The following is a 144179-nucleotide window of genomic DNA, read 5'->3' as shown; positions in this document are numbered from 1 at the left end:
ATTAGCTCCAATTAACAATATAAGTTTACCAGGTTTCAACAAACCTAGATGTCTGGAATTTCTACTGGCTACAAAAAAAAAACTAAAAAAAACAAAAACAAAAAACAAACACTGAAACAAAATAAACAAACAAAATCCCACACCACTAAGGATCTTAAGTTCCCAGCATTTCTCTGATTTTCTCCTTTACTTGTTTTACATAGAATCTGTGTAGAACTAAATGGATTAAAATGCATCCAAAAGCTTCTCCTTTAGATTATTTCCATGGCCAAAATGTTACATATTCCATTCCTATGTATTCCCTAATCCTTTATGATTCTGCTTTGTCCTGGGAGAGTGCAGATGTTTTGCTGAGATCTACTGCAAACAGATCTCACAAAACATGACTAAATACCACTAATTAGTAATTCAATATAACAAGAAAATGTAGATAACACATAAGACCTATTGCAGATAATATTCAAGCACAGCTTTCACCTTTTATATGAGGAAGATACAGGTACTGTATACTTCAATGGGAAGTACACTTTAACCTTGAAATAAGTATCCTAAAACTGCTCTCTTTGACTCACTCTCTGCAGTTCCTGATAAAAATGAAGACATGCTTTTGCTACATGACTTCCAGGAGAGTCTCTAGATCAATTAGCATTTGTATTATCATTTCAGGAAGCGATATATAACCCTGGCCACTTTTTGAGCTATCTCTTGGACAGCCTCTTATCCTTCTGTCAACTCTCATTTGTCTGCTAGTGAAGTTACTGGAAAGAATGACTCAACATTAATTTCAATTACAGCAGAGTGAAAGTCCATTCATAAATATTGCCTTTGACAGACTTCACTTTACTTCTTGAAGCTGACCTTGATTAACCAGTACATGCACTATATGCCAAAGAAAAAGTATCAAGACCTTGCAATGTTGCTTTAACTCAATACACAGAATTTGAGGAAAAAGAAAAAAAATTTCACATAAAAAATCAAAATAAGATTTCATTATATTAAGGCAATTGCCAGCAAAGATGCCATCTTAGTAATATCCTTTTCTGTAATCACATAAGGAGTACTGGAGATGCACTAAAAGACAAGATTTTGTTCATTTTGAGGCGCATCCAACAGAACCTTAAAATATCAGTATCAGGTCTTTTCCTTTGTGAATGCCTGCATTGGATCAGGTTTCAAGTATTCATAAGTCATTCATAATATAAACATAGTTTGATGGAAATCAAGTTATTCTAAGAACCAGTTTAAAGGTATAGAGTACACCGCTCCCCAAAATACAAAGTAACTCTGAGAAGCACATAATACATACACAACATGTGCTACATAGGCAGAAGATTCCCAGAAAATGAACAAATAGTCTTTCCATGTGAGCTATGGGACAGCAGATGGTGAGGTTCGTTTTCCTGTAGCATTAGCAACTTTTCCCTGATTGTCACAGTGCCTCAGGGTCCTTTGAGTATTTAACAACCCAGTAAGACAATGTGAGGAACAAACACAAGGAGAGACTAAAGTCCAAACCTGAAAGTATCCAGGGGCATAAGGATTATTGATTACTAAAGTCACGGGGGCTCAGGCATTTTGTCCTTTTGAAAATCAGGCCTAAATGATTTTCCAAAGCAGGAAAGAAAGCTTGAGGGAAAAAACTTCCACCTCTATCCTCTGTGCCAGCCTGCACAATCACCCTTTAATTTCTTGGTTTATTTTTATTTCATGTTTTGAAGTGCTGCAGCTGACAGAAGATGATGAGGCCATGTGCATCTCTTCCTTACACAAAAAAATAGTGAGGGCAGTTTTGGTGGGACTGTCAGCTACAAAATTCACTCTATTCTGTCCTAGTGTACAGGGCAGGATAAATACTCTTCAGATAATCTGTAAGAGAGAGTTAAAAAAAAGAGAGCCACCAACTTTGAAGAGACACTCATTTTTTAAACACAAATATGACCTCAGACACCATGCTGTCTTTCTGGTTTGATCTTCAAGTTTATGCACATCACAGTTAGTTATCTGAACTGGATTATTAATTGTAAACCCATCTAGTGCAGCCAGATTATTAGAAAGGACTTTTAATGCCAACCATGAGACAATCCCCTCTGCAGTCACAGTGATACTGTACCATGCTTAGTTTCTGCCCAAAACATTCTCAGATACCTTCCAGCTGTTGAGTCAGTTTCAAAATAATATATTGGTTAATTTAATTAAAAATTCAATGCAAGATGTTCTCAAGAGTCTATATGAAACAGAAAGTACCGTAGTACAAGGACAATATGCTGCTGAACTACTTGCAAATAGATCTAAAAAGCCCTTTTAGTGCTAAAATCTATTTCCCAAGCCTCTTTCAGTGAGGTGATACTTTCTGCTGAGATATTTCCCCTGCGTAAAGCCAATATTCACTAAAAGCAATTACTGGTGTTGCTGGAACAGGTATTGAGGAGCAGTGGAAGAGCCCTCTATGGTTCAGGCTCTCTCTGACCCGGCACTGGGTGTTTGCTCTGGAGGGGGTTAAGCTCCACTGCTGTGAGTGAGCTGGAGCACATTTTGCCTCCAGCAGCAGAGAGCAGCTGTTTAACAAGAACATTTAAAAAACCTGCTAATCCAAATACTTACAAAGCAAATAAAGCCATAAGATTGAACACAATCCTCCACAAAACAATGGATTTGGCAGCATGAGCCCTGCATTCCCCCCCCAGCCCAACCCCCACATTAGTTTCTATGTGGCACTACCATTCTGAAAATAAACTGATATTCTTATGGTCTAGAATTTAGCCAGCTGAACGGTGATTTCCATTTCTAAAAAGCATCTTAATGGCCTTGTAGAAAGCACCTTTCACTCAAGGCATCTTGTGATCCAGCTGTAACAGGATGCCATTGGTTTTCCAGCAATCCTCATGCTCCTAAGACACCTACTTTATCAAGGCAGTACCCACTCCCTTAAGGCATTTTAGTTCATCTGACCTTGTAATATTCTTAGGCAATAAGATACAACTTATTTCTTTGTAAATACTGATTTTATTTTCAACTTCTAAAGCAATTCCTTGCTAATTTCTCAGCCACTTTAACCATGACCTTTTCCTGCATCTATTTTAGATCCATTGTGTGTTCTGCTTTTTGTAGGAAGCAGAGCTACCAACATCCTTAACACATCTCTCTTTCCAATTATCACACTCTTTGACTCTAACTGGCTTTCTAACCAGCCAGCAGCTATACCACAAGAACAGACTTTTTACCATGAAATATCCCAGTTGACTTTAGGTAATTCAACTGGAGAATATAAATACCTCTGAACAATTCAGCACCTACCATGTAAATATCTTAATTAGTGAATCAACGGAAGATTTTCCTTCACTTTGTCTAAGGGAATGTGTTGAAAGGTGAATCTCTTCTGCCATGTATTTTAAAAACATTCGTTACTGAGTCACAATGTTGTATTCCCAAGTAATGTGCAGTAATGCAAATGATAAAAATGCTTGGCCGTACCCTTCATGAAAAAAAACATAAAACAGTTCAATATTATAATTTTCCTCTCCTCTTTACCTAGATTGGTGCATGCCACTCCTAGAGAAATCCAGATCACATCCCACAAAACATTGGCCTCAAGAAAATGACACCAATTCAGACACTTGTTCAACTCTAATTTCCAACCAGTAAAAACCAGAAACTGTATTAGCACTTTTCAGAGCGTTACTGAAGCTTACCAGCCTTCAGTCTTGTTCAGGAATTTATCCAATAGAAAAACTCCCAGCACCTAACAGAAGAGACATTTCACAGATGTTAGTCAATTGATTAACTATGCAGTTGCAATGTAATAACCCCATACATGTGATTGGGGAATTGTAACTTGCAGCGCTTCAGCTGTTTGACACTGTTTATTGATTAGAAAAACAGATTGCTATTCTCAGAACTGTAACATAATATTTTAATTACTGCCATATACAACATCTGACTTTCAGCCCATTAGGATAAAATTATCGCATAGTCACTAAGTCCTCCTCTTACCCGGAGTTCCCAAAAACTGATTTATCAGTGATGCCTAATCAACCATGATTCTGCAGCCTTTCCCTCCTCCCAAATAAGTTTTATCTGCTTTTATCTCATTTTGCTATGAGAAGGCTCAATTGAAGATGTTTATAAGAAGGAAAGAAGTTGGATCCTTTCTATTTCACAGTCCTCGTAGAAAGTTTTAGAAAATGAAAAAAATACTTATAACACAAACACTGTAAAGTCAGTAACCCCAACATATCTAGATTGTCCCTTTTTTTTGTGTTTTTTACAAGCACATACATAGAATCTGGAGATGCTGTTTGTCCCACAGTGTCTGATCCCCTTTGCTACAGAAAGTAGAAATGATTAATCTTCCAGTAGATTTCAACAGTTACTATCAATTCCATACACAAAAGACTCTGCAAGAAGCAGGGTTTGGACTTTACTTGTTTTAATGTTTTATTGACTTTTTTCGTTCTCCTCCCCCGGGATTGTTTAACAATCTGTGCAGGAAGAACTGATAAGCAAAATTTTAACACGGAAAACAATGGATATAATACCTCTCTAAGGAAGCTCTCCATGCCTTAAAGTGACATTTGTGCAGAATCCAATAACCCAGAACAGTCCCTGCAATAGGATTAGTCATTAGATTGTGTAATAAAGGCCACATTATAGACACCCTTATACAATATCCATAACTTTCTAAAGGAAATACACATGGAAAGGGAATAGATATTATTCAGACATTAAACACATTTATTTCTTGCATTTAAGTTTCTTTACTGTGACTAATCCTTCTGTTTAAATATAAGATCAAGTCTAGATGTATAAAAGAAAGCTCATTTTGTCTTCTACACTGGGAAAGCACATGGCAAGTTGAACTATGAGAAAGCAAGTTTTTCTAGCAACAAATACCTAAAAAATTTAACTAATACCTATCACTCAGAAGGAGCAAAAGATAAGGGAGAAGAAGAAGAAGGCATCAGCATGAGACAGTGGTTTCCCATAATATAACTACTTTCAGCACATACATAACACCATGTGAAAAATGAAAGCATATATCATAATTACGCAACTCACATCACAGAGGACTTTTAAAATAACAGGTCTTAGAGAACACTGTTCATTGCTGTATTGTAGCAGTAGTCAAGCAGGAACCCCTCTAAAATCTAATCTCTAAAGAAAAGGGAGGACTATCACCATTTAATTCCTCAAAAGAGATGCTGGCATATGGACAAGCTATGTGAGAGGTTTCAAGGCGGTTCACAGGTATACACGTGTTACAGTGGAACAGGCTGTGTATGAATAAGACATATAATACTAAAGCTGATTTAAGAGAGGAATCTGAAGAGTCTCAACTATCTACATGCATTAATTCCAAAAGTCTTTCACATTCGAGTGAATTATGGAAGTCCATTCTCCTACTGAAAAGTACTGTTTAGACTGACTGAAAATAATCTCATGTGGCACATTTCTCTGAATGTGCTCTGTCAACTATCCTCCCATTTATCCTTTAGATAATCAGTGCAACATGATTATTGCCCCAGGCTCTGGTGGATATTCTTTGGTTTGTTAACTGAGCAGCCAGTCAGTCTTGCCTTAAGGCAGCACAAAGAAGACCACAGCCTGTGGTGTTGACCAGTAATGTTTTGTACACTTGTATTCCCACAACAACCATAGTAGAAAAGAGGAGAATCTGGTAAATGAAAAGAAATCAAGGAAACCAAGAAAAATACTCAGTTCCCATCAGTTTGCATTCCTCAGAGCAAGAGAGATCAGCACAGGGCTTTTACATCCACACACCAGAATTTGCAAAGCCTCCTGTCTATCTCCCTTCATAGTGAAAAACCCCCTAAACTTAACAAAAGCATATTACAACATTTTTACTGGTACTTTTCTGAATCAAAAAGCTGAAAGTTTCCATGGGAGGGGTTTTTTCCTTATAATTTATAAAACCCAAAATTGCCTCCCTGGGCTCTACTACTATGCTGAAAGATTGCCTTCAAAACCAGAATTAACTTTAGTGGCACTCCCCATGAAAAAAGGATGGGGGGTATTATTCTGTTTTCTTTTGTTTCTTTAAGAGTATCATGAGTCTTACCAGTAAAGGATTCTCTGTTACAAGTTCTTGGATTGAAGTGCATGTCCCAAGGGTGTATAGAAATCAGAAAGCGGACAGTGCTCAATGACCATGGATGAGAACAGAGTTTAAGAAGCATACAAAGGCTGTTATATAACCTATTAATTCAACGGCTTTACAGCATTTTCTGCTCTGTTGGGTACAAATGAAAGGAAAAATTACCTATTCCAAGCCTATAAAACTTGCAATCCCTAAAAAGGGCTGGCAGAATCTATTCTGGGAGATAGTGTTCATGTAACTAAGAGGGACAGTTTCTTCTCTGCTGAAAATTCCAGCTGGAATTGAAATGGAGAAATAATTCTGTTCTTTCTGGAACCAAACTGTGCTCTACAATGATGAATTTTCAGCCACTGTCTCTGTAAGTTTTGCTCACTAGAAAATGAAACTCACCAACAGAAACTCTACTTTTGTCACTGAGATTGATTTCAGGCTGGACTCTGTTGTAGCAAAGGTGGCAACATTGCAAGTCTTTAGAGTTATGGTCTGTCTTGATAGAAGGCAGATGAGAAATAATGTCAGGGACAGTTTTATTCCAAGTAAAAGGAAGGAGCTTAGAAATAACTAAATAAATACAGAGAGGAACCAATCTAAGTATTCTGACCTACAATACTGTGCTTGGTTGATCACTAAATTTTTTCTCATTAGTCTAAGGAAAACCATAATTACCACACCGAAAAATCTGTCCTGGTTTTGGCTGGGATAGGTTTGATTTTCTTCCTAGTAGCTGGTACAGTGCTTTGTGTTGGATTCAGTATGAAAATAATGTTGATAACACACTGACGTTTTGGTTGCTGCTAAATGGTGCTGACCCTCAGTCAAGGACTTTGCAGTTCCCCCTGCTCTGCCAGTGAGGAGGTGCACAGAAAGCTGGGAAGGAGCTGGACAGCTGACCTGAACTGGCCAAAGGGATAGTCCATACTACAGAGCATCATGCCCAGTTCACAAACTGGGGGGAGTTACCCAGAAGGGGGAGCCGGTGACAGCTCTGGGATGGGTTTGGCATCGGTCAGCAGGTGGTGCAACTAGAGGGGATTGCAATGAGTCAGCAAGCTCAGGATAAAAATATTATACATGCATAAAAATGAATCTCCTTGTGAAAACATATCTATGTTGTTATCAGGTGACATATTTTGCTCTTGCTCAGAACAGAACCTTTTCAGAATATCCAGTCTCATAGACTACAGTAAGTGCATTAAACATAGGTACTTCAATGAAAATATTCTATAGTTCTTCATGTGAGATATACCTTTAAATCATGATTAGGAGATCCATTCTATAAAATGATATTAAACTAAACAACAGGTAAACTGTATCACTACCTTTAATTTCACTTAAACAAAAGGTATCTTTTAAAAGGCATGTTAACATTAGTGACTTATTAAAATATGCATCCTTTCAAGTAGTTACAAAAAATAACAAATTCTTACATTTCAGACTATTCTAGAAAACCAAAATGACATTAGTTTACTTATCTGCATGGAGGGCACAATTTGCAAACTTATTAACTAGTAATTCCTAGCAATGAATACAATAAATTTTGCAATCAAAAGAAAATTACTATGCCCTTTTAACACAGACAACAATCTATGCCCTAGAAAATGTGAGCTCATTGCTGAAAGTCCCTTTTTTTTTAAATAAGACAACAGCGAAAAGGCCTTGTTTGTTGACATGTTGATTCCTGTAACACATTACATATACAGGCAAGGAAGGCAAGGTGATATCTGCGTTATACAAGAGGAGTTTCACCATGACTTCAATGTGATTTAAGTGAAACTTTTGAAGTTCACAGTAGCACAGAAGCAACAGTCTGCCACATTTGACAGGCTTATATATATTTGCACCTGCTAGCCAAGGTAATAAAATGCTTCCTACTTTCCAACCAGGAGTTCACAAACGCATCATGTGAACGAACAGAGAGCTCCTCTGGGTGACTGAGCACACCAGGTATGACAGGAACCTTTTCTGCAACGAGCTCTGCAGCAGTTCTCAAACAAAACATTGTTAGGAACCCTTGTTTTGGGAACCATTACCTAAAGTTACCCTTCAGCTTTCTCAACACTCAGAAAGAACATATATATACACACACACATTTATTTTAAACATTCTCAGGATAAAGAAAGAAAATGACAAACCGCAAGAAATAAAAACAAAACCTAAGCAAAATCCACAACTCAGGATCCAAAATGCTCATGTTTTATATATGTGTTACTCTGTACCTGACAATTTGATTTTTACAATTAGTATATTAAAAGAGACAGAACAGCATCTGGAGATTCAGAGAAATGTGCCTTTCAAATGCTTTTACATGTAATGTGAGTTAATACTTTGAGAGCTTAATGGCATGGCTGAATTAACAATACGAGATTGTTTTAGTTGCTTTTACTTCAACTTTCACAATTAGTCTGATCAGGTAGCACATGGGCATACTTGTTACAGAAGCATACTTCTTCATTTCAAGAAGTAATTGCCAACACGTTCCCCTACTCCATCAATAATGCTTTTCTTTTTTCCAGGCTCAATCTCTGCAGTGAAATGGCACAGTGATGACAGCACTCAATTAAGTTCAGAATTAATGTAGCATGAAAGCACAGTCTTAGCGAGAAGGCCAAAGAAAATTGAACAGGAGGATTGCAGGTATTTTCACCATATTTTACTGCAAATGATCACTCATTTTTCCTGCCACAGAATAGGTCAGTAGGGGAATAGTCAATAAAGAGTACCTTTGGAAAGCAAGTGGTTGCCTTGAACTCTTTAACATATTAATTCAGCTCTAATTCTCAATATTCACCACTAACAAAGTTGGTCTAGATACTTGTGTTGTTGTCAAGTAAGCTACTTCTGAGAGGAACTTTCATTTTTCAACAAACTCTGTGGGTTATTGGAGTTAAATTTTGAGAAATTGGAAACAACACTGTAAGAAAGACATTAAAATGGTCATGGATAATTTAGATTCAATCTATTTAAATGTATCTATCTTACTTTTTTTAAATAATCCAATATGGAACGCTAAATATATTACTATATTTTATGAATATGAAACTAGACACATTTAAAAGTAAATGAATCCAGGGAAAACATTTCAGCTATGTGAAGTGTTTTGAAAAATATTATGTTCAAAGCAATTCTTGTCTTGTGAGAAGTTTCAGGTCCTACTATTCCCATTCATCGCCCCCAAAAAAAGGTTTCATTCTTTTATTTTCAGGCAGAAAATGAACCATCTCTGCATCATCTGGCAAATCTGCAATAGACCAGACTTGGTAGTCATTATTCCTCTACATACAGGTAAGCAGTAAATAGAATAACTAGAATTTCAATACTAATTAAATCCCATTTTCCTTGTTTTGAATGTACGTAGGAAAATCACAGAATTTGTTGATTAGCATACTAGCATCTTCAAAACCCATGAAAAAACTCCCTTCTGCACGGTCAGTGCACTGCCCATGATTCAAAACCACAGACCTTCTCAGATTTCTCAACTTCTTTAGGAAAAGGCTAAAATCTTTGAGGGCCCTTTTAAAGCACAGTGTTCTCCACCTTGTTTTCCTTAGCACCCTCTCTTTTTCTTCAGCTACGGGGCTGTTTGGCATCTGATATCAGCTCTGTCATCTTCCCAAAGGCATTTATAGGACCTTTGAATTTCAAGTGGTACCGGGAACCTCTCTTGTTGGAATCGTGGGACCATCACTAGTTTTTGTCCCCAGGGCTAAAAGGAAAATCATTGGTACCAAAAGGGAGTGTAATGTTGAAGAGCTCTATTGAAATTTTTCAGACAGGAACTTATCTTCACTAAAATTTCAGAGAGGCGAGATAATTTGAAGTGCAATGTGGTGAATCAGAGACTGACAGGTTAAAATAATTGAAAAGGAGCTGGAGTTTTCCTGTTAATTGCCTGCTGCAGGAGAAATCCCATGCTGCAGCCTTGCATCGAATCAACGAACAGAGACCCAATATTTACTATCAATCAACATTACAAGCATTTAATAAAAAGTTTCATAATGGAAAGGTTGAGTGAGCTGAGACGGATCATTTCCATTAACCAACTCCTCTCCACAAACTACAACTCCATTATGAAGCAGTAGCCTCCAATTCTCTTAAAGTTCAGTTTCCTCATAGAAAAACCAGTTTCTGCAGCACATAAAAACAGAAAAAGCAACACTTTCTTGCATCTTCAGTAAGGTACAAGAAGTGAATTGGAACAAAAGGGGTTTCTTTGCTTTTTTAGTTTATTTATTTGTATGTTTTAACAGGGGAGACCAGGACAAGAACTGAGAAAGGTACAAGGAAAAGATTGGCATAAAACACTTGACTCAGTCAAGCCATTTGAGATTAACAATAAGTTTTAAATTAATTTAAGTAAAACTGTTGAACACAGGACCTATGTTCCTACAAAAACCATGTCCTTGGCAGAAGAGTTTCGCTTTGGGTTGTGTGCCTGGCAAATAAGTTAATGGCAGGTCTCCTCATCATTATATTCCTGCTTGTTTTCCGAGTCAAGAGTATCTGAAGTTTTCAAATGAAAAATGTATTTACCCTTTAGTAGAAGCCCTTTGAACTCAATTGAGGACGTGCAGGAAAAAGGGAAGCCTTCAAAGCAATATAATGTACAACAGTTTGCAAATATCGAGTACCTACTAACTTCAACATTCAAAGCAGACTGCTAATGTCAGGTCCTCAGTCTGCACTGTTCCACACTCAAATAGATGTGCCTGGAAGCCTACCCCCATGGTATGTATGTAAACACTCGTGGTACAGATCTCTTCTCCAGAAACTCACATTATCTTACATTCTCCGTTTATTCATAGATATATTAAATAAGAAAAGGATCCATGAGTATAAAGCAAGTGAAGGCTTGGGAGGTGAGAACATAACCCAGACTAGAGCAGAGTAAGTAAGTGCATAAGCACCTACAAAAAGCCAAAACTCAAGCAACAGCTCATGTCCACAAACAAGATTAACTGTGCATCAGCTATCCTGTCTGCATTACAAATTAAATGTTTGCCTAAGCTATCTAGACCACAGAAGGTTTTGAATTATTGTCATCATATATTTTCCTCAGTTTTTTGGCAAGAGAAAAGAAACCTTTGAAGGACTCTCAGAGACATTAGTCAAAAGACTGATACTGTCTGTTCTTGGCTAGAGTTTAAGCAATGACATTAGAAAGGATTTTTAGAAACTTGTCTGGCATTAAGATGAATAATCAAGTGGTTAAATATTTATTTTAAGTGCTAGTCTATATTTAATAATAGAATTTTATTCATACATGTATTTGAAACAAAACTAATGCAGGTCTAAAGAGAATATATTAGAAAAATTCCATAACCAAACCGTCATGTGAATTTCTAGAGACATCACTGTCATCCCTGAAATAATGTCATTGAAATGAGTAGAAGAGGTGAATTTGAAGAGATGAATTTGGGTCAGTCTTTGCCAGATATTAATTTTTCTTAATTTATTACAGAAGGAAATTCAAATGGTTCAGTCATCTTTATGATTGTTTTAGAAGAAAATAAACAGGGAGAATGATTTTACAAAATGTAAATGCATGGGCTATATTTTCATTTCCATTATGTGTGTCATTAGAGGAATTAAAAGCAAGATACATAAGCATTGTACTAGCCCAGGAGACTCAAAGTAAAATAGACTAGCAAAGTGAATGAAAATGACAATTCTAATCACTAGTCCAGCAAGTCTAGAGGCAGGGCAAATTAGGCAATTAACATTTCTCTTTTTTTTTAATGTTATTAGTAATGCAGAAGGACAGCCAAAACCAATTTTATAAAGTTAACTGGTATATTTATCTTCACAAAAACTGGATACTTGTATAAAATATCCCCAAAACTACAATGAATAATTGGAAATTATTGCTTTTTGTAGTTGCATCAAATATCTAATAAAAGTTAAAGTACTGAAAGAAGGGAGAGTGGCAGGGGGAAGACAAGCAAATCATACTAGACAAGCACCTGGATTATGAATGAGCACCTGGGTGCTCACTTACAACTCTTGAGCAATCGATTTTGTTCATATCACAGCCATTCTGTGGGGATCCTGGGCATGATGATGGGGCACTTCAACCAAACATCAGCCCTTTGTTTTACTTGTCAGGAAAATTATTCTGATTAAAATACCATTATTTCACACAGAGACTATTGAGACTAACTTAAGCAACCATCTAAAGCTTGCCCTGCCATAACAATATCTTTACAACCAGAAAAATTACATCTCTATCTCATAGATACTAAGAATGATACAAAAACCAAATGCTGGTTTTCACTTTTATTGCTCCTTTCTGTCCTTTGAGATCAAGACAATCAAGCAGAAGATCTGACATAAGTATCTCTAATAGCCTGTACAGTGCAACTTTTCTATTGTAGTTTAATGAGTGCAGTAAATGAACTGTCTCAGGACAGTTACCCACATTTTCTGTAACAAGGGTACTCTCTAAGCTAACAGCCAGCAGGCAGCTGCTGGGACAAAATCAGTCTGTCTGAAGTTGCTTCCAGCTCTCTAGTGGCAAATGCAAAATACCGTAATTCCTCTCTGTGTATTTCTGGCTATTATTTTTTATTGGGCTATTTATAGCTGTGTCTCAAGAAAAATAGGGCTCATCCTAGACCAGATAACAGAAATAATAATTTCTAGGAAACCCTTGCATTAATCTTTACATTAATCAAGGTTTCAGTGCACTGCTACTTCTGCTTTAAGAGAAGCAAAGCATTGTGAACATGAATATACTCACACACACCCTGTGACTTTTCAAAGCAGATAACTCATATTGAAAGATGAAGGGGAGTGGTAGGTGCAAAATAACTGAAAATCAGAATTCCAAAGTTGTGGTTCCTTTAAAATATTTTTCTTTTAAATACTTACATGTGCATGGGTAGCGTGAGGGGAGCTTTATCATGATTGTACCTAAACTGGTTCCAGGTTCTGTGTTGTTAAGTGCAGACAGTTACAGCAACTCTTAGAAACAAAACAAAAACTAAGCTTTCTACAATTTCCTCAACTTTGCTTTGTAACAGAGCACATCTATTCCAGGTCAGGCAGCAGCCGCTCTGTTCCAAAGTACTGCGTGTCCTCAGCTTTAAAACGTGGTACTTTCTCAGGTTTCTAATCAAAAAAGGTCTTTGGCAGCCATGAATCCCTAAAGATTGTTTAAAAAAAAAAACACAACCCAGTGTATTTTTCTATACTAGGCAAGAAGGTTTCACAATTTATCCATCTTTATCACCATATGGTCAACTTTTTCAATGCATTCTAATTACAACTACATCCTAATTAGATCTATATCTTCAGCAGTGACTATTGTACAAGTAGTTCTGCTCACCAAGACAGCTCTCCCTAGTTTATTTTCAGAGGAAGCTCAAAGTGCTGAGGCTCAGAGATGTATTTCATCATGTGAGAAATTTAGCATTTTTTCTGGTCAATAGCCTGAAGAGAAACCAGATGCAAATCAGGGTAAGACAATACTTGGCTTTCTAAGGGCTTAACACATTGCAGGGTGTGATTAGAAGTAGTGCAGTAGAATGCAAGTTGTGTTTAGAGGTTTCCTCTTCTGAAGGCCCTGTCCCCTCTCTTCCTGCACACGTGGAGATTTGAGTTTTCGCAGAACACCCTTAAAGTCCAGACCTGTCTCTAAGGAACTATACCTTCCCTGCTGGATCACTGCTCCAAGTTTTGAATTCATCCATTCAGCTGGTCGTTGGAAAAACATGAAAATCAGGTGCAAAGAGCAAGGAAGAACAGACATGGGGGAGAATTACAAAACTTAGGTCTACTCTTTGCTCCTGCCCAGCTGCATCTATAACACTTGTGTGATTGGAGCTAACAAATCCAAGCAGAAAGATGAACTGCATCACTGCTAAAGTAAAGAAATTCAGACGACAGTTGCTGGGCAAAGTGCTCAGCTGTTCAGACCAGATTTCTAGGATGAACACAGTGCTCCTGCAAAAACCCACAGTTTTGGTCTGGTTCTGGAGCGTCACCAACACACAGCAGAGCACGTCAGCAAATCCACAGCGCAGGCGTGTCCCTAGCTTCCCACGGGGAGCTTCCAATTCTGCTGTAAGGCCACAGTTGTTTTGTCATATACCATTCACTGCTGAACATCAGCACAGGGAAGTCATCAGTAATAGAAATGAAGCAATTAGGTGTGGGGAGAAGACACAGAGAGGGGCTCGTGCTACCTTTACAGAGCACCCTGAACTGCAACCCAGGAGACTTAATGAGTGACATTATCCTGCCACTTCCCTTGCCCGTACCTGGTTTTCTTACAAGAGAGCTGTGGATAACAAGTTAAAATATGCATGTATTTTTCAGTAGTACAGTATTTGTAATCCCACTCAACTTATTAGCATTACTGTTGGATTTTATCAGCAAGCGCAATTATTTAAAACTGTGCTATAAATGATGGGGGTTGAGGCTTTGGTTGGATTGTTTTATTGGTTTGTCACAGCTGGATTTGTTTGGGTTTTTTTTTTCAGATTTATGATGTTTCCTTTATTTCCTACCCCCAGATCTTTGTCTAAACTTCTTAAGTGCTATAAAGAATGTTTTATTTACATGCGTTTAAATGAACTACACATTTCACACTGCAATATTTAATCTTCCGTGATATCAAGAAGATGCACTCTGTTCTTTGAAGGCAGCAGTACATCTTACACGATATTACTAGAAAAGGTCATGAAAAGATCAATACATGCCTTGTGCTTACATATCTTACTAGAGAAAATTGTCCTTTAGAACCAATATTAAAAAACCTCCCCTAGAAGGAAGCAGAATCATAAGGAATAAAATCAGTAATTAACAGAAGGCAGATGGAATGCCTTGAACTTTCAAGGTTTGATCCTGTGCAGCCTAAGAGAAGATAACAGCCATAATAGACATTTAACACCAAGCACAGATGCAAGCAGAGCTGACTAACTAGGAACAGCGAGGGGGGCAGTGAGCTGCATGTTTACGTGCTGACAAGTGGATGAGAATATAATCAGTAGATTAAAAAAATTGTTTCCTTCTGATGCCCCACCCATGCATTTTTTTTCTAATAATGGCATAATTCCCTGCTCCTTCTAAACACTAACTGCATCTCAGAGCCAGTGAAGATTTTACTCAATCACAAAGGAACCAGGTAACAAATAATTTAAAGTTGTGTTCCAAGTCACCAGTTGGCCCAAAGTTTATTTTAATGATGTGTTGCTACTGCTGTCATTCTATGACTTCATTTTTGGTTTCAATTAGATGGACATAACAGAATTAACCTTTCCCTATTGTCTCCAAGACTTTACGAAGATTTACCATTAAAGATAACATGTAAAATCATTCCCATCTATCATTTAAAATTCTTCAGCCAAAATGTTCATACTTATCACACATTCCTTCTAGCATGGCTTTGACCACCATGAAATCTGCATCTTTTGTGCACAGGAAAGTGAAGTACAAAACAAACCAAGTCTGAGGCCCAAGAGTGATTTTTGTTTTGAAAGCCGGAGTTACTGCAATGTAGGAACCTAAGCCAAAATTATAATCATAGAATCATGTTCACTTACTGCCTAAATTCCTCCTATAGGTTAGTTTTCAACATTTCAAATTCCCCATCTGCCTAGAGCTTGGCTTCTGCACATGCATGTCAGGCAGGTGAGAAAGACTGAGGAATCCAGAACTTTGCATCTGTATCTTGTTAACAAATATAAAGCAAATTACTTCCACATATTTTAACTGAGGGGTGGTCTAGCAGGCATTCCCACAGTACACTGAACAAGCTTAACTCCTTAATATAAGAAAGGTTTACTATCAACTTCAACCCCAGTGACATGCCTCATTCATTCTTTTACAAGCCAATCCCAGTGATGAGAGCACTCACCTAGGAAAGAAAAAAGCTCTTGTTCTTAATACTTTATATTCAGAAGTGACTCTATGAGACTCATCACCACAAGGACAGATTTTCTCCTACAGCACAGGAAAGTGTTTCCCTTCCTTTTCAATTTACTCTATTTGAATCCTGAGAGACCCTTTTGAAGTCCCTAGGAAACAGACCAACTTCAACAGGAGAGACAGATAATACCTTCACACAAAACAGCCTCTAGTCACACAGGGCACAGCCACAGGGAGGATGGGGGCAGAGTCCTTGTCAAACAGAGGCAAGGAGAACAACACTACTAACCTGCATATTGTGGACATCACTAGTCAATCCTGTTTCACAAAAGAAAACTGTTAACTAACATATTTCATTATGTTGGTGGGGTTTTTTTTGTCGTTGATTCCCAGTTAAAAAAAAAAATCCATGTGGATTGGGCATCTTCTGGGAGAGAAACAAGTTTTAATGTTTGTTTGTGTAGCTCATTTGGCTTACTAAGTCCCTTCATAGAGTTGCTCAGTAAGCACCCATCTCCATCTGTTGAATTTTGTGTGTCTTGCTGAGAAATCAAGGTCTCTTCTCTAAGTTTGCATGGAAAAGTTTGGACTCTAAATTTTCCTCGTAGGAAAAGAAGGGCCAAAGCAACACGTGGTTGAATCCTCATCTCTCAATTTGTTCACAGTAATTGTGTATCTCCTCTCACAAAGGCACTGGGGCTGTGACCTGTATGCCCACATCCAAGACAGGGACAGCTTTCAAAACTGGATATTCAAGCTTGATACTTGAACAAACAGATGGTGTTAAAATAACTGCCTCCACCTGGAAGCAGCTTCAGTATCTGGTTGCAGATCTGCAATATTGCAGAAGGTAGAGCCCAAAGCCAGGCTTGTGAAGGTGGCAAACACCCCCGATCCCAGCCCTGCACCTTTCAGGAGTAAAGAGGATTTTTATCTTTAATTGTTTCCAAAGGAATGTCACATCCCATGCATTGTCTGCAACATTTAGCTAACTAAATAACAGAGCATTTTCCACAGGGTGTCATTCATATCCTATTACTACCAAGTGACCAATTGTCAGCATGTAGCCATGTTTACTTAGGCTGTTGCCTAGAAACTACTGTGGTTTTCCATTTGAAGCTCAACTGTTTCACAACGCAGACAAACAAGGAGATACAAGCATGTGGGCAAATAACCAGCAGCTTGCCTTTGGTAGTTTACACCTATTGTTTCACTTCCATAAACAGTGATTTTTCTCAGTGAAATAATTTTGGCCCAAGACATCCTGTAGTGTGATTAAAAAAAAAATAAGAAGAAAAAATAAAATTAAAAAAAAAAAAATCAATCAATGCTTTTCAGGACTCTCCTAGGAAAAATTAATATAACTTTTGTCTTTTCTCTTGGAACTCATAGTCCTGAACTGTTTTATTATTACAGGCTGGAGGTTTTGTTGTTTGAGTTTAAACCTAGAGATACTTGAACCAAAATTGTTTTTAAGATTAGGTACATCTGTCTCTAGCAAGAACAGAAAGAGCCTCTGCTCTGTGTTTTTCCTTTACTCTGGAAGGAGTTCAAGTGCCTCAGAATATAGGTTACATTTTAGCCTTTTTCTAATAATTATTTACACACACCAAATCATAAATTAATACCTATGGCATTACTAAATAGTTGTATTGTAACTGCTAACTTCACCTCATGATTAGCTAAACCAAGCACCCAGCAAAGACTGATAAGAAAAGTATGAGAAAAGCTCAAGTGGGCAACCACCCTTGGTGGGAGAGTAGTCCCTTCCTTCACTTCAGTGATTCAGAGGAAGCTGGGGGAATTTAAATTAAGCAAAATATTGATTTTTAACTTCCATTATTTCTTAATCGTAGTAGCAACTCAACACACCTTTGACACAGATTTTCTTAGGCACTGAACAGGCACAAACACTTTCCCTTTTTGTGTTCCTCATGGCAGCAAATCAGACACTGAAAGCAATAGAGAAATCGATAACAACTGCATATAACTTTCCTGATGAATGTAGGCAACCCATACACGTGCCTGGGCTGGAGGTTTCCTTCCAATTCAGGTGTCAGGCTGAGACCTTCACCCACATAGAGATCTGTAACTCCCCAACACTTTGAAAAGCAATCTTCCTAAGGATTGAGAGGTCCCAATGACTGTACCCCAAGCTTGGTTTCCTGAGACTAGCCTAGGTAGTCTCCATTTCATTATTAATAGATATGGACAGATAAAACTGGGCAAAATACTTTGCTCCTAAACCTGATTAAATAGATTTTATTAAGCTTCCTTCATCTTTTCTATCTTACAAACCTCACAGTCTGGATTTTTTATGCAATTTCAGGCTTCTAGGAGAGAAGATTCTGCAGCTTCAGTGGAGATGAACTTTCCCTGCATCTGCATTAGACCTCTCCAGTCACTCAGCAATTTTTCCATTTGCTTCAGTTACATCACCACTCTTAAAATAACATATGGATTTACTATATAAATTCAGTTGCTCCCACCAACTGTGTTTAAAAGTGAGCACAATCACTGACCTTGAAATAGCTCACCAATAATTCTAAATAATTCTCTACGAGATGAAAATAAATATTTTATCAAGATATGGTCACTAGAACAACTCCCATACCTAAATCTATGTCTTAGCTTAAAATTACATTGCCTGACAAACCTGTTTAGGGTGTACATGGAATACTTGTGCGAAAAATAAGTCTATATATGTTATTACACTCTATGCAGGTGCCTTAAACTATGTGAGAGTGAGTTTTAGTGTGCAAATGAGATTGTTTTGTTCTCAGAGCAACCTTATGCTCTTAAACCAGCACATCCGGTCAATATTTAATTTAAAGCAGACCACAATGCAGAGCAGACTGATTATTTGTTCAATGGTTGAAGGCAAGTTATGTACAAAATAGCACAGCATGAAAACAGTAGAAAAAAAGTACAAATATCATCTCTTTAAAAGCACATAGTTTCATTTATTGTTTGTCTGGCTGAACAACTAGCAAAAAAAATAATAACAAAATCAATACATGCAAAGAAAAATGACCAAACTGTGAATGAGCACTGTCTCCAGTGCTTACTAGATATAAGTCTCCAGCCATGTTAAGCTTATATTACACACAATTTCAAGTGTGTGGATCACAAAGAAAATATTATCTGTGAAAATATCATCTGACTGACTTCAGTTAAGGTGCACAAAAACTGTAGAATTTTTTTGAGCTTGTTTGGGATTGTTTGTTTTCAAAAATAAGCTCCAGTTCTGTATGCACCTTAAAAAGAACGAGAAATTCCCATTGAATGTTCCTAGTATTCCATACGGATTAGTAAGCGAGGCTGAGAATAAGCCCAAGAGTAACATGAATGAGGCACTTTGCGGTAAAGTGCAACAAATACATTAGCAAATATTTTAGTGGTTATTTCACTAATGGTCAGGAAAGCATGGCAAAATGGCTTTTGAAATGTTCTAGTGATATTTCTTGAAAATACAGTTCTAACAAAAAAAGTTTTGTTTTTTAAAGGTTTGTCCATGCACGTTGCTTTTTCTTCTCCTATTTTTCCTCTTTGTTGTCTACCCATTCATTTTTTCCCCAGAATAGTCTCCTTAATCTCCATTCATGTACTTTCTTTCCTCTCTCTTCATTTATTCTGAGACACAAAAAGTAGCCTGCATATTGCCCAAACTTATCAGCTTATTGCCAATAAGTTTTACTGGTGTAAAAGATCCCAAGTTCTGTAAAGTGGCAGAAAGTATGCAGACTAATTCAAGGTTAAAATATTTAAAATTGGCCCACCAAAGAGATACAGAATAACAAAATTCCAGATATTTCAAATTCTAAGGAATCTTCATTCTTCCATTCTCTTCCATTACACATTTTGCAACCAAAATTTGTCAGGTTTAACATGTTTCCCCCATCCCCAACACAAGACAACTTTACTTAAGAATCCAATTTGTCTGCCATTCATCAATGCCCTCCACGTGAACCTCATGGCATCACAGAGACATTTCTATCCCTTGCATTCACAGTGCTGGAGTCTCTTGAGCCAACAAACTGTCAAATTAGTGCCAACTCATGACAGCTTTATGATATGTAATCTTGTTCACCAGCAAATGGTCTGAGACCCCCTGCTTGCTACTGCTGTCAAACAAGAAATGCTTTCTTGTGTGTCTCTGATATATTTATATTTTGAAAGCAGATCCCAGCTGGGAAAGTAGTGGCTTTACCTCACAAAAATCTTGCACAAGCACACTCAAGTGCCCTCTACATGTGTTACTTAAAAAGAAGCTTTTAGGCTTTTGTTTGAAAAATTTTAAGTTAGGGAATAGAAAATTAAAGATGTACTTTGTCCTGCTGATTCAAATCCCTAGTTCTTCAAGACTCAATCACAATCTATGCAGTGATAAAAATATCTAGTCAGGTCTATGTGGGCTATAAAGCCCATGCACCAAAAGCTGAGGTGCAGATAAACCAAGTTTATTCAAACATACACACAAGGAGAAAAATTCACAGGGAAACACTTCTTAGGATTTCAAGACAATAAACACTGAACAACAGAACAATATGGAGAAGTTCGGAAAGTAACACACAATCCTCTTACATAGAGTTCTTTGAAACAAGCAATTATTGTTTCTTTACATATCTTTATAATAACTTTGTTCTAGTCATTACAATATAAAACATGAGTACACTAGCTGAACTGCTACATGTATCCTGAAATAATCAGCTTTTACATCCCTCTTTGTCTAAGTGATCTGACAGTAGCTGCCTACATTTATTTCTTAATTGATGGCAAAATTAACCACAAGTAGTAGCCAAAGGGAAAAATTAGTGTGTGAGAAATGCTTAAAAGCAAGAATGCTATTTTCAATTTGCTTCATTTATAATTCAACAGATATAAAGGGTGCAATTCTACAAAGTTCCCATGCAGAGCACCCTAGTGAAGTCAGTGGAAACATTAAGATTTACAGGAACAAGGCCTGTAAACAGGGTCAAAAAAATCCCAAACTACTGAAGGGGACACACACACTTAAAGGGGACATTAGGGAAACATCAGTGGTGACTTCTGCTTTGAAAAATTAGTTATACAGTCTCACCTTCAAAAAGCTCCAAGTGTAACACAATTGTGCTAGAAAAAGGACTAATTTTCTACTACTACCTGCTCTCTGCTCTACAGAACACCAGAAAACATCAGTGCTTTTGCTTAACAAAATCTGGTCATAGGTGCAATATGCATATCTAGGCTTGGATCAGCCTAGATTTTAACTAATAGAGCACTCATACATACATCCACATGAAGTCTTTCAACTCATATGCCCAAATTACTCACATAAGAAACAAACAATAAATGGATAATTAATGGACAAACTTTCCTCAGCATCCCATTAATCCAGCCACGGTAGGACTTGCAAAGACTACAATGCCATGTAAAAGGTTCTTGACCTTCTGGGCGAGGTTCAGCAAAAGCCTAACTCAGGACCTCAGGCACCAGGGTAACCCAAGCACTGCACCTTGTCACAAGACAGCTGGAAACAGGAAACATTCCTACCACTCAGGTCTTCATCCTCCATTCCCTGGAGAGGAAAGTCCAGCCCCCCAGGACTGTACTTCTCCAAAGGGCACTCAGGAAACCCAAGGAAGCAAGTGCTTTTCCCACCATTGCGTTACCCCTCCTACTTGGTCCTGCTCGCAACATCATTACAGATATTCACCTGTTGTTTTATAATCGAAGCTAAGACACTTCTTTTGGGAGAGTAGTACTTTTTAACATGGCTGCTATTAAAGCCCAGTAATTAACAGAAGAGAAGAATCCACAGCTCATCCCATTTCAGCTTCAGTTGATTAGAAAATGCTCCTTGTTCCTGTGCTCTAGCCAACTAGTGCTATGTTACATAGTCTGATAGTAGTTAGGTGTCAACAGAAAATAACAGCACAAGTAAGCAAGTTTCCGTACAATAGCCATACAAACTAATCGACTCAAAAGTACAAAAAATCACCTTAAAAGTTCTTCTATTCTTGCTCTTTCTGGAAACGAAAATATCAATATGAATGATAGAATTTTACAAAATTTGTCCACGGGATTTTCAATTGGCAGAACTGTTGTCAAGTACTACTTGGAATGACACATTGGAAAGAGAGAACTTCAGGAGGTATTTATGATACTTTAAATTCAGTCCTTTAGGGATTTTCTGTCTTCAGAAGAGAATTTTTAGATCATGAAGAACATTATATTTTCTATGTAGTTGCTCATACTAATATGACTTAAAACTATTTGAATTAATTTTGTCAAGTAAAATATCAAATTCATTTAGGTTCATAACAAATTCATTTAGGTTCATGTAGCCAGGGACTTCAATGCAACAAGGAATTCACCATGTTACAAGAACCAGAAGCAATATGCCTAAACCCAGGCAATATAGCCAGTAACTCTGCATATATATCTGCCTGCCTGTGAGCAGCTAAGACCTGCTACTTGGTCTTTCCTGTCACACACCAACAATCCATCTTTCCCATTTACCTGCCATCTAATCAGAAACAGACAAGTAACCTTTCCACTTGCAAGTTAACAAGTTAGAATTGCTGCTCACTTCACAGAAGGACAGCCAGAGACTTGAGCAAATCTGCGATCTACAAGTGCATTTTCAATAATGCAAGGCATAAAGTCAAGCCGAAAGATGGTTTTTTATTAGTCTTTTTTTTTAGCAGAAAAGTCTTATGTTGTAAATTACATAAGTCCCTGTCGCTCCTTAGTCAGTATTAGCACACAGAAAGGCACCTTTCCTCCTTAGTGCCAGTTTTCAGTCTAAACAGAACCGAGAAAGAAAGGAAGGGAAGAAACCAAGGTTCTTGACACAATAAAAAGTGAAAGCCAATCTCTAGTGTTCCTGCTGAGATATATCCTTTCACTCTCTCCCTGCATGTCCAAAACAGATAAAAAGGCTAGAGGTATTGCAGTGTATTCAATATATAGCACAGCTTGTATTCATATATAATAAGTATACTCCAGTATACTTATAAAATATGCTTATTCATTGGGGTCTATGAAAAAGCTGCTGCTTGAATAAAGTTGAATAAAGAGTCATCTGAGTACAGGCTGTAGCAACAAACATCTCTATCGTGTACAGCTAAGCTTGAACCTTTCTGAACATGGTCACAAGTTGATGAAGTTACATGATTCCAAGTTGGTAAACTTGTGTTTGTAGTCAAGGGAAAACTGCATAGACCTCAGCATGAAATGTAGTGAACCTTCAGTGTTCACTACAGTTATAAACAGTGGTATTCACAACTATCACTGTCAACTGTCAAATAAATTCTGACTAAAATAGAATGGATGGTTATTGCAGATTTTAAAGAAAAGTACTCTAGAAATCCTTCAAATCCCAGTCTGCTACGGAAAAGCAGTAGTCATAATATGGTGCATTTGTCCTTTGGTGCCACCTGAGAACGACTCCTGAAAACAATCTGTATTCATCATAATTGCCAGACTCAATTATACTTCAAGTGTATATGCCTTGGGTCCTGAGAGCAGGTAAATTGCTTTCATGGAGAAAACAGTTTTGCAGGGAAACTGGATCAATAAATCCCTCAAAACATGCACAGTTTCTTGCTAATTTTCTATTGCTTATCACTCAATAAATGAACGTTAGCCAGCCTGCCTTTGCTTGATCAAGCATGTGGTTAACTCCCCCTAAAAGAAGGGATCTGCTGTGCTATACCAGAAGTGCTGTGCTCCAGAGGATCAGGAAGAGCCAGGATGCCAGGCATCACTTCACCACTTAGAATTAAATTTGCATTCAGACTTCAGATAAAGCAAGAAATGAAAACATTACTTCTAAACAAAGAAGAGCATGACTATAATTCATACTTTGTTCATGGAAAAGCATTAAAATTAATTCTCACCACTGTGCTAATGCTTCACATTTGTTTTCAAAAAGTACTGTTCAGTAATAATAACAGATACTCTATCCAAATAATCCTTCATATATCCTGTCATTTGTTTTGGCTTTCAAGCTTGCTATTCTTAATGGATTCTTTTTCCAAGTAATGCACATCATCCTAGGTGCTGTATCATTGCAACAGACAGAGATGTCTCTTCTCTTCTTCCTCCCCCCTACACACACATTTTCTGATGTGCCTTTCCCAACCTATTACTGTACAGTGTTTAAAACCACATACACACACAACAATCATGTTACTCAAACCACAGTGTATTGTACAAGTAGGTGAACAGTGAATTAAAAGTAAGCATCGTTTCATAGTTAAGGCATTAGAACAGGGCACACAAGGCCTGCATTTAGTTCCAGGCTCAGTCAGCATTCCCTATAACTTTAGGTAAAATCCATAATCCTTAAGCTACAACTTTCTGATCTTTAAAATGAGAATAATTGCCTTGTCCATATGGTTATTTTATTTTTGAAAAATTTTGAGGCTTAGTGTTCTGTACTTGCTGATGTTTAATATTTAACACCTCAGAACAGAGATTGATAGAAATCTCTAAACATTTCAAGGAAGAAAAAGAAGAAAACCAGAACATAATCCTCATAAGTAAGGCTGTTTCTTTTTTAATGCATATATATTTATAGAAAAACTAACAGTTTTCATTCTTTCATTGGCAGAAATGGGATACAAACTCTTTGACAGAACTAGACAGGAGGGATCAAAAAGTGACTGACAGTTCCCTTCATGAAAAGATTAGAGCCTGGAGGCAGGATCACCTCACTTTCTCCTTTTCACTGATAAAATGTGTAATACATTGCTATATAAACATCATTCTCTGTCTGTGAGCAACTATATATTGTTTGATTTTATATAGCTATATCTGCCTAGCTATAGGTATCTGTATAGATATAAAAAAAAAACCACACTCAAGCAAAGCATGGCAGCAATACATATCTTGGCAGCCTACACAAAGATGACTTTTCAAAGGAATATCCTTTTGTAAAATCAAAATGCCATTCGACTTCATAATACAAATTTTAAAGGAAAAGTAGTGAAGAACCTTTGAGGTAATACAGAAATAAAAACAGATATATATAAAAAATAGTCCTTAATTTCTGATGAACTCCCCCATTCTGGTGCTCTCTGAGATAGGTGAGACAAAGTTTAATAGACACAGCTCACTAATGAAGAGACACAAATGCAACTGCCAAATTTCCTGTTCCTGCAAGTACTGGCTTTGCTCCTGGCACAGAGGGGAAGAACAGGAACTACTGTCTCCAATAGCTCAAACATCTGCAGAAATGAGGGCATTTACTCTTCTTTCTCCTTTCCTTTTTCCCACTTCTTGGCCACTTACAACTACAAACTCTTGTGACATCTTGTGTATGCCACAAAACAGTACTGATTTAATCTCACAGCAGAAAGTCCTAGTTATTTAGTTTTATTTAGCTCATAACACTAAGCTGCTATCGCAGCTTTTCAAAGCATTATACTGAGAACTCATAAAAAAAGGAAATTTTTCTTTTGATCCCAAGGAGTAAGGAAAAGCACCCACACAAGATTTTATAATACTTAAGTGACTAGTTTCCACTTGAAATTAAAGCTTTGGAGAAGGTCACAGAATATAAAATCAAAGTCCCAAGTGGTTTAAGATGATCCAAAGTCAAGCTAAACACATCTAACACCAGTTTCCACTGTAAGCATTGCTACATGTAATTGAGAACACTAAGTCTGAGTCTTCTCTATGTTTGCATAACTAATATGTTACACTGGAAAAAGATTATTTTAAAAATTTTTAAATACTGTTTTAAAAACATACATAGGGCTTCATCCAGAAATATACAGGATTCATCTTCTGTGAATAAGAATGTTTGATGAAACAACTTCCCAATAGCCCCAACTCTCCCCAAAATTATTTTTGAAGCATTGCAAGCTTGGAAGTGAATTAATATAATGAAACTCTAATTTAAGTCATTCTAAACTGGTTCATTACCTGAAGTGAGATATAAGTATAATCTAGTTTGCTAACAAATGGCATGCTAGCTCATGTTCTGAGCATCCTGGTTGTAGTGAAGTTTGTTTGCTCTCTTCTGAAGGTACATACACCTTCATTTCTTAGCCATTACAGTTAAAGCTATTCAAGAATTGGAAAAACTTGGCATATGAAAGGTTAGTCCTCGTATGGGACTAATTTAAATAGATCAAGAATGGATATCCACCTAAAAAATATGCTCATGCACATATTATAGGCTCAATGAAGAAATCACAGAATGAAGGTCTGTACCAGACTTCTACCAATCGAGCAGATAAGACCAAAATGATCCCTGCTGTCCTCAAAATCTATTCCTCAAAATTAAAAATAAATACCACAACAAAACCACCACACCACAGAAACAAGATACAAACAAATAAAAATGTCACCAAAACCACATACACACCTGATTCATTTTCCCATTCTGTAGTTCTATTTAAGAGTTTAATTGGTTGAGGAAGGGGAATGAATATCATCTTTGTTATAGTAAATCGAGTTTTCATCTCAGAGAACTTTTAAAGCATTATCTACAGCACTCTGACATGAAAGGAAAAGTGTCTAGCACACATGCCCTGACTGTATTAGATGTGCTTTCCAAGCTTAGATATAAGAGTTTAGTTCCCCTCTCGTTTCTCAGGTCAGAAAGGCTACCAATACTTCAAAAGGTAGTGCATACTCTCAGCTGGATAAGTTTTTCACTGTGGGGGGAATTACAGTCCCAAAGGAAGCTCCTTTCTTCTATTAAAGGGAGAATTTTTGGCTGCTGAGGGAGGCAGAGCTGTGGGAGAAGGTTTTTAATGAACCTAAGCAGAAATTGTGTGAATTAGCAGCTGCATCACTGGATCAGGAGTCAGGAGAGATGTGCTCTATTCCTGGCTTTTTGACCCCAGGCAGATCAGTTTTACTTATTAATTACTGCACTACACACTACAAGTAATTGGCAGCCGAAAAATCTTGTAATGCAATACTCACACAGTACTGTTAGTCATTTTAGGTTGCTTAGTAGCAAATGAGACAGAAAATGTCTCAGCCCTTCTGAAAAGATAAAGTGGAAAGAGAAGGGAAAACCCAGGACCTGGTTTGCAGGATGCCACACGTGCACAGTGTGGAGCAAAATATGAACAGGCAGATAGCAAGTGAGAAAGAAATCCAAGAAGCAAGATTTCTCTAGACATACTGGCCAAGAAAGGAATAGCATCCAGATCATCCTGCTTTCAGGCATTTCCACTTTCACTGGGCTAAGAAGCCCTCCTTACCTGGTGCTGTTTCTGTAGCATCACAACTGATGTCCAAGGTTGTTCACTTCCTGTTTAATCCTTTAAAAGGACAAATGACAAGCAGCAACTACCATTGTCTCCTACTTGGTCTTTTTGAAAGAAGTGCCTATTACTTTCTTTTTAAGACCAGTTCAAAGCAACACAAAATTGCCAATTGTCAGTACTGCAGAAGAAAGTGGAAGAGTGACATTTTTTTTAAATTAAAAAAAAAACATAGAAATCATCAAGTATTTTAACACACAAGCTCAATAAGTAAAGTCACAAAATTGTCTAAGACTTTGCTGTTCACAATATCAAGCACACTTAAGGAAATCAGTGAAGTATAAAAAATTGTACACAGAACAGGTCATATGTTGGCTTCTGAAAGCAACATAGGTGGCTTAAAGTTTGAAAGGGGAAAAGGATTATTAATCCTCTAAATACTCCCTTATTACAAGGCTATAAAATACTTTGCTATACACTACAAAACAGAGACAGATCTCAAAGCCTAATACAATTTAGAAAGGTATTCTACATCCTCTTCTCTTCTGGTTTTGCAGTCTTTCCCCAGCCTGACAACCTGTCCCTTCACATCAGCTTCAAGATGCCTCTACACTGTCAGTGCACCCTGGGTAAGAGATTTCTGCTCTCAACCTACACCTTAACCAGTAAAATTTCTAGTTATACTGTCAATATTTTCCCTGACTCAGGTCAATATTTGATCTCTTGGCTTTCTTCATAAGTGAAATTAATACTGCTGCAAGAAAAACCCTCTGAGTTTTATCGGTTTTGAAACATAAGCTCAAAAATGAAACCTCAGGTGTCTTCTGAAAATGAAGGAAAATATCCCAGCTATGAACTTTAGACAATGACTGTTATTTTTAGTAACACCTATACTTACAAATAAAAAAATATTTAATATTTCTCAGAAAGCTACCATTATTAGCATACATTAATCTAATTTGCTGCAAATGAAAAAATTACGCGTTCACGCTTTCTTTCCCCTTTCTACATAAATTTGCATAGCTAAAGAATTCAATAATCAAAACATTTGTTACAGCATAAATTCTTCATCAAAAGAGTTACCCAATGCCAGCATCCCCTGTTGTACCTGACATCTAGCTGCATTAACAGGTGTTTACCACAGTTCTTGTGTGCGGTGTTGAGTTTGCCACAGTGGAAATAAAAATGTAAAACCAAAAAGTATTTTTCAACTACAATTTTACTATACAGAAAAAGGTGAAGTGTCCTGCTGTGGTGTAACAGAGCCATACAGCACATCCTCAGTGGACAGGAATTCCCTCAGACAGCGATGAGCTATGTCTTGGCAAGCACAGCTCAAAGCTGGGCATCTCAGCACTGTGACAGAACACACACTCAGAACAGGTCAGCTCTGTGCACCTTAAGATCAAAGGCAAAAACCTTGTAGTTTGAAGCCCCCTTCTCTAGAAACACATCATCAGCTTCAACACCTACAAAACATTAGCTTAAATCCAGCAGCATGAGGAGAACATCCTTGTAAAAGGCTTTTTAGCTCCAGCGCAGTAACATCTGATTGCTCAGCTAAATGAAAAACCATTATTTTTTTTATAATTCAGGAATATTCACACCTATAATGTACTTAAACTATGAATTTTTAGAAATCTTATATTTGGTTGGCAGTATAAGCACAAATCTTTTTTCCCATTCCTTTTGTAATATTCATCACCAACACACAACCTTACTCCGTACAAAATTATTGAAAAACTGGGAGAACAAAGAATATGTATGGAAGAGATACATTTTATTTCTGCAATCAAGTAGAATTATAGAGTTTCTAAAGACTGAAATATTGCAATTATTTTTTGTGCAAATGAACGTAAAGTGTTTTATAATTTTCCTATCTTTCCTGCCTATATTTGCACAAACTTTGTTGAAAGAAATCAGTCTCAGCTTTTCCAACAAGCCAGAAAGGTTAAACCCCCTGTCTCAATAAGAAGAGAAGCACATTAAGAAGATACTAGAACTGATGGATAATGTGTGCTTTTTACTATCTTCAGTGTCACCACCAGCATGTTTTAGGTAAGGGGAATTCTCCAGTCCTATATTACTTCAGTAGTATTTGCAAGAATTATGTAAATCTCTACCACTTCTCCAGTAACATGAAAAAAATAAACAGTAAAACACACAGCATCCTGGTACAGTGACTGAAGCCAGTGAGAGCAAATGTCACAAGGTGGAATCCAGCAGAGCCCCGCAACCAAGAGCTTGCTTGCCTGTAGCATAAGCCAGGATCAGCCACCCTTCCTGCCTTTGGCACGAGATTCCTTCTCAGAACACAGAACAAGAAGTTGCCCCCTGTAATCCAGCTGACCAGGGACACACTTCGACAAGCAGATACTCTGGTTTCATGCTTCACAAGTAAGCAAAACAAAAAACAGCAATAAGCTTAATGTGTAAAGTTACACATCATGGAATAAAAGCTGGCTCATCCATCCCACAGTAAGAAACCAGCCTGTCTTCTCTTGCTGCCTTGAAGGCCGGATCACAGGACCGGGAAACAGGAGCTACAAAAAGACCCATAACAGTCTGTGTGTTATAGGCAAGAGCTCCAACCCTGCTGAGGGCTGTGCAGCAGAAGCTGACCTCTTTTGGTGGTTAAATAACACTCCACATGTAGCAATGGCCGAGGAGCCTCTGCGAATCCTGGGATGCCAGTATCCCCTGCTGCAGGATGGGCAGCAACTGCCTGATGCCTCCGTGGACACCAGAGAAGGAAGAGTCACATAACAGCAGTACCTGGGGAAAGAAGTAGCCTGCTTAAGTGTGTACAAACCTGATTTCCTTCCTGATGTCCTGTCCTTTCCTCCCTTCAATAAGGCACTGCTTTATTACGTTACTTGGCAAAGAGCAGCTTGTTCAATACAAGAGTAATTAGCTTAAATTCTTCTCTGTAGGAGCTGAAACCAGCATTTGTAAGTGACCTCCAATGGGTCCTTGTTGCCGTTCACAACATCCTGACAGGAGGTTAGAGGTTAGGAGCAGCAACAAGCAAACTAATGTTGCTTACCTACTGTGTATACACCCAGTGACCAGACAGCCTACTGCTCCCAATTGCAGGGTGGGTAGCAGGGAAGCAGACCTTTGAGACTTCAGCTACCAATTCAAGACAAAAAAAAAATTAAGTATGTCAACAAAATTTCCCCCCTTTCTTAACACAGAACGGAGAAAGAGAACATATTTGCCTTGTCATAGCACTCTTCCTCTGTCCTCAGATCAAGTCTGACATCATAGTAAGACTGTAGCAATTGCTGAACAACTGCACTGAAAAGTACAGGCCCTTTGCCTCTTGGGGCCCTTTTCTTGTGCTTCCAACAGAAGACTTCATAACAGAAGAGGAGATTCAACACCTTGATTTCTTTTCATTAATTAAATACTGCTAAGAGTAAACATCTTTTAGCAGAAATTATGTGTTATCACCAGCATGACTGAATATCATAAACAATGCTTAATACTGTGTCCTACAGCAAACCAGGGATTTTAGCTGTATCACATCTGTTTGTGCTAAAATTTGTAATGGAGATAATTTAGGAAGAAGATTTAAAACAGTTCACACAAAAATCTAGCAAAGTAACAATCAGTAATAAACCAGCTGCAATGCAGCTCTCAGGCATTTTTTAGGGAATGTGTAAAACTGGTTGAGGCTTCCAGTCTGTTACACAAAAAAAGAGTCCCCAGGCAAGCCCAGGTGTTTAACCAGAGCTTTGCTCAAAAGCCAGAGAGCAGAACAGGAGTCCACTGAAAACTGGAACACATGGAAACAAACTGCTTCAATGTCCAAATTAAAAAGCTGCAACAGAGATCATGCAGGGAGTTGGGGTTAAAAAATGGTTTATAACAGATATCAGTTTAAAAAAGTATTTCAGCAAACCTTCATTGTCCAGCTAAATACAAACAGTTCCTTACACAGGGATAGCACATAGCAGTACTGGGCTTAGCAACGTCAACCTACTCAGTCAAAATCCCTCACTGAAGTCAGAGCTATTTCTCAAAGTATTTGACAAAAAATACTTCCACTCGGCTAGGCAGGCAGCTCACTTTAGAGTCCCTGACTTAGCTCTGTTCTCACACTTCTTAACCCACACAGGAGTTGAGTCTCCAGGCCAACCATTGCTCTGCAAATGCCATTTTCCAGAGGCAACAGATGAACGTACGCTGACCTGTTTCCACCTCAGATTTATTACACTCTAGGGAGAATAAATCTTAATATCTAAGAAAAAAAATAAATCAATGTAAAAATATTACAAATTCACAGTTTAATAACTTATTTTTATAAGTTAGTCAAAGCATCAAGGTTTTTTTCTTGGTTTTGTTTCCAGTTTTCACCTCAGTGATTCACCAGTGATTTGACTAACAGGAAGTCAGAGAAGACAGTAAAAGTTAATTTAAAAAGTACCTTCTTTTTCCTGACATAAAAGCTTTAGTAAGGCCAAATATTTCCTGGATATCAATAAAAAAATTTAAAAAAATTAACAGTATTATTATATATCAAGACAAAAGAATTACATTTGCCTGATATTTACTATTAACAATATTCATTCTGAATTTTCATAGACTTGGACACACAGCAACATGAGTACTTATGAAAAAACAAATATAAGCCACAGCATTTCCTATACCACATCAGGTAGCAAAACCCCAACACTCAGACAAGAAGCACCAGTCACCCTTTGCTCCTGCTCAGGGATCACCAGTTTTGGTGTGACATCAAACAGATAAAGAAGAGAGCAGAAAAAAACAAATATAGAAGGTCTGTCTGCCTGTTCTGACAGCTCCAGGTCTGCCAAGTCGCCTCCTCACCTTTCCCATCTCCAAGAACAGTTACTGCTCTGCAGCCATATTCTAGATTTTCCTCCTAACAAGTATACCCCTGCCATTCATTCACATAAGGCAAATGCAGCAACTCCTGCACCAGAAATGGCTTCAGAGCTGCATCACATTTGTAAAACAGACAAAAAAAAAAGTAATACTCATCCTTGACTCTTACAATATATCTTACACTGTGTTATAACAAATCAAGAGGCCTGGGGGGGGTGGTGGGCAGGGTGAGAGGGTGTATCCTTCTGTTTGTACAATTTATTTTACCCAGCGCATAGTGTTTTCTACAGTTGTAGCACCATGCTCTGCAGGAGGAAATGCAGTACAAGTATTCTTAACATCCAAGGAAATTGAGGTTAAAGAGCCCTCTACTGAAAGTTGTTTTCTCACAAGTTTGCTACACCTCAAAACTTCTGTTTCTCCTGCATGTGTCTCAGAAGAGTTGCATTGATTACTTAAGCAATAATAGCATAACCTCCCTTCATATCCAACACTGTCAAACAGTCAAATCCTAGAGATGTTCCCTGTGTTTATTTAAAATGCTTTCTTGTTCTGCTGATAGCAACAGTGTTTGCTAAGCCTGAACTTTTAATTGCCTGGTATAGTCAGAGAACAGTCTTCAAGGCCTACGTTTACCTAACTAAGCTTACAAATTTGCATGTACCTAGGTGTTTTGCAGGTAGAGAAGGAGAATATGCAGTTCTTCCTCCAAAACTTTAACATAATTTTTAATCACTTTACTTGGGAGTAAAAACATTATGGAGTAGACAGAAGAGTGTTGGTAGTTCCAAAATTTACAGAATATCAATTAAGTAAAAAACTCAACATAAAAAGAGAACAATATGAAAAATGATAAAGTAAATTGCAGTAAATTTTCCACTGATGGTGACTGAAGCATAAAACACACAGTTATCTGACACAGAGAAGGTTAAGAGGACAAGAGAATGAATCGGGTGGACATGAAAAATTGAAGGAGTGACAAATTCGGAACTGATGTCAGGCCACATTTTAATTGCGGAACTGCATGCCAGACATTAACACAGAGCTGGGGTCATCCAGAGAACCACAAAGGGCACTTGGGGGACAGTGGGCACTGGGGTGCAGCAACTCTCTACATAAAATCTTACTAGTCTTTACTTACTTGCACTATAGCTGTGTTATATGGAATAGCTGTTATGAACTGTCATGCTCCTTCAAGACAAGGAAAAAAGAAAGAAAGAAGGAAAGTAATCATACCACTGAGGTTGTCAATCATAAACAAAAAAAAACTACAGGCATTCAAAATAAACTGCCCCTTTGGAGCTGAGGTCACCTTGTCAATATCAATCTTCTCATTTTGATGCACATTAAGAGTTATTGGAGTGTCCCCTTTCATCCTATGACTGTGAGTTGACCTTACTGACACTACTGAACACAATATGGTCATTTAAGGATGTGGTAATTATTGGTAACTGCACTAACAAAGTTAGTAGCACACAAGGCATCATTGCTCCGGCTTGTATTGCCACCTGGCCTTTATTTTAAGAGATTTATTCTAATTTCGTATGCCTTGACACAAACTGTATTCACATCAATCCCTTATTTACAGTTATTTTTACACAGGATTCCAATGACAACTTATACAAAAAATAAGTATTTTCACCTGGAAAAAAAAAACCACCAAACTGTTGCTTAAAAAATTTGAATTAAGCCTATAAAAACTCATACTACACAAACACCTTTAGTCTTCCAACCTTATTGTAGTACCTTTTTACGTTCTTGATCTTCTGTCAAAATACAACAGAGGAACAACCACAGCTGGGTCAAGAGCGAGACTTCCTGCCACGTGTGTCGCAGCCTGTCACCACACAGGTGACAAAACGCTTCCCCACAACACCTCTGATATGCACCAGCTCATCAGAAGCAAAACCCACCAAACTGCAGCTCCCTTTCTCCAGGATTGTACTGTACTTCCAAAATGAATCAAAAGATAAAACTGCTTCCAAGATTCGAGACAGAGAAGGGCAAATGCCTAAGGTATGTACACGCTGCTTTTTGCACGACTCCTGAGGAGCTGCCGCCCCATGAGCCCAAGATGTGTCCTGGCTGGGAGTGCAGAGCCGGCCCAGGCACACGCACCAAAGACAAGCCACGGTGCTTCCTCATGCAGCAGCTTCCTTCCGCCTGAAATTGCCTTCACTGATTTACTGACGAAGATATATAATGTGATCACAGTGGAGATGACTTTTTGTTAAAAGGAAAGAGAAATAATCAATAGTAGCTTGGGCTGGAAAGGGACCTTGGAATTGATTTGGAGATGACATGCTGGGCTTAGGCCCAAAGCAGAGATCCTGGCCAAGCAGAGTCTAATGCTTTTAGAGTTCATTTAAAGATGACCCCAAATTAAATTTCCAATTGTAGGGGCCTAATTCACTCCAGATTGTTTAGAAACACTGCTAAGAAAAAAAAAATCCCAACACAAATACCCTTCTGAGGTTTTGGAGTTCAACTTAATAAATTTTTAATCAGACCTTGTATTTTATTCCATGCTTGTTCACTTTTGTTGCTATAGGTTGTCACATTCTGCTAACCCAGAGGATCAATCAGGAGGAAAGTTTCTCTGACAGCTTGCAAACACTACTCTTTTCTTCACACTGTTTCTATTCAGTGCTACTTCTGCCATAGATAGACCCACATTTTTAAAGTTATTTATTTTCCCCTGAAATAGATTCAAAATGTTGTAGCAGGAAGACACAATACTCAACTCATTGAAAATAAGCACCCAAAAACATCTCACCTTGTTTTGCCATATCACAAGCCAGACTTGAGAAGTTACCTGGCTTTAAAAACTGCTGTACATTTGGACTGCAGCAGTCCCATCACATCAAATTCATCTGCAGTGCAGTCTTACCTGCAAACTGTGCCAGCAGCGTTTGCTTCACAACTGTGAGAAAAGCGAGAATAAACCCCATGCTGATGACCCATCAAAAGGTCACTGAATCTCACTGCACTGTGAAATGCCACTATAGACATCCAGTAAAAGATCCAGAGCACCAGAAATGCAGCAGTGATGGAAAACCTGTCATCTGCTACTCAGAGTATTTCAGTAGCTCCAGCAGCCTGAGCAGTACCTTTGCGTAGTTCTCAAGGGTGATGAGGTAAACACAGAGGGATGAAGAGGGGAAATAAAGGTGAAAAACATTTCTTTCAAGTGAGTCATACTCATTTTGACTGTTACTTCAGCTGTATCTTGACAAACAATTAATGCTAGATTTTCACACTACCACTCATTTGGCAGAAGATATTTAAGTCAATACAAAACACAGATTGGATTTCAAATTAGCAAGATCACCAATGAATTATTTGATGAGAACGATAGCAAGCCTGTGCTGGCACCAGGCTTCAGCATGCCACCTGGTATTCCAGATTGTCCTGATCGCAGCCTGTGCTGGTCCCCACCACCTGGTGCATTGCAAAATGCCTCTTCTGCAATACTGCAAGGCTTTCTGAGCAGCCCTCTTGGAGAGAGAGCCCTTCTGTTTCCAAGGTCACCCACATTTCCTAGAAACAGTCTTGCAGAAAGGCTGCTTGGCTGGATCAGACCTTTATTTGCAACTCAGCACTGTAAGAACTCATACACCATTTTAGCCTGCTGACTGACCAGTGCTCCTGACCATGACTACTTTCTCATGCCCATTTTGCTCATTGAAGGCAGCTGTACTCCTCCTTGATGTTATCCATAGTCAGCACTCCCACACCAAAACAATGCACAGGCTTCTGTCCAGATCAGCTTCTCCTTGCTTCGTTAACATCACTGCATACAGCAACTGATGCACTGAGCATCAATTCCCCACAAGAAAAGCAGAGAGGGTGGTCATTGTGCCCTCACAGCTGAACACATAAATAACCTTTATGGACCACTTCTTTTTTCCCCCCTGTTGAGCCAGTTTGCATAACAGCTCACCTCCATTTCCTGGTCACAGATGAGGGCAGATCATGAAGAAAAGCATGCCCAGACATCCCCAGAGCAACTTTAGAAAGCCCTGCTGTTGCTGGGTTGAGAGCATCTTGTGCTGTATCATCTGACCAAGAAGCAGAACTTCTTAAATGTAAACAGACAAATTTCCTACTCCAGAAACCACTCAGGGAAGGATCTGTTGCTATATTTAGTGACAGATAATTTTTTAAGTCCAAACAATAATGAAATAATCAACTGTAGAGCAGGAGAGGTCACATGCCTAATCTACGTTGATGAGCAGAGGGAAATCATACCAGGGTTGAGACCAGATTCCCAACAGAAACCTCACTTTTAGCAGGGACAAATCACCACTATTGTTGCACACAGGCATTGCTATCTATCTTCTTTAAAACTGACAGCAAAAAACTCCAGGGGCAAGGGCTGAAAAAAATGGACAGAGGCTGCAAGCCTGAGCCGAGGCTTCTTGAGGAGTGCTTACAGAGACACAGCACACAGAACCTGGTGCTCCAGCCCTTGCCACCCCCAGGGACACAACAACCAGCTGACCCCATACTAGACCACAGTGCTAAGCAAGCAGGACCATTCAAAAAAAATCAGCCCAGCCCATCCATCCCCTCGCGCTGCACATAGCAAGTAACAGGACTGATAGAAAATTCATTAAAACAACAACATGCTTGGCTTAGAAAGTCTTTTCCTTATATTAGCCAGTAGCTTTTAAGATTTCCAGTAACAGTAACAAATCAGTAGCGCAGCAGACCGTTCCTTCTTACCTAGTTCCATCACCATCTTCCAAGTGCAGCAGCTTTCCTGACTGTGTTCAACCTTTATATGAACCAACTTCAGCCACCTGACACTGAGCAGCTCTGATATCGAAACACCTGCAAAACAAGGTGTAGCAAATCAGTTATCACTCTCCTTAATCAGAAAAGCCTGTGTCTCATGTTAGATCACAGAACCGTAGAAAATTCCCTAGAATATGGGGGGGGGGAAATAAAAATATACATGAACTGGAATAAAACCTGTGAAAATGAAGTTAAATCATTATTTCTTTTAAAATACCCCACATTTTAACTTACAGGATAAAGACGATGTATGGAATTACTGCTTTGTGACTCAGCTACAATGTTCTAAATCCAGTACCAGGAACACCAAAGGACATTCTCATACCATTGCTCTGTTTCCCACCTTGGCAAAAGGAGATAATTTATGATCTCTCTGCTATCAAAGTAACTTAGAGGCTTCTTACACTTACACAAGTAAAACCCATTGAGACTCTTAGAGTGGAGGTAGAATAAAAATGCAAAAAATACCAACTCTCCATATTAGCTATGGCTGGAAGAAAAATAGGAGGTTCAGCAGACTAATTGCTTTACTAAGTATGGCAAATTATCCATTTCAAAAGGCAAGTAGTAGCATGAAAATATTAAGTGTATGTTAGAGGACATTAGCAGATGTGCAACAATTCCCAACCATTATAGTGCTAGTTTAACCTTTTAAGTTTACTGCAAATTATCCAAACCTGTCTAAAGCTTATCAACACCTCTCACTAGAAATTAAACCTTGAACTCCCAAATACTGACATATCTGTCTTTACATAATAACACACCTTAAATGAGATAAACTAATACTTTTCTGTAGTGGTTAGGAAAAAAACACTGATTCAAATCATCCCTCAAAGGCAAAAGTCCACTTATCCTTGCCTCTCCTAATATATGCTTATTTGTTCCAATGAGAACATTAACACTCAAGAGCAGCCAGGTCTGCTTCACCTGCTCTGGTTTAGCAGAGAGTTTGCTTTGGAGTCCCAGCTGCAAGCCCATTGCACAGGCTGCACTCGGCGTGACTCGGGGTGTGCTCCTGTCCAGTGCACACCACACATCAGGGCCCCACTCATGTCAGCAAGGTGAAGGAGCAAGGAAGGATCTCAGAGAATGTCTTACAGGTTTGAATGGATTAAGTTACTTGGTCCTGTGAAAGTCAAAGAGAAATCACTTCTGGGCTGGGAGAGCAAGAGGCTGGGGTGGGTTCTGCTTTACACAATTAGGTATGGTTAAATAAAGGCACATTTCCCTAATGAGCCCTTTTACCTTTAAAACAATGGGATGAATTGTGTCCAATATACGTTCCAGTTCACTTATTGAGAGGATTAAAGTAGCACATTTTAGTTTTCCAGAAGTGAAAGGCTGGATCACCGTCTTTCCCACTTGCAAAGCCTCAGGGACTAACAGGCATCACTCCATCTGGGAGACAAAAATCTGCCCTTCCAGCTGAGACCATAACCCAAGAGTATTGATCAAACATCCACCTCCCTTCCACATAATAGAATTTCCCAGTGAGCTAATTGTTTTTCCTTCTTTCATCTCCATAAATGAGGTCAATGGCAAGGGCAAAGAAGAGAGAATTAGCTCTAAGTGTTCTTGGCTTCAAAGCAAGAGGAGACAGAGTTTCAGATTTTGGAGAGTGCTCTACAGGGTTTATAAAGTACCATGGGACCTTTCAAATATCTGAACTTAGAATTGCTTCAAGCTTAGGACAAGGCTTGCCTACACTGCCCAAGGATTTGTGCTTTTCTACATGTACTATTACAGTTTGGCACTGCCACTGGTAGGTCAGTTATGGCCTTCATGCTGTCCCTCCAAGAGTGACCAGCTCTCATCCACAGCTCCTAAAGCACTTAGCAAAAGTGCATAAGGCTTCACAACAGATGTGGAGGTAGGCAAGCACCACAGTACATGTCAGTGCCTCATCCTCATTAGCATCTGCCTGCAGTGACAGAGTTGAGCAGCATCTCCCGCCCTGCAGCCCTGTGTTAGCAGTGCAAGTGAGGCAAAGCAGAGTCATGACAATACAGATTTGTGCATACAGATATACTCCAACATCAGACTTACAGAAAGGAAGACTGAGCTAACAGCAAAAAAAAGTGAATGACAGAATTAAAACCTGTCTCCTCTTGGGAGAAAAGTAGGTCCTTTGGATTTAGCTTCCAAAGCAGCAATAATTCTCTGAGGTCTGGCCATTAGCCCTCCTCACTTTTTTCCCCCAAAACACGAGCATTCCCTTTTGCAGTATAAAAACCCTACAGGACTCATTAATACCTCAGCAAAATAATATTTTATAGCATAATTATCTCAGGCAGAATTAATAACAAGGACCAGGAATGATGATCTGAGACAGGCAGCTGCAAACTTCTATGGGTGGGGAAGCAATTAATTTGCTGCTGACCTCTTCACAGAGTTACTTCCCATATTTTGGGAAAAGCTAGAATTGAAAAGAAGTCCTGCTGCTGGTATAAGCAGCAAGAGCAAGTTCTTCAACAGACAGATAAAAAAAAAACAAAACAAACAAACACCTCAACCAGTGTATCCTGTACTTTTTCCATCTCTGAGCCCCAGCCCAACCAGACGAGCAGCCTGGATGTGTGGTAAAGCCTCTGGCACACTCAGGGGTATTGCAGCATCTGCTTTACAGCCCTCAGGTTATAACTGTTTCATAACTGTCCACAAACAAGACAAGGTGGCGAAGTCAGAGCAGGGCTGAGGCTTTGGGAGGTATCAGCACAGTTATGGCCTCACCAGACCTTGTTCCTGCCCATCTGCAAGGAAGACACTGGTACCAGTCACCACCTCTGCAGGGCAGGTGGGAGGAGGGCTCTCATCTATGTGGGCTACCAAACTGGCACAGGTGGAAACAATTTTATGTTCTCCCAATCAGGGCAAGGCAAAACTCAGTGATCAGCTGTTTGCTGTTCCTTCCTAAACACTGATGCTGAAACCATAGAAAACAGTTTTGCATGCTGGAAAGGTGCCTTTTAAGCCAAGCTCTGATTTTTGTGGGGTTTCCAGAGACCACCTCTCAAGAGACAGAAGAGACATAGCAGATGTTACTTGTCTCAAAACACACTGTCCTGAGGGACCAGCCCCCATTAACCAAAAGCTCCAACACAAGCAGGGTCAAAAGTAGCACAATGTCCAATATTTGTAAATGGAATTCTGCAACACAAATTATTTTTTTTTAATCTTCCTGACACATCTACATATGTTTTCACAGCATTTTTTTCAGAAAGGACAACTTATAGAATATAAAACTACCCAAAAACATATGCAGTTCAACTCTGGGAGTAATTTTTGAAAGTCTGTTCCTTCCTGAATATGAGCAAAGGTTATTATGTGTCTAGAATAGATACAGTATAGACAGATGGAGCATCATGGGCAGAGGAGGGCTAAACTCATGATCTGTTTGTTTCCTGAAGAGTCTTTTGTAATGAACTTTGTAAAAAGCCTTTTTGTAAGTCCAAGTGAATTAAATTGCTTTATATAGTTCTGGGATAAACAACTTATTGACAATTAGATTTTTTAAAATTACTTAAACAATGAATGTTGGAAACAGATGAACAAGCAGGAAAATTTGGATGAAATCATTTAAAAATGCACACATTCCAGTAGGCTGGAAATTAATCCTCTTCCAAAAAAGTGATTTTTCATTTAAATCATACAAGCAATCCTCTCAAAGTCAGGGTTTTATTATTTTCAGGAATAAAGATATCAATCTTTCTTTTCAATCTATGACCAGTGTCAGAACACAGAGTCATCTATCAAGATCCTCAATAATCCTCAATCCCTGTGTTGATTACTGTCTGTAATGAACAACGTGCCCTAGAAACTATCACATGATCCAAAGACCTCTGAATCTTTAGCAGTCTGCAGTCTTGTAAAATTTGCAGCCTCTCTTGATAATTTTTGAAAGAGCATACAACACTAAAAACACAAGCTGAAAACTTGACCATAACCGAGAATTCCTATAACGTAGTTTTGTTTTTCTTTGGCATTTTTCTTCTCATAGGAAAACTAGACAAATATTTGTTCAGACAATTCAAAGTGAACACCTACTGCAAATACATAATTTGTGTTTGAGTTAACTTTTGAGTTAGCCAGTCTTTACCTAGTTTTGCTTACATTCAGGCTATGATCTTCTCCTTTTTAAAAAAACCTCAGAACTCTTTCACAGATATTATCCACAGATAATTTAAAATGAGGCGTAAAGGGCAACCTGTTTATACCAGAAGAGGTAAACAAATAATACTGTAAATAATTCAACTAGCTTTTAATATTTAATTTCTATGTAATATAGGTTTGTTTCATAGTTTCTATGAAACCTGTCCTTAATAAAGTAAGTAAAAAATAATTACAATATCATTCTTAAAACATGTGGGTTTCAGTGGTAACTGTACTGAGCAAGAGGGGCTACAGCCAGTTTAATGAGGTAGTAAAACCAAAAACTAGCTGAAGATTTTTCCCCCTTTCCTGCCTCCATGAGTTTTTGCCAAAGCAGCTGACACACCAAGCTGTGCTACATGGTAAACTGGAGCAGAGAATTGATCCGAGTCAAAAGTATGTCCCCTGTGTTTTTTCCTTCAGACACCAACTAAAGTAAACTGGCAGCATTCACTTGGGATCACTATCCAAATGCCCACATCCTTAGGCCATACTCTGAAACCCTGATTTTGCACTCTGGAAACCTGGCATTTAACAACAGAAATTCAAAGCCAAAAAGCCAGTTGCTCCAGACCGCATTGTCACACATGACCCATCTCAGGTTCACTGCTAAATTATGTTGCTGCCCAGTAAGTTTTCAACACAACAGTCTTCTAGTGTAGGAATTTAGGAACGTCCAAAAGAGGAAAACATAACCCAGAGGGAAGAAAAAAAAATATTGAAGACAAAACAAATCCAATTATACCCAGCAACACCTTGCGGGAAAAGAAATGAATGAAAGAAAAAGTTGAGGATAGTTCTTTATCTGATTTTACACAGTCAGCATAGAAATGCTTTATCATCCCCTACAATATAAGCAACCCAACATTTTTAGTGCTGTATAGAAGCAAATTTTTTTTTTTACTAAAGAGAGTTAATATTCATCTATTTCCTCTATTTCCTCCATTCAGGCAACTGCTTAATACATTGATCTTCCATGCATTTCCATTTTCTCCACCAATACATTTCTTATAATTGGAATGAGCTGCTCTATTAAGCTTCTTAATAGATTCTATGTTCTCAAAACCCAATAACTTCAGGACAATACATTAAAATAGACAACAAATTAAGCTTGGTGTTTGTGAATTTGAGACCCCATCAAGACTGACCTTTAAAGTTACAGCAAGGACACTGTTTAAAATTGGTTGCAGAGAAACCCATATCTAATATGTCTAATTGCATTAGTTTGTGCCAATGCTACAACATCCCCAGACTCTTTGCAGTTTGTTGGTGGCCAGGAACAAATTACAGTCCTGATGTGAAGTGGCAATGAACATGTGCCGATGCCAATGGACTCACTCAGAGCTGTGGGTCCACAGTGGCTGTGGAAAAAACAGGACCTCTGTATTTAGCTGCATCACCTAGCACAGACGCAGCCTAGTCTGAGCGATGAAGTCTGGCCTTAGATTTGTATAAGCAAGCAACACTGAGCATTACACACAGCACAAAAGTATTTTGATAGTCTAACATATTTCTTTTAATTATATCAATTGAATCCAATAGCCATGACACAATATCACATTAACTAAGTTTGAAATACAATGTGAATAGAGTTTTTATTTGCAAACTATTACAAAGATGTAATTCCATTTAAAAATACCAAACAGTATAAAATAATTCTCTCAAAGCTCTTTAGCCTTGGTATGATTTCTGCCTCCCCCCACAGCTATACATTTACCTTCACATGTATTTTATATCACTTCTTAAGTCAGTCAGAGAGAAGTTTTCTGCCACAGCTGAAGAACAAGGTGACCTGACAACGTGACCCAAACAGTGAGCAACTGGAACCAGGGTAGGAGGATGCCCAACAGACACACTGCAAACTGCTGGGCTGTGCATTCGACAGACACCCACACCACAACCCAGCCTCTGGGACAGGGCAGAGACTGCATCTGCTCCAGTACATGTATCACCAATTCCAGCTTGAAATCATACTGAATCAGCACTGAGTTAGGAGGAATGAGGTCTAATCCTGGTAAAGTGCGTCTGGGTCGTTAGCCCAAAATGGAAAATATTCTTCATGTAGCTTTATGCTTCCTAGTAAAGGTTTTATTTAAAAGCCAGCACTCAGTTACCCTTCACCTGGCATTAGCCTTTGCTAACCCCTTGCACAGACAGAGGGTAACATCAGCAACTCAACGGCCCTCTTGGCTGCCCATCAACCCCTCACATCTCTCTCTCTTTTTAATTCTAATGCCTGTTTCTTTGCAATTTCAGTTTCTCTTCCAAGTTACAGGTTTGTGCAGCCTTATAGGGTGAACTGTTGCTATTGAAATCCCCTTGCTCACAGGCAATTAGTCAGCATATTATTCTAGGTGAAATACTTTGGCATACAGTTCATTTTGTATTACCCCACATGGATGACCCGTATTGTACTTTCTACCAGCAGATTACTTTTTTTTTTTAACTTTAACAAGGAAATCACTGTACAAAAGACTTTGCTTTTGTTACAGGTTTTCGTGTTTGCCTCAGGCTTAATCACAAACACAACTGCTAATTATTTGCACCTCCTGCAGCGCTGACTAGGTTTATCCAAGATAAGAACAGTTCAGCCCCTTATTTCACCACCTGCCAGTGCAGGACTGTTGCCAGCGATTCCCTCGGATAACCCAGGCTTGTTTAGCAGCTGAAGAGGAGCAGTAAATATTGTTCCTGTTTTCCTAGCCAGCAGTTTTACTTGGAGGCTGTGGTGGGGGATATGGGATGTGGGGCAGGCACTGACCTCCCCTCTGCTCAAGACCCAGTGGTATGAAACAATGTTTCTGTGGACAGGGTGCAGGCACTGGGGGTTTCAGTAGCTTTGGGTGTTCCTTTAGGCAGTGCAAGGCCCTCGCTGTCCCCAGAACAGTCAGGGGGTGTTGAGTGCTCAGCCCAGCACGGCCCCCTCAGCACTAACCACTGCCCTTCCCGGTCCCGGGGGGCACGACCGAAAGAGTTCATGCTAAAAGCAGGCCAAAAGCACAGAGGTGCACTTCCCTGCAGTGCTGCACATCCCTGAACTAGGAGCAGTCAGCAGATACAGGGGCCCTGGTCAGGGCTCCCCATCCCGCTGATGGGAAATCACAAAATTTTCTCTCCAACTGAAGGTTACCTAAGCAGTACAAAAAAACCAAAAATAAGTATAATCCAGAACAAGTATCTTGTAGAGTCTTTGCAGGTGAAGCATTTTCACGCTTTGTTTGCTGAGTGGTTCTCTCCACAATGAAAACAAGGCTGAAGTCCATCTCTCCAGTTTTGTCTCTGGACAAACTAGATCTAAATTATTTTTCATTACATATATATGGCAAATGTGCAGTAGCAACTTCTCAAGCACTCATAAAACCTTGTCACATGTGAATACATGGAAGATGCAAATAGCAACTCAGGTGGAGGTTTGCTCACAATAGCATAACAGTGGGATTAACAGCAAACACTTCTCTGACAGTTTAGATACGACCTAGCCTAGTGCACTATGACAGAAGAGGAAACAGCCCTGCCGAACAAAGTCATGGTGAACCATCCTGTGCTCCTCTGTGGGGCAAAATGCCAACAGCTTTGTTGTAAATCTCTGAAGACAGCAGTTGTCTATTCAGCAGAGACTCTTCAATTATTCAAACATAAATCATGTTTTCATATTCACATGACCTCATCTGAATCTCACAGGGGAAAACAAAATTACTGACAAATTAATTTGAGTCAGGTGTCAGCCTAATATCATATAGACAAAGTTGGATGCATTAGAATTTCAGTATCAGTACACAGAACATTATAAGATTAATTAAGAAAAACCCAAAATACTAAATGATCACAAAAAAACTCTACAAACCCATTCAACCAAAAGCTTTTGTGTGAGGCAGCCTGATGCCACATGGGATCTTACATCTGAGATAGCACATATTACTGCAGTGTAATAACAATGAATTTCAGCTTGATGACAAAGAGTAAACTCATTCAGGAAGGGGACCAAGAAATTACTGATATTATCTGACCCACTGCCTGTTTGAGGATGAAGTATTAAAAATAGGTATACTACAGTAGCTTCTTGATACCACATATGGCATAAAAAAGATAAATTCCTCTGCTCTTCCAATAGACTGACTGTTTAAAGCTTTCTGTCATGCAAAAAAAGACTTCAACTCTCAGTTAACAGGATTGAAACCAACTACTACCTCTTCTCTCCATTCATCTTAAGTCTAATACTGTATCATCAAACCAAGCTGGCTGGACATAGGAAGATGTTCCCAAAGGAAGCAAATTACTCTGTCTGTGCTACCCCCACAGAAAAATCACAGAGTAGCTACACACAATTAGGAAAGGTCTGATATTGTTTGTCCAGAAAGCTGCAGTCATTGAGGGATCTACTGACAGTCTCAGTGTGCTAAAACCGACCAAGTAACAGAAGATCTGGATGGAACACTTTTTGAAGATCTGCTGAATACCTAGTGAGAAGTGGAAAAAACTGAGATGCTTTCATGCAGGACCTGATGATCTAAGCACAGGAGCAAGCTACTCTGAGGGCATTTGCCAGCACATCAAAGACAGAGAATTTCCAAAACTCCTACCCAGTAACAGTTACCTTCACACCTTTTAATAAAAGATTTGCAAAGGGCAAAATGGCTTAAAGTACTGCCAAGACAGGAACATATTTGGAGACATTCTCCCACAGAAGTCCACTAGTACTAAGACAAAACACAAACAAGCAATATTCTGTAATTGACATTAAAATACTTTATTGGCTAGGTAGAATATGCAGTATGCATAGAAATACTCTGAAATACAAAGTCCTCCAGAATATTCATGTATAAAACCCACAATCCATACTTCTACATCTTATTTATATACATTGCCAAATGTATTCAAGAGTGTGAACAAGGTCATATTTGCAGTTCTTCCTTGTCTTGAAAGCACATCTAGTGTAGTTCAAGGCCTTTTTGTTTCTTCAACAGAAAATTGCACAGCTACCCTATTTTCTCCTTTGGCCTGAAATCTGATGAAATTTTACATACTCTTCTCTCCCTTGCTAGATCCTTTCAAGCTTGATTTCTGCCTCTTTTTCTCCCTTTGTCCCAGTATGCGATAGACTTTTTTCTTAGCCTCCTTTTGCCTCTTGAATTTCTGTTCATCCTCCTTCTGCTTAACTTTGAGATATTCTTTAAGCTGTTCCCGATGTTTTACTTTGGCTTTACTTATCTTGTAATTATTCACTGTACTCAAAGCACTGAGTAGGGCTGATATCTAAAATAGAAAATAGACAATCAATATATACACAGATCAGTTTGGTGAGCAAGAAACAGTTTAACCTCAGCAGAGACACATATAATGAAACAGAGATTCAAGGCAAGTTCCTTATCATCTCTGCACCTGTTACCCAATTTCCAAAATGGTTTAATTAGTTATCTTGTTAGGAAGTTAATAAGAGCTTTAATTTTTGTGAACTCTGATTTTGGTTAGATACCTTTTAAAAGGCCATGCCTAATTGCTACAGTAGAACACTTAACCTGCAGTTTGGATCTTCTTGCCTTTGCAAGCACTCTAATTCTCAATTTTCAAAGCAGAGTATTTGCTTCAAATCCTGTCTGTGTTAATAATACATGGCAATGACAAGTCAAATAAAAAACTGCAGCTGCCAATTTGTGTCACCCATAATATGAGAGCACTAAATCCAAGTGAAATACCTTGCAAGTGCTGTGACAAGGACAAAAGTCATATTTAGGCTTCAGGTGACCGACTAGTCTAAAAAATAGACACCATCCACTCAGTGACAGCTCCATATACATACTGTGTGCCAAACAGGAACAGAACAAACTGCAGGTGATAATTTTTCACTAGGAGCATATATATCTTTAGCACTAGCAGTAGATTCAAGTGCCAAACAAAAGTTAGAAATGTTTTTAACAACACATTTGCCCTTCATGAGTCTGAGTCCTTGTTTCAGAATAAGTGATAATTACCTTCTTTTCATGAGGCTCCCTGATAACAGCTGGTCTCCACTGGTCTTTTGGAGCCTTGCCTTTCTTCTCAAGATTCTTAGGCTTGTTCTTAAAAGGCAGTGCCTTCTGCAGTGCTTTAGGAATGTGGAGCTTATTGAAATGCCTCTTCTCCCTCACAATAGGCTAAAAGAATGAATATAGAACATATATAAGATTGTTGATCTTTAAAAGCTTTTATTTTAATTTCCATCTTTCAGGGGGGAAAAAAACCACAAAACACCACAAACCAGAAAGAAACAGCACCCCTCAAAAAACAAACAAACAAACCACCAAAACAAACAAACAAACCCCAAACCAAAACCCAAACCCCATTTTCCAACATCCTTGCACTGATTTGTGAATGGTATGTTCACTCCAATTACTACGGCAAAAGACTCAGTAAGCTTCTGGAGAAGACTTCTACCCTGCAGATTACTTGATAAACTTTCATTGACCCACAATAATCTGCTCTCCACTGTTTTATTCCCATCTCATGCCAGGACTGTGCCTTGTGGATAAAAATATGAAATCACACATGCATATGTATGAACATGTATTTACACTGCTCTCAGTTTGCACAGGTCTGACACACAGTGCAAATTTGACTATGATCACTAGTCAAAAAACCCCCAAACAAAACAAAACAGACATATACCTTATAGAGGGAATCCTTGTTTTGTTTCAGTTTGATGCCTCGCTCATACCTCAGCTGACCTGTTGTCTTCATTCCACTCCAAGTATCTTTCTCACCTGCTGGCTTCAGCAAGGATGTTACAGGGTTATAAAACGTTGGGATAGAAACAGGATACCAAGTCCTCACAAAGACAATATCTGAAAGAAAGGGAAACATTACTTAGCTTTAAAACAACAGTTCATCACATCCACACAAAGACTGCCTGAATAGAACAGATACCTAGACCACGTTCTAGTATATAGTTTGGTATATACACCAAATGTTTTCAACTTTTGGTAAAAGCAATTCAACTATTTGTACAGTTGGATTCTGCAAAACCCCATAAAGGCATGAACAGCACATATTCCTGAAGAGCAGGCAGCTGAATACCATCCTATTCACTATTCATATCCAAGAACTAGTAAAAGAGTCCGTGTACAGTTCTTGACAAAAAACAATTTTCCTCTGCCTATAAAAAAACTAATTTGCTTTTATTTTCCACTATCTGTAATTTTGATGGGTTTAGGAAAACAGGTCATATAAACCCAAATAAGCATGAACTTATATTCTGAACATCACTGTGATCCTCAGCAAACAGAGGAGATAACTATCCCCTGCATAATTTCCCCAAAAGATTACAGTAAAAAGTTAACTGCAGCTACAATGCCAGTCTTTGGATTTCTCAGAAAAATGTCCTTCTAGCACTTGTACCACTAATTTCAATTCATCATGTTCAAGGAGAAAGGCACATCATGCTGTGTAAAACATTAAAACACTTGAAGATATATGTCTTCAACTCAAACCTTTTCATCTGCATACTATATGACTTCTGAGTGTAACAGAAGGAAATCCAACATAAAACACATTTCTTTTTAATTTCATTCTGCATCTCACCAGATATTTCCCATTCTCTGAATTCACATCTTAATTATCAGATTCCAGAATTGTGAGACACGGCTTTCCAATCTGTGAAGAAGGATGAAAGTTGTGTGATAACTTACATGGAAAGTGCAACTTACCACTCATCAGCAACTTGTCTTCAAATGTTGCTCTGAAAGCACCCACGGGAGTTCGGAGGGCCTTTTTGATCTGCCCTCGGATACCACTCACAGTACGGATCGCTGCTCCTTCAAATTTAGCCACTTCCAACTGAGAGTTAAACATCCCCTGAAAATGTGAATTACCCACCATCATTCAAGGGGCTAACTTTTTCTCTGTGACCAACATAGGCCACAAAAACTAAGTCCTACAAGCATACCTTATAAAGAAACAGGAACATAACACTGTGTTTAGACTAAGAGTGCTGATCATACCAAAAACACACTGAGCTGACTTTAGGGTAAGCTACTGAAAGTAATCTACTTAGTCACATATCACAGGCAAGGTTTCTAAGCATTAAATACATACACCTAAAATTCTAAACCAAAACGCTTCTAGGAGAAGCTTTACAGTTCTTCTTTATAGTAACTTGCTGGAACACAGAATACCTTAAAAGCAAGCAAGCTGCCTGAAGTTGCTAGCTGTGAGACTCTAATACAGCTCTCCAATGTTTGTGCTTTTTTCAAAAATCACAAGGAAATCAAGGAACAAATCTGTCTATGCCTAGTGTGAATACTTGTTGGGGTCACTGCCCCAAATGAAGAATAACCTGAGTTCTTCCTGAGCCTGAAAGCCCAAGGACAGCTGGAAGCTGAACATTCATTTCTGCAACACTTCCTACCCAAACACTTTTGTAACTGTAACTGAGAAGTCTTAAGCACTGCTAGAACTCATCTTTGATTCCAGATCTGAAATTTAGTGGGATCAAACTGCCTGAATGATGCCAGGGACAGGTTCACATCCTCCAGAGGTATCTGCCACTGTGGGAAGCTAATCAGTGGGTTTTAGGAATGAAGCAGGGGTTGGGAAGGAAAAAAAAAATCACATTGAATGTGAACCAGGTGACTGTTGCAGAATTTTTGTTTGGTTCATAATAATTCATATTGCTTGGCTAATGATCAGTATCTTTAGAGACCACACTGAAGGGCGCTCAAAAAACACAAGTGGCTACTGAGAACCAGAACAGCATGTAACAATAACGCAGAACTTCTGCCTCAGGAAAGACAATCCCAGTTTCATTCCTTTTTAACATCAATACATGTGGTTTTGCAGTATACATACCTACATACCTACCTTAATAAAACAAGTGTTCTTATAAATTTTGAATGGAAAACCAGTTAGCTTTAATTTCTTTACAATAGTTATGGATTTATCTAAATCGAGCACAACTCCTGTGGCAGCAATCCGGAAGTCAGGCTGAAACATGCAGAGATGAAAGATACTGCTGAGTGTATATTTTATCACAAAGTGAAGAAACCATTTAGAATCACAAAATCATAAAATAGTTGGGATTGGTAGGTCACCTATATAATCTTTAAAGGTCACGTAGCTCTGCAATGAGCAGGGTCATCTTCCACTAAATCAGGTTGCTCAGAGCCCTTCCAATCCTCTGAATGTTTCCAGGGATGGAGCGTCCACCACCTCTCTAGTGAACCTATTCCAGTGTTTAACCATCCTTGTTATAAAAAACTTCTTCCCTGGATCTAGTATAAATCAACCCTCTTAGTTTAAAGCCATTCCCCCTTGTCTGTCACAGCAGACCCTGCTAAGAAGTTTACCCCCATCTTTCTTATATGCCTCCTTTAGGTACTGCAATGAGGTCTCCCCAGAGCCTTCTCTTCTTTGTGATGAACAACCTCAATTCTCTCAGCCTTTCCTGAGAGGAGAGGTACTCCATCCCTCCAGTCATCTTGGGGGCCCCCCTCCAGACTCACTCCAACAAGTCCCTGTCTTTCCTGTGCTGGGGGCCCCAAAGCTGGATGCAGTGCTCCATGTGGGGTCTCACGAGAGCACAATAGAAGGGGAGAATCACCTTCTTTGGTCATGCTGCTTTTGATGGGGCCCAGGATGCAGTTGGCCTTCTGGGCTGCAAGTGCACACTGACAGCTCACGTCCAGCTTTTTATCCACCAACACCCTCAAGTCCTTCTCAGCAGGGCTGCTCTCAATTCCTTCATCCCCCAGACTGAATTGACACTGGGAGTTGCCCCAGCTCAGGTGCAGGACCTTGCACTTGGTCTTGTTGAACCTTACAAGGTTCCCGTAGGACCACTTCTCAAGGTCCCTCTGGATGGCATTCCATCCCTTTGGCATGTCAACTATACCACTCAGCTTGGTGTTGGCTGCAACCTCACTGAGGGTGCACTCAATCCCTCTGTCCGTGTCACTGATGGAGACATCAAACAGTGCTGGTCCCAGTACAGACCCCTGAGGGACACCAGTTGTCACCCATGTACGTCAGGAAACTGAGCTGTTGACCACTACCCTCCAAATACAGCCATTCAACCAACTCCTCATCAACTAAACAGTCCACCCCTCAAATGAGTATCTCTCCAGCTTAGAGATAAGGATGTTGTGGGGGACCTGCACTCCATACTTAACTGCTTTTAAAAGTTCAGAATTTCTAACCTTCACAGGAGTACAGCAGCATGAAAAATGCAAATTGACTAGTACTGACTAGTTGAGGTGCTGCTGACATAACATTCCTATCATTCACTAATGAGATTTTCAGAACTGCCATTCTGATTACCTTGGAAGCAATCTAAGAATCCTTGTTATCTATCTCACTGAGTTCTCTTTATGAAACAATCTTACTCAGACAGAAAGTCTCAAAGGGGAAGTGCTTTATGCACTGCTCTAAGTCACTAGATTATGCTGTGGACACATTGTGAAAACAGTCTTTTAATACATATAACATAATGGCTGTGCAATAGGACAAGGCATATTTTAGGAAGGAGATAATAATCACCACTCTGATTACTGTCAAGCTCATTACAATGCCATGCAAAGTTTTCATTATACATTGCCTGCAAACATAAATCTACCTTCGAGTAACATACATGCAACAAAGATTGTACCTGACAAATACTGCTTTAACACTGTTTTAATTGGAATTACAGAATGGTTTGGGTTTGAAGGGACCTTAAAGATCATCTAGTTTCAACACCTCTGCCATGGGCAGGGACACCTTCCATGAGATCAGGTTGCTCAGGGCCCCAACCAACCTGGCCTTGAACACTTCTGGGGATGGGGCAGCCACACCTTCTCTGGGCAACTGTGGCAGTGTCTCAGCACCCTCAGACTAAATGATTTCTTCCTAAATTCTAATCCAAACCTACTCTCCTCCAGTTTGAGGCCAGTAGCCCTTGATCTATTGAGTACATGGTCTCTTAAGAAGTCCCTCACAAGCTTTATTCAGGTATCTACAAACATTTTCACAGGATGCAGAGAAATCCCACTGAGGACAAACTTCTTCAACAGTATACCTGCAAACCAAGTAGGTATAAATCCTTCACAGAAAATAATAAAGCAATATTTCTTTCAGTGTAGCAGATGAAAACTGTTGAAAAAACCCCTCTCCATATAGTGTCCCATCTTATCACAATACACCTTTCAAAAGCTTGAGTCCACCTACTTTCTCAGTTCCTACAACTACACTGCTCCACCATATGTAAACCTTCTTCCCCAAATCTATGTATTTTACCCAAATACCCAGTGAAAGCAGTAACCAACATTTTGTGATAACAAACATACCGTTGTGCCACTGACAGACTGAACTGCCAAAAATCCTGTCCCCTGAGGAGTGATGGGCCCTGCAAGAAAATTAAATTAAAAAACCTCTGAAAAGCTTTATTACACAACATCTAGCCTCTATTTAAAGTCAGAAAACTTAGAAATACGTGTCAAAGATTCTCAATAAATAAAACCAAAGAAAAGTTTAAAGCATTCAAAGTATTACTTACATACAAAGCCCCATGAAAGTTAAAGGAATGGTTAACATGAAGTTACTCATGTAATGGCTGGGCCCTGAATGTGAGCAAGTGTTTCTCTACACACAGCCAACAATTCGGGATCCTCTTTGATATGATACAACTTAGGAGAATGCTCAGAATTTGATTAAAAGCCAAATAATTCACAAGTCATTGAAATAACTCACAAATATTAGGCAACTGCCTATTTTCCCATACTATTTGGTGTCACTTTACGTTCCACGGGAAATTTAAAGACTTCCTATTCCAAAAGCTACTGGCTGTATTTCCTGATACATCCTGTAAGCTTGAGACATTTACAGTGATTAAGTGACACAGGGTAGTAACAGCAGAATGTCCTCACCCCAGAAGGCTGCCCCACAGTGCATGTGTTGTGGTGTGTACTTCAGGAGGCGGTGACGCCCGTTGTGATCCTCAATGTAGAACATGGGGATCGTCTGGAAGCGCCTCCACCCTAATGAGAGGATTAAGGGATCGCGTGTCTTCAGTATCTTCTTATACCATCGGTGCTTCTTCAGGCGCAACTAATTAGAAGAAAAGATGAACAGTCCTATTACATGATGGCAACATGAATTCTGAAATTCAAGCCTTCATTTTTGGCAATGACTGAAAGCAACTTCTATCTACACTAGAATTTTTTATTCAGTAAGCTTTCTATCTTCAAACATTCTCACTAACATTGGGTTGACTGGAAAGATTAATCAGTACTTCACTCACTTTGAAGTCATGTTTGTATGCATATAAGGAATTATTGTATTAAAAAATGTATCTATAAATATCCTAGTAACTTTTCTATAGTCACTTATATATAGTCTATAAAGCTCAGAGTACAGTTTATGTTTGCAATTTAGCAATCACAGTATCAGTCCTGAGACACCTCTGCAGATGAACATTAATCACAGTATCAGACCTTAGTCCTGAGACAACTCTGCAGATTAACGTTAAACAACAGTAATCTTTTCCGGCTATCCAATTAAGCCTGTAAAAATCCAGTATCTGCTACTGTAGAGTTACAGTCTGTGTCAAAAGCAAATCCCCTATTTGAGAGACACAGATCAAAGCTTCTCTCAGGGTTTACTGTATTTTTAATAAACAGAAAATAGTAACTCCAGACAATCTGAAGCACACCTGTTTTGATACAAAATGCACTCACATCTTTGGCTACATACCTGCACATACCCGACATTTCCTTCACTGTTGCCTAAGCCACCCAGGATAATAGGATAATGAGGGTCAAAATTCAGGACAAATTCACATGGCACATTCTCAATCTCTATTCGAACATACATCCCAGGCCGGAAGCCCTCATACTGCACTCTGGTCTCATCATCTTGATCTTCAAATTCTGCTCGATTAAGCTACGTGACAAAGAGAAAGTCACCATGTGTTTCACAAAATTCCAGTATTAACAACTCGTTCATGAAGTGCCAGTTCTATTTAAAACATGCTAACATTTATATAAGTCTTTTTGGGAAAGATCTGATACGTTTTGTGACTTTTTATTCAGAGCAAGATCTCTGCCACCATGAATTCCTTCCAATTTGAAATCCCAAGTGGGCCTGTTAGTCTACTTGAAAGACAGTACCCAAGAGAAGCAAATGACTGAGTGACTTCTGTTATACCTTTCATAACGATGACTTTGGGTTTTAAAAATACAGCTGCCAAAGGTACATTTTTTATTTAGGAGCCCAAGTACCTTTTAAAGATAATGTCCTCATCTTTAAGGTGTCACTTTAGGAGGAGGCTGGGCTCCAACCTTACTCAGCAGCTTAAAAATATTTTTGTGCACCCTCACACTGTGCATCATCAAAAGCTCTTCTGTACCTTATGAATGTAGATATTGTGAATAACAAGGAAGCCTCACCCTCCTGTTCTAGCTTCTGATTCCCACATATCAATAAGACACCATATTTCAGCAAAATAATTACTTATTTCCCTCTTCAAGGTATTGAGATACAGCACAAATTTGGTTCAAGTTTATTTTTCTAGAAGCCTTTGCACATCCTCAGTTTTGAGATCCCTGCTCACAGTAGGAGTATTGCTGATATGTATTTCTGTAACAGACCTCAAGTGAACAGTTGTAAATTCTTTTATTCTTCTACTGAAATGTCCTTATTTATGCTTTCAGTGCTCTTAGTAAATCAGCATACCAGAGCTCATATGATCACTTATGACAGAGGCTAATGCAAGAAGGTAACAATCCATTTAATGACTATTTAGGGCAAAATTTTGCCAGCAGAGAAGACACTGAAGTTATTAGCAATAGAAGGCAATGTTCTTCCAAGTCAGTCAAAGAAAGAAGCTACTTTTAAGGTTGCAAGTTCTTATCTAAAAAAAGAAAGGCCTGGAACAACATCAACACCTCAAATTCTGGATGCAGTTACACTGACGACTTCTACCACACGTACAGAGCAATAGTCATAATTATTTTTTCCTCAAAATAACTTGACAGTTGGAGGAAAAAGACTGTCACACAGAACTTACTTATCCACTAATAACATTGCAAAAAATCACACTAAAAGTAATACGAGGAAAATACATGGCACAAATTAGTATTGGAAAGATTTTCACCTTCCTACACATAAAAGGATGCCTTTTTTAGTTGCAAACTTTTAAAGTAGATGAAGTTTAGATGACACATCCTGGCTTATTCAGTGATTTAACTACTGCCCTCAGCTTAAATTAAGCTTTCAGTTGTTTGGCTTTTCTTTCCAGCTAACAGAATCAAAAAGTTCAAGCATAAAAAATCACTAGCAAGTATTTCTTTGTGTATACTTTCTGAAGTAGCATCAAATGTGTCTCCACGAAAAAACCTTTGGAGGGTAAACTCTCTGGGGTATTTTTGAAGACATATAGCCACATAAATTGTCAAGTTAACACCTTGTACCTGTGCTTGTTTATGCATTTCTTCTTTAAGATCATCAAAGTATGTGGCGTCCCCTTCATCGTACTCTGCATCAAACATTTCTTTCAGTTTCCGTTTCTTGTCCATGCGCTCCTTTTTCTTTTCCTCCTCCTCAGGTTCTGGTTTGGACATTTTTTCATCTTCCTCCTCTTCTTCACTTCCAGACTAAACAACAGTAAATTGTCAAACATGTAAAATGGTTCAGAGAAAACAACCCATTCTGATCAACAGTTAAATATACACTATTAAACAATACTTTTTCATAATGCAAATTATTAGACACTTGAAAAATATTTCCATTTGAGACAGAAATTAGTAAACTATTCATACAAGGAGACATAACTTCAGCAGTGACCAAAAGATCTCATAATCTAATTGTATTCCTTTTCACTGAGAAAAATTTTTTAACTTAACATTCATTTTAACATAAGGGAACAGACCCTAGAACTGGCCTACCTCTTATTGTACAGCTAATTTAAGCATACACAATGCAAGAGAAAAGAAATAATTTTTGATAGCATTGAGTAATACTGTGCTGGAAGGCAGCACTCTAGAGGCCAGAGAGGAGGAAGTCTGTTCACAGACCATTTGAAAACTGCCAAAATTATGCCATTACCCTTAATTTTACAATGAAATGCAAAGCCATCAAGTTGCTCAGTGCAAAAAAAAATTGATTTTTCAGTTTGTATTTTCACAGACAACTACAGCTCTGTTCTTGGAAGATATCCAAGCCACAGTATAAAATTACTTCCACCAGCCTCCTTTATGCAGATAAGAGGAATGACTAGGAAATTGTGTCAAGTTCCCACAATTTTGTGTTTAAAGAGAGTGCTATAATCTTCTGCATCAGATGAAATGACATAGTACAAACAGTTATGATTACATTTGGTTTTAAAATACTTCTCTCATGTCTCTGGATTCTCCAGCCCTTGATTAAGCCTGACACCTACTGTTTAATAAGTGAGGTGACTTCTCCTACATAATTAACTTTAAGCAAAAATTCAGACTCAGACTAGAAACTTGCCATTCTAGATATTTATAAGTTCCAAAGCTGGTAATACTCATCTTTTCTTCCTTGTTACCACTGATTTCCTTCCTATTGATTCTATGAAAACTGAATTTATTACATAGGATGCCTATCACTTGATCAGAAACTCATACACGTGTATATTGCTAAAGAACATAAAAATGCAGGTCAGACCTCATTTCCTCCAGCAGCACCCTTTCCTTTGTGCACAACACCGGTTTCAAGATCTTCAAAGTCTCCATACAATTCTTCTGCAACAATAAGCACCCAAGACATCTGACTGTTAGTTAGCCATCCTGTTGTGTTGTTCCATACCATTTCTCACATTTTCAGTCTTGTGCATTTCTCAGTACTGCTCTGTAAATTAGTTTCAGTACACATATTTTTTCTTCCCATCAGCAGTTTTATAAGTCTGTTCTGCCCTCTCTAGAGCTTCAGCTGAAAGCTCTCAGCTGAACTCCAGTGCCTCCTCCTGTTTCCTTTCAATACTTCTATGATTTAAAAAATGTAAATAAAGTTTTGATCATCCCAAAGGACCACACAGCACATTAGTTAGCACTCTAATGACACAAGACACCAGCAGAGCAACTGAGCTCCTGTTTAATTTTAAAAAAAAATTAATATAGCTGACAATTCTTAGGTTAAAAACAAATGCTTACAAAAACCTGTCTAATCACAATTATGTTGCATGCAAGATACAGCCACATTATTAAAATTTTCTAAATATTTCCTAATTTAAAAACAAAACAAAACAAAAAAAAACCCCTATAAAACATCTGAAAATAGATCTCACTTTTCAGCCAAACATGAATGACGAGTTTGTCTTCCCATTAAAGAAAAATTTGTTTACTTCTACCATGACTATCCAAAAGAATAAAACATACATGGAGGATGAATTGCTTAACTCAGATACATAGCTAAAAGCTGGCATATCCAAGTGTTGACTAAGGACTCCATTTCATAATTGAAATTATATACTCTATTTTTAAGAAAGTGAATTTTCAGAATGTGGTACTTGCCACTTGTTTATACAGAGATTTACAGCAATGTGTAATTATATTAGTATCTGTGTAATAATTTATATAATAGTTTGAAAGAAATTTGCAAGTATATCGCTAAGGCAAAATACTCTACATACCTAAGTAAAAAGTCATACTTTTCTAAAAAATCGTGTATTCATGAATCAGTTTAAGAAGTCTTACACATACCATCTTCCTCCAACAGTTTTGCTGCATCTTTATCATCTTCCCACTTTCCAGTAACAAAGCAGTCGCGAATGCTGCTCATGACCTGCAAAATAACAGCGTCATTGCCTTGCACAGCTACAGCTTGTCACCAGCTGAAACCTTCTCCAATACATTCCCCAATTCCCCATCAGAGATACCACCTCTGAGACAATCTGATATTCTCACATGCAGCTCCACACCAAGACACCATTACCAAAACTACACAATGCCTCAGCAAAAGCAGGAATATGAAGCCAACTTAACTCTTGCACAAAGGTCTTTACACTAACATACCCACACTGAATTTTCACTCAGGATTCCCCTGCTTTTTACTTTTTGGTAAATACACAGCGAACTATGATCCCCCAAATACTCAAGACAGCCAAGTACTGAATTGATTTATTGTAACTTTCCACTCCTGTAAGCACAGACCTTGGAATCTGTTACTTCTAATGACAGCAAATAGCAGAATATAAGACACTCTGGCCAAAGCTCCCATAGGTGTTTCAATGACAACTCAGTAGTACTTTATGAGACACAGCCAGGACATAACCACCACAGGATATGCAGAAACAATTATCCAATGGTATTACCTCTTCTAAATCCCAATCTTGTGGCTTTTCTATCAGAAATTTGGAGCAGTCAAGAGCATTAGCCTTCTGCTTGGATTCTTTGTCTGGACGGCTGACACGAAACAAACCTCCAAGTTCATCGTCTGCATCCTCGCTCTCATGGTCCTCATCCTCTACAACTAAATCAAACATATAAGCTGTGATGGTTTCCCCCACAGCACATGCATTACATTCTTTAACCACTTCTCTTCTGTCTTATGTTTCACAATATCTGCAGTAGTTTGAGGAAATAAAAGATGCAAACTAAAAATAGTTTTAATTATAAAAGCCCAAAGAAAAATGTACACTGATCCAGTTATTTGCATAATTGGAATCGTCTGAAAAAAATATTGCCTAGTAAGTCAACACAGGATGTTTGTTCAATATCATAAATAGGAACAATACCAAAATTATCTGTGAAGAGGAAGGACATTAAGTTTGTCTATAAATCAAGAATATGCCAGAAAATCTTCCCACTCCTGTACCAGGGAAGGTTTACAAATGCCAAATTCTCATTGTGATCTACAAAGGTTTTGCATAATGAGGTTTGTACACTCATACAATGACAGGAAAAGTTGTGCATTAAACTGGACAAATTACATAAATAGTCATTTTCTCTTCCTTTTAAGCCAGCTAGCTATTTTTTCCTTGGCAAACACCTCATTAGCGACATGATAATACTAAGTCATGTCTAAGAGAATATTCCAGTCACTGTGAGACAGAAATTCCTGAAAACAGCCAACAAACAATATCCCTTTATGAAACACAATTACCCCAATGGATTTGCTAAGTATCTACCAGACGATTATATAAATGATCAAACTTCAAATGTTTTGGGGAAATAACTGTAGCAGAAAACATGAGTAATAACTGAATAGTCTGGAAAATGAGCTCAAAATGGTTTTTATTGGAAAAGTAAAAAACTGTCTTTATTTCAATTACTATTGTCTACAATTAAAAAGTCAATTAACTCTCCTCAAGCCTCCCACCAAAAGACAGTGCTCAAATATTCAGACTTGAAAACCTGGTAACAGCTAAAAAGTAACCATATATGAAGACAAGTTTCCAGCAGATTTGTACCTGTTCCATATACAAGTTTACGAAGATTGGGGGTTGAACGTTGCTGTCTCAGAAAGGCCTCAGCTGCCTTCTGTGTAAGGTCCTCCTTCCACTTAAGTGCACCTGAAAAAAACCAAGAATTAGGAGCTACAAAAATAATTTAAATAAGGATATGACAAAAGGCTTAGGGAGTGTAGACACAACCCACAGTTTCTTTTTCTCATACTCCATATATACACAGAAACATAAATTGTGGCTAACAAATTAGATCACTGATTTTTTTTATGACAAGTCCTAATTTTAGGACAAAATTTTAAGAATTTATTGGCAATAGCAACAGATTTGATTATGTTTATGATGATACACATCTTCTTCACAGAATGGTTGAGACTGGAAGGGACTTCTGGAGGTCATCTTGTCCAGTCCCACTGCTCAAGCAGTGTCACCTACAGCAGGTTGCTCAGCACTATGTCAAGATGGCTTTTGAGTATCTCCAAAGATGGAGATTCCACAACTTCTCTTGGCAACCTGTTCCAGTGCTCAATGAGTTGTTAATGCATTTTAGTAACACTCCCCCAAGAATATTTCAGTCTTTCTAGATGTAATAGACCATCCTAATTTGTTTTACACACACAGCTATAAAGAGAAGTATATGCAAAATCAATGAAGTTTATAAAATTAATCACCTCGGGTTTAGAGGAAGGAAACCTCAGACCTGCACACTACTTTACAAGTGAAAGGCTTACTAGCAGATATTCCCAGCTTTCCTAACTCGACGTTTGCCACTTAACAACTATAAATATATATATGAGAGCCAAGATTACATAGTATTTACTAACAACTAACTTCAACCGATACAATTAAAAATGGACTGTAAAAACTGAACATTTATAGTCTACCTATTGTGTCAGCAGAAAGATCTATTTTTTCTTCATACTCCTCTTCCTCTCTCAGTAGGTTCTCCACATCATCATCCTCAGCTTCTACAGCTTTAAGTTTAGTCTGTTTAACACTATGAGCTTTCTTTGCTTGACTGTGCTGAAACCCTTTGCTATTTGACTCTTCAACTTCTAATTCATTATGTGATCCTCCTTCACCATCACCCTCATCAAGGGAAGAGTTTTCAACCTCAGATTCTGATGTCTCTTCTGCTGTGCAGTTTCCCGAATCTGTAGTGAGCACTGTTTTTCTTTTCAGACTGTGATCTGAGGTCTGTGATTTTGTTTCTGTATGTCCACTATTTATATCATACTGCTTGGATTCAGCTCTTTTTTTTGCAGCCTCAAATTCACTATCTGAGCTTTCATCTTTGCAAGTCCTTCGTTCATCCTCCTCCTCCTCCTCCTCCTCCTCCTCCTCCTCCTCATCTTCCTCTGTCTCACTGTCTTCAGGGGCAGTTTTTCCTTCTTCTTCAGAACTCATCTCAAGATCATCATCACTGTCTGCAAATGCTGGCAGTTCATTCACAGCTTCTTCCTTGGGCACCTCTGTTTTCATACGTTTGGCTCTCCTAATGGTCATCTCTTCCCTTAACAGCTCTCTCTCACTTTCTTCCTCAGTATCACTTTCATCATCACCATCACTTCCATCCTCAGACATTGCTGCTTCTTCTTCTTCTTCTTGGTCATCTTCCTCATCACTTACTGCATCATCATTTTCTTTCTCCTCTTCTTCAAACACGGCCTTCCGACGTACTCTTCCGGTCTTCAAATCAAGTTGTCTCTCTTCTTTTGGCATCACAAACCTGTTTTCCCAAAGATCACATTTGGAGTAAAATGGTAAAGTACAATAAAATTTTAATGATACAATATTTTTAAATAATTGTACAATTTATTTTTTTTTTCAAACAAAGCGAGGTGATGGAGAACATTCAGAAAGGCAGTGGTGTTCTTTAAGTAGGAGTGCCTCTTAATTCAAGAATACACCCTGTGCTGTAGCCATAAATAATTCCAGGAAATTTCTTCATTTTCCATGGAATGAAAATAGGTTATACAATTAATTTTACTGAAGATTATGACTGACATTCTCTAAAACTCTGAAGAAAAACAGAAATATGCTACTTGGGCTATATCAGCAAGAAATTCTTGGAAGGCAGGACTATACTGCTTGCAAAACTTTCTAGTACCAATTATTTCTCTCAAGATACACATGTAGCATATGAGTAATCTCAGAAGAGGAAGAATGAGACAATATGCCATTCCATTAACTATGCTCTATTGAGAATTTTTCCTAAACTATAGCCTGAAATTAGAGATTCATTCACGCTCAAATACTGCTCAGCATTCAAAACTTACTCTTGTCCTACATCTTCTGAACCTAAGGGTCTAGAGTCCATGAAGAGAGAGACCTTGCTTGATGCCATCTTAACATCAATGGCTGAATGTGTGGAGATGAGGCTCTGAACGAGTTCGTGATTTGGTCTCACTTCCTCCTAGAAAGCCAAGATTTTTACTCCTCAATTAAAATGAATAAACAAATGTCTAAAAAACAGCTATCAGTCTATGTGCCTACACCAGCAGAAATATAATAATGGCCAGTCTTCGCGAACAAAGATTTTGGGGAAAGGTCTTTTACCTTTCCAGCCTGCGCAATGGATTTTTTAGGTGAGACACAGCCTGCGCTGAACTGAGCCCACCCTTTAATCCTAAGGTTCATCTGCCGGGGCCAAGCAAGCTTGGACAATGGCAGTGAGGTCCTCAGGACGTAGGTTTGTTTAGAGTGACCTTCTCATAGATGGATGGCCTCACAGGGCTAACGGGCTCCATCTGCCCGGGGAACTGGCTGGATTCGAACCTGGGTCGCAGAGGTGAGAGTCCTGCATGCTAACCACTAGGCCACCAGGGGTCCCACCAGCAGAAATATGCATATGCAAGAAAAGAATGCAGAGCATTTTAAATAAACATTTTCCCAGACTAGCAAGGTCTCCCTTCTCTGTTTCACATTTCAAGAATATATACAATACCAAACCAAGAAAAATTAAAGAGGGACTCTCCTTCACAGTATGCAACCACTACAGTAAATACAGCAAGCACACATTATCCCAGACCCAAAGGTATTTAACATTTAGCAGAATACAGGGAAAAAAACAAAAGCTGAATTCAATTTGTTTGTAGGCAAATGTTTTCCATCTCTCTCTTTCACCAGTCAAATCCTGTAAGTGTTCTCCCACAATCACCATGCCCTGGGTGATAATACCCCAGTACCAGGAGTTTTCATATCTCTTATGTCAATGTTTGGAAAGTTATTACACAAACTTCAGTACTTATTATTAACCGATCTTCCAAATGTTTTGCACAATAGCAGATAATTAAAATATCCCTTCTCTGAAATCCTTGGAGGAGAAAAAAAGTAATTACCCACTATGGATAGATAAGGATTGATTATTTTAAAGCAGCTTATTTTTAAACACTTACTTTGACTCTAAGGATAAAAACTACATTTTGCACAAGAATTCAAGTCACCACCAGCGTTCTCTTACCTCTTCTTTTTCATGAGCATGGCTTCCACCAAGGTCAATATAAACAGCATCTTTATCATATACAATGCCCCCAACTCCTGAAAGAGGGGCATAGACGAGTTTCTCTTTCTCATTTAAAGAACGTTTCTTCTGCTGCTCAGGGAGAGCACAGGGGTCTGGTAGGAAACTCACATCACTCACAGTAAAGTCTCCAACACCTGGGGTGACAGACAAAGGAAGCAACAAGGTTTGCACAAAGTTTTAATTCTGAAATGTGTGCAACTCACCATGAAGAGATTAAAAAAACAAACAAACAAAACCCAACAAACCAAAACAAAAACACTGTGCCATTCAGCAATTTATCAATAGCAAGCTCTGTACCAAACACCCAACTCTTTTGTCTTACTACTGAACTTAGAGAAGCATACATAAATTCGCCAGAATCCTGCCAAGCTTTGGGTTTGTTTGTTTCCTTGTTTTTAAATGAGAAAACCAGCAACTCACTTTTCTGAGTAGGTCTGTAAATTTACTATTGAAATATTTCTTAATTTAAATGTTTAAATCATTCACTCAAAACATTAAATTATTCAATGAGCATGAGAAATTTACTTTTCATTATTAGAGCTTGTATGTTTTGCACTTCAAGGAACTTTTTAAAGTGAAACACCTTTAAAAAGCTTTAAATACTGTGAATATCGTGTTTAACACTTCAACAAAACTGCACAATTAAAACCAAAGCTAATTACAAGATTTATTTTCACAAAAACCTGTGTTATGAAAAATAATTTCCAAGAGCATAACATATTTAGAAATGTGGAAAATCTATTTTACAACATACAGTTTAAAGACACAAATCATTTCATGTTGTTATTCATAGATCAGTATAGAAAGAGTTTTAAGAATCTGATAAATTACCTGGCATATGAATTTGACTTTTGTTTTTCAGGTGTGCTCCTCTCAAGTATCCATAAAGTGATATCTTCCTGTCACATTTGGGATTGATTCGAACATCTTCTGGGTTTGTCAACTCTTCCATTCTACCCAACATCAAAAATGAAAGTTAAAATATCCAGCAGTCGCAACAGTAACTTTTGAAAAAAGGTAATTTAAGAAAAGAGAACTGCTGCCACTGCATGCTCTGCAGACTCCAGTAATCAAAATAGAATCATCATAAGAAAAAAAAAATCCACGGAAAAAGCTTTCTAAAATTGTATTTTAAAAGTTTTACGATCATGTTCAATACGTATTTCCAGAAGATTTATTGACATTTCACTAAACATGCACTGCTTTCTTAGCACATTTTAACTATTGTTTATATACTTTGCACACACAACTCTCCTCAAATTAATTCTGTCATTAGAGGTCAAACAACTGAATGTCACATTCCCTGCAGCCACATAATATCTTCCCTAATAATGGCAGTGAGCAACACAAAAGCTACCACAGAAAATGACTGTTTGCAGGCAGATGAGGGAGAAACTCCTTCCAACACTGCAAAATGGAGGCAACACAAACACACAGTCAAGGAAGAGAATGTGACAGGCGTCCTGGCTGCAGATCAGCTGTAAACTGACCCAACAATCATAATAACTGTAACAGTTACACAGCCTAAAACAATGTTACTGAAAAACCACCACATTTTTTGTGTGTGTGTTTTCCCTCTCTTTGCTTTGTGCATTTTGCAGGACTTTTTCATGACTTTTGCATGATGCTTATCCATTTCTCTGACAATTTTTCCAAAGAATTAGAGCTTTGAAAGAGGCTCAGTCTAGGCACCTTGGATTCTTGTGGGAGTTTAGTCATAATTGTAAGCATTCTGGTAATAAAACATGAAGGGTGAGGTAATGTCCCAAATAGCCACAGCCACCATCAAAGATTAGTTTCACGTTCCAAAGAGACTGTGAATCAAACGCCAGACATGGAGATGGAGCAGAAGGGATATTCCAGGAAACTCAGAGGACTAATTCGCCAGCTGTTGTTTCATTGCTGGAATGTTGTTCCTTTTCCACATACATTCAATATAATCATCAACAAGTAGGATTATTTTAATTTTTGTTTCTGTGTTTCAAAAGTATTCACAGTATGCCAGAGATATATACGTGGTGTGACACAAGTGAAAACTGAATGGCTAAAGCTAATGGCACCCGGGTAACACTAAACACCCATTCACCCACAGAGCTGAGGTCTAATATTACAGCTTTTTCAAACAGCAGGTGCTACCTGCACTGAGGTTGAAGAAGAGAGAGAAAAGGAGAAAAGGACACACCTGTCTGCGAGAACATACGGGTGAGACGTCTGCCAAGTAAGAGGTCGGAATTTCATAACCGAGATAAAACGCCCCAAGTTGTGAATTTCCTGCTTTTGATATTCTCCGTGAACCATCCCAGACAAATAAAACAACTTAGCACCCTAAAAACATTAAAAAGGCATAAAAACATTAAACATCTATTTAATATCTAATAAACTAAAAAAAAAAAACAATTCTAATTTTTAAATCATAGTTGGATATTGTAGGTTACAACTGGTTCTAGAGATCAAACTGTTTACTTCAGGTTTACTTCAACAGGAAAATTGCCCCCTAAATCTTAGGGGAAAACCATTCACATCCAGAAGACCTTGTACAGACCTAAAAGCAGATCCTCCTTGCACAGCACCTGCGTAACAGACCTTTCACTAGCAGCATGTTTAGTAGCTTACCACACTGGGATAGAGAATAATCACACAAGTATTTCTGCAAATAGAAGAAAGATGACATAATCTGATACAATACCCACATTGTTCACTTATGGTATTATTTAAAAGATGTAAGAACATAATAAACCCTTAAGTATTGCCTCGCTTTAAATTTAGCTTCCATAAAGCAAAATATATGAAAAAATTAATGTTAAATGTCATACCGGGTACACTTCAGTCCAGAATCTGTGCTTTAACTTCTTCTTAGTCTTCTTTAACTGTTTGTTGTTCTTGAATGTATCCAAGTGGGTAAGAACTCCCATAATTTTGGGAAATCCATGTACCTGACAAATGTTCAGGAATTCAAATGTTTCCATCTCAAATCCAAAGCTGGCATCAATAAGCATTAGAACCTGAAAACACAACATCCACATTTCACTATAGAAATTCCATGGGGCCTACACGAGCTAATTTCAAAGACCACACCTTTAAAGTCATAAGCTTCTAGGGAACCAAAATCTTGCAAAAGGTTTTGTATTTTATTTTCATATAACCTGAAAACCCACTTTGGTTTTTAATTAAAGCATGGATCTTAGCTGCTTTAGAAGTTAATGAGGCTTAGGAAATCAAATCTCTTCTCCCAGTCAATCAAATCTCCTTTATATAGACTTGATTTGCTCATTGTCTCTAAAAAAAAAATATAGAAGAATATGGCTGCTCTAGGAATGCAATAACACACAGTATTGTAATAAGATCTGAAGAAGGGTTTGCCTTGTAAATTTAAAATATGCAAAATCGAATATCTTCCAATATTTTCAGGAACATCTTAGAAAACTAACGAAATACTTATATCTGTGTCTTGGATGCACCAATGCCCTTAAGGCTCTTTTGGTAAAATGAGACGAACTCACTTAACACCTTGCAATTACTGTCAGGCAGCACTAAAATGCACTGACACAGCAAAACAGCAACCAACAATCACATAAAAATGGAAGCAAAGTCGTATCACGGTCTCAACAATAAAGAACTTAAAACACAGGGGAACTGACGACAGAGATCTTCAAGCAACTGTGTAATCTCAGCCCCCAACAATAAAGCCAAATAGTCTCAGCATCACCATGTGCACACAGAATCTCAAACATCCATCACATCTACTAACAGAAAAATTTTGCATTTACTTTAATGTATCTCCCTTACTCAGGTAGAAGACTTGTAAGTAGAACAATACCTAGATCAGTGCACACATGTATTTAGATATTTATATAGTTAATACTTAGACAAGGATCCCAAACCTCTATCAGCTATCAATAATATACTCCAAATCCACATGTAAAGTAAAATTCTAAGGATCGTGCACCGGATCCCCAAGATCAGTTGATGTAATCCCCTGACCCAAAAGTTATAAGTAAATTACAATGGTGACCACACTCCACTGAAATCAGTTGTTTTGCCACACAGTGATTGTCAAATATGGGGACATCGGAGTGCATAAAAATACCAAAAACAACTAGAAAACTGACACATATTGCTTTAGACATTAGTTGAAAACTTCTTGACTAAAAATAATTTTCAGATTTATATGGTTTAACCAAATGCCTTAATGAAAAGTCACTGTATCACCTTGGCTCGTTATAAGATCTTCCATTAAAAGTTTAACAGTTGCATTAGCAATGAAGTTCAGTTGCATTTCCCTTCTTTCACATGCTCCCCATCACCACACACACTTTATTTTCCCCCACCCCCAGGATGAGGAAAGTCCTAGGGGTTGTTCCAGAATATTAGGTTTGTCAACAAGCTTAAATCCTGTTCCTCTGAAACCAAAAACAGTTATGCCTTTTGATAGCAATGGGTAGAGAAATCAGACATTGCTGCAGTCCACTCAAAAGTAGTATATTCAATATAATTATAGTAAAAATCACGTGGCAATACTAACTCACCAAATCGGCAACTTTAGCCAGGTCAATCATTGTGTTGATGTCACATCCACATTCAATAATAGTTAGCCTGCGTTTTTTACCTGAAAACAGAATTAAGAATCAAAAACTGAAACAGAGGGAGCAAACCAATTAGGACATTGTTTTCTTTTCAGGTCACAATCCTGAAGGGTATCTGGAACTCAAATTCTTGTCTAACATGTAGATCATCCAACATGCGCCACTGTAGAAATGTTTTTACAAGTTTTTAATTTTGCAAAATTATAATTTTTTGTTTGAAAATATGTACTCAACCTGATGGTTTTAAATGAGTTGTTTGGGCTTTTCCAAAAACAACACTAATAGCAAAAAACTGGGTTTTTTTACCTTTGGGAAAAAAAATCTCTGCTTCTTTTGTCTTTAGTGTCCCCTTTAACACTGTGAATTTTATTTAACCATATATTTTTGCTCTTTTGATATTATTAGGAAAAAATACACTCTGTTCTAGCCTTTAAAAAAAGAGAGGATTAACATACCAAAAAATTTATTAACGTGTATTCAAACAAGAAAAAAAGTACCCACTGATAACTTGGCTTGACTAACTTAAGTCAGGTTGAACTTAAGACAACATTAGTAACAACTTTAAGCAACTACAGACAACAGGTATCATGGGTTATTTCTTCATCTTTTCAATTGAAAAATTCAACACTTGAGATCCAGTAGACCGATTAGGAAATCAAATGAAACGTGAATTTTCTTTCCATTTTTTCTTTCCCATTTTTGTCAATCATTCCTTGCAAAAACAAGACTCGTTAGTTAAAGTCTCTGAAGAGTCTACCTGCACCAAACATATAGTTATCTGTCTTCAAGCAAGATCTCCCTTACAAATTTGTGCCTTGAGCTGCTATGGGCTGTGCACAGAACCTCAGTGATCCCCTTGGTAACATTTAGGGAAACACATGAAAGGAACAAACCAAGACAAATGGAAACTGGGACTGAAAACTTAACAAAAAGGAGAAGGAACTGACCAAGGGGTGAGGTGGAGAAATGTAACTGGAACTGGCTAGGCAAAGTAATCCTTGGCTTAAGAAAGAAAGGTACACAAGGACAGCGAAACTGAAAGAACATGAAATGTGTAGAGCTTAAAATGAAGCCAGAGAAAAACAGTTCAAAAGGGAAAACAGAACCCACTAGAAAAGGCAAAGTTGTGAAAGGTTTGGAGGGTGGAAGAAACTGGGAAAAAAGTCAGAAAGGTAGAAACAAAAACCAAAAAACCAAAAGAGAATTTGGATTCCAGCAGAATGAAAATCAAGCTTGGAGTGACAAATCCCCCAGAGCCTAAATCTCACTCTTCCTCTACTGTTAGTAACTATGTCTGATCACACATCCAAATGATTTTTTCAAAATGACCCAAAATTACAAGAACATGGACACATCCTAGCTCTAAAAGCAAGACAAATAAGAAGCACAAAATACGCACTTCCATTTCTTTGTTCTCACCTGAAACAATTGTAACAGGACCCCGGATTTCAACCAGCTTTTGCCTTGTGAAGTTCTTAATGAGACATTTTATCACAGTGCTCTTCCCAACCTTGGGAGGGCCAACTACAACCACGACCACTGGAGGTGGCTCCAAAGGAGTGCGATCAACCACAGGAATGTGATGTTTTTTAGTCTTCAAATCCTGAGTTCTGAGAAGAAATTTGTAATAAATAAATAGAGGAATGTAATAAACAGCAACATTTATTATTTGAAAGCCTTCAGTATTTGCAAAATCTTGGAAACAAAGGTTCACCCTCAGCCCAGACACTAATATGTATGTTGAACTCTCATGGAGTCTAAGGAGCTATACTTTTTCTTATCACTGATCAACACAGTTGTACCGTGTAACACAGATGCAGAAAGCATCACACTTCTGACACAGGCATAGACTACAACATAACCTGGTGAATGACGGAAGCTATACAGACACACCAGTGAAAATTACACTCTAGAACACCTTCCAGACAAAGCAACAAAGTAACCCCAGCCAACACCTGTCCATCCAGCTGACCCTGCATGCTCTATAACCAATTCTCACTTCCTACCGATGGAAGGTCCTGGCCATCCGCACAGCAGACTGCACCGTAAAGGCTTTGGGGTTTCTCTTCCGTGCATCCTCCTCATCTCCTATTCCCAGGTTGTTGAGATAACGCTTCCTTTTCTTCTCTGCCTTTGGCCCGCTGTGCTTCACACGATGCTTCTTCTTCTCTTTTTCCTCCATCTCACTCTTCCACCAATTATTTACAACCGATAAGACGTAGATTTCCTCTGTGCGGTTCTGGGCTCAGCTGGCGCAGGAAGAGCAGGCAATGAGCACACAGAGCACACACGCAAAACACACCTGCGGGAGAAGGGCTCACCGTGCCAGCACAACCTGACCAGCTCGGGAAAGGAGCTCGTTCTCGCACTGCGCGGCCTCGAGGGCGCACGGCAGCACCGGGGCCCTCCGCGCCGGGGCCGCGGGGCTCCGGGCAGGCCGCAGTGCCCCGGCGGGCCGGCAGGCGAGGGGCACGGCCCGTACCCGCGGCACGGGGATGCCGGGCACACCGCGGGCCCTGAGGGCGGGAGAGGATCCTCCCACGGGGCCGCTGCCCACGAGCCGCCACCGCACACCTGCCCTGTGCAGTGCTGTCCCACCCACACCCCTGGGCAATGCCGTCCCCCCTGCACACCGCCGTACAGTGCCGTCGCACCCACACCGCTGCCGGGTCAGCCCGGGCCGGGTCCGCTCCGGTCCCGCCGCCCGCTGCACGTGTGCTCCCACCGTCCGGCCCGTTCCAGAGCTCCCCCGGAAACAGCGGCTGCGCGCCGAGTTCCGGGCGCGGCGGCGGCTGCGGCGGAGCGCTATTGCTGGCGCACACGGTGTCCCTGCGGCCCCAGGAGCCGGGAACAGGGAATCAGCCGCGGGGACCGGCGCCTTTTCGCGTGTTTGTGAATACATGACTTCCCTGCAAGCCCCTGGTAGCTGCCCGGCGGGGCCAGCCCCACAGCACCGAGGCGCGGGGGCCCCCTCCGCTGCCGCCCGGGTTTCGGGGCGGCCCCCGTGTGAAGCGGCTGAAGTGGCCCCAGCAATGTGTGTGAAAAAAAGATAAAAAAAGGATCCTTGCCAAGGGCTGTGGGAGGGCAAACAGGTCAGAGGGTAAAAGCCTGTGAATGGGCTTTTAAGTGCGGTGAACTCGAACGCAGCGACAGAATCACAGAACCATCCAGGTTGGATGGAAGAGAGCTCTGAGGTCATCGAGTCCAGCCTGTGACTGAACACCACAGTGAAAAGGACCAGGGCACTCAGTGCCACCTCCAGTCTGTCCTTAAATTGGTATAGACATGGATGGCATCCACACCTCCCTGGACAGTCCGTGCCCGTGCCTTATCATGCCTTCTGCCAAGGAATTCTTCCTTATGTCCAACCTAAACCTCTCCTGGTGCAGCTTATGTTCTCTCATCCTGTCACTAATGCACTTAGATGGGGGCTTTCTGCAGACCTTAAGCCCCCCACCCACAGGGACACAACCAGACATGCCAGGGCAAGGTACCCTAGGTGAGAAGTGGGTCATTGTTTTATCTCAGGTCTGTGCCCATGCCTGAAGGTGAGTCCCCCTGAAGAGAGTTATAGGTACAGACCCTGCTTAATGAAGTGAAGAGCCTTCTCCTCTGGGGTGATTTGCCACATGGCATGAACCAGCAGCAAGGCACAGGTCTGCTGAAGAGGTGCCCAGGTCATCAACTGCTCCTTCTGTGATGCTGGCCTGATCCTGTCTCCGAGGCAGGTGGATTCCAGTGAGGACTTGCTGCTGTCACACTGGTCCTGCTGCTGGAGAAGAAGGGAATATGATTTGCAGAATCCTACATCATGAGGAACTCAGGACACCCAGCAGTGGGGTAGGCCCAGGCTGACTATAAACCATATTGGTGAATTTGGGTGCTTACTATCTCTTTTTGGTAAGTTATATGGAAGAAAATACAGTTTTCAATATTTAGCATGCAAAATCCTCTCTTCTCATATAAACAGGAGTGGTTCTGCAGGCAGAAGAGTAGTCCAATACTGAACACGCCTGGTTCCTGCCCCACCTCTTCCTTAGCATCACGTAACTAACATGACAGCAGAGATGCTGTTGGCATGCAAGGCCAGGGGAAGGTACTGATACCATTGCTGTGAAAGTGGCTCCTACGTGTTGAATAAGCATATAATTTCTGTTCTGGCATTCTCTACCTCACAGCAAGGAGAGAAAGTATACAGGAACATCACAAGAGTATTGCATCCAATGACTCTGCACAGATTTTTCTTCTTTGTGAAATATGTGCTGGGTAGGTGTGTTAAAAGCAACTTGTAACAAAATAAAAATAACCAGTAGTTTACAGAAGAGCTCTACTCTGAGCAGTAGGTAGCTCTGTGATGAAAAATGATTTTTTTTGTTGTTGTACTTGCTCACAGGAAGTGTTCACAGTGTATTTGACTTCAGCTTTAGAAATGTGGGTTTGCTAATAAGGGAAGGTGAATACCAGATGAAGGGGTTATAATGGAATACCCAGTATTATTAGAGCAGCCAGGATTGACAGCTCAACACCAAACACCTACCACAGCTGCCTCAGTGCAGCTTTGACAGAATAGGATGCCTACAGAGTGACAGGGAAACAGCTGAATGCACTGCAGGACCAGCCTTACTTGAGACCTGCAACAGTGACCTTTCCATTCCTTGCCTGAGACCCCATGAGATAAGAGGGTGCTGGTTACCACACATTGAGATCAGCAGAGAGGATACCATGGGAAGACCCTGTGGGTACCTGCCAGGTGCCCACTGACTCCAGGGAGGAACCAAATCCCAGCCTTGTTTTTTAACGGTATGTATTATTCTTTAGCCTTTGCTCTCAGATGCAACTTGTGCCTTGCAGCTATTGTCTGAAGCCATGGTTCTTTTGTGATACATGAGTGTGTCACATTCCTTCAGGTCAAGGCAGAAAAGTTACAGGCACAGCTAAAAACTGCTGACAAAAGTCAGACCTAATTTTCTGGACTTCTTGTATACACATCTCCATAGACAGCTTCTTCAGGGATATCAACTTTATTAATAAAATAATGGTCTGTGGTTAAGTTTTATTTTCATTGTTTCTTTTGTTCTATAAACAAAGTAATTAAGTTAATAACATATGTATTAAGATCTAGGCATACTTAAAATATAAAAGACCCACATTTTAAACACAAAAAAGGATTTGCTTGTAGAGTTTTCAGCATCGTAGGTCTGATACTGCTTTAACACGTAACCGTGGCAGTCTCCTGAGACATGTGTGAAGAACACTTTGATGATTACAGTGGTCTTCCAGACAGCCATGGATCCTGAGAGTTCTAAAAACAGGCTCAATGTGCAAATGCAAAGATGAAATTAATTTATTTTCTTTTCTCTGAGTGCAATTCTACAAGTTCATGGAGGTAGAAAACCTTTATTTGGCAAATAGAAAATTGCAATTTGAAAACAACAACAAAAAATACGACTTGCAAACAAATTATACAAAAGGAAATCACAAAAATATTGCCCTTTAAAAGGCTACACGTGTGGTCATTTTTAAATGAAAACACTACACATTAAGTACCCAGGAAAAAACACCTGTACTCTTTATCAGGAGCACACCTAAAATGCAAATACACCCAGTGAGCCATCCCCTGCCACCACCAATGCTGCTTTTCCCGTGCTTGCCCCCTTCTCCACTATTTATGCTTTCTCCACTAAAAGCTATAAATAAGTCTGTTTTCTACAGATTTCTTAAGTTAAAGTAAGTGAATTATGACCAGAATAGAAACAAAACTCAGTGCAGTAAGGCCACAAAAGCAACACCATAGTCTCAATCCTCCTGGCAGAATTAATCCATCACAGTCTGAACATAGAAAAATCTTCAGTACTGACATACTTGTGAAGATCAGTCTGTGCATGCAAGTTAACACGAGGCTGCCAATAACCAAACATGCTTGGTGACAGTTCCCCTGGGATGGGACACATCTGGCAGTTTATTCTCCTGTAGCCCTTACTAATGTGGCTTATCTTTCTTTCCCTTCCAGACAAAGTACAAAACTCAGAGCAAGCACTCCACACTTAGACCTGCAAAACCTCTAGTCACTTAGGACAACACTGCCATTTGAACAAAAAACCACATTAATTCTTCATCAGGCAAGCATGCCGGTTTCATGTGTGACCCAAATGACAGGTTGAACTCTGGCCACCAAAAGCAGAAGGGAAACTTTTTTGCTCACCTTGCTCTGCATTTTGCTCATTCTCAAACAGTGAATCTAACCCTGTTCCCAAAATGCCCAGCCAGTGAGAGTCGTAGTCATTTACTGTCTCCAGCAGCTGCTGCCCATATGATGTGGCTGGAGTGGCAAGTGTCCCTTGATACCCCCCTTCATGTTTTGGAAGTATCAAAGGAGGACTAGCATTACTAGCCTCAAGCAGAGGTGAACTGTGCCTCATCTGCTCCGGCTCAAACTTAGGTTCCCCTTCACCATAACTGAAAGCAAAGCCCTTTGCAAAGGAAGAAGTGTTTGACTTGATATATGAATAGTTCTCAACACCCAGGCCCTGGTTAGCATTGATGTAGTTTAAGACAGGCCTCCTGTACATGTTGTCTTTAGCTGCCGGGTACTGGTGATCTTCTATACAAGTCTGGAAAACATCCGCATCTGAGTAGTAGCTTTCAGGGAAAGATTTCTTCAGGTGCGGATAGTCCTGTGCCTGCTGCACAGGGAGTGAGAACTGAGAGGGACTCCCCATGCTTCCCACACCTAGTGGGACCCCTTTTCCCAGGCAGTCCAAACCGAAGTGAGCTGGGGTCTGACCCAGAGCTCCAAAAGTGTTATCCAAGCTCCTGAAACGCATGTCGAGCCTTGAGTACGGCTGTCCCGAGTAAGGCGGCGGCTGCCCGCAGAAGTTCTGGCTCCCTCCTGGCAGGCCTGGCTGCGGGCACAGGAGGCTGCGCTCCGCTCCAGGACCCTGCGGCGCCCGTGGCAGCTCCTGGCCGCCGCACCGGGCCGGCTTTGCCTTGCCCGGCCTGGGGTAGGCGGCGGCTTCACTCTTCTTGTGGTTCAGCTGCCGGGCTCTCCTGTTCTGGAACCATACCTGCGGGACCAGCAGAGACTAAGTGCCCGGACCGCCGGGAAGCCACCCCACTGCCCGCCCGCCCGTCCTCCCGGCCCGCCCCTCTCACCTGGATCCGGGATTCGGGGATGTCAGTGAGGTCGGAGAGCTGCTCCCGCAGGGCGATGCCGGGGTATGGCTCCTTCTCGAAGGCGCGGACCAGCAGCTCCAGCTGTGCCTTGCTGAACGTGGTTCTCTTGCGCCGGCCTCCCTCTCGCCCCGCGCCGGGACCGGCGGGGCGCGCCCGGGGCTCTCCTGGGGGAGACAGCGGGGAGAGGCGGTCAGCGGGGCCGGGCGGCGGATCTCTGCCCCAACGGCCCCGACACCAACACAGCCGACACAGTCACCGCCACCAACACAGCCACCGACACCACCGACACCGACACCGACACCACCAACACCGACACCGACACCACCACGCCCACGGCCGCCCGCCCGCCCGCTCTGCGCGCCCCGGGGCTGCTCACCGGCAGGTCCGGGGCTGGCGGGGGTCAGGCTGGCGAGCTCCATGGGGCCGAGGTGTGGGGGCGGTGGGGAGCCTCTGGCCGCTCCACGCCTTATGAACCCTTCACCTCGGCCCTGAGCGACCCCCACCCGTCCAGCCCGGCCCCGCCAATGGGCCGGGGCCGCCGGGGCTCCAAGGGTGACTCAGAGACGTCTCCCACACCTCCATTGTCATCCCATCTCCAAAATACACATAATAAGGGCTCGCCCCATACAAGGAGCCAAAGCGTCTCCCAGCGAAGCCCCCGCTGCCACCGCCAGCCCATCCACCTTTCTTTAATTCAAATGGAGAGTGGATAATTCAATGAAGGAATCTTTCACCTTTGCTTCAGCTCTCTAAGAGTGCTCCCCTTCTCTCTCTACCGCGGGCCCTTCTCTCTGTACCGGGGCTCTGCTGGAAACCCAGTACTCCTCCAGATGCAGGGAGGCCTCCACACTGCCCTTCTCCCAATGGGAAACGATCCCAGCTCTTACTACACCCGGGTGACAAGTCCTTGTCTTCCCCGTTTGGTTACCCTGCTCCTATTTCCATCCATGGGACATTTCTCATCTACTTAACTGTAGTAAATAAAATGCTGGTGGCTTTACTAGACATTGCATTAACACCCGCTGTTCACAATAAAGGACAAAGCCCTTCTCCAGCACACTCGGGGGTCACCCAGGGGAGATGGAGCAGGCTCCTTCCCAAGTGCATGCTGAAGAGCTCAGCACAAGGTTTTCCTTTCCAAAGGCAGCTTTTTTTTTCTCTCCAGACAGCTCTGCTCATCCAAGTCAGGTACAGAACAAGCAAGGTCTGTGCTATCAGCCCAAGGTGAAATCATGACAGACATATTAATCTAAAAGAGAATCCAGAAATATTATTTAAGAGAGCCAAGAGTGACATAAAGGACTTACAGGGAGCAACAGTTGCAACGCTGCAAAGGACTAGATGTCAGAACAGCAGCAAATCAGTCAGTGTAATAATTTGTCAAATGAGGCCATTAATGGCTATCACTGAAGGTGTTCAAGAACAGCAACATCATTACTTCATGTGTTTTTCATCTCACCATGTCCCCATTCATTTTTCAGATTTGGGACCTGGTCCAGCTTGCTCTGAAGCTAAAGGGTACAGGGACAAAGTCTGTGAGCTTTTACATACTGTTTGCATTCTGCAGGGACCAGTGTATCCACCATCCATGCAGCCACTTTGGGTTGAGCTGCACAAAGGTTTTAACATTACCCACATCACCGCAGTGCTTCACAACAAAAAATTAATGACCTTTCAGACAGGGATGACAGTCAGCCCCTGTCAATCAAGTACTTCAGAGACTGGATTCCTTTAGCAACTCTGTCCATAAGGCAAGGTAAATGCCCTCAGAAATCACTTTACCTTAATAATATTTTCAAGCAGAAGTACATGTGAAGACAGTGAGAATTCCAGAGGGATGATAGCACCAAGTAGTCCAAAACATCTGGAAACAACAGCTTGAACCAATTTCTCAGTACTTCTCCCCTTTCTTCTACCGTAGTATCCCCATAAGCCTGAACTGTCATAGCACAGATACATTCCACAAGATTTCTTTTCTCCTCCAGAGCTCCAGGATAGTTTGGAGTTTTTCCTGTCCATATAGAAGGTAAAATTTGTATTTAAGTGAGCATTGTTATGTGGGAGAAAGGAAAAAAGTGTCAGGTGACAAAGTGGTTCAGCAGTTGTAGGAAGAGTCAAGATGTGCTACTAGTCCTTTGGCTTTATTTCACTTTTATTATTGAGATACATATGTAGACCAAGACTCAGACACAACAAGCAGACATAAAGCTTGGAAGCATAGTTTTTTTGACAGTCTTCTCTACAGCAAATCCAACTTCAGCTATTGCTTCTTTTTCTGAGCATGCAGAGTTCAACTCTACCTGTCTTTAAGCCTCCACATGGCTTTGCACACAGTCCTGTATGTACCATCTCCAGTGTACACTTGCCTAGAAATGAGCCAAGAGCTCACAGAGCTGCTCATTGCATTAAAAAAAAAAAAAAAAAAAAAAAAAGACAACGGTTTTCTTTTTGGCCAGTGTAGTTTTTGGCAAGCACAAGCGTGGGATGAGAGGGTTAGAGAGACATCATGTCACAGAAATAACTACAACACTACAACACAAAGCTACCCCTGCAGGCAGCCTGCAATACCGATCTCAAAAGAACGGGGAAATCGTCTCCTCCCACGCACACATACACACCTTGTAGACACAACCAGTGCAGAAGAGATAAGAAGGAGCCAGCAGAGGCTTGCACCGACTTGCACTGCTTGCTAATAGTGACTGTCCATCCCTACTAACTCTGGTCAAGTAGACGGCTTTTGTTAACATCCTCTAGCTATGGAGAGAGCAGTTCACACTTCCCGGAGTTATTGTTTCAGGCATTCTGCCAGGCAGCCTCTTTGCACCCTTCATTTTCAAAGATTTTCTTTGCAATGCTAATTGAAAGAGATTGCGAGTTTTGTTATTAAGTGACATTCCAGGAAAGAAGATAGCAATCTTTTCCTCCCCCTCCTCTTGCCCCTCTTCTGCTGAGACATATGGACTTGGCCTAACACAAGAGCTAATTTCTGCCACATACACTAATTCAGGCAACACCATTGACCAGCTCTTGCTACCCAAGTTCCCTTGGCATCGTTGTGCTGCTGCGTGTCAGTGACAATCAAAACAACTGTTTCTGAGCTCTCGCATCTCCTCTCTAAACTCTAGTGGAAAAATAGTATTCTGCCCCCTATTTTTGATTCATTTCACAAATATGGGAATGGGATGAGTGTGGGGAAAGAAGCAGGAATACCCAAAGCAGCATGCTTAACAAAACCAGCATCTCTTTGGTTCATAGATTGTCTTCAGAATTCCACAAAAGTCCATGGAATTTCGCTATAGATTGAAGTAGAGTCCAAGTGTGGAAACCCACTCTGTCAAGGTTCCTTTATGCCAGTTGTGGTATAAGTACATCTACAGAGGAGTCCAAATCACATGTGGAATATACTCAAAATAGAACAGAAGTGGAAGATATGTGTGTAAAGTGCATTTAGGAGAGACAACGTCACTGTTAGACAATGACTAGTCACAGTGCTCTTTAAAATGGTTCTCAAAAAAAAAGGTTCCATCTATTTGACCCAGGCATTGGGAGCACTTCACTTCTCTCGCTCCAGAGCAGCCCTTGAGTTAGGAGTTGCAAAGGTGACTCCAAAATCCTGCTAGCATGAATGGGTTGCCGAATTACCCAGTGCAGCTTGGGCTGTCACAGGCGCCTGCCTGGGGAGTCTTAGGACAAACACCCTTTAAGAAATTCCTACATCAAACATTTTCTAGGGCAGTACAATGCTATTGATGTTTGAGCAGAACTTTCATCCTGAAGGAGGCAAGATCAATTTCACTAGTTGGTCTTCAGACATTAACACCTCATAAAACGGATGCTCATGCTCTGCTTATCTGCAGTGCATCTTTAATTATCTTTTGGTACACCTTTTGCAGCCCATTATTTACCACTGCTTTAATTATGGGCTTGGCTGTAAAAGGCAGCTCTTACATCACTGAAATAAAAATGCTACAAAGCAATCCCGGAGAACTGCAAAGAGATGTCATGTTCAAATGGAAAATGGTAGAATTCAGCAAAGTAACATGGGTTGTCATCCACAAAGATTTCACACTATGCTCAGTACTGTCACAGCCAGATGTGTCCAGGAACCCTCCAGAGAACATGAGCAGACAACTGAGATTGTGTTCTTACCTGTTCTTTGGGGAAAGGGGCATTTACAGCAGCCTCTCTTATTTTGAAAAACAATTCAGTGTACAGACAGGCACACTTCCATGATATGTCATCAGGACAAGCAGGGTAGAGGCACAATTTGGACCTTGAGCAAAAAGAGGGTGAAATTTATGATAATCTTTGCTTTCTAAGAGAATTCATTCCCCAGTCCAGAACTGGCTCTTGAGAGAGCTACCACCTGCACTGAGCTTTCCCTTACAGTAAACATCTTTATTATGTCAAAGCATTGCTCTAGCCTTTTCTCCTATGTGAAATGAATGTTGTTTCTAACACTTCAGGGTGGAGGAAAACAATATTGCTGAAAACACCATTCACTTTTGTGACCTACCAGTCTTGCTCTGACTTAGTTCCCACTAAAATCTGTAGATTTCAAGGTGAAAAAGGCATTAGACCAGTTTCACATAACTTAGAATAGTCTCACACTTAAGTGTTTCTTATATTTAATTCTTAAAATAATCCATGGAACTGATTGTAATTATCTGAAATCTAGAGAAATGGTAAAAAAGGGTCATACTTGCTAAGACTAAATGTCTGCTAGCCTGATATTTAATTCTTCAGTGATAACCAAAAATGGATACCAGTCTAGGATCTATAACCAGCTCAGTAAGCGATGTAGTGGTACTTTTACTTAGTAATTATGATGATGACCTTGGTTGTTTTGGCCCCGGAGATTCTCTGACGTGGATGAGAGTTTCTGACTTTATTCAGTCTTTTTCTGAATGTATGTAAAATTTTAGCTTCCTAATCATCCTCTAACTAGGACTCAACCATGTGTTACATAAAACAATGCTTACCTTTATGTGTCCTGAACATGTAGCCTGCTAAAATCATTTGTGCTCACTGCCTCCCACACAAGATGTGGAGTGACTTTCACTGACTCCAGCAGTTCACACTGCCCATTTTTTTACCAAACCCCATCACTTTCTACATTCAGCCACCTCTTTTCCAGACTGAAGAATCCCATCTTACTCGTGGTAGCTGGTCCATGATTACTCGCCCTATGGTAACTGCTCCATGCCTTTTATCATTCACATTGCCCTTTTCAGAGCTTTTTCCAGTTATACAGTGTCCTTCCTGAGACAAGAAGATAGAATGACTGTCAGAATTTAGGATGGAAAGGAATCATGGTGTTTTAACTATTATGAAGATAAGGTGCAGGGTTTTTTCCATTGCTTTCCTATTAGCTCCTAACACTTGCTTTGTCTTTTTGACACTCACTGAGCTTGCATTCTCATAGAATTATCTATCAAACTCCAAGATCTCATTTTTGAGTTGTAATGGTAATCTACTGTGAAACCTGAGAATAGTTCCTTATTCGTACTGTCACTATGCTGCCTACTGGTGAGTTTTTTAGTCCTGTGACAATCTTGAAAGAAATTGTCATCCCTTTCAAAGAGAAGGCTGCCTTAATTATTAAAGGGAATAAGACCCCAGGTAAAACTGAAGCCAAAGTATTTGCAAACATTTTGTCTTTATTAAGTGGTAGCCTGGTGGTGCTCAACACTATTCATTTTTTCTAGGCAGTGGAAAAAAAGTCTTAGGAGATGGAAGTAAGATAGCTGGGAAGGTAGTGATTAGTGCCCCCAGTCTCATGCAATACAATGTCTCCTACTCTGGTGGAGGGACACCTCTGTTCTGTGGGACAGACCCACCTCACACAGCCACACAGAGCACTGATCTGGAGTTTGGACAGGCTGAGCCTGAGCCTGTGAACGATTAGGATGACCACAGGGAAGGGCAAATTAGCAGAGCAAAGTCCACACCAGTGCAGGAACGGCCTGGAGTAGGATTTCCATTTTTAATAAGCCTAATGAACAGATTATGAGTATTCTTGACCTCTTCGAGCACAGAGTAGGAAAGCCACACAGGAACTTATATAGTAGCAAACCTGTGGCCACTAAAATCCTGCCTCAAGAAACATAAAATAGTGTATAAAATATCCTCCAGATATCTAACCTGGGCCTTCAGAGGATTACTGAGTGCAGTTCAGTCTGGCAAGTCCTCCCTTGCTCCAGCACCACTGAGATAAATATGATTTCATTTAAATGTAGCAGTATTTCATGCCCAATAGAGTCAGGTTCACAGTCTATGTTACTTTATGGTAATCCTTTTCCTCATGCTCTCTGCCATCTCCTTCCCTGTCTCCCATCCTTTGTAAGAAAGTGTCTGTCACCATATACTCAATCAGCTCCAGAAACACTTGTGGACTCTGAGAGGATCAGACCTCTGAACTGCAGACATTTTAGGAAAAGGACTATCTTTTTCTTGTGCTGACAGAATACAAGCACTCACATGATACTATAGAAATACAACAAACCACAACATCATGGCCTGCTGAACCTGATTATGATAACTAGTCGCCTAAAGATGAGTGAATTTGGCCTTAAGGCTAGTCTGCTAGGACTGGAGACAAGTTGTCTGGAGTCTTCTCCTCCCTATTCAAAGAACTATTTCTCTAACCTCCCTTGTCAGTCCTATTGCTTCTCATCTCCCAAATAATATCCCCACCCATGCGGTTGTAACAAAACATGCTTCCCACCCATCTTACCCATCTGCTAGTGACTGACCCCATTTCTTTGCTAGATGTTGGTTGACTTTTTTGTACTGCAGTTAGCTTGTCCATCACAATATTCCTATTCCAGACATATAGGGGGAAAAAAATTCTCAGGGCTAGAAAACTGTCAATTGACATGACTTGTTCATTAACTGACAAACACAATAAAGATCCATTAGTTAGTCCCAATGGACCCTCAGGAATGTTGAACTAATTGGAAGCCTTTCCTTTTTCCCAACACTGCACTCCTGTGTTTGCTACCATACCATTTGCAAACATAAGGCAGTGTTGTTCAAAATAGGAAGCAGAAATAGAGAGTTAGGAATTCCTTCAGAGAGAAAAAAGAAGTGGTATCATATACCAAACACTACATATTAAAATACACATGCATTGTCAACAAGTGATGAAAGGACAGAACAAGGCATCAAAATGCTGACAGTTTGCTGGACTTTTACTCTTTCAGCCTGTTTTAGCCACTATATATATGCTGTAGGATGCTAGGATGCTGAATCATGGCCCTGTATCTGTATGTAATACAGTCTAAGCTACTCAAGTTTTTCCAGCATGACCAATATGAACAGGGCTGTCTGGTCACAATTTATCCTTGCAAAGTACATTCAGGTTTATTAAATAGCCTCCCCAATTAACATAAAATTTTTTTTGCTCACATGCTTTCAAAAAAAAAATCCAGCCAAATACTTGAAGCTCATATCCAATTTTAAAAATTCCACCAAATACTTGTAGCATAAATGCAACATGTATAAACTGAGATTTCAAATGGAGGTTACTTGTTCATATTTAATTTTTTTAAAGCTACCTCACACAATAAAAGAAAGCTATCAGAGATACTCACAAAATATTTTTAGTAGGACTTGAGTTACTGACTTCCAGCAGATATTGGTTAAAACAAATACAGAACTGTAAAGTGCACAGCTGCTCAAAACTGAAGCTCTCTGTGCAACCCAGACTTCAAACTGATGAGCCTTGGCTGTCTATTTACAAAGGCTTATTAATGCAACATTGGCCGAAGCACATCATGACAAAGACGGCTGCTTCACCTTTCTTTTCCATTTTAATAACAGAAAAACACCCACAGTGATATTGTTAGGGTGAGTATATGGAACTCTGACAAAAATTTGCCTCTAAAATGTACAGACTGAATTTGTAGTAAAATCAGTAAGTGTTACCTAGTTCTTAGTCCTTACAAAGAAGAAAGTATTTGGCTGGGACCTTTATAGCTGACAATTTCGAATGCTTGAATTATGCTTACAATTATGTTATAAATGTGTTAGAAGAGAACTAGTTTTATCAAACATCCAAGGAATCCAATTACAAATGAGAAGGATACAGCAGATATGTGCAAAAGTTTATTTACTTCCATGTTGCAAAGACTATTCACTACAAGAAGAAGCAGAATTACCACATTACATTGTTTCTTCTAATGCACATCTCATTACACTTAACATTTTTTTTGCAAGTATGGGAATCTGCTGAAAATCTTGACCATTAACTTCAAAACTGTAATGCCTGTCAAACTGCAACATGAAATACTTTTAAAGACCATACTTTTCCTTAACTTCTCTGGTCTTAGAACTAAAAGATTAAGGTGATACAATTTTAAGTCCCCATTAAAAATTAAAAATTATAGAGAAACAGCCATGTTAAGTAGTTACATTAGGAATCAGACACTGCTTGCATTAGTTTCATTATAGCATTTTGTCATTTAACCCTGATAATAAAAAGCCCTGTTGATAATTCCATCTCCTTAGGTAACTTAGGTAACTGAATGCATCTCATGTCTTTTATACCAGCTTCAAATCCACTTTAAAACTGGCTGCTGTTCATTTTCAAGTAACTTCCTAAAAAAGCCCAATCCCTTAATCCTTACTTATACAGAAAGTTGCTGTTTAAAGAAGTCAAGTCACTCCAGTACAATGACTCACACCCTAAAATTTGGTCTGAATTTGACTAATCCTCCCTCCTCTTTTATTTTAAGGAATTTTAAAAGACAGGGAAGAGCTAGCATGTCTCTATCTAGTCTCTGGCATTTACCAAGAAACACCAAACAAAAGAGGCAGACTACCAGGCAAATACCCTTTGTACTTCCCAATGAAAGTGAGATAGTCAATATCTCTAAGTTAGAGATAGCAAATGTTTCTAAACCAAAGAGGGAACAAGTTTTCTCCACCACTAGGTGAACAGAAACGTTAGTATTTGAAAATTGAAGAGAGTGATCTATTGATATAAACATCATAGGAAATGAGGTAGCTGTTTCTCAGGGATTAGGCAGAAAGAATGCACAGGTCCATTTGATTGTTTTCAGCAGAATAACCCATCTCAGTGTACACACCCAGTCACCATGGAGACCTCAGGACCCTATGGACAGAGCTTCAGAGAAAAAAACATTTTTAAAAATTAATGTAGCTGTCTTTGAAGTCTCAAAGAGGATCACACGTCCCATTCTCATGCTGCCGTATGGTTAGTAACCTTATCTGCTGATGTTGTAGCAAACGTGTCTTTTAGTCTTAGATTCTTAATAAGTACTCATGGCTTTAATACTAAACTAATTTGAAATCTAAACCAAGTGATGCAAATGAAACAAAAGAGTTTGCATGAAATTATGAGGAAATATGCTTTTTTCCTTTCAAACTTTTTTTTAAGATTATGCTTTCCCTCTTTTCCCTTGACTACTGTAAAAATAGACTCAGTTTAGCAATCCGTGCAGCCTGAAGCCAGGTAAAGCTAGGATAGCTTGTCTTCTTCAAATGCTTACAGAGCTCTGTCACCGTGATGGCAGCTGTGCCAATTGATAGCTACCAATAGCTGCATGTTCTCTAGCACAGGAAAGGCCTGAGAAAGAACATGGAGCTGTGGTTATTCTGTCACAACTGACATGTCTGTTCCAAACTATTAATCTAAATCTGGCTTCTAGTAAGCATGGCCAGAGCTTCCCACTGTCTGCACTCAGGTGATATTTTGGTGTGTAGTATGCTGCCAATTCATAACAGGATGCCAGGTCTTCATTCAGTCACTTTCTGGCACTGATTAAGAGAAAAGGAAAGGAAACCAAAGTAGAAATCTCAGAAGGTGAAACAGTTTTACTTCCTGTAAACTTGGCAAAGTGAATTTGTTCTCCATTTTTTTCAATAATTCACGTAACAGTGTTTGGGATTTGTAGTTTCCAGTTTAGATTACACTTGCCGATAAAAGCAATTCACTGACAAACAAGATTTCCAGAGTTGAAGCCACAAAGACAGCTAGTCTCTCCAAAATATGAGGGCAGAAATGCAAATATTTGCAAAATATGAAACAGCAAGCTTTTCATCTACTCTGGAAAATTACTCCCTCAAAAATAGTTGTTAGGTACATCTAACCTAAGAAACACAAGAAAGAATAATCATTGAAAGCAGTGGATTTTCTGTCTTTTGCCACCTTCAGAGTAAGATAAAATGTCCCTTGAAAAGTATGCTTTAAGTAAAAGCAAGTCACTCACTGAGGTCAATTCGGAGAAACAAGGTAAAATTGAATGGCCTGTGCTGGCCAGACCAGATGATGCAAGAGGACTTCTGGCTTTAAATTATTAAAACTGGAACTCTATTCAGCTTCTTAAATACTCTAAAGACTCATATATTTGTCAAAAGAAAGAGCCTTTTTAAAAAAGTCAGATCAAAGCCATTGTCCTGGATTCGAAATGTAGCTTCCGTAGGTCCACCCTCCACAAAAGGTCTGAGCAGGGAGTTGTCTTCATGAACTATTTCACTTTCAAATCCGTGCCCAGGGCTGGTAGAGCTGCCTGTGTCACTGGCAGTGAGTAGAGGCTGCTGTCACACATGAAGCTGTTTTGTGACCATGGTCTATCCAGCCCAGGAAAAATATCTCTTAATAAAAGATAAATCAATTATTTTTGGAAACAGAGGAGGAAGAGGAGGCCAGCTCCCCCTCCTCTGCCCACGAAAGCACAGTGCGGTCGGTCCTCACGGGAGTGCGGCAGAACGGGTGACATGACATCCTCTCTGACCTCACCCGGCCACTTTTGGCCACCAAACCCAGCCTCACAAAGCAGATGCTGCCGCAGCGCCGGGTTGCTGACAGCCCGTATCTTTCCTGCGTATTGACTGCCCTCTCCAGTCACCTCCGCGCAGCAGCACAATCCATCCCTTCAGCAACTGAATTGCTTTTGGATTTCATTCTCATACACTTGCCTTACTTCCTCAGATGATGTATTTGGTGCGTGGCAAGGTGGGTTCTCCTTGTGTGGGGCAGTCCGAGGCACTTCTACCACAAAGCTCGGCCCATCTCAGGATCTCAGCACAACCTTTGGACATGGAATTACAGACAGGCAGAAGTCTGTGTAGAATGTTCTAAAGAGGAATAAAAAAAAATTAAAAAAAATAGATTTTTAGAAATTTCTCCCAGATACTAGGATGTAAGTGGGGCCACACACTCTGCTCTCCTCCATCAGCAAAGCAAACTAGGGAAATTTATTAAACAGGTGGAATTCCACATAGCCAACCTCACTGGTTTTGTAGATGGGCTCCCAGCAAGAGTTTTACCACTGCAGGAATTTCTTACCAAACCCTACTATAAACTCCAAAGAACACCCCAGAAAAACAAACAAACAAACACACAAGAAAACCCCTATACGGTGCTCTGGGCAGGAACAGCCCGGAATGAAATAGAGACAGGGAAACAGAACAGTCTCAAGGACAGAACAAAACTAACCCCTCTATAGTGACCATTTTCTGAAACCCAGGATTCATGCTGGGGATATGTCAGGACATGCTGACATGTAGACATGCAGAGAACAGCTTTACAGGCACGTCATTAACACATAGTTAAAAGAGCAGGTGTTTAGCCTTCAGGCGAGGAGAGGGAACAGCGTAGTCAACATTTCTCACTATCTCTACAATGTCCAAGTCACTGTCAAGCAAAAAGGTAGCAAAGTTCAAAGGAAAGCATGAACCCTCATCCCATCCACCAACAATTCTACCCGTGGGAACCTTTCCCAAGGTCCTGGTGACTTCTCTGGACAAGTTCATCTCCGAGTCCAGTGTCCCAAAAGGGCATAGAGTAGAAAATGCTGGATTTAATACAATCTGAATTGGTAGTTTTTAGAAAGGTATTATGTACTATTCCAAATAATGACTAAACTACTCAGTGGTAGAAGGGCAACATCTGTTTATTTTAGCCCAGTAGCGAGCGCTGCTGCAGTTTGTGACCCCCAGGTGGGCTGCGGCAGGGACACCGTGCCCTTCTCCCAGGGACAGCCCCGGGACACCGCGCCCTTGTCCCAGGGACAGCTCCGCGCTCTCCCAGACCCGGGGACTCCCGCGGGAGGCACCTCCCCGTCCCGCCCGGTGCCGTTCGCTCCCGGTGCCACGGGAGGGCGCCCCGGTCCCTGCGGGGTGCCCCGGACCAGCGGGTGCATCTCGGGCCGCGTCTGCTGAGATTGTCCCATTTCCTGCGTTTTCTGCTTTTTCTCCACCCCTAAGCGGAGCGCTGCGGTGAAGTGGCAAAGCGTCCAGCTGGAAAGCTCTCTCCAGCTTCTGCGCTGTTCTATACTGCGTTCGGCACAGAATCATCATCATCATCATGGCTAGGCTTCCCGAACGAAGATTTGGGAAGGGCTCTACCCACGTTTGTTGCAGGCACGTTGGTGGCTAAAAAGGCCAATACGAGATAGGGCACAGAATCACTTAGGTTGGAAAAGACCTCTTGAGATCATCGCATCTAACCTATGACCGAACACCACTATGTCAGCCAGGCCATGGCACTCAGTACCGTGTCCAGTCTTTCCTTCAACTTCCAGGGCTGGACTCCAGTATCTCCCTGGGCAGCCCATTCCAATATCTGATCACCCTAAACCTCTCCTGGTGCAGCTTAAGACTGTGTCCTCTTGTCCTGTCACTTGTTGCCTGGGAGAAGAGGCTGACCGATCCCCACCTGGCAACATCCTCCTTTCAGGTAGTTAAGGGAGCGTTAAGGTCACCCCTGAGTCTCCTCCAAGCTGAACAACCCCAGCTCCCTCAGCCGCTCCTTATATGACTTGTGTTCCAGGCCTTCCACCAGCTTCATTTCCCCTCTCTGGACTCGCTCCAGCACCTCAGTGTTTTTCTTGCAGTGAGGGGCCCAGAACTGGACACAGCAGTCGAGGTGTGGACTCAACAGTGCCGAGTACAGGAGGACAATCATGGCCCTGATACTGCCAGCCACACTATTCCTGATACAAGCCAGGATGCTTTCTTGGCCACCTGGGCACACTGCTGGATCATATTCAGCCACTGTCGACCAGCACCCCCAGGTCCTTCTCCACTGGGCCACTTTCCAGCCACTCTGCCCCCAGCCCGTAGCGCTGCAGGGGGTTATTGTGTCCAAAGTGTGGCACTCGGCACACGGCGGTGCCGAGCCGCGAACCCGCGGCCTCCCCGGCTCCGGGGCGGGGACCGTGTCCCTCTCCCCCCCTCCCCCGTTCGGGGGTGGACGAGGCCGCCCCCCCGGCCCGCGGTGGCCCGGCCCGGCCCCGCCCCGCCCTCGGCGGCCTTAGCGCGCGGGCCGCGCCGGGCGCAGAGCACGCATCGAGCGATGGCGGCGGCGGCGGAGCGGGGACGCGATGGCAGCTGCCACTTCCAGCGCTCCCGCCTCTTATGGATGGTCGCCATCATCTTCGGCATGGTCCTCCTCGGCGTAAGGAGCGGCGGGGGGGAGCGGGGCGGGCGGGACGTCGCTCGGAAGACGCGCAGTGGGTGGGACAGGCTCCCTGCGCCGGTGTCCGCGGGAAGGGCTCTTCCTAAAATAAGCCGTCAGAAAAAGGGAAACTAAGCGTTCTACTTTGGCCAGGCCAGGCAGTGAGGAGGCTGGAGGGAGCCATGGAGGGAGTCCAGAGGGAAAAAGCAGTGGGACTGGGAGGCGAGGCTGTGGCGGTGAGGCCACATCCCGGGCGCGGTTGGCGGTGCCGGTGCCCTGGGAGAGGGGTCCGGCACCGCACTGAGTATCAGCACAGCTCGCTCCGGGACAGCCCTGGGGCATGTCAGTCCGTAAAGTGCATTTGCAGACTGTACGAACTGACGGTGTGGTTGGAAAATTGACGAGTCTCTGAAACCAGACATCAGCTAAGGTATTGCTGGAGCAGGGATATTAACGACAGTTTTGATGTATCTGACAAGTTTATCAGAGTCATCCTTTCACATGTTTTCCTTCTATTTGGGTTTTCTAAACATAAGAACCACCGCTGAAAAAATGATGGTCAAGGCAGGCCGGGCAGCTCACAAAACAGCTTTTGGACTGTTTCAAGAAACAGAGTGCACTTTTAACCAGATTCTCTGTTTAAGTGCATCATCTTGCCACGTCCTTGGCATAGCTACGTTTAAGTGTAGTTAGAAACTGGAGCATTGATACCAGAGTGTGGACCTTGGTCTAGCCTAGCGTTCACCTTACATCCCCAGTGGACTCTGTAGGGCACAGCTCACTGACCGCCTGCTTCTCCTCCACGGCTTGGTAAAATGCAGGTGGACACTGGTAAACACTGCACACAGCTCAGCCACAGGAAAGAAACCTGGAAGCAAATCATGTGCATGTTTGGTCTTGGGACAGCAGTCATCTTTTGCACCCTGTTCAAAACAGAAGAAAAATTTGGCATTTTCTTTTTTAAGGGGCAAAAGAAGAAAGACTGATCCCTTAGTTTTAGATAGTTATTCCTCCTAAACAGTTTGGTCAGTGTTTGAATTCTTCAGGTCAGTTTCCTCAAATTGTCTTCTTCAGGACAGAGACAATGTGTTCTTTGCAGCTGCCATGTCTAATGGTTAATGAGCTTACAACTGAAATGCCAATTAATGTGCAGACGCACTCTTGGTACCCAGACAGCAACCTTAAGCTTATCCCTTGGCATCTTGTATGTCTAGAAAAAGAAATTTCATAGTTTGAATCTTTTTAAGTAAGTGTGCTTTCAAAGGCCAGTTGCCTTGTTGAAGAATATGGATCTTGGACAAGGTTAATGGAATGAAAGAGTTTAAATACTATGAATAAATAAGCCCTAAACCACGTTTGATGGACATGGGGGGTGGGGAGAGCAAAAAGAAAGCTCATTAAAGGTTAAATTGATAGTAATTCTACTTTGAAGTAAGCTAACTAATTTTTTTTTTTTTTAGTGGGTAACACTTTGGCCTTCAACTATACCTTATAGTTATTTGGGAATATTTGGTACCTTCCTTAATTATTTAGTGGAACACCACCACAAATGGGTATGCTACATGTAAGTTATATTTGACTGTATTATAATTATTTTGCCTGTCTCTGTCTCTTGTGCTTAGTCTGTGTTAACAAGCTTTCCTGTAACCTAATCGTTAATTAGATTTAAAGAGCTCTCCTTTCAAGCTCATTATAATTAAGGATGTGGGATAAAAAGTATGTAGAAGACTACATAGGCTAAGACTAGTATGAAAGTTTAAAAATTCAGCTTAGAATTTGTCATCAGTGATGTTATAGCAAGAAAGAGAAAAAATGTTAAGATACTGTTTGACAACAGTTGTTTGTCCATTTGTAAAGTTATATTTGTACCACCTCCTAAAAGTGATTCTTTTCTCAAGTTGTTACTTGAGTAGTCCAGTTCTTTCTTTAGGATTCTTCTTTTCCTGGCTTCAATTAAAGAACATTTTCTACCCTAGTACTCACTTATCCTGATCCTGTCCCTGTGAGAAATAACCTGCTGGACAAACTGCATAGTGCTAAGTTTTGCTGGGTTACAAAACTTAGGTTGTGTTACCTTAATTAACAAAAGAGCTGGAAAATATTTCCTTGTGAGCACGTCTTTGACTTGCTGACTTCCTGTAAAGACAAATCAGCAGGGCTTTCTCATTTATTTTAGCATGCATCACGTAGAAGATAAACCTTCATCTTTGCTTTAGCACCTTTTGCTTTAGCAATGTATTGAATTGAGCCTAACTGAATATCCTGTGTAACTTTTTATTTTTAAAAGCTTCCATATGAAAATTGGTAGACCAAGTTTGACTCATTGAGTCATGTTATATATTCTGAATCTATACACACAGTTGTTTTCATAGAACTAAATCTATAAAAACTGAAGTAGCTCCTTAGGACCACTAAAAATACTCATGTAAGTAAAAGGATAGATTTTGCATGCTTAGCTAAGATTAACTTGTACTGCTTTCACTAAGCATTTGTCTTTTTGGCTTAATCTAAGTGCTGAAAGTTTTGGAAGCCTGCAGTGGATACTTGAAATAGCAGGTTGAGGGATATTACATGAGCTACAGTGCCTCTGATTTTCTGAGTGGACTTCAGTTTCTTTTAAGTGTACACATATTTTTTTCTAAGATAAAAAATACCCCTCCCTTTCTACATTAAAGTAAGATGTCACTTCTGTGCTTCCAGGTTTATATTCTCTGCATGATGCATCTTGGATACAACCATCTTTTCTCTAATTTTCAACAAAATAAAACATGTTTTCTTTCCATTAGGTTCTGGGTATCCTGGTTGATTCACATAGTAGAAGCCCTCTACGGTATTAAGTTATGCCAGTAAGTTGTTCCCTCCTCTCACTCCAACACAGGTTCTCTGAAAAGGATCTTTGGTACAAGTGACATAAGCTAGACTGATTTCAGTGGTTCTCAGCAGCAATATGAATTCAGAGCATACTGATAAAATTCTGGCTGCAGTGATAGTTTGCTGACCTCCACAACTGGTTACTGCAGGTTCTTCTAGTGGTTACTGTTGTACAGGGCAGCAAAACCAAGGGGTGGCAACTTGCAGAACTGGCAGCAGCAAGGTTTGCCAGAGCTTGTCTGTCTGCCTCTGAGCTCTCTGTTCATGGGGCACCACTGCTCCTCAGGGAGCAGAGGGAACAATAGGTAGTGTAGAAATAGTCTGATAACTTAGGGTGTTACAACTTTATCAGATCTTACCTCATCAGAATTTCAATACTGCTAATTACACGCTTAAACAATTGCATCTATATTGTAAGAATACAATTGGACACTTCCATTTGGGACTATTTAAGATCTACTTGTATCTGTAGGTTTGTGGGATAAAGTACTTGGAATAATCAGACTACACAAGCAAGGCCAACTAATTCTTACAATAGGGTAACAGTTTACCTGGAAAGGTGTGCTGTCCAAACACATGGTCCTTCTGGTCATTTGAATTTTGTTTGTAGTCCTTCAGAAGAATGTAGATACTGGTTCTCATGCTCTAGAGAGTAGGTGGCCAGTCTGTTTGCTATTGTAAAAATGGTGGTTTTCCACTTCATGTGGTTCAGTTCACAGCTGTCTGTCCCAGGCTTCTCCGGTAACGGCTCTTGGAAGCAAAGGGATTTTGTTTCACAGAACGCTGTTTAAGGTGGTTCTCAAGATAGTAGAATATGGAATTATGATTTCCGCCTTCAGAACGAGAGTTAGTAATATTTTTTTTATGAGGCTCTGGTTTTAAGTTATGTAGCGTTGAAGTTAAAAGTCTAGTTCTGCAGATAGATGGGTATATAGGCTTAAAGTGATTCTTTTAGGTATGAGGAAACTTGACTACCAATGAACATACCACATCAGTGTATTGTAATTAGTTTAACTAATGAAGTTTTACAGGGTAGTGTTAAAGCCCATAAGAAAGAGGGAGCATAGATGGCCTGCCCGTCATTGTCTCTTCAGGCACCCTGCTGTACATGACCAACAGTTGTACTTCTATGAGCATCAAACACCATTCATTTTTACTGGTGTAAAAGTGATGTCTACTTGGCAACATCACAAAGGAGGCACAAGGGAAAACTAGTGAGGAAGGAGATACAAATTTGTTAATCAACAATAGTACTGTCATTGGCTGTTGCCTGTATTGCTGCATGTGGTCTATTCAAGTAAGCTTGCTTTGTAGAAACAGGTAAATTTCTTAAGCCTTAGTTCTCCAGTTTCTGCACTCATTTGGGAACACTGCTGCTGTGATTCTACACAAAAAAGTTTTTCACATCTGGTAAGAATTTAAGAATGAACATCTAGAAATGTTGTGCTAACACTTGCTAGACAATCATTTTGTATGTGTGATGCTCTGGTACTATGGAGAGCTGAGCTGTTCTGGACAAGGTCAGTAGAGGGAGCCTCCTTGTAAACTGGTGAGCTGGAGCACAGCTATGCTTGATGTATTTGTTTACTAGAAATGTGAAATCCTTTGGTTTTGTTGTCATATTTGTACTTGTTCCTTTCAGTAGTAGTATTTCCCAAGAACAATGAAGTGGAGAAAAAAGTGACATTTTCTGTAAAAGACAAAAAAATTCATACATGTTAACTTAAAACTGACTAACATAGGAGGACTTCTACTTCATAAATTAAGTCTGGTGTCTTCAGTCCTGTTACCTGTATGTTTCTAGCCACAAATTTAGATAAGAGTGCTTCTCCATCCTGCATTGCACAGTAATTTTCAGGTCTCTGCCCTGCTTGTATACAGTAGTATGTATTAACTGGCAATTGTTTTATTAATAAGTAAATATATATTTAATTACTATGTATTAATTAACTGACTATAGTCAATAAAAAATTATATTCGGACTTGTGTATTAAGATTAGTATTAAGCTACTCCAGTTTCTTATAGAATTTGTTATAGGATAAGTCATTTCAAACAGCATAGACTGAGATTGCAATTTATATATTGTTGAGGAAATTATATGGATGAAATGTCTGAAAGAACTTTTTTTCTGTAGATAGCTTAAAATCCACTAAAATCACAAGAACTGGTATGTTTAGTTAGCACAGGAAACAAGTCTCAGTAGATTGGAATTAATGATGCTAAGTTGAAATGTTCTAATCAAGTCTGAATATCCAGGACGGGTAGAGATATCTAACCTCACTTTGTGAGTATCACAGTCTAGTCTGCAGGAACATAAGTTTTTTGACCCATTTTATGCTTTTGTTAATGTTACAGATCTAAAGGAATCACTGATCCAGCAGTTCAGTTCCAATGGTTCGTTCAGACCCTTTTATTTGGGTATGCTTCCTTTGGTCTTCTGGTGGCTTACAAACCTTCAGCCAAGAAGCAGTACTAGAAGACAGTGGAAGACGTCACTTCTCACGTTCTTCATACTCATTTTTCAGAAAAGATCCTCACTTACATGTCTAGGTGCTGTAATTATCTAATTTACATTCCTGCTGCATGATGCAGTGCCCTTCTACCCAAGCAACTCTCCTCATACTAAGCAAAACAATTAAAATTCACAGGCCCCTGTGGATAGATAAGTAGAAATTCAGTCCTTCAGTCTTGGCACTGCCGAAGTTTAATCCTATTTATTATGCAAGAAGCCAAAAGTTGATTCTCTGCAGTTTGTGACACAGGCTGTATACTCTGTCACTGACAGCTGGTAGTAGTGGTTGATAAATTACCTTTTCATGAGGAGGACATTTCTTCTACAGCTAATTGACAGCCACAAGGCAACTTGCACCTGTTTTGCAATAGGATTTAAATAGTTTCTTTACAGTACTGGCATTGTTGTTGTGAAAGCCTGGTCTTTGTACATTGTTTTGTCAACTTATTTTATTCCACAAAGGACAGACCACTGTATTGCTGCAAGCACATCAAAAAGACCAAGTCTCAGCTCAGGCTGAGGTGCAGTGAGCTTGGATACTAAAGCATTTTAACTTGGTTTAATACATGTGCCTTAAAATTCATGCAGCATGACCTCATCTTTTGAATGAAGAATTTAATCTATGAGTTATTACAGTATAAAGTAGCTTGGGGGGCAGCTTTTTTGAGAAGAAATTTATTATCTAAGGAAAAAAAGTTATAATTCCAAAATCCAGCTGAAAAGTTTATATTTCTGAATGAAATTAAGTGTAGTGAATAAACATATACTACTGTTTCCTAGGTGCTGGTGTTATGAAATCTGTGGTTGGGAGATCGTCTTAAGCACCCTCAGAGTATTTCCTGTATGTGTAGTGAATCTTTTATCATACTGTCTTTTACTTTTGGATATTTGAACAAGAATTTAGCCTGTCTAGGTTTAGCACTTTTAAAAGTAATAACTATTTAAAATATTAACTCTGGTGTCGGAGAAGTTTTACCATGCCACTTGTGCTGCTGTTCTGGAAGAAAGGATAAGAATAGGTTGCTCTTGCTCTAACCAAGAGCTCCACAAGGCAGTAACAAATAACCTTGTGCCTTGTGCAGTACCTACAGACTAACACTTCTGATGAAGAAGTCTTATTCAAGCACAGGTACATAAAGTTTTTGCTTTCAGTGTGTACTGAAAGCATGAAGAACTGAAGGGTTTGAAATGGTGGTTTGTTTGCTAGGGTTTTTTTTCTTGTTTAATGGTAAACTGGTTAACATTTTGTAGAGAAGTAGAAATTCATGTTTAGTGCCTAGAAATCCAACAGGAGTGTCAAAAGCCTGAGCTGCATTTTCCTGTGTAACTTGTTATCATAGTCTGTGACCCAATAAAGATTTTAAAAAAGTGAAGAAGTTGTTTTTCTTTTTAATTTATCCTAGCAATAAATGTCTGTACTAAATACATAATTTCTATACCTGCAAATATCAGTATCCACACCTGGAACATACAGAATCAGCTGTCTCTATGCTTTACAGAGTAAGTCTCACCCCAGTCCAGCATTTCTAACAGGGCAAGGTGTTGATGGGGCTTATCCCTACCAAAAAAAAAAGTTTCCATGGCACTAAAAGCAGTATTGGTATAATATTCTGTGTTTCAAGATGAATTCTAGTTGACTCTTAATGAACCTTAACTTAAGAATATGAAGGGATAAAAGAAGTAACTTTGGTTTAGCATTTTCATGATATTGTTCCTGTACAAAGGTAAAGGTGTAACAATAATGCCAAGGGCTAGTTCAAGACTTAAGAAAAATGGCAAAATACTTCTTTCTTCTCAAGAGGCATTTTTGTCTGTTCTTGTTTCCCACTATTCACTTTCCATCAGTGAGGCTGTAAATAAGGTCAGAACTTCACTACCTTCCCCTCCCACCACCAGCCTGCACACCAAGCACTTGCCATGCTCACCTTCACAGCACTTCCACCTGGGCTCTGGAATGGCTGCAGGTAAATCACAGCTCTGAGAAGTTGTCTACGTGCTGTTAGACTCAACTTAATTAGAAGGGCTTCCTTTGAGAGCGGCAATGGCAAAAGCTTCCTCAGTGGAGCCCAAGGAAGCTACAGTAGAAAAATTTTACAACTGCCTTGGTTAAAAAGTATGTCCAAGTTAGAACAAGTTTTAACCAGATGCTGACTTCAGCAGCATTTTTTGAAGCCTCTCTGGGATTTTTGTTCAGCACGACAGATTTCACCAGCTCTCTGCATGGAGGTTTTTGGGCATTTCTTATCAAACTTTTTAGAAATAGAACTGCTAGATATTTATCTACCTTCAGACACTTTCTCTTCCCAACCCTTGCTTGGCAGCAGTTCAGTTTTAACACTTGTGTAAAAAAATAAACCAAACAAAACCAAGCAGTGTTTACTCTCACTCTCTGTCCCAGAGCTGTAAGCAGACCAGAGGCCTGTTTTTCAGGTTTCAAGATGAGATTCCCCAGCTGAAGGTCTGAGCAGCAGGGGATAAGTGATGCTGACTGGCCTTGAGGAAAAGGAAGAAACCCACAGAATGACAAGATTCAAAGTAATATTGAGATATCATTTCTGAATAGGTGTTTGTAGTGTCCCTAGCATCACAGTAAGATAAACACACCATGACACCTCACAAAATTTTTTAGTTAAAAAGAGCAGAAGCCTGAATTGAGTCAGCACCTCCCACAGCTCACAGAGACATAACTTGCATGGCTACGATGGGCTCTTCGGAAAAACGGTGCTGGTTACACCAGGTGTAAGCTAAGCTCCGGGCTATCCTATATAGCAACAACAAAGGATTACTCTTAATCCCATGGAGCAACTCTTTCCACTGCAATCAAAATGCCCTTTCCACAACAGAGGGGCAGAGCAACAGAAGTGTGTTCTCAAAGCTGGGCTGAGCGTCAAACCATCCACACCAACACCCAGCCCGCCCTGCTTGCCAAAACAAAACACTTGCAAACATGAGTACTTAACAAAATATTTCAAAATATTACTTCCCACTGAAAGGAAACTCCAATGAAACTTACAGAAGGGCTTCAGAAGGTTTTTCAGAATGAGTATTTCTGCCAACTAGGCTGTTGACATCACTGAAGGGAAATAAATACTGTTTAGACATCCATTTCAAATTGGCAACAAGAAAAAAAACCCAACAAAACAACTCTTACTATGAAAGTCTGTGTGCAAGACTGGGTATGCATTACACTAATAATGTAAAGTAGATGCCAAAAAAATTTAAAACAACCATGCCTGGTTTTTTTAGACATATATGAAAAAAAGGTCATTATTTATTTGACCAACATTGGTGATCAAAAGAAATTTTTTCATACAAGTCACAAATAACCACATCACTTAAAACGGTACTTTTATGCTGTGATTTCTTGGTAGCTTTGTTGAAGAAGAAAACACAAAGAAACTACCCAGGTCCTTTTTCACCCTTAAGTCATAATATATGGGAATATATGGAAATGAGTGTAATGTACTCCTTAAAGTAAGGCAGGTAATCCGGATCAGCATGTTTGGCAAATCACTGCTCAAATCAAGCTCTGTTGAGGAGAATATGGATCAGGATAGGCAGCATCAGCTCAGAAACTTTGCTGAGTCTGAACAGAGGCAGTAAGAGGTTTCCCACCCGCTTTCAAGAACTATTTCCAAAGCCTTCAGGGCTGTAGCTCATTTTTGTGAGGAACTGATGAAATCTTTCTCAGAATCACAATATATTGTCTTGTTTTGCCTCTATTCCGTGCTGACCTAGACTTTTCTAAACACAACATGATTCAAATGAGCCAGCCTTTGGAAATACCCAAGTGTTGGTTAGTTAAGGACATTTAATTTGCTCTGGGGCCGGGCACTGGTCTCCTGAAGAGCAACAGAGCCCAGTTAAAGCTGAGGGAAGGGCCTCCATGGTCACTGTCATAGAGTCTGCAGTACATTTGACCACTATAAGCAATGTCTTTGAGGTCCTGCAGTGTGTGTTGCTTGTGAGCACCATTTAAGGGGGGTGGGTAGGGGATGGGGGGCAGAGTTGCAAACCTTCCACAGAAATACAGTAGATTTTAGAGGAAAGTTATGGAAAGCAACTGTTAGCTCGCTGATTTTAAGGTTTCCAGGCAAATGAACTTTACAAAATAAAAATTAACCAATGCAGTAATGCTTCCATAAATGAGAGAATCTGAACTGTAGGTTCCTTCTCTGTTTATACTGCATGTTTGAATAAAGAGAGGGGAACATCAATTTCCATTTTTTAATTACAGTACTGCTGTATACGAGCCCTCATTAACAAGGCTGTCAGTCTCACTTCATTATTTACAAGGCTACCCGGTTTAAAAAATCCTTTGCTAAAAAAGCTTGACCTCCATTGGTGATCAAAAGAAATTTTTTTGTACAAATAAAAATTATTCCCCAGCCTCCCAGTAGGCGATATTCACATACAAAATAAAGAGATATTTCTAGAGATTTTTTAGTGACTCCACTCACTTGAGGACTTAATGAAAACTTTTGCTGTATGGCCAACAGCCTATACATTCAATTAACCTTGTAAGCAACATGTTTATTCAGACTGGTGCCTGTATGCAAGACCTGCATGAACAGCTCAAGAAATTACCATCATTTGTTGAAAGCAAAAGAAACAAAAAATCCCTCAGCATTTCCTTTACTGTTGCTCCTCAGAAGAGAAGTAATAATATGGCACAATCCACATACTCTACTAGACTTTACAAGGTCCCTGCAACTCCAAACATAACTACAGCACATGCATGACAGGGAAGAAGGATGACAGAGAAGGAAAGAGAGGTATAAGGAACATCATTGTATCATTTATCAATGTTCTTTGAGACCATTTCACAAAGAAAAACCACTTAGGTGCCTCTTGAGGGAATACACAGGGAGTCAATTTACCAAGTCTAGAACCATACAAGGTAAAATGTCCTTCTAAAGACTCTCTAGACCTCTTATCAGAAGGAAAACCACATTCTTCTCCAAAATTTCAAAAGTGTGGAAAAAAAGGGTTTTTTTCATCGTTGCAAACACCCCCACACAAACAAGTAAACCAGAATACCTGCATTTAGAAGACTTTTCAGACATCAACAGCCCAGGGCAAGCCCCTTGTATCCTTTTGGTGGATGCATTCAGGTGTGATTGATCCGGTTCTGCCCCTTAAGGACTCTTCCTTCTTCAGACTGAAAAGCTGTACAAGCTTAGGGACCCTGTTGATCACTGTTGACATACTTCAAAGCATTCATATTTTGTTAGAATATTTTCCATCTACAGCCACCAATTTTTGCTGTAGCTTTATTTAAAATAAATAAGTGCTTTTGAACAATGGGAAATTCACCTGCTCAAGAGGGTACAGCATTCAGAAGGATTCCCTCTCCATTGAGATGTAGCAAAAAGTTGGAAGCATATGAAAGCAAAGGTTTGTAATAGAAGGAAACTCTGCAAACTTCAATATCCCATACATGGCAGACTGCTGTTAAACAAACAGCAAAGAAGGTAACAGGAGAATCGAGGCCATCAAATAAGTGACTGGCAGGAATTACAGCCCAACCCCACAGTCTTGCAGTTTCCTTTTCCAATCATTAAACCACATGCCTAGGTTTGGGTCTAGCAAAAGTTTAATACTAACACCTCAAATGCACTTACTGCATTTTAGGATGGGGAGATCTAACACATTTCTGAATCTTCCATAAGCAGTATTCTAGAAGGCAAGTTGCTGCTTGTGAGGACATGCCACCTGCATGGGGAGATGAACTGCTCCTGATGCTGCACAAACATGTACTGGCAGAGCTTTAGATGTTAATCCAGAGCTAACAGGACCTGGCTGAAGAAATTAAGGAATCAATGTGGGAAGAGATTTTGTTTCAATTAAAGGTACACCTTGTTTGCATCAGTCCTTGGAAGTCATGCTGTGCCTCTGGCAAACTGTGAAAGCATAGGGCAGCTCCCAAAGCTAAGAAGCTTAGCACTGGTGGAATTACCTGGGTGAAAGCATCTTCTTCCACTGAAGATAAGAACATGCATTTTAGCTGGTGGTCTGCTGCACCCTGAAATTGAGGGACTGGTTTACCAAAGTTCATGATACTTACAATGAGTATCCCCAAGGCCCAATTCACCAGGCATCATGGACTTCACTCACAAGCCCAGCCCAAGACACCTCTGCTCCCAGACTCTACACATTGCCCAGGAACACAGCCAGGTACAAACAAGGCAGTGTTTGCAGCTGGGCTAATACATGAAACAGAACCTCCTTCTAAGCCAGGGAGGAGAGATCCTTACCTAGCCATGCTGGGGAGCACCCCAGAAATCTCCCATCGCACTCCACAGGGCAAGAGCAGCCACACAGCCCAGCTGTGCTCACCTCCTTGGCAGCTCAGAGCTCCCTCCATGCATGAATGATGAGGATTTTGTGTCGATGTCAAGGACAGACACAGGAAAAAAAATAACTGATTTTTTTAATATGAGACTGCTATCAGTACCATGTGAGAGAATGATAAATCTTTCCTTGCTGAGGTGGCAGAGCACAATTTTAATTATTTTTCACAGAAATACAATGCTTATATTTATGTTTTGCTGATTTAATAGTTTGAGAAATGTTTACATAGCCATTGAAGTTATTTTTTCAAGGTACATAAGAACACTCTATAAAAATTCTTTAAATAAAACATTCAAACCCACATTATTAGATCTTTGAAATGCCATAGATCTTATTATATTTTATCATGTAAAAAGGTTAGTAGCACAGCTATTTCATTACTCTTTCCAATTGTATACATTCCTTTAAATGTTTAATTTTGATATTTTTTCCCCTTGGAAGATATTAATTTTATCTTTGAAGTCAATGGACTTGAATAAAGGCAATACAGCATGATAATCAATTCTGTTTCATTATATTCATGTATAAAGCGTTTATCACTGGAGAGTGATTTAGACTTTTATGTATGTTTATGCTTAAAACAATAAAAATAAAACAAAACTGAACGTATCAAGTTTGACATTTTAAGTAGCTTTTAGACATCATTTTCCTTTCTTCCCCCCCCGAACACACTTTCAAAATCCTATGGTGATTTCAAGTGCACTGATTTTTGGTTCCTCTATCTGCTACATCTTCTCACCCCAGTTTTGTGAAGACTTGCTAAATGCAGTTCCCACTGATTAGAAAGGAAGTCGTTAATGCTCTGAGCTTCTAAAAAAGAGTCCAGGATAATACAAGACCATAAACCAAGTACTCAGACAGCAGAAGCCAATACTGAGAACATTGGTTATTAAGCCCTGTTTTCTTCTCATGTAGATACCTGAGACACCCTCAAAATTTCCTGAGAATTTTGCAAAAGACATGAGGGGGTAATTATACCCTTATTTATAGTGATTTTACATTTCTGATGATGTCGTTCATTGCTTGTTTCAGTGGAAGTAGCAATTATGTAATATTATGTAATAGTCTGTCATCTATTATCATATAGATTTCGTAAACTCTTCTGATCATGAAGAAAGGAGCTGTGTCTGACAGACTTTGATTTGCAGGACCAAAGCCTATACCCATCATACTGGATGGCAAGAAGGGAACAAAACTAACCTTTGGGGCATCAATACCTTTTAGTTCCATATGAAAATCAATATGGTTCTTCCAAATCCAGACCAAATCAGTGAACTTCTATTTTTTGTCCACCATTGTGAGACTCTCTACTCCTGCTTCTTCATGAGCCACAACAAGAAGGAGCAGAGTATTGATCCCCTGCAGCCTCTGAGGATGTTCAATCTGACCTTGCTGGATTTTCCCCTGGGCTTTTGCTAGGGCACTGCTAAATACATAATATTTATTTTATATTCCTAATTATAAACTTGATATGCTAGAAGCAGGATTAAGACCTCTCATTAAAATACCTATACCCAAAATTTTGGTAAATCCCAATTAAATTCAGCATATTGGCCTGTTGTAGCTGGGCGTAAATAAAATTTTGCCCAAATGGAAAAGCAACTGTTGTACACACATTCAGAAGTGGGCCTGAATTTCTCTTACATTTCTTGCCATCCCACTCTGTTATATTATCAGTAGGTCTCTGCCTGTAGTGATGAAAATGGTATTTAGGTCAATGTGTTCTTTGTTAATTGTATTAGCCATGTGCCTAAGACTTAGGCTTCCTCTTTTCCCAGCACTGCTTCTGGCTATTAATGTGGTCTTTAATTATATTTCACTCTTAACTGTGTACTTAATCTGTCAGGTGAGATGGATAGAGTCTGTTTTAGACAGACTAAGATGATCAGTGGAATGCTAGTTACAAAATTCACATGGGTGGAGAGATCCCTTTTCATATAGAAACACAAGCCATTTTATATGCTACTTTTTATACTGTCTCCAAAAATTGAGGAGAGAATTACATTTGTGTTCTGTGTATAAGGTCTAATTTTATTCAGAACACATTTTTTTTTTATTTCTGCAACATATTTTGGAATCTTATTTTGTAAATTGGATCATTTTCCCTTGGGAAAAAAAATACAATATTGGCTTTTATCTCCCAATAGGTTTTTTTGCTTTTGTTTAAATCACATTTTATTAGCATAATGTTTCCTACGTGGTAGCAAAGATAGAACAGAAGTGTGTTCAAACACACATGTATATACCTCCTGAAGCAGATTTATCAAATGGAAAACTGCTTCTGGTTTGGAAACAGAAAATTTCTGTGCTAGCAGTATGGCAAAGCCCAGCAGAAGGAGCTGTATTACTTTAACTAGGAGCATCAAAATCAGAAGACCTTTGAGAGATCTATATTCAGATGTAAAGAGAAATGCCTTCTCCCTGTTTATTTACTGAGTATCATTGGATTCTACACACTAGCCAAAATCCAGCCAGCCAGCTGATAAAGAATTATTGAATTCCAACACCAGCAGAGATTAGAAGTTTCCCTTAGCTAAGCTAAAGTCTTGAGTTTAACTTTTTTTTCCCAAAGACATTCACTACCTTTTGAGCAGGAAATAAATATCCTGAAACTATTTGCTAACTGTTCAGCTTTGAAAGATAACATGTGTTCTGAAAGCCTCCAGATTAGGGCTCTGTAAAATACTTGTCAGAGGACCTGGGTCCCTTCCCTTGGGCTGTGCCCATCACCGCTGAGTCCAGGTAGTTGTGGGGTAGCGTTCCAAGAGCGCATTCCTCAGCTGGGCTGTGTGGATCTTGTCTCTGGTCTCCACAGTGCATATGACCTGGAAAAAGAATTAGGACCTTTCCTGATGCATGGCAGCAATCTCAGACAAAGGCATTTCCAACTTAATCCTAAAATACAGTTGTAAAAACAAAACAATCAGTTCAACATAAAACCTCTGGACCTCACATCTCCTGTCTACGCAGGTAAGAAAACTGACATTGCAGATATCTGGGGCTCTTCCAATCCTTCTGCGAGGTCATAAAACCTTCCAAAAGCCCTACTTTATTGCCTTCAAAGTTTAAAGAAGACAGGCTGATCCTCTGCTGGCTCCTGGGCAAGATGCTTGTCTGCTCTTGGCCTCCCTGAAGTCATCTGTTAGTAGCTTCTCTCTTCTGTTCCCTGGGGTATGTACGTGGCACTGCTGCCACCTCACCACCTCTGACTCTTACCTCAACCACATTTCCATATTTCTAGGAAGTATTTGTTCCAGTGCTTCCATCCTTCAAGCTTTTTATATTCTCCTCCTCCTCTTCTCACTAATATTCTCCAGTACTTTTTACTCTCTGCAGTGTTTTGGCTAGTTTCATCTCCTCATGCACCCTCTTGCTTTATTCTGATTTTTGTTTGCTTACTGCGTCACCTCTGGTTTTCTGTTACAGGTGTTCTGCTGCTAAATCAAACTAATCTCAGGCAAAACTAATCTTGAAAGTTTATTTAATTCTTCACTTGCCTCCACAAATACTGTTGACAATCCTGTCATGCAGCCACTGAAGATAGTAACTTCAATGTCATTTTTTCCATTCTTCTATAATCTCTCTTTTCTACATACTCACATCTCTGCCACATCACTTGAAAATCTGGGCACTACCAAAGATGCGGCACCAATGTGAAGGTGCAGAAGGAAAATTATACCTCACAATTTTAGACTGCTAACTTCCAGCACAGCTGGTCCTGCTGGAATTATCACTGATGTTGAAAGTACCACATGGAAAAAAAGACCTCACAGAAACATGGAAATCTAGCAAGGAAAGGATCCAAGATGAGTCATGGTGCAAGTACAGAGAGTTCATTATAACAGGCAAATCTACTGAGAATAGAGAAACAACTGGCCACAGTAGCCTGATGGTGGGCTGCTAGAGACAGATGCCCTGTATAATGTTGCTGTCAGACCTGCATCCTTTTCAGAAAGCAACGAGGCAAACCCCAAAATTTTGTCTAATCAAACAGATTTCTAAATAAGAACTTTGTGAATTCATGTTTCCTGGAACGATCTTAAAATAACGATAAACCTTTAGCAAAACTGTTGAATGAAAAGATAGAAGACTAACACTCAAAGTTGTTCTAAACAGCCAAGAGTTCACTTAATTAGAAAACTGGCTACAGCTTTTTAAATATCCATCATGAAATAAGCCACATTTCTGATCTGGTCTTGTAATTCTTCACCTCTTGTGCTGAACATAGTTCTATTCTTTTGGTTCTTTGGAATGCAAATTGGATGCTAATTTCTTCCTCCTCCAAAAAAGTGGGATTTAGTCTCAAGAGAAGGACAGGCATAGAGGACAATTAATAATGAGGGAAGATGAGAGAACACAAAGATTGGGAAAAATATCTAAGGGCACCGATGTACCAATACCCCTTATCCATTCCCTGGTTCACATAAAATCCCTAAAGCTTTGCAACCATATCTTCAAGAGCGCACACTCATCTCTCATGGAGTCTGTAATTAAAAAAAGCAACATTTTCTCCCTGCCAAAGCAATCATGCCTGCTTTGTCCTGAGTAAATCAATTGCTGCTCTTGGAACCAGTCTGTACTTGCCAGGTTCAACCTTGAATGTCTGGCAGCAAGCAGTTGCTCTGCCCTGGGTGCCAGCATGGGAAGGCATTTTGATTTATAGAACTAACTATCCTCTCTGCCCTTTCCTTTCTGCTAATGATTGAAGCCAGATAGCCTTGGCTAGATTGGAGTCAGAGACCTTGTAAACAGTTTGGATAAATACTGTCTTTTTGTTCTGTGCATGCACTGCATCCAACATGTGATCTGGGAGATAATACCTTGCAGTGTATCATAAAGTAGTAACAGCAAGAGCAGTGACAACAAACAACTCCAGAAATTTACCCGATATTTCACACTTGTCAAATTGAGGAACAGAGAACGTTTGCTCACAGCAGGAGGGAAGAGAGAATCACACTCTACCTCACAGCATCTACAGATCTCAACAGCAAGGAAGGCAAGAATTTATTTTCTTGCTCAGATTAAGCCAAATTACACGGCAGTTTTACTTTCACACAACTGCTCTCTCTTATGTGCTTCACCTGGGACATATAATTTACATGAGTGACCAACAGGGCAATCCTCATATTCATGGGGAGGTATATGAGTTTATATTTATCTAGGATAAAGAGTCACCCAGGTACTACTTGCTACAGGAGGTTGTCTGTCTGTTGATGAGCTAAGTGTAAGTGTTCCAAAATGCTCTTATTTAAGAACAAATGACAAAACCTATTGCCCGATGTTTCTTGTACTCCAGGCAAGATAACCCATGACAACTAGAGAAAAAATTACTTTAAAATTTACTTTTACTTCAAACTCAGTAGCCCTCAGAACCATACATGGGATTTTTCATCCTGCAGAGCTCTTCTTGGCTGCAGGGCCACCTATGCACAGTAGACCTTTCTTTCCTGTGTATCAAAAAATCCCACAAAACCAACAGCAGAGTACATTTTATGCATTTTTCTCCCATATATTATATCCTTACTGGATTAAATAAATAAATATAAAATTGTGTGGTCCAGTAAGACCACTAAAATAACCAACCAGATGGTTCTTGTACTGTATTTAGAGTTCTGCTCCCTGTGCCAGGTAATCTGAAGATTGATTCCAGCCTAAGGGTTTAGGAAACCTGGTGGATTTTTTTGTAGCAAGACTACAAGTAGTTGAAGACAGAAGAGACTTCACTGAATATTGATGGCTTGTGGGTTTTATTTAATGAGTAGGAATAATTGAGAGAGCAGGACAAAGGCAAAAAAAAAAGATAAAGCAAAAAATTGATCACAAGTTATTATTGTGCAACACCAAAGTCCAAATGTATAAATTCACATACTTATAGGAATTAAATCGATTTCAAAGAGAGGAAAGTTCATAACTTTACAAGGGGAAGAAATTTGCAAAGTTCTGTGCTGAGTGGGTACCTCTACTCCCTTTTAACTGCAAGTCTCATAAATGGGGCACTTTGCCTTTTAGATCCTATTTTCCTAGATTTTAAAAATGAGTTTGGCATGCCTCTCAGCTCCCTGATGCCTCCTATCTGTAGGGTGTGTGTGCAAATAAAGATTTTGGGTGGACATGCTTAGCCAATGTTAGAGAATAATGTGAGCAGTATTGCTGAGTCAAGAGATTTCAGTCTTTTGTTCTTTTCCGGGCTCCATGTAAAGGTAGATCCTAGCTAGTGCAGTTCTTTATGCCTTTGACTCATCCTTCGAACCTTAATTTCTTCAGTCCTAAACACCATATTCATCATCTTTTTCTAAGATGTTGTTGGAGAATTCACATAACTTAATATTCATGATACACCACATTTAGCAATATTATAGGTTTGTTTGAATGAAAATCACTGGAGTTAGGAATGAAAACTTTATTTATATAGGCTAGTTTCAGTTTTATATTTAAAGCAAGGGGTTCAATTTCTATTCGAAAAAATTAGCAACTGGGCAATTTTCTGATTTATTCAGTAAACACCCAGAGTAGGTTACTGCACATTACAGATTATTTGGTAACAGCAGTTCGGTTTATGGTTTGGGGATCAGCTGCCAGATAGTCCCCAAGGTCAGAGCGATGGAACGCTTGAGAAAGAATGTAACAGCTGTCACTTGGTTGTGCAACCTGAGCCCTTATCTTTTGGCATATTCGTGCAGTCGGGTTGGTGAGCAGGAGCATGAACGAGCTACTGACACATTACGTAAATCAGATAATAATCCAACAAGTCTGCTCTTACCCTCCCCAGAGCAGGGTTCTAATTTCTACAACTAGGGCAGGATATTCTGTACCTTGTTAGTCTGCTCTGGAATGCCATTAAAGACCATGACCGAATTCTTTTGGAGGCCTCAGAAGAAATGCATTGTTGAACTTCCCACTCCAAGTGTCTCCATTTCGTAGTTGGGGAAGTGAAGCATGGAAACACAGCCTTGCCCAGGGTCATGCAGGAAATGCTTTAGGAATGATAGCATTCTTCTCATAGCTGTACAGCTGCCTGTTCCTCTGTATTTGCTTCACAGGCCAAAAACATGGAATATGTTGGCAACTGGGGACTCTAGCCCAAAATACTCCCCTCCAGCCTTTTACAAAACACAAGTTGGCCCAAAGGAATTTACTCAAATTGACCAGAGCAGACTAAAATAATTTACTGGGTTCTGGCCTGAGGTGAATAAACTATGTGGAAAGAAAAGGTATTACACCACACAAAGCAAGCCAGGAACTCCAGCACCACTGGGATAATGTGCAATGTTACTGAAAAGGCAGCAATTTGATTTATGAATTAGAATTTTCTTGCCCAGTGAGAGGGAGGAGTAATGTGATTGATCTTCTTTTTACAACTGTTCTCTTCTGAGTTATTTAAAACCACAGTAGAGTGATGCTCCCTAGAGGTTTGAAGTGAACAGACCAGACAAGCCCACGACATGACACAGAAGGGAGGTCAGAGGGAGCACTGCCACCAAAGCTGCTCTGCAAAGCTCCTGGGGCACTTCAAGACCTTGCAGGCCCTCACTGCTCTGTTCCAGGATGCTCCTGTACCTGCCAGTCTGATTACACTACAGTTTCTGTGGTGAGAAGAAGACTTTTCTAGAAAAATTGATGAGCTCAAAGATATTTTATTTCGACTGGGTTGCCTGAATCCAAAAATGAGACACCCCTTAAGCAGGCAAGATGCTGATCTACAGCAGAGCCTTGCATGGCTTCATAGCAAAGACTGTCCTTACCTTATTAAGTTGCTTATTGATTTTTCTCATTGACTTCCCTCTGAATCAATAATAATATGAAATTAAAGGGATTGAAATCATTATAAAGAGGTTTACAGATGGAAACAATTTAAGTGATAAATTGTCCCAACTGAATCTGAGGAATATTACCGATAGAGAATAGAGAAAGTTCTCAGAGGCAAGTTGTAGCTCCCTCCCATGAACTGGATAATCCTTTAGACCTCTGCATTCAGTTAACTGGTGACAATAGCTGATTTTTTTCATTAGCTCTGATCTTTATTTCTGTCTAGATATTCCCAATCATTTAACCTGCTTCAATAGCTATAAAATGTGAAGCCTACCAGAGTGATTATTTGTATGATTTGCTAGGAGTTATCTATTTCAATACAGGGACTTTGAAAGTAATTTCCTAACTGCTCAGGTAAGAGTGAAGTAGGGTGTAGACCTCTGCAAGAAAGAAATCCAGTACAAGTCACAAGGGAAGAGAATCTAAACTGGAGGAATGAGCAGGCAGAATCCTACAGAAACTCTCATATTGTTCCAAAGAACATGACCAGCTGATCCCACTGCATAAGGCACTTCATTAAGAATCAGCTTAATCTGCCATATTCTGTCCTTTTATTTTTTTATTAAAAAGTCTCTTATTTTTGTCAGTAAAACATTTCAAAAGTTATTTTTCCAGAAGTGCAATTTGAACATAAAGTTTCATTTGGAAAGTCCTTACTACTCCATGAAGTCAGATTATCAGCACCGATCTTCCCACAGAGTGTTCCAAGCATGCATTAGATTAATAAACAATAACTGAGAAAGGCATTTCATTAGGATGAAAAAAAAAAATAAAACAGCAGCTCTATCTTCCTGATAAGCAGTGACTAGAAGCCAAGTTTCTCTTCTTTAGAAATGAAGGGGTAAATCTAAAAAGATGATTAAATACTGAGATGACAATCTTGACAGGACCGATTTAGTGCTTCAAATAAGCAACTACACTTACTGTGCTGTTCTGTCAAACACTTTATCTATATCCACAGTCAAAAGTATGCATTAAAGTTAGAATGGAGTGGGTATAGCTGTAATGCCTTTCTTATTATTACCACCAGTTCAACACATGGTCATTTTGGTTCTTGGGTCAGATTTTAATGCGTGCTTAATTTTATGTGCTGAGATTTACACTGATGAAAATGCTAAAGTTCATTGCAGGTTTGCTTTAGTAGCAAATGTTTAAAATGCTTTGATGACACAGGGCTTTGGCTCTTAGAAACAACAAAGTAAAAAGCAAAACCTCCCTCATGTGTATTAGCTTTACTATGAAAATAAGTATTTTTTCTGTATCTGGTTAGAGCAAATTCATTTTGATGCTGAAAGATAAATCCTGTATTTTATCCTTTTTGATAGTTTTCAAAGAAATGCCTTCCAATTCACCAGGTGTTACCAGATAAAGCTGGTGACAAAGGCACTGAGGTCTGTACGTCTGTGTCACTACTTTGTTCTTCACATCTGATTATCCAGTAGCCTCTCCCAGACTGATTAAAAGACATCATGCAAATCCAACATCCAATTAAAATATTCAGGAATGCAAATTCCTCCCTTTGACCCTTCTGTAGTACAATGCTGTTAGATTCTTGAAGTGGACAGTCAGTGAAAGCACATTGTATTTAAAGGGCAGAGAATAGCACATGGCACTGTTTTCATTCAGGCCCTGTATTTACTACATGTTCTGATATCATTGCCTCATTGGGAGAGGTTGCAAGAGCAATGGAAAATTGTTCTAACATTCTCAGTTGAAAACTAAGACAGTGGATGTCATTTATTTTACTTAGTAGTAGTAACAAAAACTACAAGCCTCACTTCAAAAAAATTGCATTGACAACTTTAGAAGAGTTACAGGGTTTGTTGAAACTCACCTTGAGTGAAAAGGGTTTTCAGAGCTAAGTCAGTCACTCACTCAGAGGGATTTATCTACCCCTGCAGTGTCATGCTATCCCCAAGTTACCCAAAGCTGTAAGCTGGCCTGTCATTATGGCATACTGGGGAAAAATGAAGTTTTAGTCCCAGACAATTGAGAGAACTGATGATATCATGTTTTGAAAAATGTTCATGAACTTTACTGTTCTCTTGCTAAAGTGAACTTTAATCTACCTCTTCTTTATATCCGCAAGTGAAAATATAGAGCAGGTTTCTGTATCCAGGCAGGAAATTAGATATAAAGGCCAAAATCGAAGAACTAGCTTACTCAATAGCATTACTGCATCTCAGCTATGAGACTGTTTAGCCAAGATCCTTAATTTGACTTGTGGTTTCACAAACTGAGTCAGGTTGGACTTGGACAGGGGTAGCAAGAAATCAGTAGGACCACACCTTTGCCAAACCAATTGAAGTAAGAGATATGCCATAAGGGAAATGGTCCTTTTAAGAGATGCCATCTAACACCTCTTCACTGTTACTGTATCCAACACTCAACAAAGGAATAATGATTTTGCTCTATGCTCTTTGTGAATAAGGAATAAAACTGAGGCCCAAGTTAAAAATGAGGGTTCTTTAAGAGTAAGGGTATTCTCCACATTGCTTTAAGGCAAATACCTCAGACAATTACAGCAGCCTACATAGCTGGCTCTTCAGGTTCTGGATGGATGCTGCAGGTTGCTCACCACATCTGGCACATTGCCATGCCAGCAAGGAGGGTTTGCAAGAGAAACAGCGCAATACAACAGCTGGAGTATTTCACCCAGGGTGTCACAACAGCAGGTAAAACTGGTCCTGTGTTCTTTATATGCCTGCTAAGTGTTTGGCAAGGTGCTGTATAACATAGAAGAAATTCTCTCTCACACTGCTTGCCAAATCACTGTGCACACTCTATGAGACTCCTTCAACATAGTATAAAGAGACATAGGAAAACAGAGTAAACTAGGGGAGGCCAGTACTACTAAAGAAACTGAAATTGCATCTCATCTTACCTCAACAGTGAAGAGCTCAGATGTCACAAATGTGCGTTCTTGTTTGATATCCAAAACTCTAGATCAAATAAGGGACAAATTAGAGGTCACAACAATCCCCTGTCACTGCAAAATAGCTTCTGTAAGTGTTTAGACAGCAACTATCTTTGCTTGTTTCTGAATTAGACACAATTCAATGCTACAAAGATGCTTTCAGGTCGGAACAAAAATGAAGGAAATAAAAACTTTTTTGAAATATAACAAGAAAAAACCTTCGATTAATTAGTTACTTACAGACTTGCCTTCAGAGACATTTGGAAAGGTTTCCAAATCTTTAATAATCTTTGTGCTATTCTGTGATTATATTTCCCTACTACTAGTTTGATTTACCTTGCTTCTTCCCGAGCCAAAATCTCCAGTAGCTTTGACATGTCTCCTGGGCAGTCAGAAATCACAAGGGAAAATCTGCACACTGTGTTGTCAAGGGTCAGGGCACGAGCTATGCACTGTTGCAGCAAATGTAATTCCAGGTTTCCACTGCATATAACAACTGCCACTCTGAAAACAGAGAGAAAAATAGGAGTTTTGATTAGCACTTGTCTGTAAAGGAACCATAAATTACAGACACTGTATTCAATATCAGCTTAAGGTCTGCTAGAACCTACCACAATAAATATGTATTATATGTCAGAGAGGCTGCTGGTGCTCAGTATCATTTGTGAGCAGGCAGGGGGAGCCTAGAAACTGGCTACATTAGTTGGTCTGAAATGTTTTCATTTTGCATTTCCTGGAAATCTGAGATTTGCTAGAGATAATTAGCTGGAGAATTCTAGGTCTGTTTCAAGTTTTGAAGTTTGACATAATTTTCCCTTGGAAGTTCTAAGTTTCAGCCTCTTAATGATCAGACAACATGTATGTCAAGGCTTTCTGTACCCATTAATTAAATCCACTTCGACTTGAAAATGAGTGCAGAAATGTTTGAAGAGCAGGTGAAGAGCCACATAGTCAGTCCATGATAATCTCTCTCTGCAGAGCCAAACCTGACCTCTTCAAAACCGAACCTTTGCATTTTCCCTTTTTTTTTTAGCTGTACTGAATTGGAATGCACTGCTGCTCTGTATGTACTCTGTCAGCCTCTTTTGAAGAATTGCCTCAGCTGTGCACTGGAAATTTTATTTTGTCTTGAGGGCATGTATGTTTAAATACATTCTGGACTATGTCCTGAGACAAGGCTCAATCCACTTAAGTGCTGAATCCTCAAGCTGAGAGGCAAGGCAGCACTTACCCACACGTTCAACATCAAGCACAAGGATAATCCCTCTGACTATGTGGACAGTTCTCAGGACTGGGAGCTGGATGCCACTGGGTGACCACAGAAGATAGCCTAGCTCCTGTCTCACCACAGACAGGGCTGGTTTTCACAAGTGGAATGGGAGGAGGCAACAGACCGACAAGAGCAGGTTACTGTCCTGGCAGGAGCAGCCATGCCTCATGGAGCTGTGTGTAACTGCCTTTCCCCCAACCATTTGAAAATAGAGGAAAACTACAAGATTTTTCAGGTCTCCAGGCTGACATTTGTCTTCTTCAACATGATCTTATGACCTGTGACTGATCTATTCAGCCTGAAGCATGCACCACTGATAAGCCCACTGCCAGTTCAGGGGCAGGAACTGCCTTGTCACTCATAGAACAAGTAGCTTTTCACCAGTTCCAGGGAACAAAGTGCTCAGCCCCATGCTTCTGCCATGGTTCCCTGTTTGAAACAGCTGCTGTACCTTTTACCCTTCAACTCGGGCAGTTTCCCTGCCACCAATGCTGCAAGTCCAATGGCTCCTTCTGCATCAACTGTGGCTCGCTCATACTCCAGCAATCTCAGCATGGAAATGAGGATGTCCTCCTCCCTGAAAGCAGGAGAGTTGTGTCAAAACAAATCAAAAGAGCTACCAAAAGCAGAAGATAATACATTTATGTGTAACTAGGTACTTTCCATTTTCCCAGGTACATATGACCTCAAGGTAGCGTTACAGAACACTGTGCTGCTGGGGGTGAATGTACATCTCAGAATCATTATTAACTGAAAGACAGGATGGGTTTTTTTACTATAAATATTAACTAAATCCTAGTAGTAAGTATATTCCACAAACTTGGCCTTTCTGCGAAGATTTAGAAGAGTTTTGCCAAGGGCTGCCTTCAAGTGTCAAAGAACACAACAAGGACAAGTTTTACACCCAGAGCATGACCAGGTACTGGCAGCAGGTGAAGTATTGGCCAAAGGGCCAGTCTGGACAATGCTTTTAGTATATCATTTAGTTTTAGGTAATCCTGCGAGGAGCAGGGATTTGGATTTGATGATCCTTCATGAATATCTTCCAGTATGAGATATGCTATGATTCTGTGATATGTGGGTTTGGATTCAATGTCTTCAGTGCCCCTCTTGAAATGAAAGGTACCCCATCCCCATGCTCTCACAGTGTGTACATGGTGGCGTGTCCTGCCAACCTGCTCTCCACTGCACAAGCAGAGCCACCATACCCTGGTGGTACACTGCATTTTTCATATACAACAATGTTCATCTAATGCTATTCATTTCACTGTTTTTCTTCACCTACCTCACAGCAACAACTTTATCCACAAGTTTCCCAGTCAGCTGCAAAGAATTGCTGCCAAAGCAAACTCCGCTCACATCTGCAGATTTCAAAAGACAAAACTATGAAGCTGGCTGCTTTAGACATATTCAACATTTTTTTGGAGTCCTGGCTGGTTTGTGCCCTTAATGAGTGCAGCACACTGCTGTTAGATGACCTTAGGTTGCTTGATTTTTTTTCATATGACAAGAATTTGTTTGCTAATGAAAGACCAAATCTTACAGGAAGATTTTGCCATTTTGGATCCCTCCAAGAAAAATCTGATACTTCACTGGCACTGTTGCACTGTGAGAGTGACCCTGCAGCCCAGTGCTTTTCACTGTTCAAGGAGGCTTGAAGGAGAGAAGACCCAAGCACAGCACTGGGCTTGTAGCTACAGCAGGAGAGTTAGCAAAGGGCTGCAGACACAGGCAGAGTTTACCAAGAGGGATAAGAAGTTTGTTATAAAATTCCCATTTAACCCAGAATTTCCAGAGATTGGAACATCAGGTAAACAGAATGTTCTTAAGTTGCTTAACAGTTGAGATTTTTTTTGAGCATATGATGTGGAAAAAACTGTGTCATTTATAAACACTGTTATTCTGAAAACAGTTTTGTGTGTCTAAATGTTTAAGCACTCCATTTCCCTGCCTTTTCACAATTCAATCTTTTGCACAAGAGCTTTCTCATTGATTTCACTGTTTTAGATGCTGCCTGTGAGCACAACGGTCAAATAAATACTCTCATATTTCTAAGTGTTCGTGTGCACTGGAAATAGCATTGTACTCCAGGGAGGTAGTGGGGGAAAGCGTGGCAGAAGTTGCTCTCACAGCTTGAACTAAATTCTGAGTCTTCAGAGATTTCCCTTAAAATATGTTTGAACTGAAGGAGAAAATAATATAGTTGAAGAAATCTATTACAACTTTATTTTACCTCCAAAAGAATAACACATTTTCTCACCTCCATAAAAGTGATGATTGTTGCAGGCCTGGTCTTCAGCTGGGTGGCCAGCCTTTAGGGAATGTTGCAATACAGGGAAACTTTCAGATTCAACCCCCTGAGGAAGACAAGTGTTGTCACTTTTTTATTGAACGGTTATGATAGAAGTCACCACCAAAGTAAAACACCAAAACCTACAGAAAGTTTCCTCTTCAAATTAACAATTAATTTCAAGTTGCATAACAACTGTGCTACCAATAAACTTTTTCTGTGGCTTACTTAGGACCAAATTTTTCCAGTAAGAAATTATTTCAAAACACAGAACTGGATTTCATTTGTTTTGGAAATATCTTCCCACATCTTTTTTTCTGAAATCAAACCAAGCAGCCAAGAGACATGAGCTTCCCTGGCTCTCAGAGGCTCTTCTCCCAGGCAAACCCCACGAGATCAGATAGTTCCTGTCCCCTGCATATGCAGTCTCTGCAAGTGTATCACTAGATACCACTGTCTTTTGAAAGCATCTGTGGTGAAAGCTGCCCAAGTGCAACACTTAAAAGGTAAAAGGAAACTTACAATTACAGAAATATGTGGGTTGAGGTATTTGAGTGTAGCAGCCGACCCTGCCAGCAGGCCACAGTGGCCTCCTGCAGGGAAAATCACAGCATCCAGCTTTGGCACCTGCTCATACACCTCCAGCCCCACGGTCCCCAGGCCTGACAGGTACACAGCACTATCCTCCCTGTGGGAAGGAAGGGCACAGATCAGCAGGGGTCACAGTTGTCAATGCAATAATAATTCAAACTACCACTTTCAAAACATCGTTCAGCAGAAGAACACATATGTGAAAGTAAATCACCAGCACATGAGGGGAGGAGGGGATACAACAGAACGGTGCCATCAGATGGACCATCACATGCTGTTACCTACTGGGAGAAAACTCCTGCTGTTGACAAGCCCCTCAAATAGAGTTCAGGCTGAAGAGCACTTACTTAACTCTGTTGTTACCAGCATCAGGTGATTACAGAGCTGGCGGGCACAAGTCATGTTTCCATTGCCATCACTTCCTTCAGCTTCATAAATTTTAAGTGTTGCAGTCCAAACTAAAAGCAAAGTCTCAAAAGGAAATCTCGTTCTCTTTATTTATTACTGCATTTAGTGTTTGTGGTAAATAGAAATTTTCATGAAATTTAAGTACTGTGTTCAACCTCACAAATTCCAAACAGATTGCTACAGAGCTGTCTTTCCACAGTCCAGGGCCAATATCTGATATCTTCACATTACTTTGAAAGACTGTGGAAGGGTAAGAGAAGTATTTAGTCATGCCAAAATACTCACTGGTAAAACACTATCAGCCAAAGGTAATATAATGAGCAGAACAGGGACAAACAGAGTCAAAAGACTGAAGAAAACTCCACTATATAGTCACACAACTGACTTGGATCTATTTCCAAAAGCTGTTTTGAATTTTATTTATAAGTTAGCAATGATGTAAATGTAGAATGATATATGAGAAAAAAAAATATGAGCTCTCTGTATGGTCTGCTTTTTCAGGCAAACAGACATACAAACAGAATTATAGATCCAATGACTTCACTTGATTTATTTGACCTGAGGATGTTTGGGTACTACGAAGCTGTGTTTTTATTACTGTTAGACATGTACAGAGAGGCTCAGCTCAGGAGCACAGAATGCCTGCAAGGTAGAGACCCAGGCCCTTGCGAAGTTACCTCACGTATATATCAAAGCACAGAAAATTTCTCAGGACAAGAGACTATATAACTACATAAGAAAGGATGGGAGTAATGAACTTTCACTCCTGTAGCACAGCTAAAGACAAAGGCAAGAAATAATGGTGGGATGGGTAACTGAACCCTTGAATTTATTGCCTCTATGAAGATGCTGAAGGAGTTCTTTCCTTCTTCTTGCATGTGATGGAATATATCACTGGTTTCCTGAACAATTCTGGAGTCTTATTCCCAAATAAGATTCAGAATCGAGGTTGTGGAGCTGCTTCTGCTGTGGTTACACGAGAAGCCACAGGGACCTGCAAAAATGAATGAGGATCTGGGATATTCAATTTACGAGTAAAGCTTCTCTGAAAACTGAAAACTGTCTGGAGGAGACTGCTCTGGGCATGGAGCACTGTTAGCAGTTTGAATCAATGTTTCAGATAACAATGTGTTCCCTGCGAACATCCAGTGAAAACACCAGTTCACTGATCAGCCTTCAGCTTTCATAATAAAATGGGTGATTTTCTTTGCACTGTGGCTGATGACTTTTGCTTTGTGAAAGCTAACATATCTGTTTGAGTATCATATGCCATTGAAGCAAAATGAAGGAAAAGGGCAGATAAATCTAAAGGCTGTAAATTTAAACAAGCATTTTTGAGCCAGAGCTAGAAACTTGGATATTTGTCTTCTGAAACGTGTGATATATCAGCAATCAAAGACAGGCTGTCAGGCTTCAGTTTCCCAATAAAATCTTGGTGTGGCAGCTAGAAGGCAGTGTTCCCATCCGTTCCAAGTAAAGGGCTCAGAAGCCATCGGGTAGAGCAACAGACTAACCAAATCACAAATAATCAGGTCTGATCAGCATTTGAATATGGACTTAAACAAGAAAAAAATGGGCTCTCAAGGAAGGAAGGTGTGTAATTCAATCTGCAGCACTCTTACCTCTCTCATTCACAAAGGAATCTTTCTCACATCATTGCAGAGGTACTGAGTTACCTATTGGCAATAGTCACATTGCATTTATGATGAAGTCCTGAACCCCTATATTTACTAAGAATTTCATGTCACCAAGGCACCAATTAGGCAGACTAAATGATCGAATTCCAATTTGAAAAATCACATTCCCTTCCTGGAATTTCCCAGGAAGTTGCAGTTGTATAAAAAGTGCCCTACCTCTAATTGAACTCCTGCATGTGATTTGCATAACACAGTGTTTTAATTGCACGCAAGAAATGGGAAGAACTGACAATGACACACTCAGCTAGAGGGCATTGCCCATGCAGGTACAACCAAGAACAGTCACGTAATGTCTGCTTCAGGAAGGGAAGAATGAATTATTGGATAAGGAGATCTAGAGACCAAATTGCTAGGGATTTTATGAAAGCTAGAATTACACTGAAACAAAATGACATTTCAGAAGTTCCATTCTAAAGCATGGGAGATCAGCTGTTGTTTTACAAACAGCTTTGGCAAGTGACAAAGTGTGTGTGTCAGACACACACTGAAGAAAACTGGCTATCCATATAGGCATACATTTATCTGGGACATCTCTCCCAGTCTACATTGAACAAGATATGTTTCAGCCATCCCATCATGAAAAGGCTCGCAGTTGTGGTGGGGGGTTTTTTCTTTTTTTTTTTTTAATCTGAAGTGTGAAAAATTGCATCTGAGAGGTTTTAGTTAAAAATAGTAACAGACTGAATAACTCTGTTTCTTGCAACATGAAACCTGAAATAAACCAGAGTGCTTTGATATTATTAATGATAGCATGTACATTTAGAGTTTCTCAGAGCTAGATGCTGAAGTCCTTCACATGCGTTGTCCCTGGAGCTTCATGACACTGAAGAATTTCTACCTTATGTTATAAATAGTTATTTGGGGAGGAGGGAAAGATTAAAGATTAAGTTACAATAAGACAGTTTAGTTCTTATGTGCAAACGTGATAGCTGATGCAAGCCAGCTGGGAGTTAACACACTGATTGAAAAATGGCTGCGAGAAATTTGGAAATCACAAAGTTATGGAAAGCTGAAAGGTTTTCAAGGGAGCCTAAAAGGGTATAAAATTCATTGGGATCTAGGACACCTCATTCATGTGTTTCTTTGAAAGTCCCAGTCTGGGACAAGGCTGTGCCCATGGTGACAGACAGGGCATACAAACCAGCCTTGTGTGTCACTGGCAGAGCCAACAGCACCGTTTGAACAGTACAGGTTTTAATATGGCCTTCCCAATACACCAGCTGGGAAAGAAGTGAGGACTTCCTCTGTTCTGCTCATTCTGGGATCCTCTTTCCAAGGAACATTACTCATTATTACCATGTTTAAGACAGCAGTGCCCAGGAGCCAAAGGGGAACGGGCGCTCGCTGCAGGAGATGCTGTACAGACATGAGGGGTGGATGAAGCCTGCACAGAGATGGTGATGGTGGGGGAAGAATAACATTCCTGCTCAGTGCATCAGAGAGACTGCTGGCTACCTCATGTTAATGATTCAACCCTCTGTGCTTTAGGAAATCTCACTTGAAGAAAGGTAAGAAAAAGAAAACAAAAAAAGAAAAAAAAAGAAAAAAGAAAAAAGGAAAAAGAAAAAAGGAAAAAGAAAAAAGAAAAAAGAAAAAAGGAAAAAGAAAAAAGGAAAAAGAAAAAAGGAAAAAAGAAAAAAGAAAAAAGAAAAAAGAAAAAAGAAAAAAGAAAAAAGAAAAAAGAAAAAAGAAAAAAGAAAAAAGAAAAAAGAAAAAAAGAAAGGAAAAGGAAGAAGAGACTGCAGAGAAAAAAAGGGAAAATCTATCTGTTCTAAATGTTTTTGCCTGTCTTGTCTCATTCTAATCATGCTTTTATTAGATCTGACTTGTGCACTGGCCTCAAATAGTTCAAACATGGACTTACGCTCACCCTTAATTACTTTAAATATATGTGTGAAGTAGCCTCTTAATCATCATTTTTTAAAGGCAGAATCACAGTTTTGTCTCTCACACCAGATATGTGAAAATTTTACAGTATTAACCTTCTCTTGCTCTACATTATGCCACTGAACCCTTTGCAATAAAGATGAACTTTTAGCCACCTAACTGCAAACAGCGAGACCAAAAATGAACACTAACCTTAGTGCTTTCTGACAGAGTTCCTAAAGAATTAACATATATCCATTGTCGTACTAGCCTGTAGAAATTCCTAATAAGGAAGTTTGTCTAATCTGGGGGAAGAGAACAATGTTTCATTTTGGTTTCCATCCCCAACTGTTATAGAAAGACACATGATTTGTGCCTGGGAACAGTCCTTATTCCTGGTAATAGAAACATTTTGATGACCTGTGACCACAATTTGACAAAACTAATTGTTTTTGCAGAGCTGTGCAAACATCTAACCTATTCTTTCTAATCAGCCTGACTTTCCACTTACTCTTCGAGGTACAGGTAACCATTCTCCTGCGCCAACCTTCTTGCATGTATCTGGGAATCCTTAGCTGTGGTTCCATAGGATATAACCATGGCTCCGTACTCACGGCACATTTTCACCCTGACCGGAGATGTGCTGGTTGACATGATGACAAAGACTGGAATACGGAGCTCTGAGGCATGGTAGGCAACAGCCATGGAAAAGTTACTGTCCGAAGCCACGATCACCCCTTTTCTTTGCTGATCCTAAAAAAGACGGTTGCTTATTGCACGTTATATTGTCATGTAGTTGTCCCATATGAATATGGATCATCCTAATGATCTGACTTCCTTTTCCCCCTCTACTAGCTGATCAAATCATGGTATTATGGTACAGTATATGCATGTCTGGTGTGATTTCAAGATTTACACACAAAGCTAAAATAGAACAAGATCAACCCCCATTCCTGCATTCCTCTGGGCTTAATTCTTGTTCAGTTCGGAATAGCTGCAAAACCCCAGCTGATCACAGAAGAGTTGATATCTGGTCCCTTTAGAACTGATAACTTCTCCCTGCCTGTATGAAATTATTTCATTTCAGGTTTCCTTTTAATAGAAGATTTCATTTATACTATTACAAAAGTACAGGAATGGGCTGCTGTATCATGCCAGTTATGACTATTATTGCTGCAGAGACTCAATAACCTCCTGTGACAAATGATAAACCAGCTATTCCTGTAACGATACTGAAATTCATTACAAAATCAATTGGTGATCTCGATCCTTCACATCACTCATTGTAACTCAATTTCATCATCAGTCATGAGTTTGACAGTTTCAACATGTCAGAACCACAATACACATAGAAATACTTGCACCTAAATGCCACAGAAAAATGCTGGTGTTTGCTTTTTGTAAGATTTTCTTTCAAGTATTCTCAAGCATTTCACCAGCAGATCGGCCAGTCATAACTAAAGTAGTATTTTACATTCAATTACTTGCAGACCTAGCTATGTTTACATGCTGTGTTCAGTACAATGGTTTCTGGCAAGAAACATTGTGATTCCATGGAGATTACAGGTAAATTTATCTTCAACTCTGCTCCATTTTTGTGAAGCAGAACTAATCTATTTCTTATTGAGTGTTGACATTTTGTTATACCTGAGGCAATGATGTCAGAAGGTAAAGTACACCTCGTTCCTTCACAGATCCTGTGTATTGGAGGAACTCCTTCTTCAGGTAGATGTCCATTCCATACTGCTTGGATAGCCTAGAATACTGGAGGATATAAATAATATTATGGGAATGTAGCTAAAATTAAGAAAAATCTTCCATGCCTCATCAGCTGCCTGGTGAGGCATGCATTCCACTGCTATATGTGAGCTCTAAAAACTAAAACTTTTCATCTGTTTCTTTAGCTATACATGATAGTGTGTTGTTACCTACCAGGTTCTTCTGGCTTATGGAAGTCATATTCAAACTCGCAGCAGTGAAATATGGACCAAATGCCACTATGAATTCTGAAAAGAGCACTTGTTTTGGTCTTATTGTTCAAATACAGATATCAAAATAAGTATTTTCAATTATTTAAAAATCCATGCTTCCTGCACTTGCCAGAACTGGATATTGAATACTCAAAAAAATAAGGTTGTCATCTAATAGATAGAAAAGTCATGAGAAAATTCCTCCTTGAGCCCCATTATGGCTCTGCTACGTTTTCTGCCACTGATTCACTACTGCTTGTTGCCTATTTTGCACACTAAGGTCAGTACAACATTAGTACAGACATTTCTTACCCAAAGAATGATGGAAATAATTAAAAAATTATTTCCCAGGATTGCAAGTGTAAGCAGCAGCTGTTTGAAAATGCTTATTGTTTGGAACCAAAAAGATCCCTGAGCTGAGAGGAATTAGCAAGCACATGACATGTGATGCAGTGCCCAAGTGCATGATTTTTTAATATTTTTTTAATGGTAAATATTTATTAAGTTTTATAATAAGATACTCCCAGAATGCATCAACATATTAATTTCCTATTACCATATTCACTAAGCCAAGAGTTTTAAACAAGATAACTTATGAAATAGAGCTGCAGTAAGCCTGTGGGTTCCAGCTCCCTGGGCTTACTGTATCTCTATTTCATAATTGGCTCCATGTCCTCTATTGGCTGCCAAAGCAAACGAAGACTTGGGGATTTAGGGGATCAAGTACTCATTTATGATAAGTCAGAAAGAGAGAGAGATTAAAAGACACCATGACAAAATATTTATCTCAAACAGTATCTGGCAGTGTCACGCATACAGTGTAATATGTACCAATAAATTTTTCAGACTGTGGGACTTTCAAAGTCAATTTATATAAACTAAATATATCTGAAGCAGATATTTGCTTTAAAATATACAGTTAAACTAAATATTTCAGGTGAATGTTTTAGTGGATTTACAAGCATGTGTTAAGTTCCTCACCCATAGGTGGGGCCAGATTCTCTATTTTGCTTCTGAAAATCCTGGTAGGAGCTACCACTTGCTGCTCCTTTGCAGATCTGGCTGCAGAACTGAAACAATGGAAAGTGCTTAGTACACTAATAGGATAATAGTTTATATCCTAAACAGCCTAATCTACGGAGAATGCCAATGCAAAATAGAACAAGAGCACTATACAAGAAACATTACTAGTTCTTCACATACTGTACTTGTTTTTGTACTTGGATCCTAGAGTGAACAATAAGAAAAAGGATTTAAGAAGATGAATCCTGTGAATTTGTAAAGTTGCTAAGTCTCCTACAATTAAAAATGTTTTATTAAGTCATTCTGTACCACAGAGGTGGTGTACTTTAGATTGTTATTTTTCTTTAATTTTGATACTCAGTGTTTTAACTCTCTAGGTTATCCTTTTCTGCTTCCTTTAACTGAGTCTTTTTTCCATATAGCCTAAATATAGCAATTACTTCTAACAAATCAGGTGTTAGTGCTATTTTCAGCTGTACTGACCCGATGTGTGACCTCGTAAGACTGATTGAACCAGCCTGTAAGTTCTCCCTTTTGTCACTGTGATCTTCTAAGGGCTACAGATATCATGTCTAAGGTACAACACACAGCACACCCTCCATTTGACATCCACAAAGCTAACACAAAACAACCCTTAAAGTTCCTAAATCAGTAACCAAACCAAGTGTCCAAATTAATGTCAATTCCTTGTTTTCCTATACTCACTACCTCTTTGATATGTTACAATTCACTCATGATGCCGTATCTCTTCTCCAGGCAAACTCCTGCATAAGGAACCAGGATGCTGCATCCATGGTCTTACCCGTAGATTAGGAATCACCCTGCAAAGTGTTTCTCCATTCAATTAACTGAATGGGTTATAGTCATGCTCACTTTTTTAATCTAAACAAATGTCCTTGAAAGGGGTTCTTACTTCTCAACGAAGAGTTAAAATAAAGGTTGTCTGTGTTTTTCTTGACACCACCCTGTGCTTTTGAATCAATGCATGAAATGCACTAAGGACTTCTGCAGGAACATTACTTTGATTAACAACAGTCATGGGCTATTTTCACAATAAAACAAGGGGGGATATAGGTTTTCCACTATTCTGATAATTTTAAAAAACAATGTTCATAAGAGACTAAATAAAGTGAGCCTATTTAGCTTGACACAGTAAATGCAGAAAGGGGATACAGCTGAGTTGCATAAATTTGCCAGGGATACTCAAGAGAAAAGAACTATTTAAGTTGAGGGGCATCAGCTTAAATCCAGACAGCAACTAAACCCCATCTAGCTGCTTGCTCATTTTCCTCCCCCTATCCTGCTGGGGAGATGAGAATTGGAAGGGTTAAAGCGAAAAATCTCTTAGGTTGAGATAAAACCAGTAATAATAGTAATAATAATAATAATAATAATAATAATAATAATAATAACAACAACAGTATTAACAACTACAACAACAATGTCATTAAAAGGAATAACAAAGAGAGGTAAATAAGACCCAAGAAGGACAATTTATGCAATTGAAAACAATTGCTCACCACCAACCAACCAATGACCAGCCAGGCACCAAGCAGCAGACCCCCCAGCAAGTTTTCCCCCTAATTCTGTTGCCAAACACAATGTCACATGGGATGGGATGTCCCTTGAGTCAGTTGAAGTCAGCTGTTCCAGCTGTGTCCCCTCCAACTCCTTGTGCGTCCCCAGCCTTCTCACTGGTGGGGTGGGGTGAGAAGCAAAAAAGGCCTTGACTCTGTGTAAGAGCTGCTCAGCAGTAACAAAAACATCCCTGAATTATCAACAATATTTTCATCAAAAATCTGAAACACAGTCCTATACCAGCTACTGTGAAGAAAATGAACTCTACCCTATCCAAAAACCAGCTCAAGGGGCAAAGCTGTCTGAGAACAAATGGTGTGAACTGGCTAAAGAGAGCTTAACTATTTGTGAAAAGGAGCACCATCAGTTTACGAAAAGTTTTGTGTTACACAGACACCTGATGGACAGGACTCTATGGTGTAGTCTTGCCTGCATTAGGATGATTTTCATATCATACCTTGGGAGCAAGTAGATGGCTCAGGGATGGGGCCAAGACAAACTTTACTAGTTTTGAGCTATTGATCTGATCTATCTGAGCTGAAGGTGTGAATGAGGTCCTTCAGCTGCTCACATGGCCAAGGCTGCTGCAGTCTCACACTGGCAGATGTACACAGGCAGTATCCTGTAACTGCTTGGCAGAAGTGCACAGCGCCATGAGGTGCAGGGAACAGATGGCTATCAAAGGGCGAAGTGCTAGCTAGTTCTGCTTTCCAAATTAAGCCATGACACTCTCCTGCTCCCTGCCCATAGACCTAATTTTTTACAGCATGATTAAACCCATCTAACAAATATGACCAGAGTTGCCAAATACAGAGAAGGGCAGTGCAATATAAATTCAAATCTTCTCTTCCTGGAAGGTCTCTCCACAAAAAGAGAAGACTGACACTTCTGTCTTATTCTCAAGCATGACAGTGAGAGTTTTGGTGACAAAAGATGCGATATGAAGAGTTTGGTACACTCCCCCTATTCACCCATGCACTGACCCCCCAACCACCTCTGCTGCACGTTTGCTTGCTCGTCTTGCTGCCTTCCCAAGCAAACCAACTTTTCCACTCTGAAAGGAAGCCCAGGCACAGTTGGCGGGACTGTTTACTCTCGTGTCACTCTAAACAGGCAGTATATGAATGCAAAATTTTTCCATTTTCACTCCCTGCATTCCAGTCAAACCTTTTGTGCCACCTTACTGCCCCAAATGGTCTTGTGTCATGTCCTTTGTCACAAGACACATTTCTTCAGTAGTGTGCTACAAAAGCACAGCTATCCTTATTTTGGGAACTCTAGGCTAAAAAAATCACACTGAAAGTAGTTATGATATCTCTGGATCAGCAGGAACTATCTGGGAACCAGGGCAAACTGCTGCACCTTGAGGACCCAACCACTTCACTCCAGGGACAGCTAACCCCAAGCAGGGACCAAGATTGCAAGGTCCTTTCCCTGTGCATGCCAGAAAAACAATCCACAGTTGTTGATACTGGTGGGGTGTCCTGGTCAGCAACAGAGAAGAATTCATTTGAGAGAGTGATCTGGGGCTGCTGCTAGGAATTGCCATTTGGCAAAGACGCTCTTTTCACACACCAAAGGGAACAGAGGAAATTAGCCACAGAGTGCCCAGAGTAGACTTTCTGAAGAGCTCCCAACAGTAGAAATACACTATGAATTATATAGCTTGCCACTGTACTTTTCATATGCCTTAGCAAAAGCTTTACATTGATAGGAGTGCCTCAGTCATTTTCATTCCTAGACTGATCCCAGGTGCGCACATCTGTGTGTGTCCATCTTCACATCCTTATTTTGTTGAAGACACACATGGCAGAACCACCTCATTACAGAACATATCCAGCCTTGCCAGGTTGGCCAGGCTGAGAAGGGAAATCTGTACCTTCAAAATCTCCAAATATAAGGGCTGGTTCCAAAGCAGACCCTCCCACAAGACTCTTTACCCAAACACCGGTAGTCCATCGTCACAAACTCAGGTTCCTTGTAGCAGGAGTTTTTCACTGGGAGCATAATACCACAGTGCATTAAGTCTATGCCTAATGTGGTTTATCCTTTGTTTACAGGTTGCTGATATCTTTGAGGATTTAGGTTAGTGTAAACAGGTAAGAAGAAAATTGACAGTTAAATACAATTAATATGAACATGAGTCTTCTTACACAGATCTATCTGCTGCAGCTCACGCATGTTCTTCCTTCATTTCAGATCAAATTTCATAAGGAACAAGAAAAGAAACACTGAGAGAATGCAAAGCCATAAAGACTCCCTACCATGCAGGGGGTTTTCTGAACACCACACTGGATTTTGAAGGCTGCTGCACTGATATCTTCAAATCGAATCAGCTTGTTACAGCTTGACAGGATGGTTGTACTGCTTGACTGAGGGATGCGGGAAAGGGTATCTGTAAGTAACTCCTCATTTCGGCCTACTATCTTCATTTCCCAGGTCTTCACATCCCCGTTCAGGTAATCCTCCTCACCAAAATCCTTCAGTCTCTCAGGGTTGATAGAGGGTGGTTTCTGTGTAATAAGGCCATTTCTCATCAGCCCATCCTTACAGCGGTGAAGATCACAAAGTCCTGGGACATCTTGTTTCTTTATTTTATTGTCATCCCTAAAAACAAATTAAAGAAACTTGTTAGGACAGCTTGGATGATTAAAGGCTTGACAATTTAGCATTTAAGAAGGATATACATCTCAGTTGCTCTTTGCAAGCCTTAAATAGACTGAATTTGTTACTGTCATATTACCTATCTTGTAGGTGCACTGAAAGCTACTGTAACTTTCCAGCTGTTAGAAAAGCCACAGATAACCTGACATGTGGACAAACTGGGAAACAGTCATACCCAAGAAAATAACAAATATATATTCTATGTTGTCTGGGCAGCCAGACCTTCCTTAGTGCTCAGTACTCAACTGGCAAGGATCCTAGTTCAGTGCTTCCAAAAATTTTGGAATAACTGGAATTATTCCAACTGGAATTTCTGTATGCAGCTCTATCTTTTTCAAAAAAGGCAAAATAGCTGTGCGGACCATTCCCATAAACTATTAATAGCAGTAACAAATGTCACTACGTTGTACACAAGAGGTTCTGCTGCTCTGCCCTTGCATACTTGCAGAGCACACTCTTGACAGCTGTCAGCTGCCTCATGGCAGGAAGGAAACTACTTTGATAAGGGATAACAGCTATATCCTAGTACAGAGCTGAAGAATAAGGTTTCTTGATCTCTGAGTTAACACTTCACAGATAAAAACACATGTAGATAAGACAGAAATGTGATGCCACACAAACCTCCTTCCCCAAGGAACTTAGGAGAGACAACACTGCTACAAAAACTTGCCAGTTTTCCTACCTTCAAATGTTTAACTCTGTGGTCCACAATGTACAGTATACTGTAGTGCAGGATTTTGCAGCCTTACTAAGAAATAAATGCAGAACTTCTAGTAATTCTTGGAATTTGGAGAATAATGTGGAGAAAAAGGAGCATTAAGCAGAAGACCAGTGATTTGAAGAAGAGCTGATACCACCCTTGGTCTGTGGCTACAATTACACAGATGGTATAAGCCCCTCTACATGACCCACTATTAATCCATCTGGTAGAAAGGGTTTTCTAAAAAACAAACGTTGAATTATGTCAGAGATTTCACCATTATCTCCCACAGAAAAATATTTACCTTCTTCATAAAATAATTTATGTTTAAGTTGTACAGTTAAATTTATCAGCAGAGCTGGCTAAAGCAAATGCTGTCCTAGTTTTACAGCAGCAATCAACACTGTAATATCCTTTGTTATAATTCCAAAGAGAATTGTTAAATATTTAGAAACAGCTGGGTTTTGAGCAATTGCCCCACTTTGGGCAGTATCATTCATTTTCTTAATGGTCTGAATAATCTGTGCCAGTAGCTCTGCTTCCTGTTACACTTCCAATTGTTCGACATAGAAATTCACATAACAATATGGGCAGCATAAAATGTTTTGTTATTTGAATCAAGTAATATACCAAGTAGCATCAATCATTCTGTATACCCTCATAGGAGACAATATTCATGGCAAGGTCTTCTCTCTCCAAAATTAATGAAAACACTAATATTCTTAGATACATAAAGTATATGCACGTAACTTGTTTATATTGAAACTTGTGATTTAAAATGGTTTCCCCATAGTGTATCTTAAAGTACACCCAAACAGCAGGCATTCTATCTTCAAAACAGATAACTATCAAGTAGCTCTATTCTATACTTTTCTGCATTTCTGCTCCATTGGGGTTAGGTGGTTGAAACATTTCATAAAGATGTTAAGCTTCCAGTGTTAGTTCTGGTGCATATTAGTCAGGTTAATGCAAAGCTGAGAATCAGATCAGCTTTACACAGTAAAGATCAGTAAAGATCACGGTAAAGTAACAGATTGGTTACAGCACAGTCGCGGCATAAACAACAGCATCATCATCTAGGAGGCCACAGCACTGTTAGAGTTCATTCCCTACCTCTCCCTCCAAAAACCCTATTTTCCATATCACAATAACCCATAACCACTCCAAAAAAAGAAGAACATATACATCTTATTTCTGAACATGTTATCTAAAATGTTTAGCAAGCATTAGCAATGAATTATATTTCTTACACTGGAAATGGGTTAAAAGGGTATATGTAGGGTAAAAGAAAATAGGCAGATCAAAAAATCATGATTTTTCTAGGTCAATTCTTAATTTTATTGACTAGCATTTGAGATGGGAGAAAAAGTCTCACTTTTTCACTGTATCTGTTGCAACAACTACAAAAAGCCCATTAAAAAAACACTAGCCAAAGATGACCACAATAACTCTACTGATGAAGCAGGATTCTGTGAGAAAAGTACGAGTGACAGGGTAATGCCTCACCACCCTAGTGCCACCAAATATTTTTATCTGCAAAAAGAAAGACCAAAATGGGATATTGACTTTTTTTGTCCTATTCTTGGATTTCCTTTTTTTTTTTTTTTTCAGAGAAAAAAGGAGTGAAGTAAATCAGATTCTTGGTCTTTGATCTACAGCACCACTCCCATGAACAGTGAGTATCTGCTCAGGACCTTGATGGGGACAACACCTTGTGACCACTGGAGAAGAAGAACGAAAGTCAAACAGCTTCTCAAGCTTGAGCTGGGTTTAAAGCACATCTGAAATATTACCGTTTCAATATTTAATATGGAAACCATCATCCATTTGCATCTGAAAGGTCAGTAGCCTCTTCACCAAGGGAATATCATCATGCTACTGTATATGTAGGTATTGTATGTATTTATTTCAGAATAATTTTGATTCTCCTTCTACACCCATATCTTTCATTTACATTAGTAAATGATGTTTTTTCCATATTGAGCCCATCTGGCTGTGCCACGGACCCTCCTAGAGCCCTAAAACTCCCCCGGTGACAGTGGCTGAGGATTGGTAACACATCAGAAACGGGCAACTAACGACCCTTTTGGGTCAAAAGAATTTCTTGCCTCAAAAGCAGCTCCTATGCTTGGCAGAGATTATCTCTGTATGGATTTCTTTTGCAGGAACAGCCAAAGCAGGCAGTAAACCATGCAAGTACTCACAAAAAGACAGCATGTGACTTCCCATGCACAGCAACAAAATATAGCCCCTATTCCAGCAATCATGCCCACCAGATGAAGATCTGAGCCAACATAAATACAAACCACAGTTATAAAACATTACTCCTTTCAAATGGAGCTTTTCCTTTTTTGGAGCTTGTCTAGGAAAGTTTTCATTAAAAAATCTGTTTATTTCCAGCCATAAGACAAATACTTAGCTGGCAAGCTTAGTTACATGGTTATAAATCGCAACATTTTACCTTTAAGTGATTAGTAAAAGCAAACATGAAAATACAGTTTATAAACCTACTTTTTCAAGAACAGCTGCTCAGCATAACTGGAAAAAAAAAAAGAGACGATCCAAATGCTGACATTCCATAAATAATTAAGGCACAGGAAAAAATATCATTTGTTTAAGCAGATAGGTTTATATATTTTAAAGTCTCAAAGTCAATGCAAAGACAGTGTGTACTGGAATGTGCTCTTAGAATGATAAAAAGCAACAATTCGGAATGAATAATTTTTCTATTTCCAGTTTGGTTTTTTGAACATACTGAAAATTTTTATCCAGTTAAACAGTACTAGGGAAAACAAATTTTGAAAAATAATATTAATAAATTGAGAAAATAATAAACCCAGCAAAAATAATTTAGGAAGATAAAAAGCAGTAGTGCATGCTATACCTAAAGATCACAACTGTTGCCTTTGTTATACAGAGAAAGAAGTGTCCAAGCAGTTATCCTGCAATGAGGGACAGTTACTTGTCCCCATTGAGTGAAGCACATGCAGACTGCCTCCCTCAGGATCCATGACACAGACTAAACAAGTTAAACTGATGTACTGGATCCCCTCAACTTCTAAAACTGAAACAGCAAAAAATTGGCAGTCACAGTCGTCCAGGGAATAACAAATTGTGAAGGATTAGTCACTGTTTCTCCCAGTATAAATGTTAGGGAGGAGATCATACGAATGCCTGAAAGTATCAGGCAGAAGACTTAAAAGTTGTCTTCTTAGGGAAAATAATTAGCTCGCAGGAGTCATTGCCAGAGGATTCTATGAAGGACAACAATATAAATGGGTTCCTAAAAGAATTGTACAACTCCATGGAAGTAGTGACCAGTAAACACACCATTCAAGAATCAATCCGAGATTCTTGTCCTAGACACTCACTTGGTAGACTCCAAGAAGGCACATGAGAGAAGGCATCTTAGGTGGCTTTTGTTTTTCTCCCAGCTCCCGTTACTGGTCACTACTAGAGGACACACAGAGGCAGACTGCTCTTTGGCCTGACCAGTGTTGTCATTTTGATTGCAGATGTAACCAACGTCAGCATTGGGCCCATTGGGTAGCTTTTGTACCTCTTTCAAAATGAGCCACAACAACACATTTTGAGGCAGACATGGAGTTGGAATTATGGACATACATTCCCATGTTACTGTACTGCTTTGCAGATGGAAATGAAATTGTCACAAAAGGAAACAAATTTTAGTGTAAGACTGAAAACTTGGCATTTCTTTGTCATTTGTCCAGCAGCTTTTATCATCTGCATTCACAATGATACTCACCATTAAGAGGAATTGACAGTATGGTACAAGTTCTGTAGCATCCATATATCCATTTGCTATGACAAGAATTTCTAACTTCAATGCCCTGCTTGGGCTGATCGGTGCAAAATGTTAAGCTTGAATACCCCTTCAAACTGTCTCAATGAACAGGGGCTAGCCTGTAATTAACTCATCAGCACACAGATACCCATGTTCTCTATATGTAGATTTTTTATTTCCTTCTTCTTTAATGTTTTGGGTGTAGGGGTTTCTTAAGATCATACCTATATGCTGCTGTCATCTTCAGGCCCCCTGAACACCTTCCTGGAGCCCACTGACCAAGAGACATTGGTAAGATACAGTTTTAGACATATTTGTTATCTGCTTTCTGGATAAATGGGTTCAGGTCTTATGCCTGCAAGTTCAGAATACTTCTTATAACAAAAGGTGACCTCTTTAAAGTCACTTCTGCCTCCTTCCTCAAAGTGTTGAGCAGAGGTGTGTCATGTAGGGGGGGTGAAGCAGGGGGAGTAGCCTGCTGCAAGTAGCAGCCTGCTCAGCTTATGACTGCAATGTGACTGCAGCTGGGATCTCCTCTCAAAGGAGCGAGGAAGAGGTAATCCCAGGATATGACAGAGAGGACCCTTTCTCTCATCCAAATCCCTTTTACCCAGAACTTCCCCAGCTCCATTAATCCTTATAATTCCATGTCCCAGCACTCCTCTGATACCTTCCTTGTTTGTTGCTCCCTAGAGCTCCTAAACATTCCTGTTCCATCCTAACTTCTGCCTTTCTCTCTGTCCCCAAACCCATTCAAATGCTGCAATAGCAGCAATTATTAAAAGCATCTCAGCAACTTGTGCAAGTGGGACTTTATGAAAGAGAAATGGTAGAAAAATTGAAGCTTGCTGTGACAAAAATGGCAAGGAGCATCATGACAGATATCATCTTCAGTGCCAGGAATTCTAGGTTACTGCACTATATAGTGTGTGAGTACCCTCCACAGCACTACAGGGTGACAAGTACACTCCTGCGGGCACAGGGAAGAAATATGCTAGATCTCTCTTTGACAGTACAATTAAAACAAATCAAAGGCAATATGGCACTCAAACATTACTTCCTTGAATTATCAGTATTTTGTGTAACACTAGTACTTAAAACACCCATTCGAGACTGTATCACTCCAACTAGTGGCATGAACTGGATGGAAATTTAAAATGCATATCTGACGTTTATGTCCCCAAACCCTATGCAAGGTGGTTGTTCTTAAATCACATAGGAATCACCAACATCTTCCTCTAAACAGAGAGACAAATTCAGCAAATATTAGCTCAACTTTATTGACAGAAACTGGGGCACAGACAGATCGAGTGACTTGCCTAAGACTTCCGCAGGGTGACTTATTAGAGTGTCTTAAAGACAAAGAGATCAGGGCTTAGTAACTAGCCTGTGTGACAAAAGTGTATGCACTGGGACCATCCAGCACAGATGGGTGCATAATAACCAAGCCTTGAGACTGAGCAGGCCTTTATAACTCTACTCCCTGTACACAGGTCTGACAAAACCATGTGAAGCTACACCAGCAACAAAACAAGCTCAGGCTCACGCAAAGAATAACCAAGCTGCATTATCACCTCTGATAAAATCTCTCCTTAGTTTGTCAGATTTAGCAGAGCCTGAGCCTGAGCCTAGCACTATATTTGCTTTCAGCTGTGGTCATAATCCATTGCCAGTCTTCTGTACACGCTATATAAATGTCATTGCTTACTGCTGGCAATGGCAACTGGGTGGCAGCAGCCAAATACATAACATTAGAAAAAGTAATCTGAACATAAGAACAAATCAGAAGGCCTCCTCTTACAGAAGGTGGTGAAGCAGAGGTAACCAACTGTCCCTCACACAGACCCATCCCTCTCAAAAGTTCTTAAAGGACATTCACAGCTGTGAATGTCAAATGATCACTATCAAACACTGCACATTGTTTGGCAGCTAAGGTTTGGCAGTAATTAAACTTTTTCCCTAAGCTGAATGTGTTCTGAGTTAAGAGGTTTTCTGATGACTAACACATCTCCATAATTCACTTGTAATAAAGAACAAATAGCGTAAATCAAACTAGAGGAAAGAGTGGTCCTGTGCTGAAAGGACTGGTTTAAGATTCTCAGTTCACTGCAGAACAGGTCACATCTTGTGCAACTTCGGGCAAGCCATTTTGGCAGTGCAGAAATGTGATCTTGTCTTCCCATTTGGTGTTCCACGAGGGTTTATTAACAGCATTGAACCAACTGAAACAATTTGTGTTCTAAATATTAGCAACATCTGTGACTATTGGGAGGATGCAGGAAACAAGAATTGTCTCTTATTTGTACTACATCCGGCAAAAGCAGGTTGTGATCTTGCTAGTGGTGTCCAGATAATCAAACTAGGTGAGAAAACAACTACAGAAAAGGTTAAGAATGAGTTTGCACAAATCAACCATGCCATGTGGATGCACACCCTCAGTTCATGCTACACAAGGGCACTAAATGACTCTTAAATTCCATCTGCATCCTCCTGAAAACAGGAATTCGAGACCACCATATGCACCGTAACAAAGACAACCACAGAACACCTGTAATAACAGGATCTGACACAGGCTAACCTAAGATAAATTTTCAGCGGTCCATTAGCCTCTCTAAGATTATTTCTGATACTGTGCTCATGAAGAAATAAAAAAGCTGAACTCCATGGGCTAAAAGTATTCAAATCTCCCCTTCTTCTAGTGGATGATTCCAAGAGCAACTCATACGTACAGAACCCTTGGAGATATTGGAAAATCACAAACAATTTCCTGTTTGGTTTTTTTTTTTTAATTTTTTTGGAAAGTAAGGAAAGGAAAAAGAAAGCATTACCTATACAGCAGAGCGACTAAATAAGCAACGAGGCGAAGCAAAACTCCAACTACGACACCATAAGGAGGCAGGAGGGGTCCAGGGGTTGTCATGTCCATGGGCCTGGCCCTGGGTGGACCCCAAGGGCTGACCGTGACCCCTGAAGGGGATAAAGGAGAGCTCTAGCTCTAAGTCAGACAGCAATATTCTCCAACCTTTGCCAGAAAGGGTCGTATTCTTCATCTTCCCTGAAGCGCTCCCTGGGACTTCTGTTTTTTAACACCCTGGAGTAGAGAAACTGTGCTGCAAAATTCATTGTAATTCCTGGTGCAAAGCAAAGCTGGGAGACTGCTCACTTGCCTGTGAGAAGTGTCAGCCCTGCACTGGCTGGGTGGGAAATAGCAGGTGACGTGCTGTAAGCAGCTCTCAGCGCTGGCTGGGGGGGAAGTGCCTTTGAAAGACATGGCTGCTGCTATTTAAAGAGATTATTTCAGAGCCCAACCTGTCTTTGTCGATTTGAGTCAGGGCCTGGATTATGCTTGGGTGACGCTCTGTTAGCAGGGCACTTGAAGCTTTAGTTACTTACTGCTTAGCTGTGGAGCACGATCCCGACCTGCCGCAGGGCCCGCAACCGAGCAGTAGGCACCGGGATGGGCAAAGCGGCAGGAAAGGGATGCCAGGCTTGTGGTGGTGGAGTCACTGCAGGGATCCTTTAAGGCAGCACCAAAGGACACGGGTCTTCATGACTGAGGCACAGAGGAAACCAATTTATTCCTTTGGGTCTTCTCTTGGCACAAGTCCTTGTAGCAGAGAAACGTAGATACCAAGATCATACAGATAGAAAAGACCATCTAGGGAAAAGACTGGAGCAACATATATATGTGTGTGTGTGTGTGTGTGCATGTGTGTGTGTATATATATATATATATATATATATATATATATATATGTATATAAAACCCCATCTGAATCTGTTTTTCATTGCCCTGAGAGTGCACTAGCAAAAGGCACAGTTCCAGATGCAGAATGGCTGTGCAGTGGGAATGGGGCAGGGGGTCCTTCTGTGGTAACTATTTCTCTAGAATATAGTCCTGATGGAACACAGGCTCCAGGTTGCTTGGAGATGGACCAGGTGTCCCTTTCCAGAAATGAGTGTACCCTCAGTACCCTCTGCTTTCTGCCAATACAGTACAAAATCTTAATCTCCAACACAGAGAACAGACACGTAATAAAATCTAACCCAAGCTGTGACCTAACGCTCCCCACAGGATATCGTGAGAAATACTATAATCTGATTTGTATGGGAGAGTCAGAATAAATGATCAAATAGTCTTCTGGGATCTCTAGAAAAGTCTGAGCTATGCTGGTAAAGCCTTCCCTACACTGGTGTGGCAGGCAGGTCCATGTTCTCCTGACTTCATCAGTACTGATGAAGCCCCAGATTCATGATTTTTTCTACTTTTGCCCATCCAAAACCCTTTTATTTTTCCCTTTCCAGGCAGTAGATGGACAGGTTGTGGTCGTGCCATGTGCTATAAATGTCCCCAGCCCAGCAGCACATTGCTGCCAGCACTTACAGCCCTGAGTTAAGTTTAGGCCAAAGTCACTGGTGCCTTGAAGCACAGAGAGAAAGCGAGTGGAGCTACTACTTTGTTCATAAATGTCTGAACTGCAGTGGTGGGCAGGAAATGGAACCTAAAGGCACTGAAAATGGTAGAGCCTAGATTTTGGGTGTCTGGGAGTCCAGACCGATGTGCTCAGGTCCTGACATGAATTCAGTTCCTCACAAATGAGGTTCTGATCTGTGATTGACACTCACAGACTATGCAGAATGAGGAAAATGACTTTTGGGACCATTTCATCAAGTAGCTGGAAAAAAATTCACCAGGCAGGTGCAGGACAGAAGTATACAAAGCACTGAATTGCTGTCCTTCTAAAATACTCCCAAACAAGCAGCCCACTAGGGAAACAGGATATCTGGAAATTTCTGCTGTAGATTTAGGCCCATGTCAAACACTCATTCAAAGCCCTTACCACTTCCAAACATGTCCACGGTGCTTTGAAAAACACCAGAATCACCACAGGAAGGAAAAGCTACCTTTCAGCTTTGACTTTTTCTTTTATATGGGGGAAGGAGGGGATAGGTAAGATATAATTGCATTGCTGGTATGGTCAAGTGATATCCAAGATAATTGCCATGAAACCATCAAGGACAACACTAAGTTACAGGTCAACCCAGATGACATTTCTTTTCAAATCTAGAGTTTCTTGCTTCCTCCCAGCTGCTCTTAAGTGGTCCTAAGGGAGGACAGCCAACGCCTCAGTGCTGTATTGCTTTCCAAAGGTTTCATTTACAACTTCCATACTGCCACCACTCACACTCCGTGTGTTTGTGTAAGGAAATCAGCTTTAGACATACCTAACTGAGACCTCAGTAAAACCACCCATGGTCAAGGGCACTGTATACATCTGAAATGGCAGTTCTTGAGAAGTGCTTTTATCCACATCATCACACAACATTATCTTGTACTTAGAAGTTTGAGTCCAAAGAAAGAAATAAACCACATACTTTAATCAACTCACAAAACTGAAATTCAGTGTTCATGTGTTGGTGTGTAAGAACAAGCTTGATTAGAACTGGAAAGGAGTGGAAAATCCAAGTTTCAGAATAACAGTTTTACACTCATCAGGTTGTATATGACTGCCTGCCTTCCTCTCTCGGTCCCTGGTGCAAAAGCTGTTAAAAGATGGCATAATGTGGAAAATAACAGCTGCTTCTTTTGTTAGAAAACCTGTTATGCTGCACTTTTCCCATACTGAAAAATAAAATAGCACCTTTTTGCTGTGAAAATGGAAAACAATGCTTCATTCTCTTGTAACAAGAGAGAACTCAGTTTGGACAGCACCGGGAGAAATAGCTATTGCCATTGTAAATAAGGACTTTATTGAATTACAGGACTTGAAAGACCATTTTGAAGGGTTAGCCAAGTTTTTCCCCACACTAAATTAGATTAATAACATTTCCAACCTCAGTGAGAACAGCATGGGTGGGAAGCAATAGTCTATCCAAAGTAAAGAATTCTTTACAGAATTTTATCAGTTGCAGAAGGAAAGAGGATGGAGACAGTCTGCAGTTAAGCCAAGAAAAGCAATAAAAGTTGCTCAGAGAAGAGCAATTCAGAAAACCAAAATGATCATTTAGGATTATGCAATGTATTGATGCAAATGCAGTGGTAAACCACTATGATAATCAGTATGGATAAATAGATACAGACAATTCATAAAGAATTGCCAATTAAAAAAAAAAAAAGGAATAGACACCAACAAGCTTCACATTTCCTTCTAATTTAGGATATAATTTAACTTCCATCTCAGACTCTTCATAAATCAATACTTATAGAGCAGACCAGAGTTTCAGCCTCCAGTGTTTGTATTTGTCAGATAGCAGCTGACCCATGGCAGCAGAATTTCACGTTCCTATTTGTTATCTGTAGGGAGCTGAGAAAAGGCTGACAAGGTAGACTGAAATAAGTGGAAACAGATTTAGCTTCCTCAAGCTATATTTTGCAGTGGCTGAAAGAAAGGGCAGGCACATCAATTCAAAGAACATCTTTGCTGGAGCAAAAGGGAAGAGGGAAGCCTGGGTGTGCTTTGCCTAAAGTTACTATGTGGGACAGACTGTGTCTGTTTATCAGGTAAACATTTTGCAGAAAGGGTGAGATACTTTTCAAGACTAAGAGCAAAAGTTTACATTAGAGGTCCAAAGATTATATCATCAAAACAGTATTTATATCCATAAAAGGTGTAATTCTAAGATGCTGGACCAACAGCATCAGATGAGCAAAAACTGGGAATTCCACCACAAAGCTTATGTTTTTCTCTTACCAAAAAACCCCTCATTCTCTATTACTGAGACTAAATAACTGATAAGGACCATGAAAACATTTTGTGTTACTGTTTGGGATATTTAACTCTGTGATATCTGCTTATCTCAGTTTCAAGTGGTAGGATAACATTTTTAATACATGCAGAGGCAATGGAGTAGCATTGCAGATGCATGAAAGTATCCAATAATCTGTTCTAACCCACCTCACAAAATTATATTAATGAGCAAAGAGTGTATCTAGATACCTTTGAATAACATGAGATACCTTATGTTATCACTGACTCCAGTGTTTTTTGTCCATCTGGGTCTAAAGTATTTGTCACACAGTTGTGTTCACACAGAGTGAAAGCCTGTCAGCCAAAGCCCACCCAGGGAGTCACTGAAAATCCATATTGGATTGTCCGTGCAGAGCACAGCAACTGTGCAGCTTCACTTCTCCCTTTCAGACACATTAGAACATCACAGTGGTACCGTATCATTCCAAAGTACTACTGTAATCATTAAAGTTATTTTCACTAACAGAGACCACCAAGCATTCAAATGGCAAGTGAATGTGAGCTGAAACACAACTTTTTTTTTTTTTTTAACAGACTTACTCCCAAAGAGATTCTGATTTGCCACAATCTGTAGATAACTACTCCATGATGCTTTCAGAGGCTTAAAAAGCTTTCAAAAGTGTTTGGCATGTCACCGCTTAGATATCCAACAGCAGTGAAGAACAGATGATGGTTTCTGCTGAACGTAAATCACCGCTTTGCCAGCGTGCCACTCCCAGCCCCTCTCAGCATCCTCGGTGACTGAACTCCTCTGCCTCCCCACAGACTAAGCACGTCAAGGTCAAGTACGTAACAGTCGGGCTCTGTTACTTGTGTCCGAGACACTCATTGATCTAAATCCTCTTCCCTCCCCTCCCGCTGAGCCTAATTAAAACACTGAACTCTCGGTTGCAGTTCACGCTGTGCCGGAGATCAGCTCACCTGGGCTGTACCCAGCCCTGCCCACAGCTTTGTCCAGTGCTATTGTGGGAAGAGGAAAGCGAAGCAGCCGCCTGAGTCAAAGACGGAGCGGCCCCTGGGGTAACCTGGTGGCCAGAAATAGATCACCTCAGTGGCCACCTGTGAGGCGGCTCCCCAGCTGCCAGGGGACATTTATCCGTGTTCTTCAGTCCGCTCCCCATGCCCCTTCCCCCGCCCTCCTGCTGGGCTGCTCCCACCACCTCGCCTCCCTCTGCCTGCTCCCACGCTCTCCTTCCACCAACTCCATCAAAGCTGTGCAATCAAGTCCCTCCCAGCAGTCATTTCTTGGACTTAGTGTCTAACACCAGCAGAACACTTTGTGCACCCCGGATTGCTATATTTTCTTCTAAATTCAAACCACCAGATTTTGCCCTATTAGCTTGTCCTAATTCACTTTCCTAGGGATAAAGAGATTAATTTGGAATATTTATAGCATCTTATGGTTCAATTGGCTCCTCTGTCCTCACCTCTGATGCTTTTCATTCCTCGAACACATGCAATGAGCCCTCTATTCCCCTTCCATGTTTTGTATCCTCTAATCTTTTATTTCCTCATTTCTCAGTGTTAATAAGAAGAGACATTAAATAGTTGCCACTGTGAAACAAAAAGTCATCCCTTCATTACTATGTAGATGGCAAAAAGTAGTATTCAAGAAGGAAAAAACAGATAGCATTTACAGAAATAAAAATACAGAATTACATAGATTAATATCTGAATTAAGACATAAGATTTTTGTTATTACAATGAGTTGAAGGGGTGGGTCTAAATTAAAGAACAGTTGGGACAGATAATGGAAAGCACTTTACTACATCTGGACAGAATATTGTAACAGATATTTTAACTTCCTTAGAGCCAACTGGTCTCTTAAAGCAAGGAAGGATTTCCTAAAATCTGACATTAGAAACAGCATCCCTGCCATCCTGGTTTCCTACAAGGATGCTGCTTGTAGGTGATAATGTAGGTGATAATTCTCTCCTACTTGTTTCATCTTAACACTAACTAAATCATGCATGCAGACACAGCAAACTAACAGCAGGTGTAACCACTATCAGCCTCCCCCCTAAACATGGAGCCAATTGCACTTTAAGGATCTCATTAGAAAAAAGTTAAAAATAGTAGGTGAAAGACAGTAGTCGAGTTCACATCTGTTTTCTAAAAATCAGAATTAATACCCTGCCTCCAAAGTTTGTGGAGTGTGCTAATCAGGCTAATCTGTTCATTTGTTCATACTCTCACAAGATTTTTCATGCTTTGGATCAACTTTTAATAGAACTCTTTTCATGGGCACTTCTCTTCCTTCTTATGGTTACACAATTTCCCTATGGCAACTACCACAAATTCTCCTATTAAGCAGTGGCATTATGAAAGTATTTAAGTTGTCTTTTAATGCAGTTTTGCAGCTGGAATTAAAGAGGTGAGAAGCCAGTACCATACAGTAATAACTAGCTGTACTGTTGGGGAATCTTGTTGGACAGGGTCCATCATGTGATTAACTACAAAGGCAGTGGGATGAAAAAAATCCATACACATTCTTGCTCACTCTCTGCCTGGAAGCATGTATCAGAAGCATGCTTGAAGAAAAATTGCAGCTAAAGATATGAGGGATCTGTAATAACACAGGAACCTACCATCCTGCTACAGGATTGTATATTCTCTGACACACATATTTTAAAAGGAGTCTTAACCAGGGATTTTTACTACATTGGTTGTAAAATTATACATGTACTGTAAAGTTTTAGAGGAATGGCAGTGGAGTGATTAGCTTGGCTTCTCTCTCTGGCAAGTCATTCTTCTACTTGCACCTTTCCATGACTTTGTGGTAATTAAGAGGAAACGAGAATAGGCTGATGAGCAATCAAAAATGCAATTTATTTCCAGCTGTTTCTCTGTTTCACTAAATATCTCCACTCATACCGCAAATATTACCCATATTCAAAGGCTTCACATACATGGCTGATGCATTCCCTCATAAAGGTACAGAGCTGTTAAGTAACAAACCTCTGTCATACTGCTCTTTGTCATGACTCGTGTTCAGCAAGGTGCTATTCAGCAGATGAATAGCTTCTCAGATATCAGCTGCTCCTTCACAGAATGAAACTGTTGGTTCAATTTCAAGTAATTATCTCATTTAATTGGTGTGGTTTGCAATACTGATCTGCTAAAGACACTAGATGAGTAATTCTAATTTGGGAATAATCAAGTACTTCCCCCATGAGTATTATTTGCCTCGAATATTGTCCGCCACAGACTCACAGATCTATTTCACATTTTTATGCGACTCAGATGGGTGGACATAAAGTTACAACAGCAAAGCGACACAGCCCTGTATAATAGAAAATATAGCACATATTATCAAATCACCGTGTGTGTAATCCATGACTGGAAGTCAAAAGTCTGTTCCTGAGTCACTAATTTAGCTGGGAATATATTTAATCCACCTTTGTAAGGACAAAGGTTTCCTTTCTCTAAAATGGGTAGGCACACTGCATACCACATTTCATAGGGGGTCTTGAGGCATGGACAGCCTGAAATCTGTCAAAATGGAGGGGCATAACAACCAGTTAAAAATACGAAACAAACATAATTCACTAATATTCCATGTGACCCACCTTTTCCTTCAGGTTTCTGAGTCAGTTTCCTGGCAGATGAGTGCTCAGGAAGCTGAAGCCACAGCTTCAGAAAACAGCCTGAAGCCATCGGATGCTTACCTAATGCTGGCAAACAGAATCCAGCCCAGTGTGCTGGCACCAAGAGGACACCAGAGAGTCAATTCCCACAGCTGACTCACTGTTGGCTTTAGGCATAGTACAAAATGTATTATTTTGAAGAAGGCTGGACCAGAGTTGTCTGCTCCATGACACATACACTTGCTAACTTCTCTAGGGAGGGCACAGAGACAGAGCTGGTCTTGAAGTACCTCACACTACGGACCATGTGATATGGGGGTTTTTTACAGCATCAAAGATTATGCCTTTATGACAATAGCAGGAGAACTTCACGTTTTTTGATGTCCCTTGCAAATCAAGGTAATAAACACTAGTACAAGTTGATATATAACAGACTAGAGAGGGGATTGCCCTGGCACAGAACCTGAAGGTATTCACACATTGAAGGCTGCACGAGACCTGTAGCACCAGCAGAATCTGCCCCATGAATAACAGAGGCATGGAGGCTCCGTGGAGACTGCCAGGCATGTGGTGCAAAGAGTCACTACTATCAAAAGCTTTAAAGGGCAAAGTCTACTTCATTCTCAGGAAATCACCACTGCAAGAGTCCCTTCATCTGCCCTGAGAAGTAACCCAAAAGCTGCATACCCGCTCTGTGGAAATCAACCTCTCCAGGTAATAAAATTCTGCTTCTACGTCCATTCAACTACTGTTCCAAACCAGCAGCCAGAAACTGAGTGAATTAAGAGAGTGAAAATAATTGACCTCTTTTAAAGTGATCACGAAACAGGCCTCATTTTATATAAGGTGTTCAGTAACCTCCAGGTAGCAAGAACTGGTCATGAGCAGCTGACAGAAATTAAGCCTGTGATAGGAGCTCGAGGAATCTCCACAGTCTGTAATGGAGACAAATCTCTCAGGGGAAGGTAGGCAGAACACACAAAACTTGCACTGATTTCATCACTCACCAGTGTTAAATCCAGGGTAGAGATTATTCTCTTTGATTTCCTTCTCTTCAGGGTAAGGCACTTTCCTCTTCCTACAAGGATGGGTTTTCTACCATATTTTTGTTCCCTGAAGTAATCTCCACTTGATTTTCTCTGTCTCACATAAAGTCCCAAGGGACTGCAGTACAGTACACTCCCACTTTTGGCAAGTGTTTGCTCAGCTATATCCTCTGTCAGCCCATGCTGCAGGATTCCATGCCCAATAACAATATGATCTTTTTCACACGGCATGTATGTCCTCTGTTGACACATATCCTTTATTTATTGTGTTCCTTCTCCCTATGCACTCTGTAGGATCACTGTACACTTATTCATTGCTTTTGCCAAGCATTTGACTAGTCCAAGAAAGTGATACAGAAAGACTGTACCAAAAACAGACAAAAAAAAGCATCTCCCAAAATAAACTTAATCCTTATGTTTGCTCTCCCTTTCACCAAACTGCCTGCTGGCAAAAATTCACATCCCTGTTCACTGGTATGCTTTTTTTGGCTGCTGGTATCTTGGGAACATCTCAACAGCTGGATTTTGTGCAAACCTATATTCATATGATCTCATTGTGTTCTCATATATGGCCATTTCCAAGATGAATGTGCTGAAGAGTGCTTTCTCTGATGATAATCAGTTACTAACTTTTCCAAAACCAAACACATTAGTATAATCTTCTTTCTTCTGTTCTCAAATCTGTCTTACACTGAAAAATCTATTTTGCAATTGAATGGGTGTTGTCACACACTCCGGATTTTTTATACTTTGATTGCTAGTTAAGTTGTCTTACCCTGAAGCTTCATTCTGAGTATTTATAAATAACAAAAGTAATCTGAGGTAATTAACCAAGATTACTAAAAATCTCAGGACAGGTAATCCTCCTGAAAACCAGAATCCCACTTGGCAGAAGTATTCTTTCTGGCTGCATTTCCCTGCAGTGGAAAAAACTTCTCTCTGCTTACGGAAACAACCCCTGGAGTATAATACTAGAGGAAAACCCACACTATTTTGTTTAGTTCTCCATGGCTATCAGACCAGCACCTCACTATGGTCAAACATAACACAGTATCCAAAAATATGCAGCAAGTGCCTTAGAGGGAGTGAACTGTTCCAGGAGCCTGAGAGCAATTCAGGAGGAACCTCAAGGAAATGTGCTGTAAAGGGGGTGAGCAGCCTCAGGAAAGGTGGTCTGGAATGGAAATTGCCTTGTTTTTTTTACAGTGTGTTGAAGGGAAAACTGATTCAATGAACATTCATTGCTTTTTAACAGTATGGCATAGAGAGTACATGGAAAAGCATCCACAACAGGCTCCCTTTGCATTGATGCACTGGGTGATTCTGCTTAAGGAAGGACAAAGGTAAAGGACAAACACATTCAGAAAACAGCAGCCAGCTACTCACAAATATTCTTCTTCTGCTCCCAAGTCTCCTCTCTTCAAAGCACAGGCAACACACAGAGAATGTTCCACTTCAAAAATCATAGCCTAGCATTTCACATTCAAACACAGGGCAAAACTGAGGGTGGACTCACCATTACCTTTTGCAGTTCCCTTTTAAAGACATATTTATAACAAGATTAAGATTTATGTAACTTTTCACCAGGCATGATCAAATTTATTCTGAAAACAAGAATTCATACAAATTGCAATATTGCTACATAGCGATTTAAGCCAAAAGCCAAAACCTAGAAAAACACTGCCACTCCAATTTTCATAGCTAATTTCATTTTCATTTCATAAAAATGTTAACTCATTCACACCAACCCTGAGAGCTCAATAAACACCAAGGTTGTTCTGTGCCCTGTTTTGCTCAGTGCCTCGTTCAAGTTACCAGCTGAATTCCAATCACAGAATCTCTATTACCGAGGCTATTTTGCCTTGCAACTGAGCTCACAACCTAAGTTGTTATGGCAGTCCCTAAGGATGATTATACTTTGAACTCTAAGATAGTATATCTACAGGCTCACTTTCAGTTATTCAAATGACTTGATTTTCTGACTGTTTGGGAGGTAGTAATGACCAAAGAAATATGTTCTAGTTTGCAGGATTTGTTTTCAATAGTTAAAACACTGTTTAGACTGTACAATGGCCTTTGGGATTAAGTAGGATGCCTTGATGGCCTCTCACCTTTTCCTTGCAACAGTTTGAAAAAGGTAACTCAAATGAATATGAGGAACAATACTAGGAAGGAGATACCTTAAGTCTAGAGGGGTCAAAGGTTGATGCTTATCCAGTCAGCACCCAGGAACCCACAAGACAAAAACAACATTCAATTAAGATCCTGCTAAAAATCACACACGTTGTCAGACTACCATGAGCAGTGCTACTTTTGCAGTGATGTTACAAAGCCCAACCTATTTCAAAAATCTGCCAAACTGAGGAGAGCTCAAATGGCTCCTCAGGGGCTCCTG

General features: G+C 40.0%; 4 protein-coding genes across 8 annotated transcripts; 1 reads left to right on the top strand and 3 right to left on the bottom strand.

The window, feature by feature from the left end:
- Positions 1 to 45724: 45724 nt before the first annotated feature.
- Positions 45725 to 70228, bottom strand: BMS1 (BMS1, ribosome biogenesis factor). 2 transcript variants are annotated; one of them, XM_027700084.1, is made up of 23 exons: positions 70136 to 70228; positions 69484 to 69726; positions 68897 to 69087; positions 67421 to 67500; positions 65708 to 65896; positions 65077 to 65219; positions 63726 to 63847; positions 62832 to 63028; positions 61648 to 61784; positions 60253 to 61097; positions 59375 to 59476; positions 58277 to 58434; positions 57666 to 57747; positions 56632 to 56708; positions 55413 to 55595; positions 53695 to 53883; positions 52869 to 53049; positions 52290 to 52348; positions 49831 to 49953; positions 48678 to 48825; positions 47641 to 47816; positions 46968 to 47129; positions 45725 to 46251 (listed from the first exon to the last, which is right to left on the bottom strand). In XM_027700084.1, the coding sequence occupies exons 2-23, from the start codon at positions 69657 to 69659 to the stop codon at positions 46015 to 46017; spliced, it is 3957 nt and encodes a 1318-aa protein (XP_027555885.1). In that variant the 5' UTR covers positions 69660 to 69726; positions 70136 to 70228; the 3' UTR covers positions 45725 to 46014. The 2 variants fall into 2 exon arrangements, with proteins under 2 accessions (XP_027555885.1, XP_027555886.1); XM_027700085.1 differs by lacking the exon at positions 70136 to 70228 and having other exon boundaries at positions 69484 to 69742.
- A 2254-nt stretch (positions 70229 to 72482) lies between these two features.
- Positions 72483 to 75069, bottom strand: LOC113975701 (paired box protein Pax-6-like). The gene is made up of 3 exons (XM_027699996.1): positions 75027 to 75069; positions 74630 to 74889; positions 72483 to 74541 (listed from the first exon to the last, which is right to left on the bottom strand). Exons 1-3 carry the CDS (start codon positions 75067 to 75069, stop codon positions 73612 to 73614), a joined length of 1233 nt encoding a protein of 410 aa, XP_027555797.1. The 3' UTR covers positions 72483 to 73611.
- Positions 75070 to 87930: 12861 nt separating this feature from the next.
- TMEM254 (transmembrane protein 254) lies at positions 87931 to 94833 on the top strand. The gene is made up of 4 exons (XM_027700181.1): positions 87931 to 88076; positions 89537 to 89640; positions 90863 to 90922; positions 93304 to 94833. The coding sequence occupies exons 1-4, from the start codon at positions 87975 to 87977 to the stop codon at positions 93422 to 93424; spliced, it is 387 nt and encodes a 128-aa protein (XP_027555982.1). The 5' UTR covers positions 87931 to 87974; the 3' UTR covers positions 93425 to 94833.
- A 5105-nt stretch (positions 94834 to 99938) lies between these two features.
- LOC113975758 (putative threonine dehydratase) lies at positions 99939 to 133589 on the bottom strand. 4 transcript variants are annotated; one of them, XM_027700157.1, is made up of 12 exons: positions 133425 to 133589; positions 129109 to 129135; positions 125498 to 125840; positions 120310 to 120426; positions 119174 to 119415; positions 114623 to 114788; positions 114071 to 114167; positions 113096 to 113171; positions 112262 to 112387; positions 110877 to 111044; positions 110508 to 110565; positions 99939 to 102639 (listed from the first exon to the last, which is right to left on the bottom strand). In XM_027700157.1, the coding sequence occupies exons 1-12, from the start codon at positions 133523 to 133525 to the stop codon at positions 102541 to 102543; spliced, it is 1620 nt and encodes a 539-aa protein (XP_027555958.1). In that variant the 5' UTR covers positions 133526 to 133589; the 3' UTR covers positions 99939 to 102540. The 4 variants fall into 4 exon arrangements, with proteins under 4 accessions (XP_027555958.1, XP_027555959.1, XP_027555960.1 ...); XM_027700158.1 differs by having other exon boundaries at positions 133231 to 133520; XM_027700159.1 differs by lacking the exon at positions 129109 to 129135.
- Positions 133590 to 144179: the final 10590 nt, after the last annotated feature.

The sequence above is a fragment of the Neopelma chrysocephalum genome, unplaced genomic scaffold (genome assembly GCF_003984885.1).
Source record: "Neopelma chrysocephalum unplaced genomic scaffold, ASM398488v2 Primary Assembly neopelma1_143, whole genome shotgun sequence".
Classification (NCBI taxonomy): domain Eukaryota; kingdom Metazoa; phylum Chordata; class Aves; order Passeriformes; family Pipridae; genus Neopelma; species Neopelma chrysocephalum.
This window is presented reverse-complemented; position numbering and strand designations above follow the sequence as displayed.

Coding starts and splice junctions, on each gene's coding strand:
- BMS1 (XM_027700084.1), bottom strand. CDS start 69,659: ATGGAGGAAAAAGAGAAGAAGAAGCATCGTGTGAAGCACAGCGGGCCA. Junction 65,897..67,420: donor TGGCTAAAGTTGCCGATTTG/GTGAGTTAGTAT, acceptor TTGTGTTTTCAG/GTTCTAATGCTTATTGATGC. Junction 59,477..60,252: donor TCTTTCTGCTGACACAATAG/GTAGACTATAAA, acceptor GGTTTTTTTCAG/GTGCACTTAAGTGGAAGGAG.
- LOC113975701 (XM_027699996.1), bottom strand. CDS start 75,069: ATGGAGCTCGCCAGCCTGACCCCCGCCAGCCCCGGACCTGCCG. Junction 74,890..75,026: donor CGCCAGCCCCGGACCTGCCG/GTGAGCAGCCCC, acceptor TGTGTCGGCTGT/GTTGGTGTCGGGGCCGTTGG. Junction 74,542..74,629: donor TCCCCGAATCCCGGATCCAG/GTGAGAGGGGCG, acceptor CTGGTCCCGCAG/GTATGGTTCCAGAACAGGAG.
- TMEM254 (XM_027700181.1), top strand. CDS start 87,975: ATGGCGGCGGCGGCGGAGCGGGGACGCGATGGCAGCTGCCACTTCCAG. Junction 88,077..89,536: donor TCGGCATGGTCCTCCTCGGC/GTAAGGAGCGGC, acceptor TTTTTTTTTTAG/TGGGTAACACTTTGGCCTTC. Junction 89,641..90,862: donor CACAAATGGGTATGCTACAT/GTAAGTTATATT, acceptor TCTTTCCATTAG/GTTCTGGGTATCCTGGTTGA.
- LOC113975758 (XM_027700157.1), bottom strand. CDS start 133,525: ATGAATTTTGCAGCACAGTTTCTCTACTCCAGGGTGTTAAAAAACAGA. Junction 114,168..114,622: donor ACCCACATATTTCTGTAATT/GTAAGTTTCCTT, acceptor TGTCTTCCTCAG/GGGGTTGAATCTGAAAGTTT. Junction 113,172..114,070: donor CAATCATCACTTTTATGGAG/GTGAGAAAATGT, acceptor TGAAATCTGCAG/ATGTGAGCGGAGTTTGCTTT.